This window comes from Lutra lutra, chromosome 10 (assembly GCF_902655055.1).
Source record: "Lutra lutra chromosome 10, mLutLut1.2, whole genome shotgun sequence".
Taxonomy (NCBI): domain Eukaryota; kingdom Metazoa; phylum Chordata; class Mammalia; order Carnivora; family Mustelidae; genus Lutra; species Lutra lutra.
Window position 1 is genome coordinate 44,767,392 of NC_062287.1, and position 144,179 is coordinate 44,911,570.

A 144,179-nucleotide genomic window follows, 5' to 3' on the forward strand; every position below is an offset into this window, starting at 1 on the left:
ACTATAATAACTTTATAAAGTTGTGGTTTAATGTTCCCATTTGTAAAATAAGAATAATAATTGTACCTATCTTATAGGGTTGCTGAGAGGATAAAATGAATTAGTATATATAAAACAGAATAGAGTGGCAGCAGTTAATTTATGGGGGTTTTAAATGTCTTACTTTTCTATATGTATTTGCAGTAAAGGTTCATAGGAAATAAAAAGCAATAGCCCAAAGAAACTGACATCAATTACTAATTGACACCAATATTCACTCTCCTTTCACAGCTTTATCTTCTTAGATAGAAAGGTAGGATATCCCCTCCCCAAGGGTCTCTGTCCTGCACCAGTCATCAATCAGCAGGTCTGTCCTTCCAAACCCAAATTATACATGGAGGATCAAAGAGTTTGTAACAATCCTCTGGCCTCCGCTCTGGTTTCATAAACTGCGACCATTTATATTCTTTCAGATGTTCCTTTTAGATATCCAAGCCAAAGGTGAAGAGATAGAAGATGTTTCTATTGATGTCTCCAACTTTCTACCTAAAAAGTCCTAAAACCTTCAAAATAGAAAGACATTTATGATAACATCACTTCATGAGAGGCAGATACACTGCCTGTGTTCAGAGCTCATCTCTGTCATTTATTAACTATATAATCTTGGGTTAGTTAACCTAACACTCCCATTTCTCCATTTCCGCATTTGTAAAATGGGATAATAGTAACTGCATCACAAGGTTGTTATGAAGGTTCTTGCATGAAAAGTTCTAAATACTAGCCAGAATATGGCTTAATAAAATGTTAGCATTTACCATTATTAACCTCTCCTGACAGATTTTCTATGTCTTCGTAGAAATAAAAATATTGAAATAAAAAATAAATATATTGGTCTCTGCCCCTTGTTCCTGACACAGGGCACTGAAACCCTTGTAAATTCCCAAGTGGTAAGAGCACTAGGAACAACTTTTGTTCTAATGAGTTGACTCTGGGTAGACTCCTGGTTGGCGGCTGGTCACCGGAAAGACTAAGCCAGGATTAGAGGCTAGGAATTTTCAGCCCCACCTCCCCCATTCTCCAGAGAAGGAAGAAGGATTGGAAATGGAGTTAATACTTGATCATGTGAGGAAACCTCCATAAAACGCCAATAGTAAGGAGGGTAATCACCCCAATTCCTTAAGGACATTAGCTCCTGCACGTGGGACCCTCCCAGAACTCGTCCTTTGTATTTCTCCATCTGCTGTTAATCTGTATCCTTTATCATATCCTTTTACAAACTGGTAAACATAAATGTTTCCCTGATGTCCATGAGCTGTTCTAGCAAATAATAGAATCCAAGGAGGAGGAGGTCATGGGAACCTCCAGTTTGTAGCCATGTCAAACAGAAGTTGTGGGTAACCTGGACCTATTACTTGCAATTGGCATCTGAAGTCTGGGGCAGTCTCGACAGACTGAGTCTTGTGGGACTTAACCTATGGGATCTGGTGTTATCTCTAGGTAGTACTGGGATTGAGTTAATTGTTAGGACACCCAGCTTATATCACAGAATTGTTTGGTGTGGGGGAAAGAAAATAAAAACCCACACATTTGGTGTCAGTGGTGTTGTGAGTGTGGTAGTAGTGTGAAAGTGGAGGAGAAACACAGAAGAAAGACCAGGTTTTTTTCTACACATACTCTTACTATGCAGTTGATTGTCTGAACAACTCATACTTATGCACTTGTCTTATCTTTCTATAATAGACACTCGGCAACCTCCCCCTTGACTCAAAATATTTTTTTAAGATTTTATTTATTTGAGGGAGAGGGGCGCCTGGGTGGCTCAGTGGGTTAAAGCCTCTGCCTGCGGCTCAGGTCATGATCTCAGGGTCCTGGGATCGAGCCCCGCATCGGGCTCTCTGCTCAGCAGGGAGCCTGCTTCCTCCTCTCTCTCTGCCTACTTGTAATCTCTGTCTGTCAAATAAATAAATAAAATCTTTAAAAAAAATTTAAAAAAAATATTTGAGGGAGAGAAAGTGAGTGAATGAGAGAGCATGAGCAGAAGGAGGTGCAGAGGGAGAGGAAGAAGCAGACTCCATGCTGAGCAGGGGACCTGACGCATGACCTGAGCCGAAGGCAGATGCTTAACCAACTGAGCTCCCCAAGTGCCCCAAAAAATTTTCTTCAGGAATTTTTCCATGATCTACCTGATTGTTAGTCACACATTATTTTACACAACAATTTTATTTATTGGTTTGAGAGCTCACTAGCTTAGAAATATTTTTATGAACTAAAGTTGCTATTTATTAATTATGCCAGTCTTTGTTATGAGGGATTTCAGCTTTTTCTTCATTTTGCTGGTGAATTTCTAGTTCTAACGTTGGACAAAGAATTAGAAGCAGTGAATTTAATACCTTTTCTCCAGATTATAAAATCCAGCCTTCTATTCACTAAACTCCATTATTTCTACATACAATTCTTTGCAACTAAAGAGGGCTGAAATAGGGGCACCTGGGTGGCTAAGTTGCTTAAGCATCTGACTTCAGCTCAGTTCATGGTCTTGGGGTCCTGGTCTAGAAGCCAGCATCAGGCTCCCCACTCAGTGGGGAGTCCGCTTGTCCCTCTCCCAGAGCCCCTCTCTCTGCTTATGCTCTCTCTCTCTCTATTTCAAATAAATAAATAAAATCTAAAAAAAAATGACAACTCACAGAATGGGAGAAAATATTTGCAAATTATATATCTGGTAATGGAGTCATAAACAAAATACAGAAGTAATTCTTACAGCTCAAAAAAATTTTTAAAAGCAATTTTAAAATGGACAAAGGATTTTTATTAGTTTCCTAGGGCTGCCAGAACAAATTACCAATAACTGAGTGGCTCTTTTTATCTTGCAAAACTGAAACTATGCCTATTAAACAATTTCCATATTCCCTTCCCCCACAGACTTCTTTAGGTGATGAAGATGAGCTAAAATTGACAGTAGTGATAGTTGCTCATGTACTGAGTATACTAAAAACCGTTGAATTATACATCTTAAATAGGTAAATTATATGGTATGCGAATTATATTTCAATTAAACTGTTTAAAATTAGTACTATTTATAATAGCATCAAAAAAAATTTTTTTTTAGCATCAAAAAATTTTTATGTAAAAGTGCCTATGAGCAAATGGGCCATCCTGGAATGGGAGAGAGGAATTATAGAAAAGCCTTCCCACTCCTAGCTCCTCAATACTGCCTTCAAGGCTCATATCCCCCAGATAGAAGACTGGAGGAATAGCCTTCTCAGGAAAAACTGAACACTCCGGAGATACAATTATCTTGAAATCTTTGTTGACAAAATTGACAGGCTGTCTAATCCTTCTGTAGTGAAACATTCCACTTAATGGCTCTCTCCATATTTTTTGCTTATAAATAGAACATGCCACTAAGAATCATCAGACATTTGAGGAAAATCACTATCAAGTAAGAGAGTGACTGGGGAGAAGGGTTGGGGGATGGGGTAACTGGGTGATGGACATTGAGAAGGGTATGTGTTGTAATGAGCACTGGGTATTATATAAGACTGATGAATCACAGACCTGTACCCCAGAAACAAATAATACATTATATTAATTGATTGAATTTAAATTAAAAAAAAAAGAGAGTGACCAAAGTAAACAAATGGGGGGGTGGAGGAATTTAGTAAATACAAAAACAATACAAGATGCAGAAAAAAATTAATAAAACTCTATGCTATTATCCAGGGAGGGAGAGAGAAAGAAACAGAGAGATTGTACCATTAAAATAAAATTAGAATGCTATAAAAGCAGAAGATCAAAGAGCAAGAAAGAACCCATGAAATTTAAAAGTATGAGAACTGAAGAGACAGCTTTTAGTTTTGTTGTAGGATAAGGTCAAGAAACTATCTCAGAGAAGAAAGCAAAAAGGAAGAAATGGAAATCAGGAGAGAATAAAATAAGAAGTTCAGTACAGGAGGTTCAATATGGGAATTCCTGGGAGAATAAAGAAAACAGCAGACAGTAAATTATCAAAGAAATACTATTTTAAGAAATTTCCTGGGGCATCTGGCTGGCTCAGTTGAAAGAACATGCAACCCTTGATCTTGGATTCCTGAGTTTGAGCCCCACCTTGGGTATAACAAATACTTAAAAATGTAAACAATAAAAGAAACTTAAAAAAAAAATCCTGGGGGCACCTGGGTGGCTCAGTGGGTTAAAGCCTCTGCCTTCAGCTCAGGTCATGATCCCAGGATCCTGGGATCGAGCCCCTCATCGGGCTCTCTGCTTAGCAGGGAGCCTGCTTCTCCTCTCTCTGCCTGCCTCTCTGCCTACTTGTGATCTCTGTCTGTCAAGTAAATAAATAAAAAATCTTAAAAAAAAAAGTCCTGACGGGACTGGAAGAGATTATGCTGAGTGAAATAAGTCAAGCAGAAGAGTCAATTATATGGTTTAATTCACTTATTTGTGGAGCATAACAATAGCATGGAGGACAAGGGGAGATGGAGAGGAGAAGGGAGTTGAGGGAAATTGGAAGGGAGGTGAACCATGAGAGACTATGGACTCTGAAAAACGATCTGAGAATTTTGAAGGGGTGGGGGGGGGGGAGGTTGGGGGCACCAGGTGATGGGTATTGTAGAGGGCACGGATTGCATGGAGCACTGGGTGTGGTGCAAAAATAATGAATACTGTTATGCTGAAAAAATAAAAAATTAATTTAAAAAAAGAAAAAAGAAAAAAAAAAAAGTCCTGAACTGAAGGACATGGGTCTCCAGAAAAGAAGAGGCTCACTGAATACACAGCAATACAAATCAAGACCACCAAGGCTCACCCCTTATTAATTTTTAGAATACACAAACTAGATTCCATAAAGCTAAAAGAGAAAGTTACATACAATGGTTGGGAGCCAAAGTGAATTGACCTCTGTATGGCAATAGTGAAAATCAGAAGAAAAAAAAAAAGTGCCTTCAAAATTCTGAGCATAAATTATTTCCTGTCTCAAATTCAATATCCAGTCAAATTTCCACTGAAGTAAATGATAGAATAGGTATTTTCAGACCTGCAAAGTTAAAAAAAAAAAAAACTTACTTCCTATTCTCAGGAAATTACTGGATGTGCTCCTCCCGATGAAAACCAAAAGAGGGGCACCTAGTGGCTCAGTTGGTTAGGCATCTGACTCTTGATCTTAGCTCAGATCTAGATCGCAGGGTCATGAGTTCAAGCCCCATGTTGGGCTTCATGCTGGGCATAGAGCCTACTTAATTAAAAAAAAAAAAAAAGGACAATAAAGACAAAGACATGAAATGAGATTCGGAGTACAGGATAGTCAACTAAAGAGAGTGATAAAGAGAATTTCAAAGGTAATGGCAAAAAGAAGTCCCAGGATATAGGCAGAGAGCTACAATCCAGGGATTCTCTAGAGGGATTTGTTTTTTCGGGGGAAAAAAATGGAATAGATTACTATTTGATAGTTTTGACATGAAAAATGATACAGAGAGATGTATTATGGAGCTCATGGATGAATGAAGACTTAGCCTCAGTCAGATAGTCAAACTAAAATGGAAAAAGGAGCCATTATTTTTTATACATAATTTTTTATTTTTTTATTAACATATAATGTATTATTAGCCCCAGGGGTACAGGTCTGTGAATTGCCAGGTTTATATACTTCACAGCACTCACCATAGCACATACCCTCCCCAATGTCCATAACCCAACCACCCTCTCCCTACCCCGCTCCCCTCAGCAACCCTCAGTTTGTTTTGCAAGATTAAGAGTCTCTTATGGTTTGTCTCCCTCCCAATCCCATCTTCTTTCATTTTTTCCTTCCCTATCCCCCAAACACCCCACATTACTTCTCAAATTCTTCATATAAGGAAGATCATATGATGATTGTCTTTCTCTGATTGACTTATTTCGCTCGCCATAATACCCTCGAGTTCTATCTGCATTGTTGCAAAAGGCAAGATTTCACTTCTTTTGGTGGCTGCATAGTATTCTATTGTGTATATTTATACCACATCTTCTTTATCCATTCATCTGTTAATGGACCTCTAGGTTCTTTCCATACTTTGGCTATTGTGGACATTGCTGCTATAAACATTTGGGTGCATGTGCCCTTTCGGATCACTACATTTGTATCTTTAGGGTGAATACCCAGTAGTGCTATTGTTGGGTCATAGGGTAGCTCTATTTTCAACTTTTTGAGGAACCTCCTTGCTGGTTTCCAGAATGGTTGCACCAGCTTGCATTCCCACCAACAGTGTAGGAGGGTTCCCCTTTCTCCGCATCCTCGCCAGCATGTCATTTCCTGACTTGTTAATTTTAGCCCCTCTGACTGGTGTGAGGTGGTATCTCATTGTGGTTTTGATTTGTATTTCCCTGATGCCGAGTGATGTGGAACACTTTTTCATGTGTCGTGTTGGCCATCTGGATGTCCTTCTTTGCAGAAATGTCTGTCCATGTCCTCTGTCCCATTTCTTGATTGGATTATTTGTTCTTTGGGGTGTTGAGTTGAGATGTTCTTTATAGATTTTGGATATTAGCCCTTTATCTGATATGTCATTGCAAATATCTTCCCCCATTCTGTCAGTTGTCTTTTGGTTTGTTAACTGTTTCCTTCGCTGTGCAAAAGCTTTTTGATCTTGATGAAGCCCCAATAGTTCATTTTTTGCCCTTGCTTCCCTTGCCTTTCGTGATGTTCCTAGGAAGAAGTTGCTGTGGCTGAGGTCAAAGAGGTGGCTGCCTGTGTTCTCCTCAAGGATTTTGAGGGATCCTGTCTCACATTGAAGTCCTTCATCCATTTGAGTCTATTTTATGTGTGGTGTAAGGAAATGGTCCAGTTTCATTCTTCTGCATGTGGCTGTCCAATTTTCCCAACACCATTTGTTGAAGAGACTGTCTTTTTTCCATTGGACATTCTTTCCTGCTTTGGTCAAAGATTGGTGACCATAGAGTTGAGGGTCTATTTTCTGGGCTTTCTATTCTGTTCCATTAATCTATGTGTCTGTCAGTACCATACTGTCTTGATGATGACAGCTTTGTAGTAGAGCTTGAAGTCTGGAATTGTGATGCCACCAACTTTGGCTTTCTTTTTCAACTTCCTTTGGCTATTCGAGGTCTTTTCCTGGGTCCATATAAATTTTAGGATTATTTGTTCCATTTCTTTGAAAAAAATGGATGGGATTTTGATAGGGATTGCATTAAATGTGTAGATTGCTTTAGGTAGCATAGACATTTTCACAATATTATTCTTCCAATCCAGGAGCATGGAACACTTTTCCATTTCTTTGTGTCTTCCTCAATTTCTTTTATTAGTACTTTATAGTTTTCTGAGTACAGATTCTTTGCCTCTTTGGTTAGGTTTATCCTAGGTATCTTATGGTTTGGGTGCAATTGTAAATGGGATTGACTCCTTAATTTCTCTTCTTCTGTCTTGTTGTTGTTGTATAGAAACACAACTGATTTCTGTGCATTGATTTTATCCTGACACTTTACTGAATTCTTGCACAAGTTCTAGCAGATTTGGAGTAGAATCTTTTGGGTTTCCACATAAGTATCATATCTGCAAAGAGTGATAGTTTGACTTCTTCTTTGCCTATTTGGATGCCTTTAATTTCTTTTTGTTGTCTGATTGCTGAGGCTAGGACTTCTAGTACTATGTTGAATAGCAGTGGTGATAACAGACATCCCTGCCGTGTTCCTGACCTTAGAGGAAAAGATCTCAGTTTCTCCATTGAGAATGATATTTGCTGTGGGTTTTTTACAGATGGCTTTGATGATATTGAGGTATATACCCTCTATCCCTACACTTTGAAGAGTTTTGATCTAGAAAGGATGCTGTACTTTGCCAAATGCTTTTTCAGCATCTATTAAGAGTATCATATGGTTCTTGTTCTTTCTTTTATTAATGTATTGTATCCCATTGATTGATTTGTGGATGTTGAACCAATCTTGCAGCCCTGGAATAAATCCCACTTGGTTGTGGTGAATAATCAAAAGGGACCATTATTTAGGCCAATAGAAATAAAATTATTCAATAAAGTGACTTAGCACAAAACCATATACACATGAATGTATTGTTCCCTATGGCTGCCATAAGAAATTGCCACAAATTTGGTCGCTTAAAAGAACACACATTCTTTAACTGTTCTAGAGATCAAAAGTCAGAAATCATCAAGTGGCCACAAACAAAATGTCAGCAGGGCCATAGTCTTTCCAGAGGGTCTAGAATAAATTATATTTTCTTGCTTTTTCAGATATTAGAGCTACATTCCTTAGGTTATAGCCCTCTTCTTTCACCTTCAAAGTAAACAACGTAACATCCTGCTCCAGACCTCACATTGCCTTCTTCTCTGTCAAATATCACTCTGCCTTCCTCTTATACAGATATTTGTGATCACATTTAAGATCCACCAGAATAATTCAAAATAATCTCCCCATCTCAATAGCCTTAACAATTATATCTGTAAAGCCTCTTTTTCCATAAAAAGTAACAGTCACAGGTCCCAGGGATGGGGGCCTATTTGGGGAGGGTATTATTCAGCTTACTACACTATCTTAATAACATCTCTAAATGTGCATTAAATAAAAATCATTATTTAACTACACTAAGATGAGAGAAGAGGAAGAAGAGGTATGAACAGCTGAAATCCTCCTCATAGTCAATATATATCAAAATGAATGAAGGAACCAAAAGACAACAGCAACTACATATTAGAATGATTAGGTAAACATAGGAAGAATATGTAGTGCTTGCTTCTGTGGTATAGAACATAAGCAGAAAACTACTGTTTGTTTTTTGGTTTTGGTGGTTTGTTGTTTGCTTAAAAGCCTTTTTTACTCCGTTTTACTTTTTAAACTATATGCCTATATTATTTTGATAATAAAATCTAATTTTATAAAAGTGAAAAAAATGAAGGAATTGGACTAATCTCTAAAATCCCTTGCATTGAATATGCCATGGTTTTATGTCTCTTTAACATTGTTGTTTTAGGGCGCCTGGGTGGCTCAGTGGGTTGGGCCGCTGCCTTCGGCTCAGGTCATGATCTCAGGGTCCTGGGATCGAGTCCCGCATCGGGCTCTCTGCTCAGCAGGGAGCCTGCTTCCCTTCCCCTCTCTCTGCCTGCCTCTCTGTCTACTTGTGATCTCTCTCTCTGTCAAATAAATAAATAAAATCTTAAAAAAAAAAAAAAAACAACATTGTTGTTTTAAATCACCCCCATCACAGCCTCCAAACTTTTGATGCCTAAAACAAACCCTATCAGGAAATCATCAGTAAAAATCATACCAGTATAAGAATTTCAGCTCAGAGATATATTGTTGATTTGATAGCTCTCTTGAAGGGAGATCTGAGTGGCTTTCCCATTGCCTATCTTATCACAGATAGCAGATGCCAAAAAAGAACAAATTCTTCTCCCTGTGTCTAGGACTTCGCAGCATGAGACTTCGGATCTTTTGATCTGCAAAGATGGTATCTATTTCTTCACCCTCCTGGACTTCTTACCTGATTTGATGGAAAGAATGCAGAAGTTATATGCCAGTTCCAAGCCTAGGCCTCAAAAATATTTGCAAGCATCTGTTCTAGTTCTTGGAACTTTGCCAATCTAACAAAGGAACAAGCCAAGGATAGTTTGCTGTATAATGAAAGACACTTGGCACCCCCTGCCTCTGCCAACAACCAGTCAAACCTTAGGAACAGAGCTACAAAGCTGACTTGCGGCAGACCAGAAATTAATGAACCCAGTCAAGACCAGAAGAACCTCTTGGTCATGCTCAGCCAAAATAGAATCATAAGTTAAATAAAATTTGAAATGTTTTGTTATGCAGCAAAAGCTAGCTTCCATGTAGTTCACTCACAATTTGTGATTGCATTTGATTCATTAATTTTCCTTCCTTGTAACAATTACTGGTAGTTACCTATTTAACATTCATTTCACCCTTCTTTAACAGAACCCCATTTTGTTCAGGAATGCATCCCTTCCCCAGGAGGCTCAGAGCCCCAGAGAAAGGCCCTGCTTAATTTATTTTCCTACCCCTTTGCAGTAAGTGGTTTAGGATCAATCCCATAACCCAGTTCCGATCAGTGAAACCTGAAAGGAAATCTGCTGGTGGTTGCTGGGACAGGTTTCTCGGTCTTAAGAAAATCACATGAAGAGATGATCATTTTTTCGTTCTGTACACAGACATAACTGAAAATGACATCTGAAGTTGTAGTAACCAATCATCCTGAAACTTCAAAGAAAATAACCTGGCAAAACATTTTATACAAGGGTGTCTGGGTGGCTCAGTGAGTTAAAACCTCTGCCTTGGGCTCAGGTTATGATGCCTTGGGATCAAGCCCCACATCAGGCTCTCTGCTCAGCAGGGAGACTGTTTCCTTTCCTCTCTCTCTTCCTGCCTCTCTGCCCAATTGTGATCTCTGTCAAATAAATAAATAAAATCTTTAAAAAAATTTTTTATACAAATTTTAGCCCCTTAAATTCTAAAAATTTTAGTTGTAAAGCCTCAAATTAGGGGCGTCTGGGTGGCTCAGTGGGTTAGGCCTCTGCCTTCGGCTCAGGTCATGATCTCGGGGTCCTGGGATCGAGCCCCACATCGGGCTCTCTGCTCGGTGGTGGGCCTGCTTTCCCCTCTCTCTGCCTGCCTCTCTGCCTACTTGTGATCTCTCTCTCTCTGTCAAATGGATAAAAAAAAAAAAAAAAAAAAAAAAAAAAAACACCTTTAAAGCCTCAAATTAAAAAAAAAATCAAATAATGGCCAATACTCAAAATCAATGACTTTCTGACAACCTACAATGTAATGGTTTTAGAATTAAACACATACACACTCCCTCAACTCATTGCACACAATGTAACAGAAATCACCCAACCTGTCAAATTTCACATCAGCCTGGGGTAACTGAAGCAGGGAAAGTGAAATGAATCTGCTTTCATTTCACAAAAGTTTTGTTCTGTATCAGAAAAAAACCACAAAATACCAAGAATCTTTATAGAAATCCATCAGTTCAATAACAAAATGATAGTCATTTTCTACCTAACAGGGGAAACCCACAGGTAACAAATGAAAGTAGGCGAAGTTACAAATTTTATAGTGTTAGAGCTATATTTTATGGCTAAAGAGATCATCTAGCACTTTTTTTTTTTTTTTAAATTTTAAGCTAAGCTCTACATCCAGCATGGGGTTTGCACTCATGATCCTGAGATCAAGAGTTCATGCTTTACCAACTGAGCCAGCCAGGAACCCCTAATACGAATCTTGCTCCCAATTTCCTTGGTCATACATGGTAAGTGTACTGTTTCACGGAACTTTTTGTTTTAGTTATATATATATATATATATATATATATATATATATATATATACACACACATACGTACATATATATGTATATATATATTTGTGTGATTGGGATATTATAGTCTATTATGGCTCCCAGTCTCTGCCTTCTTTCCTATAGCTGATTTGTTTTTTTTCTTTTGAGGGCAAATGTGGGGAGAAGGGGAGAAGGTAGAAAAACATTCTCCTCATTTTACTTGAAAGGACCAAAGAAGACCAAGATAGAGCCAGAAAGAGATGATAACAAGACTAAATAGTTAAGAAAAAAAATGAGAACCTATTTACAGAGTGGTCAGTGCCCAAAGGAGCTTCCTAGAAAAGGGGGGCACAGGACCTCAGGTCAGCCCCAGACAGGATCAGCTTCACAGGTGTGTGAGCAATGCAGTAAGCAGTACAGGGCACTGGGTTCAGAAAGAACCCATGCGTAGTTTATTTTTTTTAATTTTATTTTTTAAAAGATTTTATTTATTTATTTGACAGACAAGAGATCACAAGTAGGCAGAGAGGCAGGCAGAGAGAGAGGGAAGCAGGCTCCCCACCGAGCAGAGAGCCTGATGCGGGGCTCAATCCCAGGACCCTAAGACCATGACCTGAGCCGAAGGCAGAGACTTAACACACTGAGCCACCCAGGCGCCCTCGCCATGCGTAGTTTAATGCCTCCTCTGTTCCCATCTCGACATTCTTTTCTTTGAACTTCCATTTTCTAAGTCCAGTGGAACAAGACAGCATGTATGTGAAGAGGGGATTCATGCAATACGCGTATCTGTCTTCCATTCCTTGCCTCTCTATTCATATGTAGCATTTTCAATTCTTCATGAGCAAAGAATTCCATTATTAGATTCAAAATGAGTGCAAGTGTGTTTCATCTAAAATTGAGTAGGCAGGGGTCCTGACAACCCCAAGAAGCTGTGCTTTCAGTCTGAACCAGAACTTGTTTTGTTTTTTAAGATTTTATTTATTTGTTTGACAGGGATCACAAGTAGGCAAAGAGGCAGGCAGAGGAGAGGAGGCAAGCAGGCTCCCCGCTGAGCAGAGAGCCCCATGCAGGGCTTGATCCCAGAACCCTGAGACCATGACCTGAGCTGAGGGCAGAGGCTTAACCCACTGAGCCACCCAGGTGCTCCTTTTCTCTGCTTTTTAAGCAAGAGGCTTGCACCTATGAAAAACCCACAGCGAATATCATTCTCAATGGGGGAAAACTGAGAGTTTTTTCCCTAAGGTCAGTAGTGCAATAGGAATATCCACTCTCATCACTTTTATTTAACATAGAAGTCCTAGCCTCAGCAATCAGACAACAAAAAGAAATAAAAGGCATATGAATCGGCAAAGAAGTCAAACTCTCACTCTTTGCAGATGATATGATACTTTATACAGAAAACCCAAAAGACTTCACCCCAAAACTGTTAGAACTCATACAGGAATACAGTGAAGTGGAAGGATGTAAAATCAATGCACAGAAATCAGTTGCATTTCTACACATCAACAAGACAGAAGAAAGAGAAATTAAGAAGTTGATCCCATTTATAATTGCATCAAAACCCAAAAGATACCTAGGAATAAATCTAACCAAAGAGGCAAAGGATCTGTACTCAGAAAACTATAAAGTACTCAAGAAATTGAGGAAGACACAAAGAAATGGAAAAATGAAAAGAAATTTAAAAAGAAATGGAAAAACATTCCATGCTCATGGATTGGAAGAACAAATATTGTGAATATGTCTATGCTACATAATCTACACATTCAATGCAATCCCTATCAAAATATCATCAACCTTTTTCACAGAAATGGAACAAATAATCATAAAATTTTTATGGAACCAGAAAAGACCCCAAATAGCCAGAGGAATGTTGAAAAAGAAAACCAAAACTGATGGCATCACAATTCTGGACTTCAAGCTCTACTACAAAAGCTGTAATCATCAAGACAGTATGGTACTCACAGACACACACACACACACACCCCATAAATCAATGGAACACAATAGATAACTCGAAATGGACCCTCAACTCTACAGTCAACTAATCTTCGACAAAGCAGGAAAAAAGTATCCAATGGAAAAAAGATAGTATCTTCAACAAATGGTGTTGGGAAAATTTGGACAGCCACATTCAGAGAATGAAACCATTCCTTACATCATATACAAAATACACTCAAATAGAAGACCTAATGTGAGACAGGAATCCATCAAAATTCTTGAGAACACAGGCAGCAACCTCTTTGACCTTGGCCACAGTAACTTCTTCCTGGACATACCACAAGGAAAGCAAGGGCAAAAATCAACTATTGGGACTTCATCAAGATCAAAAGCTTTTGTACAGCAAAGGAAACAGTCAACAAAACCGAAAGACAACCGACAGAATGGGAGAAGATATTTGCAAATGACTTATCAGATAAAGGGCTGATGTCCAAGATCTATAAAAAAACTCCTCAAACTCAACACTCAAAAACTAACAACCCAGTCAAAATATGGGCATAAGACATGAACAGACACTTCCCTAAAAAAGACATACAAATGCCTAACTGAAACACGAAAAAATGTTCAGCATCACTAGCCATCGGGGAAATACAAATCAAATCACGTTGAGACATCACCTCACACCAGTCAGAGGGGCTAAAATTAACAAGTCAGGTAACGACAGATGTTGGCAAGGGTGTGGAGAAAGGGGAACCCTCCTAACACTGTTGGTGGAAATGCAAGCTGGTACAGCCACTCTGGAAAACAGCATGGAGGTTCCTCAAAAAGTTGAAATAGAGCTACCCTATGACCCAGCAATGGCACTACTGGGTATTTACCCTAAAGATACAAATGTAGTGATCCGAAGGGGCACATGCACCAAAATGTTTATAGCAGCAATGTCCACAATAGCCAAAGTATGGAAAGAACCTCGAGGTCCATCAACAGATGAATGGATAAAGATGTGGTGTATGTGTGTATATATATACACACATACATACAATGGAATATTATACAGTCATCAAAAGAAATGAAATCTTGCCATTTGCAATGACATGGATAGAACTAGAGGGTATTATGGTGAGCGTAATAAGTCAATCAGAGAAAGACATTTATCATATGATCTCTCTGATATGAGGAATTTGAGAGGCAGGGCAGAGGATTGTGGGGTTAGGGAAGGAAAAAATGAAAAGAAGATGGATTGGGAGGGAGATAACCATAAGAGACTCTTAATTTCACAAAACAAACTGAGGGCTGCTGGGGGGTGGAGGGGTAGGAAGAGGGTGGTTGGGTTATGGACATTGGGGAGGGTATATGCTATGGTAACTGCTGTGAAATGTGTAAGCCTGATGATTCAAATACCTGTACCCCTGGGGCAAATAATACATACGTTAATAAAATTTAGAAAAGTAAAATAAGAAAAATGGGGAAAAAAAGAACATGCCCAAAGCACCAACTCTCTCCCCACCCACTCCTACCAAGTCGAATTATTACTTCTTCAAACATTGCCTTGCCTTGTTTTTTTTTTTTTGGATATGCAATTACCTCTGGACCTTTTCATTTTATGCAATATAGTTTTTAACTCCTCATATTATTTCCTTCTTTAACACAGTGCAAGTAATTTCTCAGGATCTCTTCCAGTTCACTAACCTCTATTCAGTTGTGTCTAATCTAATTAACATTCACTTTTACTTCAATAATTTTTCACTTCTGAAAGTTCTACTTGTTTCTTTTATAAATCCTCCTGGTCAGTCTTGGTATTCTCTAACTGCTTGCTTATTTTTGTAATTTCAGCTTTTATTCATTTCATTCATTCAAGTATTTATTATGTGCAAGGCACTGTCCTAAGTGCTGGGGTTATACCAGCAAAACAAAGCAAAAAAACCCAAACAAACCACAAACCACCCTTATAACGACTACATCCCCGTGGGAGGAGAAATACAGCTAACCAAAGTAAATTATATAGTATATTAGATGATCATTGAAATGTTCACTAAGCAAGCCAGTAAAGGGTGGAACAAAGGGTGGAGTATAAGTGAAGAGAAGCAGTTTTAAATATGGCTTTTACATCTTCTGATAACTCCAGTATCTGAAGTCCTGGTCGTCTAAGTATATTACGTACTGTTTCACCTATCAGTCATAGCATGATTCATTGCCGGATGATCTTGTGAGCTATTTGGCTGACCCTAAATTTTCAGCCATCTTAGAGACCTCCTTAAGTGTTTAGTTTCAATATCTAGTATCCACAGCAAGAGTGGGCAAACTGTGGTTTATGAGCCAAAAAATGGCCCACTGCATGTTTTTGTTAATTTTATTCAACACAGCCAGGCCCATTCATCTATGTATCATCTATAGTTGCTTTCACACTATGGTAGCAAAGTTGAGTGAATGTGACAGAGAATGTATGGCCTTCAAAGCCTGAAATATTTACTATCTAGCTGTTTACAAAAAAAAAGTTTGCCAACTGCTTATCTACAGATATACACAGGAATTAAAAAAAGTAAAATGGAGGACGCCTGGGTGGCTCAGTTGGTTAAGCAGCTGCCTTCGGCTCAGGTCATGATCCCAGCATCCTGGGATCGAGTCCCACATCAGGCTCCTTGTTCTGTGGGGAGCCTGCTTCTCCCTCTGCCTCTACCTGCCACTCTGTCTGCCTGTGCTCGCTCTCTCTCTCTCTGATAAATAAATAAATAAATAAAAAATCTTTAAAAAAAAAAGTAAAATGGGTACCAACATACACTGCTGGAGCAAGTGAATCTGGTAGAACCTTAATAGAAACATTCTTCCACTGACTAATTCTGACAGACGAGTGTGGAAATAATCAGAGGTACACGAAGACTTGTATCCTGGGCTAGAAGTCTAAATATTACTTATAATAGCAAACAACCAGAAACAATGAACACATCCAGAAAGGTATTAAATACTATTAGATCCATGGAAATGCATGAAATTTATAGGAACAAGGCTCATGAATCTGAATATTTGATAAAATTCTGTCTTGCATTTTACCTGGCACCCCTCATTTTACTTTCTCCCTTCTCATTACTAGGTTTTCCTTATTCTCTCTGCTTCAGGTTAACTCCTCCATGTCATGTTGGTTCTATCTCTTTGGGGATTTTCTGGTCTTTTGTATCAGTCTCATTCTTGCTGTTTCTTCTTGTTCATAAATATTTACAAAGCACCTTACGTTTGGAACAAAAGATCAACTACTCTTAAGTCTGATTCCCACAAACAACACTGTACATATTCCCCATTTCTTTCATTTTCCAATCACCTGCATTCAAGCTTCTATGTTCTCTTCTCACTTGCTCTTATGGTAATATTTCAATTAAGATTTCTAGGGGTGCCTGGGTGGCTCAGTTGTTGGGTGTCTGCCTTGGGCTCAGGTCGTGATCCCAGGGTCCTGGGACTGAGCCCTGCATCGGGCCTCCTTGCTCAGCGGGAAGCCTGCTTCTCCCTCTCCCACTCCCCCGCTTGTGTTCCCTCTCTTGCTGTGTCCCTCTCTGTCAAATAAATAAATAAAATCTTAAAAAAAAAAAAAAAAAAGGATTTCTAATGGTCTACCTGCAAACCAAATAGCAGTATTTTTTAAAACCATTCAATCATTATATATTCCAACTCTATAAATTTTAAACATAATTACTATGAAGTTATTACAGAAGAAATAAGAATGAAAGACATAGTAATACAATTCCAGTAAAATAAGTAACAATATTTAGGGTTTAATGTATGTCAAGTACTGTTCCAGCTGCTTCACTTTGATCATTTGATCCTTAAAAACCCTGTAAGGTAGGAATTTTCTTATCCCTGTTTCACACAGGAGGAAACTGAGGTAGATGTTAAGTTACTTAGCTCAGCTCATAGATGCAGAGCCAAGAATTAAATTCAGCTTAGTTCTAGAACTTAACTTAATCACATTAAAGAGCTTTCTTTAGTTAAAAGAACTACAAAAATGATCATTACAAAAAAGGATGTACATTTCTTTTTCTCACAATGAAAACAGACTAACACACAGCTTTACAAAAATAAATTTTTATTAAAAGCAGTAGAGTCTGAGCAGGAGACAGTACAAAGAATGTAAACAATGTAAACATCACTACATTCAGCTCAGCCTGATTGAATGCTGAAAGACAACTCTAAATGCTCTATGTGCCCTTACTAGCAAGATACAGTAATTCTATTATACACAGAAAACACACTCTAATTTTGATTAAGAAAAAGTATTTTATCGAAGTCGTCCCAGCGCCAAATACTGCATCATCACAAACAGCTATAAGAATACTGCTATCCCTGCTAAAACTGGTTTGTCTAATAGCAGCACCACATTTATGATGAGTCAGTGTTGTACATCTAGGAAAAAAACAAAACAATAGTTTAAATGCCAGTCATTAAAAATGTTGTATCAAATTAAACCAGTGAATTAGAAAACAAACAGATGTTCTGAGTCATATGGAAAGCATTTAAAACATCACTAAGAGCTCAATCTCTAATTTCATAAAACTTGGGTATATTTTTAATTAAAAAAAATAATTTGTCACCACAGTACTTATGATAAGCAGTCATTATGAGAGCACAAAGTATTTTAAAATAACTGAGTCATGTAAATGTTAAAAATGATTTAAGAATGGTACTTCAAGTATTAATTACTTCCTATCTATTGGCATTTGAGTAAAAAGACAGAAATTATCAGTAAAGGGACACCTGGGTGGCTCAGTCGGTTGAGCATCTGGTTTCATCTTGGGTCATGATCCTAGGTTCCTGGGATTGAATCCTGCACCGGGATCCCTGTTTGGTGGGGAGCCTGCTTATCCCTCTACCTGCCACTCCCCCTGCTGATGCTCGTTCTCAATCTCTCTCTGACAAATACATAAAATCTTTAAAAAACAAAACAAAACAAAAAAACCCCACTTTATTTTTCCCAGAGAGAGAATGCACACAAGCAGGGGAGGGGGGCATGCCAAAGGAGAACCAGACTCCCCACAGAGCAGGGAGCCTAATGCAGGACTCTATCCCAGCACTCTGGGATTACGGTCTGAGCCGAAGGCAGATGCTTAACCAACTGAGCCACCCAGGCGCCCCTATCAATAAATAGTTCTAAATACTTACTTGGCTTTATGAGGATCTTCTACTTCTAAATCCCAAACATAAAGTTTGCCAACCTGATTGCCCAATGCAAGCATCTGTATAAACATATTTTTAAAAATTCAAATTATTAAATAGGCTACAGGGCCTTCAAGCATTCCTAAGACATGTTCATATTTCAGAAAAACCTCAGCTTTAGCCTATGGCTATGCTCATGATTAGTTCTTTGCATCTTGTATTTCTGTAAATGGGGATAATAGCAACTAATACTTCAGAGGTGTCCTGAGTAAATTAGAAGGCATTTTACAAATTTATGAAGGACTTTACCATTTACATAGTTAGAATGTACTCTTTATTCTGCCTTAAAGAATTATAGCAACAGCTACAGAGAGCTTCTCCAGTTTTCTGAGAAATAAATACCCAGATAATTTGTTACTACAAATTCCTAACACAAGTCTCTTTAAAATTTTAGATAACTATTACTTTGCCCCATCTTCCATGCTGATTTTTCTCCAAGCTTTTATATAAAAAAATCTACTTAAAAAGTTTAACACTCCAATCATCAAACATTAAATCTTAGTAACAGATGTTATGGAAAGTAAGCACCTCACTGCCACCACTGACACCTGTTAACTACATTTAAAATAAACATTGCAGATGGTGAGCAGAACCACAAAGAGAATAAATGATATCAATCGCCAAAGTAATCAATATAAAAGATCAAGGTAGATTCTTAGAGGAAACTGAAGATGGATGCACAACAGAGAAAAGTGAAATTTTCAATGGTCTTAAGTTTAAAATGTAAAAATATGTTGCTACCTTTTGCCAGAAATCCATAGAAAACCTCATGTACCAAATGTCACACTGGCTGTAATCGAATCGCCCAAGAATAGTCACATTAGACTCACTGGGTTTAATTTTATCTATATCATCTTCCATTTTCCCAGGTTTCCAGCACACAATGGCATTTTCACAAGACTTTAAAAGAGAGAAATGAGAAAACAAGAAATGTTACATACAGAACTGAATTTTAAATATTAAAAACAAAGCCCTTCTTTATTATCTTTTTAGAATTGACAGTCTTAAAACCTGGTTACCCACCTACTAAATACAGTGATATACATTCATTTATATTTACAGAGTCAATGTCCACACTTGCGGACAAGAAGTCATATTACAACAGAATTTAACAATATTCAAAAGCATTATGTTATCTGGAGTATTCATTCTGAAGTCACAATTTCTCTTCCAAACCAAATTCAGCTCTAGATACTGTGGCATCCAGACTTGAGTGTTCTATAACGAAGGTAAAATTACAAAAACTCTATACAAATGCATGGCTCTTCAATATGGCCCTGCTTAGAGGCCTTAGAGATCAGATTATACAGAAGGCAATAAACTCAGTAGTTTTAACATCAAGACACTGATATGGCGATAGGACTGAGCTAGACTAACTTACATCTTCCTCATTCTATAATATCATTATCTTTGCATACATTCTCGTTAAGCAGCAAGTGATAAGGAATACAATGGAAGAAAAGCTGCAACACGGTGGGCACTATTTATATTAAAGGCCAGTGGTGTGATAATGAGGGACATTTGGCAATGTCCTGGCCTTTGGTGGGTGGACAAGGAAAGATGCTGCTGAGCATCCTACCATGTACAGGATGGCCCCTCCCATTAAAAAAATGATCTAGCCCAATTACCTCAACAGAAACTGAACTGAAATGCCTGTGTAGTGAAAGAGTGCCTGCTGGAGTGTTACAGGGCACACAGTCCAGGCGATTCTGGTTTGGTCCCCAGCTGTGTCTGGTTCACTGACATATGAACAGTTTAACAGCAGGGCCATAGGAAGATTAGGGAGACAGTACCCCCCCTTTTTCCTTTCTCTGCCTTTTTTAGATTATATAAACTCCAGGGCTATAATCTGATACATAAGTTTTTTAAAAAGTACCTTAGATTAGAGATCATCTACTTTGATAACCTAACTAAATGCACAATTGGACTGATAGCCCATAGACTTCCCTCAAAAAACTCATCTTGGTCCCAACCCTACTGAATCAGAATCCCTACAAGGGAAGGCCGAAGCAGAACAACTGTGAGAGAGTTCTTCAAGTGCTTTGCACCGATTACACTGGTAAAGGATTCTTAATTAGTCAAGTTCCCTCATGAACTAAAACCTGAGGTAAAGAGAATTTGTTCACTATAATGGATGACTGCATTTGAAAATCATCTAGATGGGTGCCTGGGTGGCTCAGTGGGTTAAGCTTCTGCCTTCAGCTCAGGTCATGTCTCAGGGTCCTAGGATCGAGCCCCGCACGGGTCTCTCTGCTCAGCAGGGAGCCTGCTACCCGGCCCCCCGTCTGCCTCTCTGCCTACTTGTGATCTCTGTCAAATAAATAAATGAAATCTTTAAAAAAGTCACCTAGAGAGCTTTTTAAAATTACAAATTCCCAGGTCCTTTTGCCAGATTTAGAATCTCTGGGACTGAGGCCTAAGAATCTATTTTTACGATGTTCTCCTAGTGATTCTGATGCAGAAATAGATTTGTAATCACCAATATAGTTCATTCAGGTCAGCTTCCTGAAACCTAAAGTGCAGAAATCCCTTCCTATCATTTGACGAAGGTCTAAGAAAAGAAATTTTAGAGCTAGTGGCTTTTTACTTCTACTTCCAAAACGATGGGGTAGGTGTACTTTTCCCCATTTATCCTCACTACAGCTTAAAAGACTAAGTATCAAATATAAAGCAAACATTAGACTTTGAAAGGTAGAGAGAAGGCAGACTGGATAGGAACCTTGGGACATGAAGGATGCTGAGTTCCTTGGTTTTCTTTGCCTAATTTATGTATCCCAGACTAGATGCTAGAGAAGGCAGCAGCTCAGCAATCAATACCCATGGGTTAATTACAAAACACCCACAACAAAAGCCTGCTCTCTCTAACCAAAGAACCAGGAAAGTGACAACCTAGCAGGAGAGAAAATTTTCAAACATTCTATTCCAGGAAAACACCACAGAAAAAAACTGTGGGCTCACCCTCGCATGAACCACCAATGGCCCAGTGGGGAGCACTTCTCAGGTGGTACCTATGTACCTCAAATGCATACCCAACCCTCCCTACTCCTGACTCTACCTGCCCCTCATCATAATGAGGTAACTTTGGTCTCCTTCTCTTTGCCTGGGGTGGTATCAGAGGAGGCCCAGCAAGAGTCAGCTTGTTTACAATCATCCACAGCCCTCAGTGTCAGTGGAGACCACTTGGGAACAGTAATGAGACGCCATCATCTCGACTTCCCCACCACTTGCCAATGATGAAGCAGTGCTCCCCTTCTCCAGCTGAAAATTTATCAGAGGAAGACTGCTGCAAAAGATCTAAATAAAATAAGATGCAGTCTTGTAGTGTAACACTCAAAATACCTAGATCTCAATAAAAAATTCACTTGTCATACCAAGACTCAGAAAAAAATCTCAACTTTAATGCTAAAAGACAATAAATGCCAACAATGAGATGCATAGATGTTCAAACTACCTGACAAGGATTTTAAAGCAGCCATAATAAAAATGCTTCAATGAAAAAAATGCTTCAATAAGCAATTACACACTTAAAATAAAAAGGTCTCAGCAAAGAAATAAAAAGAATCAAATTGAAAATTTAGAATTGAAAAATATAACCAAAATAAGAAAATCACCTGAAAGGCTCAATAAAAAAAGAGTCAATTTAACGTCTGAAAAACAGAAACTACCCAATCCAAACAAAATGAAACAAACCTAAAAAAATGACAGTCCCAGGAGTCAAATCAAAGATCTAACATTTACATCATTAAAGTTCCAAAAGGAGAAGAAGAGAAGTCTAGAAACGAATTTGAGTAATGGCTGTAAAACTTCCAAATTTGGGACAAACTATCTCCAAAAGTCATAAATCTATTACAAATATAAGGTGAGTGAACTCCTAAAGATAAACTCAAAGAAATCAAGGTACATCATATTCAAACTTCTGAAAACTAAAAAGACAAAGAAAAAAACCCTGAAAGCAAGTAAGACAGAACACCTTATGATTAGGAAAAAATAATTCCAATGATGGCAGGTGTCATCAGAAACCACTGACCCTGGAGAGAGGGAACACAACATTTTTCAAATGTGTAAAGAAAATAACCGTCTATGTAAAATCCTATTTTGAATGAATATACCTTTCAGGAATGAAGGAGAAATGAAGACATTCTCAGACGAAGAAAAATGAAGAATTTGTCACCAGCAGACCTTTCCTAAAAGAATGGTTACAGGCAGTTTTATAAACACAAAGAAAATAATATGAGAAGGAATCTTGGAACATCAGAAAGGAAGAAAGAACAATGGAAAAAGCAAAAATGAGTAAATATTCTCCTTTTCCTCTTGAGTTTTTAAATTACGTTTGATGGTTGAAGCAGAAATAGTAACATTAAAAAAATAGTAACACTTTTTTGATGTTGTTCTCAATTATAAAGGGAATATTCAAGACAATCAAACTATAAATGGTGGATAAAGGAAAGTAAGATAAAGGAAATAAGATTTATGTAGAGAGGCTACATAAATATATTTTTATATTTGTGATTGCATGGTAGACATATCTTTGAGCAATTTTAATCTTTTTTTTTTAAGTAGGCTCCATGCTCACCATGGAGTCCAATATGGGACTTGAACTCACAACCGTGAGATCAAGACCTGAGCTGAGATCAAGAGTCGAATGCTTAACTGATTGAGCCACCAGGCCCTCTGGCAATTTTTAACTTTTAATCTACACACATTTTATACTTAAAGTGACTTTCTTACAGATAAAGCATTAATAAAAATACATAATATATAACAAAAGGTAACAAAATAGTTAATAAATATACATATATAACATCTAGAGGAAAAACCAAAAAGCTACATAAAGAAATGTACTTCAGGGGCCTGGGTGACTCAAATCAGTTAAGCACCTGCCTTTGGCTCAAGTCATGATCCCAGGGTCCTAGGACTGAGCTCCACATCAGACTCCCTGCTCGCAGGGATCCTGTTTCTTCCTCTCCACCCTGCTCGTGCTCTAATAAATCAAGTCTTTTTTTTTTTTAAATAAATAAAATCTTAAAAAAGAAAAAAAATGTATTTAATATTACAGATAAATCAAATGGAATTCCAGAGGTACGTGGGTGACTCAGTTGGTTAAGCATCTGCCTTCAGCACAGGTCATGATCTCGGGTCTGGCTCCCTGCTCAATGGGGAGTCTGCTTCTCTCTCTCCCTCTCACCTCCCTCCCCTCAAAGGTTATGCTCTGTTGTGTGCTCTAACAAATAAAAAAAATCTAAAAAAAAAAAAGAAAAGTAGGATTCTAAAAAATGTTCACATAGAAGTACCTGGCTGCTTTAGTCAGTAGAACATGGGACCTTTGATCTAGGGCTTGTGAGTTCAAGCCCTACATTGGGCATAGAACCTACTAAAAAAAAAATGTTTGCATTACCTATAGGAAATTAGGGGAAAAGCCCAGATAAAAGAAAAAGAAGAAAAAGACAAAAAGATTCCAGTCACCAAAACACAGCAATAACAAGCCAACCACCATAAAATTGAAAGCAAAAAAGGAAAAAAAATCCACAAGTACAGCTGGAAACATCCCCATCTCTCAACAATTGATAAAATACATAGACAGGGGATGCCTGGGTGGCTCAGTGGGTTGGGGCCTCTGCCTTCAGCTCAGGTCATGATCCTGGGGTCCTTAGATCGAGCCCCACACTGGGCTCTCTGCTCTGCGGGGAGCCTGCTTCCTCCTCTCTCTCTCTGCCTGCCTCTCTGCCTACTTGTGATCTCTGTCTATCAAATAAATAAATAAATAAAATCTTTAAAAAAAAATACGTAGACAGAAAAATCAATGAAGCCATAAAGAATTCAACCTCACCATCGACCAACAGTACCTAACAGACACTTATGGAACACTCCACACAAACAGAATTACACACTCCTTTCAAGCTCCCACAGAACATACCCAAGATAGTGTCATAAAACAAATCTCAAAAAAGTTTAAAAGAACCCAAATCACAAAGAATATGCTCTGACCACAATGGAGTCAAACTAGGAATCATTTAAGAGAAAGATAACAAGAAAATCTCCAACACCTAGAAACTAAAATTCATATCTAAATTAGTGAGATGCAAAAAAATAAAAAAATAAATTAGTGAGATGCAGCTGAAGAAGTGCTGAGAGGAAAATCTATAGCATCTAATACTTATCTTAGAAAAGTCTCAACTCAATAATCTGAGCTCCCACACCTTAAGAAATTAGTAAAAGATGGGACGCCTGGGTGGCTCAGTTGGTTAAGCAGCTGCCTTCGGCTCAGGTCATGATCCTAGCGTCCTGGGATCGAGTCCCACATCGGGCTCCTTGCTCGGCGGGGAGCCTGCTTCTCCCTCTGCCTCTGCCTGCCATTCTGTCTGCCTGTGCTTGCTCTCTCTCCCTCTCTGACAAATAAATAAAATCTAAAAAAAAAAAAAAAGAGGGGGCGCCTGGGTGGCTCAGTGGGTTAAAGCCTCTGCCTTCGGCTCAGGTCATGATCTCAGGGTCCTGGGATCGAGCCCCGCATCGGGCTCTCTGCTCCGCAGGGAGCCTGCTTCCTCCCCTCTCTCTCTGCCTGCCTCTCTGCCTACTTGTGATCTCTCTCTCTCTGTCAAATAGATAAAATCTTAAAAAAAAAAAAAAAAAAAAAAAAAGAAATTAGTAAAAGAGCAAAATATACCCAGGGCAAACAAATGGAAGGAGAGATAAAAAATTGAGGAGCCTTTACCAAGACTTACAAAAAAATAGAAGACATTAACTACCATCTCAGGAATGAAACAGAGCTATCAGAGACCTTACAGTTGTCAAAAGTACAGTAAGAGAATATTACAAACAACTCTACCCATCAATTTTACCTAGGATGTAGTCAATAAATTCCTCATATAACACAAAATACCACAACTCACACAATATGAAATAGTTAATTTGAACAGCTCTCTTAACTATTAAGGAAATGGAATATTTATCTTTAAAACTCTCAAAAATTTCTAGGCCTGGATGACTTAACCAGAGTATTCTAACAACTATTTATGAAGAATTTCTATATTTCTTCCAGAAAATAGTAGGGAAAACTTGCCAATTCATGTCAATAAGTCTGTGTTATCAATGCCAAAACCAGACAAAGACATTACAAAAAACTTCAGACTAGTATCACAGCCTCATTAATACAAACAAATCTTTAACAAGATTATCAGCTATTAGCAATATATATAAGAAGTCACACACTATGAATAAATAAAATTTATTCCAGGGATACAGGACCAGATCTATTTAAAAAAATTAAATACACGCCATACAGGCTAAGGAAGAAAAAGCCACCTGATCATATCAAATGATACAGATAAAGCATCTGACAAAATTCAACACCCATTCATGATAAAATTCTCAAAAAATTAATTGTAAGAGGGACAGTTCTCAACTTGATAGAAAACATCTACAAAAACCATATAGCTAATATACATAATTGTGAAAGACAGAATTTTTCCCTTTTAGTACCAGAAATAAGTCAGGAATGTTTGTTTGATCTTAACACCACTATTCAACACAGAACTGGAAGTCTGCCAGTGAAATAAAGCAAGGTCAGAAAGGAAGACATAAAACTGTCCCTATGTGCAGATGACATGATGGTCTACATAAACACTCCCAAGTACTAGACCAAAAAAATCAGGGGATTCAAGGTCAGTATGAAAAATTAATTGCTTTCCTGTATACTAACTAGCAGTAAACACACAGAAATAAGGAATACCATCTATAATCACTCAAAAAAGAGCAGTAGTTAGGTATAAATCCAACAAAGCATGTACAGGACTTGTATGCTAAAAGCTACAAAATGCTGATAATAAAATCAAAGATCTAAATAAATGGAGAGACATACTATGTTCATGGACTAGAGAGCAGAGCAAAGACATTAATTCCCCATCAAACTGATATACAAGTTTAACAAAATACCAGTCAAACTCTTCCCTGCCCAAAAAACCCCCAGCAAGATTTTTTATAAAATGTAAACAAGATTATTCTAAAATTTAAACAGAAAGGCAGGAATCAAAATAGCTAGAACAATTATGAAAAAGAATAATAAAGTGGAAGAAAACACCTAACCAATTCCAAGACTTATTACAGAGCTACATTAATCAAGACTGTGTATATATAGCAGTGGTAGAGGGAAGAGAACAGAAAAACCAGAAACAGCCTCACACAAGTAGGCCAAACAATTTTGACCAAGGTACAAAAGCAATTCAAAGGAGAAAGAATAGTCTTTCAACAAATGGTGCTGAATAACTGGATATCCAAAGGCAAAAAATGAAACTACTACCTAAACCTCATACAAAAATTAACTCAAAATAGATCATACATTTAACAAAACATAACACTGGAACACTTTTAGAAGAAAACAAAGAAAAAACCCTTTAGGATCCAGAGCGTGAAGAGCTTTTAAATGTAACATCAAAAGCATAATCCATAAAATTTTTTCAAACAAAAATCAATAAACTGAAATTCAACAAAAATTAAAATGTTTGCTCTGCAAAAGACCCTGTTAAGAGGATGAAAAGACAAGCTACAGACTGGAAGAAAATATTTGCAAACTATGTATCTGACACAGGATTTATATTTAGAATATATTAAGAACTCTCAAAACTCAACAATAAAAAAACAAAACCAATCCAATTAGAAAATGAGCAAAAGATATGAAGAGATATCATCAAAAAGGATTTACAGATGGTAAATAAGCATATGAAAAAGATGTTCATCACTAGCCATCAGGGAAATGCAAATTAAGACCACGATGAGATATCACTACACACCTATCAGAACAGCTAAAATAAAAAATAGTGACAATACCAAATGCCGGCGAAGATTCGGAGACACTGGATCTTTCATACATTGCTGGTGGGAATGTAAAATGGCACGGCCACTCTGGAAAATAGTTTGGCAGTTTCTTAAAAAACTAAACAAACTTAACCATGACCCAGCAATTGCCATTCTAGGCATTTACCCAGAGAAATGAAAACTTAAGTCCACACAAAAACCTATACACGATTGCTTATTATCAGCTTTATTTGTAATAGCTCCAAACTGCAAAAGGACCAAAATGTCCTACAATAGATGAATAGTTAAATAAACAGTGGCACATCCATACCATGGAATACTACTCAGCAATAAAAAAGGAAAGCCATTGATACACACAACAACTTGGATGGCATACTGAATGGAAAAAAATGATCTTAAAAGGTCCCATACTGTAACATTCTTGAAATGACAAAATACACATGTAATAAAATGACAACATAGAACTATATGCACACACTGTACAAGGTCAATTTCCTAAATTTGATATTATACTGCAGTTATGTGAGATGTATGTAGAAGATATTGGGTGAAGGGCAATATGGGACCTCTCTGTACTTTCTTTGAAACTTACTGAGAATCTATTATTTCAAGATCAAAAGTTAAAAAAAGAAAAAAAGAAAAAAAAAAGGTATAACTATACCTGTAAAGCCAAGAAAAAAAATAAGTCAGGCTCTGCCCAAGAAAATATGAAATGCCCTGAAATCCACATCAAGAAAAGAAACTGGACAGCAATTTTTCCAAATATGACAATCCTAAACGTTCAGATACCATCACCAACAACTACTCTAAATTATCAGCAAAAAAATCAACACATTAGAGAGCAGGGGTTGGCAAACTGCAGCCACAGCCAACTCCAGCTATCTGTTTTTGTAAATACAAATTTACTGAAATGGACACAAACATAACAAAAAACCCATTACTGACTTTAGATATTCGTTATTTTATAACATCGGATATCAGAGAAGAATCTCATCTTACAAGTTAACATTTTTTCCTTTATTGCAGAACAAGTTATAATAATTCATCAGGATGTTATATGCTTAAAACAAGTTTCCAAATCTGAGACTTCAAGGAAAAAAAAGGACTTTCCCATCTGCCATCCAATTTACCAAACTATAAAAAAACTGTGCTCCCTGCAAGGTTCCAACTCACACAAACACAAACAACAGAAGTACAGCTTAACAGCAGTTAGCATACCTTGGAAAGTATCAAGTCACCTAACCATCGTACACAATCGACATAATTCCTATGTATGTCTCTGGTGGAAAAGTCAGGAAAGTGAATTTTCTGAGAAATAAATGGCCTGCAATGGAAATGTCAAAAGTTAAAAGAAAAAAGAATGTAGAATCACACTCATTTTCACTTTCAGATTTATGACTATTAATTTTATGTTCCTAGAAAACTGCAAAGCTTCTCATTATTGAGACCTGAACTCTCATTTCATGTATTTGTTTCTATATTTTTTCCATTATCAGCTCTCAATTCAATTTCATCTTATGAAATTTCATTTATAAGAACCGTAGCTTTCTTACTATGGTGACCAAAATTAATCACTTCAATTCTGGCTATCCTAACCAATGATAAGCAACGTCTGCAGCACTAAAAGATTCTCACAGAAAACATTAAACTATCTATTCAATCCTTCATATTTAAGCATCAACATATCTAGATTATTTCAAAAGATAGTCACTTTTCTAGGAACAATGACATCATTCCAAAGTCTGCTAAAGATAAGGTTAGAGGAGAGCCCTGCCTTGAGCAACAATTTCTAAAAATGTTATCTGACAGGAATTTGACATTTATTAAAGACTTTTCCCATATTTAGGCATGTAAAACATAGTGCTATTTTTTTCCTTAAAGATGTTTTTGAGAAGACCAAGCAGAGAAGTTGCTACCAATTCTATACTTACTTAAAAGTATACCTAACATTTCTAATCTAGTGATTCAGATTTATACTGAAATAACTGTAGAAGAATGATATGATGCCACGAATTAGTGTGTCTTGGGCAACTCACATGTCCTCTCTTTACTTTTTTCTCATATGCAAAAAGGATGGTGGGCTGAATCATCTCAAACATTCTTTCCAGTTCAAATTCTGGGAGCTTTTCTTTATTAAAACATTAAAATGTTATTAATGACCTGATACAAATTCTTAACTCTGTTATAATTATGTTAATTACTTTTTTAGCCAAATATATATGTTAGTGCATTAAAATATTTGTTGGTTATAAATTTAACTGATAACCTATTAATAATCCGGTTTGATAACCAGAAAATAAATGCTTTTTGTTAAAACAGAAGTACAAAGTTAATATATAGACATACCATAGTTACAATGAAAGTGTTAATAGCCTGATGAGATTCTGAAAAGACAGTTATTGATTTAAGAATTGAAGCATTTCAAAAATATATTAAGGGATATCAGGCTGGCTTAGCAGGTGGAATGTGCAACTCTTGATCTTTGGGGTTCTAAGTTTGCGCCCCATGCTGGATATAGCGATTACTTCAAAAAAATAAAAATCTTCATATATATATATATTTTAAGAAAACTGCAAGTTCCCACTCATAGTCAGTCCCATGAAGCAAGGCTCCTGCTTCTGAATTTTCTCCATCTAAAAAAGGGATCATCATTTAAAGGAAAGCATTACATTACCATGAAATAAAGCCAAGAAACCCATTTAAAAAAATTCATGATCTACTATCTTGACTTTGGAATTTAAAGTGCTCACAAATAATACAAGTAATCTTATTCTGAAGGGCCCTTTACCCTATCCCACAGCAAGTTTTAAGCAGCTTTTAAAACTGTTATAATGTAAATAGTCAAGCATATGTATCCCTAAATAAAAGCGTAACATGCTACTAAACTAAAAAACACAATTCAAAGGGGATTTTCCACAAACATTAAACTAAAAATAAAGGGCTTTGATTTTAAAAATCTTATGGTATATAAACTTATTCAAAGAAGGGCTTCTAAACTCGATGTTGGGACATTATGTAAAAATTTTGGAAAAAGTAGAATGCTTCTATACAACAACATGAAAAAAACAAATTGTTTTCAATAGCACAATTGTTACCTGTTAGTTTTATTCGGGTTATAATCATAAGATTCCTTAATTGCATTCATCATTCTCTTTGAGTTGATCCTCCAAAGTTTAAGAGAGTGATCCATACCACAGGACATTATTTTTTCACCCAAAAGATCATAATCCTGTATGTAAAAAACAGAAAAGTTTAAATATATAAAATTGCCCAAATTAAGACTACCCAATTTTCTTTTCTTTTTCTTTTTCTTTAAGATTTTATTTATTTATTTGACAGAGATCACAAGGAGGCAGACAGGCCAGCAGAGAGAGGAAGGGAAGCAGGCACCCACCGAGCAGAGAACCCGACTTGGGGCTCAATCCCGGGACCCTGAGATCATGACCCGAGCCAAAGGCAGAGGACCCAACCCACTGAGCCACCCAGGCACCCCAAGACTACCCAATTTTCATCTGATACACAGCATAATGAAAAATTTTTTTCAAGTCACACACAAACATTCTGAGTTTATCTATGTAACCCATAAATCAGTTGTTACTACTTCCAAGACTTATTTTTTCAAGATTTAGTTTTAACTGATTTGTCATGACTATAGTATGAGTTTACACAATATATAAGAAAGTAAATTGTTTGAATTTAGTTTTATCTATCCAATTATCTTTAAATATTTTCTTTGCTTGATTCTGAAGGTAAACTGAAGTAGAACAATTCTTCTATGACACAAAGATCTGAGTAAGTTTGTTAGAGTTCTTTGTCCAACCCTGATTAAAAAATGAAATCAATAGCTATAAACTATACAGTCAGTCCCTGAACAATTGAAATTTTACTTTATCTGTGTGTGTAAGTCAAAATACTTGTTATATTGGTTTTAACTTCAATTTTTTTTTTTTAAAGAGTTTATTTACTTGGCAGAGAGAGACACAGTGAAGAGAAGGAACACAAGCAAGGGGAGTGGAAGAAGGAGCAGCAGACTCCCCGCTGGGCAGGGAGCCTGATGTTGCCAATCCCAGGACTCCAGGATCATGACCTGAGCCAAAGGCAGTTGCTTAACCAAATGAGCTACCCAGACGTCCTAATTTATAATTCTTAAAGGATGGTAGTCATGGCTCTTAGAACACATAAAACCAGATGGGAGAATGCTGCTGCAAGTTTTAGAAAATCCAAGGTGACAAGGTAGCTGAAGGTAGGTGTGATTCTCAAAAAAAGCATAAGAACTCCAACAACAGAAATATTTAGTACCTCCAAATAAAATGCTACTGACTTCAAAACATGGTGCCGCCTGCATAGTTTAATATGGAAGAGCTGTAAAACCACTACATAAGCTATAAATGGAAAGTAAATAAGCTAAAATAATGTAAAAATACTAGCTGACTAAAAATACCAACATCATATCACTAAATCGATAAACATAATACATAAATATAACACCATGACAAAAAATTATCTAAGACTTAGCACAATAAAACAACTTCCTAAAAATGGATTTTATATTTCAACTTCAAATAAAAGATGAAAGTTGATCTCAACTGCTAACTAGCTTAACCTTTTTCTTTAATAACTGAAAACCAACAAAACAAGAGTTGTCTTGGTGTTGTATGACTGAACAAGTTTATGGTATTTTTTCATGAGAATCCAGGCACTGGTATAAATTACAAAAGTAGAGATAAAGCACAAAAAGCCTTACTTGCTTAATTCCTTCATCTGTAAAGTAAAAACCTTATCATATCACAAGTAAATAAACTGAGTGCCTAGCAGGCTATGTCAAATAAACCATATACTTTCTTGTAAGAGTTCCATAGGGATTGTTCAGAGGTCTCTACACCTGAAGGTCATTGTCCTGCAGCTTTCAACTTACAGCACTTAGAACTTCATCTCTGTGCCCTTCTACGCCTCCAAATATTGCCACCAGAGTGTCTGTCTGGATATTCCACAATCGTAATGCATGATCTAGTAAAGACATAAAAAAAATTTTAAATGGACTTTTTTTTTTTAAAAGGTTTTTATTTATTTATTTGACAAAGAGAGAGAGAGATCACAAGTAGGCAGAGAGGCAGGCAAAGAGAGAGGGGGAAGCAGGCTCCCCGCCGAGCAGAGAGCCTGATGCGGGGCTCAATCCCAGGACCCTGTGATCATGACCTGAGCCGAAGGCAGAGGCCTAACCCACTGAGCCACCCAGGTACCCCTTAAATGGACTTTTATCATTCATTTACTCTGGACTCTCAAAACCTCTTTAAAGAAGTAAAAACTACAAAAGTTCAGACTCAAGTAATGCACAGTGAGAAGTAAGAATGGAAGCTACATTTTCTAATGAAGTATGAGCTCAAACTTTCCAGATGGAAAAAAAGTACTTATGTGATCTTAAAATATGTCTAGCTTATTTGCCTCCAATAATTTCCTTTAAATAATATCCTAATTTGATGGAGTTATGCTCCTGAGATAACAAATACTTAGGGATTTGACAGAGAACAAGATACTGAAGTTTTTCCTCCACAGAATCCACATTTACAAATTGAAAGGGTGAGCCTGGTGGTGGGTATTATGGAGGGCACATATTACATGGAGCACTGGGTGTGGTGCATAAACAATGAATTCTGGAACACTGAAAAGAAATTAAAAAAAAAAAATAAAAATTTAAAACATACCAAAAAGGGTTGTCTTTACTGTTGAATTGTTAAGATGTTTTGATATAAATCCCTTATTAGATACATAATTTGCAAAATATTTTCTTATATTCTGTAGGTTATCTTTGTACTTACTGACCCAAAAGGGGAAGAGTACGGCTAGGGAGTTGTGATAATTAGAGAGCGTGGCATCATGACCTATATGACTTGTAGAGAAATACCTGGGCCCAGCTATTATCAAGAAAAGAGAAAAAGTTATCAGCTCTTAGTTGTTGATTTCCAAACTTAAGCCTTGGTAGGTAAAGGAAAATCACAATGAAGCATTTTCATGGAAGAGTTTTAATCTGAGGACATCTTTTAGTATGAGCAGATTGTCAGATTGTGGGGGAAGGTTATAGGTTTGAGAAGCCTTTAAGAAGAATAAACTTGACTAGAATAATAATGTAGAAGTAAAAAGAGAACAATCAAGAACAGAATGCAGAAATAACAGCTGATTTCAGAGAGCTAAGAAATTATTAAGAGGCTTGTCTGTACCCTGAATAAACTTATAATGCCAATTTAAGCGTACAGAGGAAGGCAAGGCTTTCTTTATGCATATGGGAAATATTTCAAAGAGCTTATGATGGAGAACTTAGCATTTTAAGGAATTCTATTAGGGACTCCTTTATAAAATAAAAACTTCATGTATGAAAAAGCAATACAGATTCTCAATATATTTTTTCTTATTACACAGCCAATCAGTGATAAGATTTGCAATACTATTTTTTAAATTCTTAAAAATGTCCTAACTTTGGTGATCTGCCACTTAAAATTAATAAACTTACTAAAATAATTCAACTGAGGATACATAAACTACCTAATACTAGTGTATTAGTGTCATAATACACTACCGTTAATAAGGGTTACACATACTTAACCTTCAGTACAAATTATTTATGTCTGATGTTAACTATTTCACAGCCCTTTTACCTAATTCTTGGTCTGGAGATGCTACTGTAGCCTGAGATTTTTCTACTAAAGACATACTTTATAAATTCTTTTTAAATTTTGCTTTTTTAATACCTTAGGACTCTTTGTCCCTTAAAAAATAAAATCATTCCCAAATAAACAGGACTAAAGAAACATTGCTTCTCTTACCTTTACTTACTGACAGGAGAAGATTTGGATCTCTTGGGTGGAATTTCAGTTCATTGATTGCATTTCCATGGCCAACATAATGCTACAATAAATTTAGAACATTCAGCTTTCATATTAAAAATCAATAAATTATTTCATTAATCTTAAAAGAATGGAAAAATGGTTTCACTTAAATTAGTGGTTCCCAACCCTGGCTGCATATTAAAATCACCCAACAAAACTGAAGGGAAAAAAAGATGCTCAAGTCCTATCTGCAGGTATTTTGATTTGACTGGATCAGCTGAGACCCAAGGATTTAAAATATCCTTAGATGATTCTAATGTGCCCCAGGGTTAAAAACTTCTGATTAAAGTAATTTGCAAAACTTAGTATCAAATTCCCAGGCTTTACATTTCGATTCTTTATAAGTCCTTGACTCTACATCCCTCATTAGGATGTTTAGAAAAAGTACTCACTCTTTCCCTATAGTTCATTTAGAACATCTCAGAATAAGGCAAGGGAGGAGGGAAATTATTTTTTAAAAATTGCAAATAAAAACTTCCCGCTTATCCCATAATTTGTATTATCATATGTGACAAAGGTCTCAAAGACCAGTCTAAAGGAAGCAAAAAGCCAAGTACAAATCAAATTAGAAACTGTACAGATAATGATTCTACTGGTTTTAAATTAAAAATGACAAGTTTTCACAAGTGTGTATTCAAAAAAGGGCAGATTTACAATTTAACCAAAAACCCACCTTTATGCACTGCATTGTTATGGGATTAATTATCCTAATTATGCCTCTAGATCCAGCCACAGCCAGCAAAGGATGGCTTGTATTGCTATCATATGTCCATGCACAAGTGTAAAAATTTTCATCAGCCTAAGAAATGCCAGTTAAGAATTGTAATTTGTTTTTGGAAAGTAAACACATCAATGATTTAGGTATATACTACATGGAAACCTCTAAAGAAGTGCTCAAGTTTCTGACACAGAAGTTCTCATTTTCTTATATTACCATATTTAAACAGTGACCATTTCAGGTCTACAATCTAAACCAAATGGTCAAACAAAACCAATCCTTCCACTCAATTCTGATTACTATTTCGATGCATAATTACTCAACTCTGTACCGTAGACAATGCAAATGAATGGGTATAGTTGTGTCCCAGTAAAACTATTTACAACAACAGGTGGCTAGGCCCACAGGCTATAAATTGCTGACCCTCTTTTATCCCAGTATGTCTGACTATGCATGTCTATTCAGTTTGAATAGCCTTAACTATGAGTTTTCCACCTTTTCCTGTGAGACTTGCCCAATATGGCTACAGTTCACTTCTTTCCATAAACTACTGAAGACTGAAGATCCTTGCCTTTTCTTTTTCGCTAGGTTTTTGAAATGATCTGAAAGAAACCCGTATCACCAACCTTTGTCTAACCTTTTGGCTTTTAAAGCCTTTCTTTTTCTTTATGTGTTCATGTTTTGCAATATTTTATTTCCTAAACAAACTGTATGTGTTTACTTTTCCCCTATAAGCTTTGTTGTTCAAATACTTGGTATGACTGCCAGTCATAGCTTCTGATCAACCCCAGTTCACTAATATTAACTACCCTCAAGTGATAAAATTCTAAGGAAGGTCAAAGAAACAGGAGGTTGTAGCTACTCTTTGCTAGCATTTCTATTACTAGATTTCTAATGCTCATCTCTAGCCACTTCTCCCCACTCTCTCATATCCACCTTACAATGCATTTCTAGGATCAGGAAAATTAAACTAGATACGAGGAATCTCTTGGGTGATAATAAAGGAAGAGCACTGGTTAAAGGACAGTATAGCTTAAGGGAACTAATTAATTTAGAAAAGTTTTGGTGTACTTATTGAAAGTCAATTTCTTTAGCAAAGATATTAAAAACTCAAGAAAGGATACATCAGCATCCACATAAGATTGCAACAACCGGATTTCTCCTTGTGAATGACATTCATATAAGGTAACCTAATAAAAACAAAAATATAGTAAATTTAATCTCAAACACAGAAACCACATTCTTTTCACCTCTGCAACATATTTTAGTCACAAATGTGTCTTAAAGATTCTACAGAAACTGTTTTAAAATAGCTTCTTTAGACTTAAGGAAGCATTATAAAGCCTAACGTATTAGATAACTTCCTGAGTATATTAAATATTGTAGTAATAATAATGGTTTCTAATTCCAATGTTTTAATTTTAGATCTCATTCATGTAATTGCCCAACTCTTCAAAGTGAAAACATCTGAACACCTCAAAGTAAAGTTGTAATTTATCATTTTTTAATTAAGCTCTTAAAGTCTTTGGGTAGTTTAAGAATATTTACATATTAATTACATATAAGAAAGCTTAAAACTTGCCTAAATAATGTTTTTCTCATGGACAACTCATTAAATATTAACTTTCTGATGTATTGTGGTCCTTTTTATTTGCCATATATTCTTAAGTTAATATATACACTATGTAAAATTAAACTTTAATAAATTTCTTTCCTTTTTTCTTTAGAGCTTATAGTCATGTTAGCAATTACTTGTTAATTTTAATAGAAGTATCTAAGAACTCCATAAAGATACTATAAATTATCACTATTAAATTAATAAAATCGCTACAGTAGTTTAAAAATATTCCTTATGACTGCTAAAATAGGTTATCTTCTAGAAGATAATTTTTCTTTTCTTAAAAAAAAAGTCCAAACAGAACTTTTTACAATTCAATGAACTATGTAATGCCCTTCCATGTCATTTTAAATGAAACTAGGGATACTTTTTATTACAATACCTGAACATTTAAATAAACGCACTGAAGCACAAATTGTAACTAATTCCGGTATTATCATGGCCAAGTTAGTGAAGTATAATCTTAAGTTTATAGTGACATATTAAAAGTAGATTCAAAGTAATTAATGCACTATGTTCCCAACTAGGAAAAAATAACCTGATCTTTTCTTGAGCCTGTTATCTTTCCCCACAAATTTTTTTTTCCGAAGAATTCAGTAACCAGACAACTATAAGCAGGCTACATGTCACAAGCCACATTTGGCTGAACACCAAGAAAAGCTGTTATTCCATGTTACCAACTGCAGTAGCCAAGTTTCAAATTTTCAGGATTTCAGTGACCTAGTAAAAGCGCCAGAGCCTTAAATGTAACGAAACCTTCCTTAAAAGAAGTTTTATAGGAAATTCCTAAAGCCAAATTTTACTTTTTAGAAAACAGGAATAGAGAGGATCTAGCCCAGAATGGATGCATGTGTGCTTGTTATGATTCTCGAACTTGCAGGAAAAAAGCCTGGAAATATGCTGACATTTGAAAAATACTGAACTGACAACTCCCTTGTTACCAAGTTAACTTTGTTTGAGAACAGAATACCAACACTGAGAAACAAAAAACAAATACAGAAAACAGTATGCATTAAAACCGCATGCTTTTATTGCCTAAGTAGTAGTACAACTACTAAAGAAGCATAAAATTTTATTTTACTCAAAGTAACAACTTATGTACCGTCTCTCAGATTCACTCCTCTTCACCTCTTAGGTTAAGAGCAGAGGAAGTGACTTGTATTTGTTGCCAACCTGTATCTAATTAGTCAATCGCCTCTGTTTTTTATTTTCCCCCAAATACAATAATAAATTTCTATGTTGTTCCTCATAACTCTTAGTACAGTATTAATGGATAACCAGAATGTTAGCTAATGTAAACTTAGTAAGAGGACAATTTTTCCCTGAGGTGATTTCAATTTAATAACTAATTCCAAAGCACTCCCTAGAAAGCACTAAGGACTCTTCCTGTTCTCCATTTATTTAGAACTGAAAAGAATAGTAAGTCTTTGCAGTCCACCAAGCCAGCCCCCGGTTTAACTAAAAAGTTAAATAATGGTTGATGTTAAAATGTGCCAACATGCTTCTTCCCTACACTTCTCTCAGCTCAAGATACTTTTGGCTTCCTTAAATAAAAACAAATCTAACAGATTTTTATGGCAAATAGTTAAAGTACTTTCAATAACTAATATATAAAGCCACTGGATTTATCCTTTGCATTTACAAAGAGCCACTAAGTAAGTTTATTATTTTTAAGAAACTACAGACTTTATATCCTAATTTGCATGATACACAACTATTAAAACTGCTTCCAAAAACAGGAGTCAATTCTTTCAGTCACACACACAAAATACTAACAAGGACAAAATATAAACAGAAACAACTGATAGAAATATATGAACTCTGATAACTGAGAGTAATATATGAAAGCTATATTTTCAGTAGTGAATACTAGGTTTTAAAAACTTTAGTTTTGTGACAATATCTAGAATATTACATAAGGATTACTGTTAAACCAGCTATGCCAAATTTACTTCAAAATCATTACACTTCAATACTATAGTAACTAGAGTCAAATAATCAAGCCAAATGCCAAACAGACCCCTGAACACTCACTCTGTTGCTTCCTACAGTTGCAAACACTAATGGATCTCCTTCTTTACTGTGCCAGTTAAATTGTACTCCAAACAATGGTTGATTATGATCTTCCTGAAAAATAATAGTAAAATAGAAAAGTTACTATAATTTAGAAACAAACGAATGGTGAACCCACCATTTCCCCTTACAACTTTTTTTCCCAGATGTAGACCACTATTTAAATCAGAGGTCAGGTAACAAGTTCTCATCTATGAAAACACTCTGATACTTGCCTCCTACTTTCTGAAACCAAATCATTGGTTTAAGAAGAATCACTGATTCGGGGCGCCTGGGTGGCTCAGTGGTTAAAGCCTCTGCCTTCGGCTCAGGTCATGATCCCAGCATCCTGGATCGAGCCCCGCATCCGGCTCTCTGCTCAGCGGGGAGCCTGCTTCCCTTCCTCTCTCTCTGCCTGCCTCTCTGCCTACTTGTGATCTCTGTCTGTCAAATAAATAAAAATAAAAATCTTTAAAGAAAAAAAAAAGGAAGAATCACTGATTCTCTGATTCAAAATTAAACTGGATAATTGTTATAGCTGCATTTAATCTCTTGGGACATAAGTACATAATTTATGTTTCTCAAATAGGAAAGAACAAATACACCAAGAGTTAGTAAAGCTTCTCTAACATTCACTAAACTTTATTAGGTTTAATTTTTCCTTTGTAAAGTGAACCATATTATACTCCATGCAAATCTCCACTTTCTATTACTCCTATAGAAACAATTTCAAATAATCTTGAATTTAGGTCCTTAAAAAAAAAAAAATCCCAAGAAGTTTTATAATGAACAAGAGTACCTGAGCACTGGGGACCAAGGAAGGCAAAGGACTGTAAGGTCAGTTACCAGGATGCTATAATGAGGTGCATAAAAAACAAGTACAGGTGACCCTTGAACAACAGGTTGGAACTGCACAGGTCCAATTAAGCATGGATTTTTGGGATACCTTTCTTTTCTTTTTAAAGATTTTATTTATTTATTTATTTGACAGACAGAGATCACAAGCAGGCAGAGAGGCAGGCAGAGACGGGGGGGGGGGGGGGGGGGGGGGGGGGGGGGGGAGCAGGCTCCGCACTGAGCAGAAAGCCTGATGAGGGGCTGAACCCAGGACCCTGGGATCATGACCTGAGCGGAAGGCAGAGGCTTAACCCACTGAGCCACCCAGGCGTCCCGCAAACGTATTTTCTTAACATTTTCTTTGCTTTACCTTACTTTAGTATAAGAATGCAGTATATAATATATACAACACACAAAACATGTGTTAACCGACTTTATGTTATTGGTAAGGTATGTTACTGACTTCTGGATCAACAGGAGGTTATTAGTAGTTAGGTTCTGGGGAATCAAAAGTTAAACTTGGATTTTCAGCTGCACAGGAGTGGGGGGTGGTGGCACCTTCAAGTTGTTCAAGGGTCAACAGTATTCACTTTATTCAAAGTTATTTTTTCGGCCTTAGAATTTTACTGGCAATCTCCTGGCACTGAACATTAACTTTCACATTCACTTTTAAAATGTAAAACTTTGATTTTTTATCCTTTGAAAAGCCACAGCTTTAGGCTTCTGAAATACTTAATCAAATTATTTAAACAGTTAAAACCAACACCTCACAAGTATATTACCTAAAAAACAGGTGAAAATAACTAAATATTAACATAAAACTATAATGGACACTGCTTTTTTTTTTTTTTAAATATACTAAGATTTATTTCCCTCCTTTTAAGAGAATTTAATTTGGCACACTGAGCAATGCATTTTGCTACACAGACAGGAAAATAATTTCCATACAGCCAGAGCTTCTAATGCTTTCTGAATACTTTACCTAAAGTATATTCAGATACTTATAAAAGATTCTAACTTACATATGTATAAAATAATGCAATGCATACTTTTGCTCAGTTTAAGAAAAATACTCCCAAATTAAAAAAACAGAAAATACATAATATGTAAAGGAAAATATTTTGAATAAATATCACTAATCCTTCTTAAAATAAAAATGCTATTGAGGAAGTAGTAATTTAAATAACTCCAAAACCTTGCCTTGCCCAAATACTGAATAGTAAGAAAATGTTAATGTATACCTTTTCCTTTGAAAACAATTTCAAGTAACACAAATGATAAGGATAAAATATTTAAAAACTGCACAAGGACATCTGTTTCAATTTATGCTGACTGAAAGTTAATGGGTCACATTCAGTTCTTATTATGAAGAGGTATCAGGAAGTGGCTTTGTTTTTAAAGTTTTATCAAAATAGGTAGAATAACATAGCCCAAATCTTTTTTTCTGAATGCAGAATATAAAGAAAACCTAGTCTGTAGTACTAGGCATTACCCACTGAAATTAGTCTATGCTACAAAACAAAACAACTTTCAAAGTACTCTAATTTTAAAGTATTTTCAATGTGACAAAATATCTGAGCATAAAATGTTTACCACTGAGAAATAATTCTGAAGCCTGGCATTCAGCCCACAGGATCTTTCTGCACATACCTTGAGACTATTTACACACTTGAAAGAATATTTGCATTTCTTGGACTTCCATTTTCCCTTCCCCCAACTTTTCCTTCCAGGAGCATTTGGTGTATTTGTAGGTGTATCAGGGCGTTCAGTGTTTGTGCCACTTTCTATACTGACCGCATCGTCCTGTAAGCAATAAATCAGGAAAAATTCCATGAAACAAAACACTGTATGTAGCAGAAAATGACTTTGTGCTGGGCAGCTGCTGACTGACCTTAAAGTAGTGATTAATAAATTCTGCAAGAAATGGAAAAATATATTCCTGTCTCCAAACAGGATAAAAAGCAAACCAGCTAAACATTAGGATTTATGGACTTGTGTTATTTCAGCAACAATACAGTCGAAAAAGCTAATCAGAATATTGGCAAGAATGTTTAATAACAAAGCACTGGTCTATGCCAGCCACCTTAGCACACTGGCTTATTTCATCTTTACAGCTCTTCACAGAAGGTACTGTTAGATAAGGAAGTGTTGTTTAGAGAGCGTTAAGTGGTCTCTTGCTACTTAGAGCTGCTGGGATTCAAACCAAAGCTGTGACTCCTAAATCTGACTGAACTACATGTCTTCGTAATTCATTTGACAGATGCTCAGCTTGGAGTACAGCGGTTAATGGGCCTCTTAGGATGACGGAATGCTGGTGCTTCTTATTTTAGATGTAGTTTCTGAAAATCCTGTTATTGTTCAAACTCCGCTTAATTAGAATACAAACCATTTAGAATTTTTAAAAAATTCTACATATTCTGTGCTATTTACAAGTGACATTTGCCTCACAGCTCTTATGTAATAATGATACTTATATAGAATTCCAGAAACTCTCCATAATTAAAGTAAAATCCTTTCAAATGTAGAAACAACTGCAGGAAACCATGAAAATTCACTTAATTTATACCCTATCTCCAGTCCACAAAATACATTCTTGGCCCTCTAATTTAAGATTTAACTACCTCCTTTGATTACATATTCCAATGTGTTCTCTGGAATAAAGAGATTATTTAAACCTATCGCCTTAAGGCAATAGTTCCTAAATTCATTCCAGGAGGAAGGCTTTTTCATGGAATGCCTGTTAATATATATTAGAACAAGTCTAGGAAACACAGCTTTAGGGGCTATTTCTTAAATGACCGCTTCCTAGTTTGATGTTTACAGAAGGTAAAAAATTACCTGGAGTGTTCAAAAAGCATATAAAAAATTCATACAAATTCCCTAAAACAGTCTGGTATTACACAACTGTTCTTGGGGTGATTTTCAAAATTTCAAATGGTTCCTACCTTTTAAAAAACTGTAATTGTTATTCTCCAATATTATCAATTAGGATGAAAAAACCAGATAGATAATACATAGCAGGTGCTCAATATCTGAACTGTAATTTAATGTAAATATAATCAGACATTTGAAAATGTAAAATTCTAAAAGTTCAGTTCCTAGACTGAAATCATGGTTTATATCTCTTTCTTGCCCTCTTCACAGTTTCACACAGTTAACACCCAGTGTAGAAATGTAACCGTCTTTCAGTGAAAAACTATGCACTAATCTTATGCACACCTTTCCACATTACAGATTCCAGCCCTTCTTCAATTGCCTTTGAACAATTTTATAACTCTTGTTATACTGTGAGTAACTGACAGTTGTGTAAATTCTGTCTCCAAAGGTAGAGGCTTAAAATGTCTTCCCTTCCACAATGGAAAAAACTTTGGTCTCCATCTGCAATTTCACCTCTACGTTCCTTTAATGTATAAATGTACATTGTTTGACTCACACGTGCCCGTTCCCTCATATGAGTGTAAAATAAAAATTTAACCTCTTTTACTTACCTTTCTCTGAAACTGTCCTTTAACACTAGAAAGGTAAAATGATAAAACTGACATTTATTTCACCAGCTTCTTTACTTTCTGGCACAAAATACAATTGCTAACCAAGGAAACGCAAAAAACACTGTTTTGTTTTTTAACTCTGACCACTTACCCATCTCCTCCAAAGGAAATCACGAAAGAATCAAATGGAAATGCAATGCAGTCACAACGCTTTAACTTTATCTTTAAATTAAAATCAAACCTTTGCTGAGTATCTGTGTACAGGCTGACTTCCACCATGGCCCCTTCTCAAGGTACAGAATGATGAAATGGCACTACCATCTTCATTGGCCAAACAAGCAAACAGGGAGAGTAATTTGTCCCTTAATCTTGCCATGGGTTACTTAAGCAAAGTCTAAGTCTTCAGATTCAGCCCTCTACTAGGCAACCATTAATACTCTTATAGAAGCTACATACTCTGCAAGTCATGAGACCTTTTAAAAATTCAATAAAATGGCATATACACATACAAAAAACTTAAAATATGTCCTTTCAATTCTTTGATTCATATACATAGTAGGAACTGCTCAGATTACCTTAATTCCCAACTCAAATACCACGTTCTTTCCTCACTTGCTTTTGGCCTTCTCATCACTATTCAGTTCCCTCAAGAGAAAGACCACACTGCCCGTTTAGCTTTCTCTGAACTCATTTTCCTAGAGTTCTCTACTATCTTTCCTTACTGCTTCCTTCTAACCTAAGTCCTCGATCTGGGATCTTTGGGTGGAATTCTGAGGGCCTGTGAATTTAAATGGCCACACAAACCCACTTAATTTTCACCATCTTTAACTGAAATTTAACATTTCCTTCTATTAAATAAAGGTAATATACATGAGACTACTACTGTAGCTGTCACTTTCTCATCACGGAAATCAAGTATTTTCATATATTCTATTAGATGCAGATCTCAGAAAACTGCCTTATGTCCATCATTACTACCAGACCCCCTCCTAGATCTAGTTACTTAATGTGCTAATACAGAAGCACTGGCTGGCTGGGTCTGAGAAACATAGAACTTTTTATCTCCAGCCTTTGAGTTTGAGGCCCATGCTGGATGTACAAATTAGCACTTGACCATTTTATTATTAAAGCACTCTATTAAAACAAATCTTAAATTTGTTTTGAGAATTTTTTATAACATATTTCATAATTTTATTATTTTGTTTGTAACTTTATACATTATATTTTATGAATTTAAAAATGTTGTTCTGAGAAGGCTACCCAAGATTCATTGAGGTGGTCAAGGCACTAAAAGGCTTAAGTCTCTACCTAAATGAGAGAACCAAAAATAAAGGCTTCATCTACTGTTTCTCAGTAGCTTCAGAATGCAAAGAATATATCCTCCTTAAGGGTCTACCAAAAAGGCTTTCCATTTATTTGGTCCCCTGAAATCTTCCTCAGTCTAAATAGATGATTGACATTTTCATTACATTTCTGCTTGATTATTTATTTAGTATGTGCTGGGGCCAGAAGCAGAAGTCTTCACAGTAATTTCTCTTCAGATCGCATAAATAACTCTTGTATAGTATTTCTGGGGCGGAGACTCTTTTACCTGTATTATTTTACCTGTATTATTTACCTGTATTATTTTACCTGTATTATTTCATTTAGTCCTGTATTATTTCATTTAGTCCTCACAAATACTATTTGAGGTAAATACCATTATTATCCCCATTTCTAAGAAATTAAGGAAACTAGATCAAGCACCTTGCTCAAGGTCAGGCAACCAGTAAGGAGTAGAATGGGAATTTTAACCTAACATGTGGATCCAATCTGTACTCCTAACCGCTAACCTAATCTGCAAAGAAAAACTTCTATTTTTATTTTATGTTTTTTAAGATTTTATTTTATTTCTTTATTTGACAGAGAGTGCGCCCACGAGCAAGGGGGTGCAGGCAGGGGGAGAAGGAGAAGCAGACTCCCTGCTGAGCAGGGAGCCCTGCAGCACTAGCTCCCAGGACCCTGGGATCATAACCCCAGCCAAAGGCAGATTTTTAAAGACTGTGCCACCCAAGCGCCCATAAAATATTTCTAAGAAGCAGAAATAAAACAGGCTCCAAGGACTGAAATGAAGAGGATCAAAAACGTTAGAAAGTATAGATTGGGAAGCACAAACCAGAAAAACTTATTTTTATGTTTTTATTTTTTTAAGATTTTTAAAATTTATTTGACAGAGAGAGAGATCACAAGTAGGCAGGGAGGCAGGCAGAGGGAGAGGGAAGCAGGTTCCCTGCTGAGCAGGGAGCCCTGCAGCACTAGCTCCCAGGACCCTGAGATCACACCCTGACCTACCGCAGAGGCTTAACCCACTGAGCCACCCAGAGCCCCCGGAAAAAGGTTTAAAGTAACGTTCAACACCTAAACTTTCCAGAAACTTCAAGTCCAAATCCCAAAAACTGACAAGCCCCCGAATATCTTTCTCCTGTCTACAAAAATTCTTTCCCATCTCTTCAGTGAAAATTTTGATTATGACACCACTCTCTCTATATGCTTGTTAGTGAAGTAATGATGTAGTGTAAGATAGCATTTATTCCTAAAACTAGCCCAACTGAGAAAATGAAAAACTGACACATCACCCTCCAACAACAACACTTTATAAAGATTTAAAAAATATATTCAGATATCACAGGAGGTTCACATTTGGATAACTTTTGAGTGAATTGCCAAGACACTTCGCTGACCTTATTTGATATAAACTTAAAACTGAAAATTAACGTCGCTTCATTTATTACTGGCAACTTACCTAAACACTAGATGATTACCGAGATCTATTTCAGAGTATTTTTAAAAAAATATCTGATTCCAAAAGCCTTACATTTGCAAAGCCACGAGCCCACACCTAAAGACATCGTTTTTACCACTGTTGCTTGAATCTTCCAAGTCATCCTCTTCATTTTAGTAAAAACTTTAAAAATAGTAACCGACTCTTATTACATCAAAGGTGGTTTCCCCCTCCGACTCATAAGACGACCCTTTTCAATTCAGCTCCTTCGGAAGAAAAGCCGTCTGTCAGGCATACCCCAACTCCACCCGCAGGACAGGAGCAGACATAAAAGCCCACCTTTAGAAGAGTCACCCAAACCCCCTAAGCCGAAGATCTAACTGCTCTTTCCATCCTGAAGAGTCTGTAAGGGTCGAAAAGTGACACAAACCCTAAATTTCTTAAGAGTCGCTAACTCACGCTGGCTCCTCCTTCCAACTTTCTCAGAAAAACTTCTAACTTGCCTTTTAAACTACTGGAATCTCAGATCCGCACTCTCCCCAAAATCTCCCAAAGGCCCAACCACGCAAAAGGATCTCACAGCGGACCCCTTCAAACCCTCCGCCTATCACGCTCTCTCTAAAACCACTCTCCTTCGCCAAGTTTCTACTTGCTCTCGGCCCCTGCTCAAAATCCCCATAGAGACAAGTTCGATTTTCTCCTCCACGCCCGCGTTTTCCTGACGGTGACACCTCTCCCTCCCCCCCACAGCAGCCCGCCCGCCCCCACGCCGAGTTTTAAAAAGAATTTAAAACTTTCATTCCAGAGTCCCGTCCGCACTGCTCTGGGCTGCACTCACATTCTCGTCTCCAGAGAGGTCCGGATTGCTGTTCTCGTCGCTACTCAGTTTCTGCTTCTTGGCCGCAGGCATGTCTGTTCCCGCCGGCGCTGTCGACACTTCCCTCTCGGACATATTCCTCCGCCTCCCTCCAGGTTCCTGCCGCCTAGGGCGGGGCCTCCGCCACACCGCCGTCAAGCAAGCCCGGCCGGAGCCTGCCGCAAAGTTGCCGCTGCCGCCGCCACCTCCACCGCTCCCCCCACTGTCGCAAACCGCGCCCAGCCGCCGAGGCGGGCGTGCGTGCGACCCCGCCACACTGCTGAAAAAGGGGCGCGCGTGCGCGCCCTCCCGCGCAGCTTCCTGGCTCTTTCCCTTTCCCTGCTCCCGTCTTGCCCTTTTCCCGCCGCCCTCCCGGCAGTTTGCACGGAGAGGTGAGATCCGTTAGGTATCAAGAGCAGTATTTCGCACGTCCCCTTTCCCTACTGCCGTCTCGATAAAGAGGCGGAACTCAAAGGGATGCCCCCTCACCCCCTTCCTCCTTCCAAAGACGTTTCAGCCGCAATCGGCCCAATCCTTCGATCCCCGACCCGCTGCAAGGACTCGAAAGTCTGTGGAATGGACTAGACCACCGATGTCCCAGGGGATGGGGGAAGATACGAGAAGTCACCTCTTGCTTTAGCGACGTATGCCAAGTGTCTTTAATCTTGAACTCGGAGAACAACACTCTCACATTAGTCATTGGAACTGCTGAAGATCTAGTGTTTCGTTGTGACAAGGCGTTCGAAAACTGGAGAGTGCCTCTCACCTGCCTCCCCCATCTAGGAAATGGAAGTTGCCAGTTAAGACGTGCGCATGCGCCGGGGCGTATTCTCGCGCTGGGTCGTCCAGACCCGCCTCCCCGTGCCCCTCCTCCTCGAAATCTTGTTTGCTGAACCAGGTAGTCTTCCACCGGGTTTCCGTAGCCCGGGATGGATTTCTAAGCACGGCCGAGTCATAGCGTCTGGACTCGTTCTAAATTCGTGGTGGGAATTTAATATGGTGAATATTTATTTCAATCAATGATTATTCTCACCCCGTTGTGCCAATATTGAGTATCATTTAATATAGGAATATCCTGCAGTTAGCATTTTAGACTCCAATGAGTTGCGGCCCAAAGTGCTCGTTTTAACTGTTAAAAACATGGTCACGGGGGCACCTGGGTGGCTCAGTGAGTTAAGCCTCTGCCTTCGGCTCGGTCATGATCTCAGGGTTCTGGGATCGAGCCCCGCATCGGGCTCTCTGCTCAGCGGTGAGCCTGCTTCCTCCTCTCTCTGCCTACTTGTGATCTCTCTCTCTCTGTCAAAAAAAAAAAAAAAAAAAAAAAAAAAAACATGGTCACGGCGCTGAACAATGTCATGGCCTAAAAATCAATGGTTAGCTCCAACTTTGTATAAGAATGTGAGGCTTAAACAACGGACAGGATTTGGGGACATAGCAGATGCAATAAAATTTTAGGGAAAGGCAAACAAAACTGTTAGACTTCACCAAAATACTTGTTTCTGTTAACTATATCTGTGCGCCTAACAGGTGTCAAGTAATACTGGCGAACCTTGTAGGTTTGTTAGATGGTTCATAAGTCCCATAGTAAGCAGGAAAAGGAGAACCATGACAAGAAATAAAAGCCAGGCCCTCATCCCCTCTTTGGTAGATCTTAGTTATGACTACTTCCTGGGCTTCATTGTCCTCTTATGTAAAGATGAGGAAATTGGAAGCGACCTGACATTTCTCGAACACCTACTTGATAACAAATTTTTTCAGTTAGACCTCATCACCCAATGTATAACCTGATAGAGCGCCCCATCCAATAAAATTACGTGTACTTGAATTACTTCTGCATGATGCCTTAAGAGGGAGACTATCAGTTTCATTATCTGCAGATTGCAAGTCACTTTTCTTTTGGAAACCAGGAGAGAACTCAGTTGAGAATGAAAAAAAGGAAGGTAAATCAAAGGAAGGGCAGAATAAGAGGTCTCTGCAATGCAGACTCGGGAAAAATAAGGAAGTTGAAAAAAATTAAAAGTTCAGGTCTTAATAATAATTGCAGTTATTTATTGAACTCTTCTAATGTGCCAGACATTCCTCAGTTGGTGAGAAAGATATGAGACTGGTATGGAGTCAGCCACTGAGAAATTAACATGTACTTAGTATGATATATTCATGTGCAGAGACAAACTTCCCCTATCAAGAAGATTGTGAAATTTTGCTCTACAATTACAGGATAGTTAACTAAAGCATTTCCAACCTATATTACTCTGTGTGTCTGGGATCTGTGGGAGCTAGAAAATGGGAGTCAAATTCTGGTCATAAAATTAGGACAGTTGTTCAACATCTGAATAAAGGACATACATGGAAAGAAAATGCCTCTAAGCATGCATGTTATCTGTAACAAAGCAAAAATGTTTTTAAAGAATTTTATTAAAACTTGGAGGAATATTTATTTTTTTTTAAGATTTTATTTACTTATTTGACAGAGAGAGATCACAAGTAGGCAGAGAGGCAGGCAGAGAGAGAGGAAGGGAAGCAAAGCAGGCTCCCTGCTGAGCAGAGAGTCTGATGCGGGACTCGATCCCAGGACCCCGAGATCATGACCTGAGCCGAAGGCAGCGGCTTAACCCACTGAAACACCCAGGCGCCCAAAACTTGGAGGAATATTTAAAACTTTTTTCTGATGAGACAGGAATAAATGGAAATTAGTTAATGCTTGTTATTACCAACGTTAAAAAATTATTCTGATACTTGTTAAAATAGTAAGTAACTTTATTTAGGACTATAGTAATAGGTATCAAGACTATTACAAAAAAAAAAAAAACCCAAAAACAAAGAAACAAAAAAAGACTATTGTCAATAGGAAAGAGATAGGGCTTAACTCCAAATGCAGCAAGGACAAGTGGCGATTTATAATCAAGGAGCAGAGATGGAGGTGAAGGAGCTTAAGGACGTACCACCCACAATACGCTTTTTGAGTTATATTGGTTATTTTGAGCAAAGTCACTTGAACAAAAGCCTTTCTCTGAACTCCTCTTAACTGCCTAAAGACAGATCATCCAAGAAGAGCACAACTGTCATAAATCCCCTCTCCAGGAGTTTCATCAACCAGAGAAGATTGACTCTTACCACAGAAGAGGAGACTAGAAGTCACACCACATCCAGACACACGTTGTTATGAACTGTCGGATCTCGCATTGATTGTAAGGGCCTATTCATCTCCCAAAAAAATCATTTACTCTCCCCTGTGTGACATACATCTCCCATCCCCTTCCCCTACTGAGATGGTATAAGCTCAAATCTCAGTTTTGGGTATTCACTTTTTGTTCCCTGTGGTGACCCTGTGCATGTTATATGAAAAATTAATAAATTTGTATACCTTTTCTACTATCTTTGATGCACTCAGCTATCCAACCTGGGAGAGTAGAGGGAAAGGCTTTCCTCCCCTGTGGGAAGGAAGAGGGTAGATGAAAACTTAGGAGAAAGAAACATTCAGGGTAGGAGGATTCTTTTTTTTTTTGTTTTTTAAGACTTTATTTATTTGACACAGAGAGAGAGAGATCACAAGTAGGCAGAGAGGCAGACAGAGAGAGAGGAGGAAGCAGGCTCCCCACTAAGCAGAGAGCCCTATGTGGGGCTTGATCCCAGGACCCAGAGATCATGACCTGAGCCAAAGGCAGAGGCTTAACCCACTGAGCCACCCAGGTGCCCCCTTTTATAACTTATTTGATGAACGTGCCATAGTAATAAAAATGTTAACAAGAGGGAATCTGAGTAAGGGGTATACAGGAAGTCTCTGTGCTATCTTTGCAACTTTTCTGTAAAATTATCCCCCATATGCCAAAAATATGTTTTTTTCTTTCAAATTTTTGTTTAAATTTTAATTAGTTAACATATAGTGTAATTTTGGCTTCAGGAGCAGAATTTATAAATAATACCCAGTGCTCATCACAAATGCCCTCCTTAATGCCCATCACCCATTTAGTTCATCCCCCACCCAAAACCCTCCATCAAGCCAGTTTGTTCTCTATAATTAAGAGTCTCCTACAGTTTGCTTCCCTCTCTTTTCAAAAACCCTATTAAAAAAAAAACAAAACTATCTCATTAGACTATGGAAAACGCTAGCAGAAATACCCTTAGCCTTCAAATAAAGGGTTCATTTTTTTGGACAAACTTTCAAAGATCATTTATTTATAAAGAAAAGAAGCTTAACAGCCTCCCTTCGTGTTGTCTTCCAGTATCATGCAAGCTTCCAATCAGGAAATGAGTTTCAAAAGCTAAATTAAATCCTTCCATTTCAGTTGAAGTCTATTTCTCATTCATTCAACATTTTTTCTGTCTCTTCTGCTTCATAAATAGCAGCTGTTCATCATCACTCAGGCACTGTGTAATCATACGCTTGCAGATCCAGTTTTCTATGAACTGAACATCATATGGCTTCTTTGAACACTTTAAAATCAATCAGGAGGAATTTACTGAATGCCATTTATGTGCAAAACATTATGGTAATTGGGTGTGGGGGTGAGGATTAAAAAGGGAAAAATAAGACACAGTCCCTGCCTTCAAAAAGCCTAATATTTTTCCAGCATTAAAAAATGCCTCATGCAGACTTTCTGCCTGCATTTTGAGACTAGCTCTTCCCAAGAAGGTGCCGGGGCTGGAGGAAAGCCATCAGAGTCATGGATTCTTGTCAGCCCTGACATCCTAATCCTTGGGACCTTGCCTGGCTCAGTGTAATCCTGTCCCCAGAATGCGTCTTCTAAAACTTTCCAGCTGAGGGAGGGTCGTCCCCCTCCTCCTGTCTCTTGGACGTGTTAATAACCTCAGCATACCCAGGCTCAACAGCACACTTCAAGGCTCTCTTTCCAGATCCAGGAGGTAGATGGGGTTTTGCTACCTCATCCCAGCTTTGCAGGTGAATGAAGGAAGTCAGGAAGATGGAATGAGGAGTGTAGAGCATGTCCCCAGGTGTGAGATATTCCTAGACTGCAATTCAACTTCTCATCAGTACCTTACCTGGCATTCTTCTCTCCAAATGTCCCAAATGTGATCTTAATATCTTTGCCTCAATTAAAGCCTCTGAAGGGAGATGCCAGTTATTAATGACAGCTGTTGAGTCCCCTCGTTTCCTGATTTGGATAAGCTGCCCCTTGCCTCAGTTGGCTATGTGAAACCAAATGGAGCTGCCTGGTTATATTAATATCATTTTTTCCTCCTCACACTCCTTCCTAATGTTTTCTTTCTTTCAGTCTGATTCATCCTCTTTTTTGGTACCCATGGATCTGTAAAATATTTCCCTTTTCATCTGTTAGTAATACTGACCAACTCCAATATAAGCCAAAACATTCTCTGATTTCCCTGTACTTCCCCAAGATTTTATATTAATAGTTGAAAGATTGTGTCCCTACACCACTGAAGAAAAACAGGTCAACCCCTCGGAAGTGAACTTATGCTCTCAAATGTAGGTGAATTGTATGTAAATTATAACCTACCCAATATCTAGGTGCTTTTGGGGAAGGCTTAAACCATAAAAGCAGAGGTTGAGAAATTACAGCTGTAGAGGCTGCTTTTAGGCAACCAATGTGAGCAATGGAAACCCGAGTATGGTAAAAGGGCCCATACTGACCACCAGGCCATTGGGCAAATCGCCTCAAAATAACCATAAGCCCTAGCTGACCAATGGGTTACTTACACCTGGGCACAGATACAAAAAAAAGGAAAATTCATAGATTCCCATACCTCCTCACCTTGTCCCCTTCACTAAGCTCCCCACCACCTGGTCAACAGTCTCTCCTCTGCTGCTTGGCCCGTGTTCCCTTGCAGTATATTCAATAAACTTCTGTCTCCTTCATACGGGTCAATTCTTTCACCCCGAGCTGCTGGCCTCCACCTGATCAGGTGGGCCCTGCATTTGGTGGGGAGCCTTTGTCAGCCGCGCACTCCCCGGATTCTCCAGAAATTTCTCAGGACTTTCCCTTTGTGGACCAATTCTAGTACTTTTCGGGGAATTGACAACCTCTGGCCGAGGTTGTCAGCGAGGGTCTGAAGGCCCAGGGGGAACCAGCGGGACTGACCTTGCCGGAAATGGTGAGGGATTTCCACTCCTGTCCTTTGGAGGGATCCTTCCCTTCCTCTCCTTTGCTGCCCTTCAGCAGTCTAACCCTGCTTATGGGTCAAATGTTTGACGGCCACCTATTTTTGTAAATAAAATTCTAATGGAACACAGCCATGTCGGTTACGTATTATTTATGGCTTCTTTTGTGCCACAACAGCAGAGCTGACAGAAGCTATATGGTCCTCGAAGCCTGAAACATTTGATACCTGGTCTTCACTGAGGAAGTCTGCTGACATCTGACTTAGGCAGAGGTCAGAGTTTTCTACTTCTGAATAATTACCCAGGTGGAGAGGTGGCCATCTTTCAATCTCTGACATCTCCAGAGGCACTGTGACATGAATGCCCCGCAGCCCATGACAGAGGGATCACAGTCCTTAGAGATTTGTTGGGGGCAGGGGTGAATCCATCTCCCACTGAGCTGCTGCGTGATTTGGGGCAATTGTTTCTAGCTTCCCTGGATTTGCGTCTTGGAGAAAGGCACCAAATGCTTTGAGTAGAAAAGGATTATCTGATACAGGCATTAAATTAGGATAATTCACCCTCAGACTAGTTCTCTGATCTCTGGCTCCTTGCACCATCTTCACTGGTTGGTTCTTCTAGCTGAATGTGGAGCGGTGATCTCTAGCACCTGCATTTCAGAAATGCTCCCTGAAGGGGGCAGTAAAGGCCACTAGTGAGCAAAGCGGAACCTCTGGAGAGCTAGGAGTGTTCACTGAAAAGGGCAGGAGGAGAGTACAGATGGAAGCAGCCGCCCAAGATGCAGGTTGTCAGCTCAGTCTCCCCAACCGTGGGACCCGTGGGGCCCGGGGCAGAAACTGAACATTTCCAATACTTGGTTACTTCATCTCTGAAATAAGGTAATAGTACTACCTAATTCACAATATATTTAATGTCCCTAGTACTCTACCTGGCATAATACATGGGGTCCTTTAATATTATTTATGTAAAAAAAAAAAAGATTTACATGCTGTGACGATGAGAGCAGCATGTCAATGGAGAAATGAAACCAAACTGTCAAACCAAACTGCCATCCGACCATTTTTTTAGTCCTTTAAATTTTTTATGGCAAAATTGCTTCCCTGCTTGTTGTACAGCAAAAATGCTTGCTGTGAATACACTTGCAGCCAGGACGTCTGCTACAAAGACGATTTAAGGAGAAGGTACCAGACACAGTGGAGGCTCACGTCATGTACAGCATTGTCCAGGGCCATTTCAGAGCTCGTTGTTGCAAAGAGATTCGATTCGCTTTTCCATCTACCTGAATTATGCGGCTGTTGTTCAAGCTGAATTATAAAAATGTTAAATGTGGCTAATATTTAAATTAAATGAGACGGAAAGAAAGCAAAAAAAAATTTATGTAATCATTTAAAAAGCATATTGAAAAAAAAAACCCACAGGAAACTGCCTTTTAAAAAAAAAAGCATATTACAACACTGTATAGACTTTGGCCCTAATCCTGTTAAAATATGTACACACCCATATAGACAGTAGAAAAGATACATGAAGATACTCAGAAGCCATCTTAGGGTAATGGGGTTATGAGTCATTGATAGATTTTCTTGTACCTTCCTGCCATTTTGCAATTTTCTGCACAGAGCGTAGGTTTTATTACCAGAAAAGAAGAACCGAAAGGATAATCATGACTGAGATTTTCCAAGAACTTCCTAGAGGACAGGAGAGTGAGCCTGGGGAAGCACCTTCAGGCCAGAACCACCGGACAAATCACCATCTTGGGTTGTGCTCTGCGGTGCAGGGACGGGGACAACTTGGCATAACATGCTGTGATCTCCCAGAGCAAGGGGCTTGATCTTCTTGCTTAGTTTCTTCATAGATCTCCCTGTAGGAAATACATGGCCCTCCCAAGGCAGGCACAGTTCTGCTCTGGCTCTCCGGGGCCTGGGTCTCTGAGACCATACCCATCTTCTTGCCTTGCAAGACAGACATGGTGACAGGTTTGTTTTCTGGCTTCTCTCCAGGACTCAGGGGGCAAGGAGACCCACCTGGCCCTTCTTGCAGGGGGCTAATGAGATTCCGGAAGCATTTCTGACCTCTCATTAGGAATATGACAATTGAAGGAACCAGGGGAGGAAAAGAAAAAGGAACTTGGGTGCTTTTCATGAGGGAATGCAGCAAGCCCAAGGGAAGTGTCGTTGCTGGCATGTGGCAGGCGGGGTAGCCTTTCATGGCCTTGTCCTGCTTGATCCCATGGAACCTGCTCCCTGGGCCACTGTACTGGCGCAGGAAAGGCATCTCTGGGGGCAGCCCAGAGCCCAGTGTCAGGGACTTCTTAGCTTGAGGTTGAGCTCTAGCAGTCCCTCTTTGGCTTTGAGGATATGGGGAGAACAGGACACATCAACTTCCTAAGGTGACTGGGCATGTCTGGGTCCCCACCTGTATTTACCACTATGGTAACCTATACTAGGAAGTCTCTGCCCTGTGCCTCTCTTCACTGGACCACTCAGATCATGCATGCATTTTGTTCTCTCCTGGCTGATCATTTTTATTCCCCCAAACAAAATAACTTTGTTTTTCTAGTTAAAAAAAAAAAAATGATGCTACGAGAAGCCTGGGTGGCTCAGTTGGTTAAGTGTCTGACTCTTGATCTCACCTCTGGCCTTCATTTCAGGGTCGTGAGTTCAAACCCTGAGTTGGTCTCCATGCTGGGTGTGGAGCCTATTTTAAAAAACAGTAACAAAATACATTTCTAAAAAAATTTCTTTAAAATATTTTATTTATTTATTTGATAGAGAGAGATCACAAGTAGGCAGAGAGGCAGGCAGAGAGAGGGGGAAGAAGCAGGCTCCCTGCTGAGCAGAGAGCCCCATGCGGGGCTCGATCCCAGGACCCTGAGATCATGACCTGAGCCGAAGGCAGAGGCTTTAACCCACTGAGCCACCCAGGCACCCCACAAAATACATTTTATAAAATGATGTTTAAAAAATCCAACTATTGATGAAAATGTGAAAAAGGCAAGTCACAGAACAATAAGGAGAGTGGGGTTGCATTTAAAAAAATAAGAAAAAATAATGAATTTGATTACATATGCTTAGAAGAAAATCTTAAAGAATGCATGTCAAATATTAACAGTAGTTATTCCTGAAAAATAGGACTGGTGGGGAAAGAGAGTTTTATTTTTGTCTTTATATGCTTCTCTGTTGTTTGAATTTCTTATAATAAACCTGTTTTACTTTGTAATTTAAGTAAGTATATAATTAGAAATGAAAAATAAACATTGTCTAACCTCCCCACCAAAAGTCTCATGCATTTAATAGACATTTACTGATTACCCTGATTACCCACTATGTGTCAGTCACTATTCTTAGTGTGGGGAATACCTGCTAATAAGCAAAACCAGACACTTTTCTACTGTCACAGAGTTTACTGTCTAGTGGGGGAAAACAAACAAATAATCACACAGATAAATGTAAAATTACAGCTGTGATAAATACTATGAAGGGGAAGTATAAGGTCAGGACTGCTGCTAGCCCATATCATGCCCATGTGCTATTTTTTAAAAGGTGTCTCCTTGGACAAAATCCAGAGTAGGCAGAGCTTAGCAAGCTGACTATGCCTCTGATGAATTAGAAAAAGTCACCCCTTCTAGACTGACACAGCCCTGCTCCATATGCAAGGCTTTGTGAGTGGAGTGAAAATTGGATTTCATCTACTAACATTTCAGCTGGGAAAACTTATTTAGATGAACATCCTGCACAACTGTATCCAGCAGCCCTACAAAAGTTTTCATGGACACCTATAATGAAATGAGATTTGAGAGGATTTCTTTGAGGAACACACAGAAGAATGAGAGCTGAAAGAAGAATGGGAGCTAACCAGGTGAAAGGGAAGAAAGAGAAACATTCTTAGGGAGTGGTAATATCATGTGCAAAGGCCCTGGGGTGGGATAGGAATATATGCCTTTGGGGAACTAAAAGGTAATTGCTGATGAAGGACTGAAAAAGTGACAGGAGCGATGATAACAGTTTAGTCTAGAAAAGTAGGTGGGAGATCAGATCCACAAGGACCTTGTAGAGATCTTAAGATTGATAGGCAAAAAAACTTCTGCTGATAAGATATATACAGAAGGAATTAAAATAGCAATACTTTATTTTAGTTTCCTGTTGGTACTTCATTTATATACAGTGAAATGCACTGGTCTTAAGTATACAGTTTGGACACCTGGGTGGCTCAGGCATTAAGTGTCTGCCTTTGGCTCAGGTCATTATTCCAGGGTCCTGGGATAATGGGATAATGGGATAACATTGGGCTTGAGCCCCACATTGGGCTCCCTCTTCCATGGGAAGTCGTGCTTCTCCCTCTCCCACTCCCCCTGCTTGTGTTGCCTCTCTCGCTAGTCTCTCTGTCAAATTAAAAAAAAAAAAAAGTCTTTAAGTATACAGTTTGATGAGGCTTTGTTTTATTTTTTTAAATAGGCTCCAAAACAGGATTGAACTCACAACCTTGAGTTCAAGACCTGAGCCAAGATCAAGAGTCGGACGCTGAGCCCACAGAGCCACCCAGGCACCCCCAGGTTTATGAGTTTGACATAGGCATAATCTCCTGTAATCTGTTTCCAATCAAGACACAGAACTTCATGTGTGTTTCTAACAAACTCAATGTGATGTCTGTGCTGCAGATCCAGGATGCATATTTTGAGAACTACTGGTCTAGATGATAAAATAAAAAATGTGTCATAAATAGTTTCTAGAAGTTTATTCATTCAGTAAACATTTCCTTTAATTACCTGGTCTTTGCCAGGCATTTTCTAGGTGCTGCGGACTCAAAAAGAATTAAAACCTTCCAGATTTAAAAAAAAAAAAGAATTAAAACCTTCCACCTCTTCTCTAGTAACTTATAGTCTGTTAGGGGGTACCTAGGTAAGCCAACTGGGTATTTCTAGTTGTCTGAGAAAGTCTGCTCCCTAAATAATGGACAAAATATTTTAAAAGAGAAAACATTCTTGGTTTCCAAAGTAGATAAACCACTAAGTAGAAAACAAGACTGTATAATGGATCCTATCCTAGGCATAGGATTCCTCACTGCCACACTGAATGAACAGATGATCAGTAAGATCTACTTTATTGGGTGTTTTCCATGTGTCCAGTACTGTGCAAAGTACTTTCCATGTAGCTTGACATTGAATCTTCTCAATAACTCTATGATGCTAGGACTGTCTTGTCTATATTTTATGGGTAAGGCAGCTATATAGTCCAGAGAGGTTAAGGGACTAGACAAAGGCCACTCAATGAGTAGGTGAAGGAATCAGAATTCAATCTCAGATCTGGTTGACCCAAGTGGTGGTTCACTTGCAGCCTTCTAGCAGAAAGCAACCTTCATAAATCATTTTAGTGCTAAAAAAAATTAACAAGTTCTATAGTAGAAATAGTCAGTACAGAACACAGTACTATGATAGGACAGCTAGGGCAGGAAATAATTTTAACTGGGTGGAAATACAAGAAGTCTTCATGAAAAGGTGGGAATTAGCTTGGAAAATAAATTTTTCTCAATGTTTCCCAAATGAAGTCTGAGAGGCAGAGATAATCTAGTGGAAGCAAATGCTATATTCCGAACATTAGAAAAGCACACTGTTGTGGACAAAGGAGAGGGTATTGGGATCTGCTCTAGTCTGCATGAAATTTCCCTAGTGATTATACAGTGCTTCTGCTTACTAAGTACTACCTTACCTTTGTCACTGCAACTTTCTGGTTTCCTTGCTAATAGGAAGAAAGGGCCCTAAAGAGCAGACATTTGAATTTTAGTCACTACAGAGGAATATTCCACAACATTACTTTGTTTTTGTTTTTTTTTTTTTAAGATTTTATTTATTTATTTGACAGACAGAGATCACAAGTAGACAGAGAGGCAGGCAGAGAGGCAGGGGAAGCAGGCTCCCCGCCGAGCAGAGAGCCCGATGTGGGACTCGATCCCAGGACCCTGAGATCATGACCTGAGCCGAAGGCAGCGGCCCAACCCACTGAGCCACCCAGGCGCCCCACAACATTACTTTGATACTTGGGTACACGGTTTGTAAATAGGTATCTTGTTCATTTGGAAGGGGCTGGATCGTGAAAAGCCTTATGCCACAGGTCTGGAAGTAATGGTGGCCAAAGAGTTTTCTCTGTGGAAGACATCAGGGAGTAAGGTTGGAGGCAGTGAGGTGAGCTCCAAGGTGATTGCAACACTACAGACCTGGAATAAGGCAGTGCCAATGAAGATGGATGGAAAGTAAGGGGTTGTTTCCAGATGCATTTAAGAAATATAACCAGGGCGCCTGGATGGCTCTGTCAGTTGAGCGTCTGACTTTTGATTTCAGCTCAGGTCATGATCTCAGGGTCATGTGATCAAGCCCCACATTGGACTCCTCACTCAGCGCGGAGCCTGCTTGTTCCTCTCCCTTGGCCCCTTCAACTCCCACCCCTTGCCGCCCTTGCACTCATGTGCTCTGGCTTTCAAATAAATAAATAAATAAATAAAATCTTTTTTAAAAAAGATTTTAAGATTTTTTAAAAGTCTTTTAAAAAAAGATTTTATTCATTTATTTGACAAGAGAGAAAGAGAAAGAAAGCACAAGCAGGGGGAGAGGGAGAAGTAGACTTCTTGCTGAGCCAGGAGACTGATGTGGGACTCAATCCCAGGACCCTGGGATCATGACCTAAGCTGAAGCCAGATCCTTAGCCGACTGGGCCACGCAGGCGCCCCTATATAAATAAAATCTTAAAAAGAAAAAAAGGAAATATAACCAACAGACTCAGTAATTCATGGAATGTAAGGGTGAAGACAGAGTCATAGCATGACTCAGGTTTAGAGTCTGGCTGACTTCCTGGTTGGTGATATCTCTAAATAAGATAGGGAAAATAGGAGGAGAAGCAGGTGGAATTTTTAGCTTTAAGCATTGAGCAGATAGACATGTAATTTTATTTCTCCCCAAATCTAAATATAGGCTCCAAGGGCAAATGCAAATGACAATGGTCTATTATTAGTGTAAGGGAAGAGTTAGTTCAAAAAATGGAGATAATTCTAATGTCTTGTTCTTTCAAAAGAGTCTTGTGTGAGCATTAAATAAGACAGTATGTGTGGAAGAGCTTGAAACATTATTGCACGGAAAATTGCAAAATGATATATTAATTTTGATTCATGAAATAAAAGATTGCTCTTGCTTTAAAAACCAGCCTTGATTTTAAAAATAGCATCATTTTATATGCAATTTCCCCCTTCTATGATTTTGAAAAAAAAAAAAAGTATGAAATGTGAAGAAAAAGATAATTGTGATTATAAAGGACTATCTTCTGAGACGCTCAGTCCCCTTTTCGAATGTAAATCAAAACCATCAATGTCCCAGGCGCCTGGACTCCATGGGTTAAGTAGGCGTCTTTGGCTCAGCTCTGGTCATGATCCCTGGGTCTTGGGATGGAGCCTCACATCAGGCTCCCTGCTCAGCGGGCGTCTGCTTCTCTCTCTCTCTCTCTGCCTCGGCCCCTCCCCCTGCTCCTGCTCTCTTTCAAATAAATAAATAAAATCTTAAAAACAAAAAGCAAAACAAAACAAAAAAACAGTGATGTCCCTACTTGAAAACACTATGACAAAAAGAATCAAGAAAGTTGAACTAATAATCAATATTCATCAAAGGCTTGCTATAGGGGCGCTTGGGTGGCTCAGTGGGTTAATTAAGCCTCTGCCTTCTGCTCAGGTCATGGTCTCAGGGTCCTGGGATCGAGTCCCACATCAGGCTCTCAGCTTAGCAGAGAGCCTGCTTCCCCCCCCCCCACCCCCTCTGCCTGCCTGTCTGCCTACTTGTGATCTCTGTCTGTCAAATAAATAAAAAATATTAAAAAAAAAAAAGGCTTGCTATATATAAGACACACTGCAGGATATGTTTCATTTAATTTTCACAACATCCTTGCTCCTCTATTTTACAGATGAGGAAGATGGGATGGAGAAATGAAATTACTAGCTCAGCACAGAGGTGGCGAGTGGTGGAGTTAGGTGTGAACGCACACAGCCTAGCTGTGTGTACTGAGCTCTTCGACCCTGTGCCATATGGCTTCCTACTGTGTCATCAACATGTTTATCCCTGGGGGGGATGGACCTGAGTAATATTCTTTATTTCTCTCTTTCTGCTTCTCTGTATTTTTTGGTAGTAAGCATACATTACGTTGAGGTTATGAGAAAAGGGTTATTCGAATTTAAAAAGCAATCAGATAAATGAAATTTATTTTAAATAGCCCAATTCTCATTCAGTTCCTGAAAAGAACACCTCTCTATCTAATTCTGATTTGAAGCATTAGGTATACTGCTATTCAAAGACCGAGTTTTGTCTGGTGTGTGGTTCATGGTGTGTGCTTAATTCTCTGAAAAATAGACGACGGTTATTGCCGGGTTAATTAACTGTCATTATCTTAGAGTCTGGACTATTACAGATAAATGTGCAGTTCTGAAATAAAACTTTAGCTGTCAAAGCCAGAGAAAAAGGAGTGTGGGGTTTTTTTGTTTTGTTTTGTTTTTAACATTTGTAACCTTTAAATTGTCTGAAAAATTGTTAATCAAGCTTAAGAAATTCTCTATTATCTATAAGTTAAAGTCAGCCCCACAGTCCCGAGATCGGATGTTTAAAAGAAATGAGAGGTTAGCCTCTTCGAAGTGCAAAACTGCCTTCTAATTCTCTTTGTGAGTATTCGGTTTTTCTCCTTCCCTGTTCATCTTGGTTTGTTATTGTATGATGTCTCAGGGGCATTACTTTGTTGGATGAGATAGTGCTGTTTTTGTTGGAATAAGGCAAAATCGGGATGTTTTTCTGTTGAAAGGATAATTAGATTAAATTACGTGGACTTTGCAAAACAACATGAGGCACTTAAAGGGAAACAAAAAACAAAACAAAACAAAAACCCTTTAATACAGGTTACGCCTGGATCCCCTGAACTTGACACTAATCCTCCAGTGGCACATATAACCAAGGCACAGAAAGAAATAGACTTTAATGCAAATACGCTTTATACAAAATTACTTGCTGCTTTTGGTTTGAAGATATGTATGTATTTAAAAGTGTCTGAGAGAACATTGAATAGGTTGAAGGTACATAGCAGTTTTTTTCAAGTGAATATGAGTAAAAAAAAAATGTGTTTAAAAAGGGAATAGGAACTGAATCAGAAACTGTACCTTCTGAATTTACTCCAAATTGGGTTCTTACTTTATTTTATTTCTTCAATAGAACAAAACGTGACTTCTGGTTCTTTGGACAAAGACTTGTTGGAGCTAAGTTCAACCATCCAGAAGGCTCAGAGTGAAGGCTGCGAGTCGAGGTTTTGATGAGTAACCTGTAAATGAATCAAAATCACAGGGATTATGTGCACATGAGTTTAAATGTGCAGAGGAAAGATACTCAGTTAAAAGCACAGGGGCATTCTAGGGGCACCTGGGTGGCTCAGCAGGTTAAACCTCTGCCTTCGGCTCAGGTCAAGATCTCAGGGTCCTGGGATCTGGGTCCTGGGATCGAGCCCTGCATCAGGCTCTCTGTTCAGTGGGGAGCCTGTTCCCCCCTCTTTCTTTGCCTGCCTCTCTACCTACTTGTGATCTCTCTCTCTCTGTCAAATAAATCAATAAAATATTTAAAAAAAAAAAGCTCAGGGGCATTCTAAAACTCAAATACTTGAAATACTTGAGATTTGAGGTATGCGTTAATGAAACCATGGCTATCCATCTCCAGAATAAATGTGATAATATGGCAAATGTGGAAATGTGGATAAATTTGTTTTTCCATTCAACATTTTATAAATCTTATGCCCATGACTAAGGATGCTAGAGGGGTACCTGGGTCGTTCAGTCAGTTAAGCATCTGCCTTCCACTCAGGTCATGATTCCAGCGTCCTGGGATTGATGGAACCCTCCATCAGGCTCCCTGCTCTTCAGGGAGTCTGCTTCTCTCTCTTGGCCCCTTTTCTCACTTGTTCTCTTAATCTCTCCCCCCCACCTCTCTCTCTCAAATAAATAAATAAAAATCTTAAAAAAAAAAAAAAAAAGAATAAGGACACTGTGTTAGTCAAGGTTCTCCAGAGAAATGAAACCAATATAGAAAGAAATAGAAAGAATTTGGGGGAGAGTTAAGGAACTGGTTCACTCAGTTATGGAGACTGGAAAGTTTAGTCTGCAGTTCAAGTTCAAAGGCCATCTGCTGGCAGAATTTCCTCTCACTTTCCGGAGGAAAATCTTTTGTTCTACTCAGGCCTTCAGGTGATTGGTTGCGGCCCACCCACATTATGGTGGGCATTCTTCCTTTATTCAAAATCCATTGATTTAAATGTTAATGTCATCCAAAACAAGCATCCAGAATTTTGTTTGACCATATATCTGAGCACCGCAGCCCAGCCAGATTGATACATAAAATTAATTATCACAGATGTCAAGTTGGCTGATTTTTGTCTTCTTGATAAAGCAATGCCATTTCAGGTGAATGGATAAAATCCACCAGCAAACTTTTAGAGCTGGAAAGGGCACAGGAGACCTTCCAATGGTACTTCTCAGTGGGGATGCAATTAGCACTGGGGGGCCAGAGTAATTTTTGTATGTGTGCCATTGCCCCAACCATGGAAAAGCATTTACTGCCCCTGACCCTAACCTCTGGTTGTAAATACCTCTCCCAATCAATGCACCAACCACAAAACCATCTCAAAGCTTTCCAAACACTCTAAGGTGGGCATAACACTCTTCACGAAGGATTATCCTCTACCTATCCAAGTATATTTGACAAGGTTACCTTTTTAGTATATCTCATATGTAGACGATTCCTCTTTTTTCTGACTTGACAGTATAATTAATCGTATCAGATTATTTCATAGTAAATAATGTGACTCTATAATTACACTACCTAAAATAGGTTTAAAATGAAAACTCTCATTGTATAACAAGTTATACTGTACAAAAATGGGTAAGGGTTTCAGTCATAAAACTACCAGGATTTGATTAAAAATGTATGTATTTTTGGTATTAAGCTAAAAGCATGGATAAGTTTAAAAAAAATGCAGCTTTGAAAAATTTTTGAAAAACAGATTAGTTGGGGAAGCATTAATTCAAAGCTTGTATACAGGAACATACTGAATGTGACCATCCGTTCTGTGTCCCTCCTGAAAGGGAGCATTTCTGGAGTGACAGTTAGCTTTATTTTGGTTAACTAAACCTCACTCTTTAGATATGAACTTAGATGTCACTTGCTTCAGGAAGTGGTCACAAGCAAGTGTACTTCATTGACATCTCCTATTCTTCTGCTCACAGAAATCATCCTCATAAACTATAGTTGGCCTTTCCACCTTCCTCACTGAACTGAAGGCTCTGTGAGGTTAGGAACTGTGTGAAGATTGTTTGCCTGCCTTTGTACTCTCAACATGGAGTCAAATGTCCGGCACATAGTAGAAGCTCAATAAATATGTGTTGGATCAGTGAATGAGGAGCAGCACAAAGAAAGCAAACTTCTATTTTTTTTCTTTTTTAAAGATTTTATTTATTTATTTGACAGAGAGATCACAAGCAGGTAGAGAGGCAGGCAGAGAGAGAGGAGGAAGCAGGCTCCCTGCTGAGCAGAGAGCCCGATGCGGGGCTCGATCCCAGGACTCTGAGATCATGACCTGAGCCGAAGGCAGTGGCTTAACCCACTGAGCCACCCAGGCGCCCCGCAAACTTCTATCTTTATTGAAAATTATGCACATTATTTTCCACTGTGAAGCCTAGGGAACAGTAATATTTTATCATCTGCGTGTGCTACCACTCCTCAGCATTGCACCCGGCATGCCTAGTGTCTCTCATGCTTTATAGAGGTATAATTTATATACAATAAAGTGCCTTCATTTAAAGTACACAGCTCAGTGAGTTTTGATGCCACCAAGACATAGAACACTTCCATCATCCCAAAAGTTCCCTTTGAACACATCTTCCCCTCTCCACCTCCAACCTAGGTAAACAGACTTGTTTCCTATCACTATAGATTAGTTTGCCTTTTCTAGAATTTTAGATGAATGCATATGTCATTTGCTCCTTTTTATTGCTGAGTATTTTATTAAATGAATATGTAATAATGTGTTTACCCATTTCCTATTGATGGACAATTGGGTTGTTTATATTTGGGGGTTATTATGTGAATAAAGCTGCTATGGACATTCATGGACAAGTCTTTGTATGGACATATTTTTAAATTTCTCATAGACAAATTGCCTAGGAGTGAAATTCTGGGTTATATGGCAAGTATATGTCTAACTTAATAAGGGACTATCAAACCATTTTCAAAGTGGCTGTAGTGTATTTTCATTGCCACCATCCACATATGAGAGTTCTATTTGTTTTACATGCTTCCCAGCAGTTGGTATTGTCAATCTTTTTAATTTTAGCCATTTTGGTGGTTATGTGGTAGTATCTTACTATGGTTTTAATGTCCATTTCCCTGAAGACTAATGACATTGAACACTCATTGATTATCCATGTATCTTCTTTGGTGAAGTGTCTGTTCAAGTCTTCAGATTTTTTTTTTTAAAGATTTTATTTATTTATTGGACAGACAGAGATCCCAAGTAGGCAGAGAGGCAGGCAGAGAGAGAGAGGAGGAAGCAGGCTCCCTGCTGAGCAGAGAGCCCAATGCGGGACTTGATCCCAGGACCCTGAGATCATGACCTGAGCAGAAGGCAGAGGCCTCAACCCACTGAGCCACCCAGGCGCCCCAAGTCTTCAGATTTTTAAAAAGTTATTTGCCCTTTCTTTTATTGAGTTGTAAGAGCTCTTTATACAGTCTAGATACAAATCTATTGGCTGATACACATAAAATGTTTTCCCTAGTCTTTTTTTCAGTTTTTTCACTTTCCTAATGATGTCTCTTAAGTAGCAAAAGTTTTTTTAACTTTGATTAAGTTCAAATTATCAATTTTTTTTTTTAAGATTTTATCCATCCACTTGACAGACAGAGATCACAAGTAGGCAGAGAGGCAGGCAGAGAGAGGGAGAGGGAAGCAGGCTCCCTGCTGAGCAGAGAGCCCGATGCAGGGCTGGATCCCAGGACCCTGAGATCATGAACTGAGCCGAAGGCAGAGGCTTAACCCCCTGAGCCACCCAGGTGTCCCCAAATTATCAATTCTAAAATGATTTCTTCTTTTTTTGGTTCTGTCTGAAGTCACAAACATTTTTCTCCTATTTCCTTCTAAAAGTTTTATTGTTTTAGCTTTCACATTTAGATCTGCACGACATTTTGGGTTAATCTTTACATATGATGTAAGATGAAGACTGGGGTTTGATTTTTTCTTTTTTTTTGCATATGTATATCTAGTGGTTCCAACACAATTTATTGGAAAGACTTCTCTTTCCTCATTGAATGCCTTTGCACCTTTGTCATAAATTAACTGATGACTAATGTGTGGTTCTTCTTCCAGACTTTCTATTTCATTGCATTGGTCTGTATATCTATCCGTTTCACCAGTACAACACTATCTTCATTACTCAAGCTTTACAGTAAATCTTGAAATCGGGTATTGTTTGTCCTGAACTTTGTTCTTTTCTTCATATGTTTCTTTTGTCATTTTAATGTTTATCCCAAAGATGATCTTAATTAACAGGACCCAAGCATAATCCTGCTTTCTTTCATATCCCCTGATGCCTTAAACCATCTGTAGAGCTACAGAAATAAAGGATCATGCTTTCCTTACTCTGTTATATCTAGCTTCTTCTCTGCCCCAGGAGAATACTCTATGCTTCGACCAGGAGACTTTTTTCACTTACCAATGGCTAAAACATGTGGGGTTTTCTTTATGATTTTACTTTTTTAAGCAATCTCTACACATAATATGGGGCTTGAACTCATAACCCTGAGATCAAGAGTCACATGTTCTACTGAGTCAGCCTGGCACCCCTAAAACTTATTTGTTTTTTAAAAAAAGATTTTAGGGGTGCCTGGGTGGTTCATTGGTTGGACTGCTGCCTTCAGCTCAGGTCATGATCCTGGAGTCCCAGGATGGTATCCCATATCGGGCTCCCGGCTCGGCAGGGAGTCTGTCCCTCCCTCTGACCTCTCCCTCTCATTCTCATTCTCTCTCTCTCTCTCTCTCTCTCAAATAAATAAATAAATTCTTTAAAAATTAAAAAAATTTAAAAATTAAAAAAGATTTTATTAATTTATTTGGGAGAGGGGGAGAGAGAGAGAAAGAGAGCATGCACGTGCATTTGAGTTGGAGGAAGGGCAGAGGGAAAGAGAGAGTCTCAAGCACACCCCACCCTGAGCCTGGAGTCTGCGGCAGAGTTTGATCCCTGGTCCCTGAGATCACGACCTGAACTGAAATCAACACTGGACGCTCAACTGATTGAGCCACCCAGGCGCCCCCCTAAAACCTGGTTTTAGGGGGGCGCCTGGGCGTCCCAGTGGGTTAAAGCCTCTGCCTTCGGGTCAGGTCATGATCCTGGGGTCTTGAGATGGAGCCCCACATCGGGCTCTCTGCTTCGCAGGGAGCCTGCTTCCTCCTCTCTCTCTCTCTCTGCCTGCCTCTCTGCCTACTCGTGATCTCTGTCAAATAACTAAGTAAAATCTTTAAAAAAAATTAAAAAATAAAACTTGGTTTTAATAGAGAATGTGGTAGGTCATGAGATGAATAAATGAGGTACTTATATACATGCTCGGGTTAACTGCAACAAGAGGAATCCTGTGCAATGTTACAAAAATTATTTTGGGATGAAAATCATAATAAATGGGCACTCCTGGGTGGCTCAGTCAGTTAAGTGTCTGCCTTTGGCTCAGGTCATGATCCCAAGGTCCTGGGATTGAGTCCTGCATCTGGGCTCCTTACTCAGTGGGGAGACTGCTTCCCCCTCTGCCTGCAGCTCCCCCTGCTTGTGCTGCCTCTCTCTCTCCCCCTCTGACAAATAAATAATCTTAAAAAAAAAGAAAATTATAATAGATGAAACATGTCCTTATTACCCATAAGCTTAAGTCTAAACTTGTTTACCCAGCATTCTTGTCTCATGAAGACTTCATATACGTGATGCTCCAGGAAAACTGTTCAACACCTGTGTTCTATAGCTTCCTCATCTGTATGCTCCGAGGCTGCCATCTCCTGAATGCCTTTACCCTCATCTCAGAATATCTCAATTTTCTCCTTCTACAAAGTTTTTTCAGTCTTCTCAACCAAAAGTAATTGTGCCCTCTCTAGATCTCTCATAACACTAATTTTTATCTCCGTATTGTATTTATCTTAGGAATACAATAGCTTACATTTATTGATTACTACGTGCCAGACATTGTGCTTAGTCCTTAACATACATTGTCATTTTTAATCATCATAGAAACATGATAAGGTAGACATTATTATGATTGAATTGACGGATGAGGAAATAGAGTCACAAAGAGATTAAGTAATGTACTCCAGGCCACATGATTAGTAAATTTTAGTGTTAAGATTCTAAGTTCCGACTCCAGGACTGATGTTCCTAACTAATATGCTGTTGTGTTCCAGATAGTGCCTATTTGAGGCAGTTGGGTGGCTCAGTGGGTTAAGCCTCTGCCTTCAGCTCAGGTCATGATCCCAGGGTCCTGAGATCAAGTCCCACATCCGGCTCCCTGCTCAGTGGGGAGTCTCCCTCTCTCCCTCCATCTGCCTCTCTCCCTGCTCATACTGTCTCTCTGTCAAATAAACAAATAAAATCTTAAAAAAAAAAAGGAAACAACAAATAGTGCCTATATTACTGGCCTCTCAGAAACTCTGGTACACTACCAAAGGCTATCAGTAGTCCTCTTTGCACATGGCCAACTAGAATACTGGAAGAAATGCTGAAGACTTTAACATTGCTTCAAGGTCCCACAGATATAATAAATTAAAATCCCTTGAACACAAAAAGATGTAGGAAGACAACCTTCAGTTCCTGAGGAGGATGCCCCAGACAGTATGGGAAGTTACGCTTTTCTTTGCCTCCTGATACAAGTTCTGTAAGGTTTTGAGTTGGCACAGTTGGTGTCACTAAAATAGCCTTCCGTTCCAGTCCTTGGGGAATTTGGTAAAACTTCTTTGTCAAGAAAAGCTACAAAATAGGAAGAGCTAGACTACATTTTGGTCTTTCTTTTTAAAAATATAATTTGTTTTGAATAATGAAAGTAACACATGTACATTTTGTATAATTTGGAAAATAACAAGAAAACCACGAAGAAGAAAACTCTTCTATAATTCCACCACCCAGAGGGAACCACCATTAATATTTGAGTCTTCTATTCTTATAGTCTTTTTTTTGAACCTACAACATGAATATACACATATTTGGAAAATGTAATGATACCATGTTATGGTTTTGTAGGCAATTTTTATAACAGCATATGGTGAATATTTTCCTAAAACATCATTTTAATGGTTCCATAGTAATAAACCATAGGTATAGCCAAAATTTAATTAACCACACCTCAATTGTTCAGCATTTAAATTGTTTCTGATCTTTTCATATTCATGCAAATATATGTTTATATCAGAGTATGATTATTTCCTGAAGGGGGGGAGAGGCTAAATCATTCATGCAAAGTTACATTTCACTCTGGTAAAGTTGTATAAGTTAACACATGTGGAGTTGGGTTCCTATTTGATGACTAAAAGATCTGTAATTCCGGGGTACCTGAGCGGCTCAGTTGGCTAAACAACATCTGCCTTCGGCTCAGGTCATGATCCCAGGGTCCTGGGATAGAGTCCCACATCAGGCTCCCTGCTTAGTGGGGAGCCTGCTTCTCCCTCTCCCACTGCCCCCTGCTTGTGCTCTCTCTCTCTGACAAATACATAAATAGAATTAAAAAAAAAAAAAAGTCTATAATCCCTTAGGGGCCAGATCCTAAAAGGGTTGCCAGAATTGCAGGGGCAGATCCCTCCACTGGGAGCTGGAAGAGCAGGGGTTCCAAGCAACAATGAGAAAATACATACCAAGCTTTTCAACTTTCATACCAGAACACTAACTTTGAAAAAAAAAAAAAAAAAGAACACTAACTTTGCCATATGTCACCTGTTTCTTGGTCTATACCTCAAAGTCCATGGATCAACAACACAAAATACATGTACTTCAAGTTCTCAACAGTGATGTTAGCCCTAATCCAGCTAATTAGCTGTGCCATACCCCCACCCTGGGCTGGATGATTTGTGGGCAGAATCCATTTCTGATTCATCCTGATATCCTCCATGCCTTCACACTCAATATTTTCTGAATGAATGAAATCAATTCTATTTTCTGTTTACTACCTTAATTGACTTTTTTAGGGCCTTTCAAGAAGGTAAGCTCCAGAAGTTATTACAGGGATTGTTACTTTACCTGCGGTGAGAATAGAATTGGACCAAATGAAACCATTTTGACAGGTTGGAGCTTCTGGGTAGAGATCTCTTGCCCAGGCCCACTAATCTATCTAAGCAAAGAAATCTTGAAATAATCATGCTCAAACCCGCATTTGAAATCTATTCAATTGCAACACACTTGTATAACTTGGTTTTATAGTATATATATCAAAGTTTTAAAAAAAATCCCTGTTCATACCAGCAGGAGAAATTTCAACAAGATTGGGGTTGCAACTTGGTGACCAAGTTCTATTCTTTCAGGTCAAATTCCAGTAAAACAGTTTTCATTATCACAAGATGGATTATAGCAAAAAATTTTCCAAGCTTTTATAGACCCATAATAATAATGTTCTGCCAACATCCACTATAATATAGAAATGTTTTGTCAGGTATGTACTTATCTCTAACACTCATTTATGCCACGCTCCTGAGAACCACATGGAATCTCCGTCACAGCCAGTACATTTGCATAAAGAAAGAAGATTATGTGGGGTAGAGCAAGGCCTTAAGATGTCCCATAGTTTTCTCTCTAATGAGTTTAGTACAGAAAAGATAACTATATCGTTTCTGATGCCTTTTTTTTTTTTGAAGATTTCATTTATTTATTAGAGACAGTGTGTGTGAGCAAGAGAGCACAAGCAGGGCGCCTGCGTGGCTCAGTGGGTTAAGCCGCTGCCTTCGGCTCAGGTCATGGTCTCAGGGTCCTGGGATCGAGCCCCACATCGGGCTTTCTGCTCAGTAGGGAGCCTGCTTCCCTTTCTCTCTCTGCCTGCCTCTCTGTCTACTTGTGATCTCTCTCTGTCAAATAAATAAATAAAATCTTTAAAAAAAAAAAAAAGAGAGAGCACAAGCAGAGGGAGCAGCAGAGGGAAAGGGAGAAGCAGACTCCCTACTGAGCAGAGGGCCTGATGTGGGGCTCAATCCCAGACCCCGGGGTCATAACCTGAGTAGAAGGCAGAGGCTTAACCCACTGAGCCACCCAAGTGCACCATCTGATGCCTTTACTATGAAAGTCCCGAGTGCTTGTACCCTTATGCAAGCAAAGAGTTAATGTTTCTTTGCCTGTGAATACGAAAGGATGGGGTTGGGGTTTTAGACTAAGTGTTAATAAAGACCGGAATTTCAAGGTGATGGGTTGTTTTTTTTTTAACTTCTCTGAGCCAGTGTTTCCTACTGTGTCAAAAGCAGGGGAAAAGTGAGAATTGCAGGAGGCTGATTGTACTAGCATCATTTCTTTCCTACTTCTGTTTTCCTGGCTTTGCTAGTCGGCAAATCATAAGAAATTTGGAGCCAGCATGGTGGAATGAAGATCTGTGGTATTTGGGGAAGACTAGCATTGGGGAAGACTATTTCTGCTATTTAAAAACTGTGAAACCAGGCACCTGGGTGGCTCAGTGGGTTAAGCCTCTGTCTTCGGCTCAGGTCATGATCTCAGGGTCCATCGTGCTCTCTGCTCAGCGGGGAGCCTGCTTCCCCCCCTCTCTCTGCCTACTGCTCTGCCTACTTGTGATATCTGTCAAATAAATAAATTTTTAAAAAATCTTAAAAAAGAACAAACTGTGAAATCTTGGGTTAAGTCATTAAATGAGCTTAAGTTACCGATACTATGGAACTCTGATAACATCTGCCTTAAGTAGCTTGTATGATTGCAAGTAAGACAAAATTACTTGAATCCTTGTTGTCCAGTTTATTTAATTTTCAAATGTTCATGAAAGGCCTTTTCTTCTTTGTTTGGCTCCTTTTCCTCCACCTATTACATATTTGCTCCCATTTCTTAGAGTTCTGCCATACCTTGCTTTTGTTGTATCAGTGAATATGTAACCCTCAGGTGACCTATTCTCTTCTCATAGCTTCAGCTATGAAATATATGTTGATGTCCGCTATTGGTGTGTACCACTCTTGTTGAACTTTAGATTTACATATTATACTGCCTATTGGAGATGACCATCTCAGAAGGTCAAGGTCAAGTTTGGCCCGCATATAATTTTAAAACTTTGAATTAGTTCTCAAAATTTCAAAATTGAAGGAGGTCTCTGGTTTGCCTGGAGAGAGCAAAGGCATAGCGGCATTGAGGTCATGTTCTGGCAAAGTAAAATCAACCAGTGCCTGGGGCTGCTCATCCCCATAGCTGGACACAGGTCACCTCACACCTCACACTCCAGTTCACCTCAGGCCCTACCCAGCCAGCTGTACTCATAGTAGGTATTTGAGTTTGCCACCTTGCAAGTTAAGGAATTAATTAGATGGATGAAAGAATAACCCGATGGAATAATTAAATGGATTAAGGAATAACTCAACGATCATGTGGCCAGGACCGAAATTACCTCACCTGACCACGAACTCCTTCGGGCGTGTCTGAAAGAGTTGATGTGCCTCTGCTTGGATGCAGAGCTCAGTATTTATGAATGTCCATAAGTAGAAAGTATTTGCCTAAAGACCTGCAGTGAATTCCTTATAGTTTACTGATTAGGTTGTGCGCTTTTTCATACATATGTCTCCTTTTGCTTAAAATACCCTCTTCTTCCTAATTCATCCTTTTCTCTTAGCTCATCCTTCAAAATTTAGCTTCCCGGGAAAACTTCCCTCATCCCCCAAACTGATTTGGTTGCACTTTCCCCCACATTTCTGTAGAATGCTTCTTTTATCGTAGTCTCCAATTATAGATTTTGTTCTAAAATATGTTCTGTGATCTTTTATTCAAACACGATTGGGAACTTCTTGAGGGCAGATTACGTGTTGAGTTTTATTCCTATCCTATAGACCTCTTTTCACTTCCTCATAGAGGTCTCCTTGTATACCTAGTGTCAGGCATGCAGAAGGCTTGCAACAAATACTGGAAGGATCAATGATTGAAATTCTCCATTAACAGACTGTATCTAATTTGCTTTCTGTTGCCCTGTCAGCAATAATTTTGTCAGTGGTGGTATATAGATGGACCGGGTCTGATTTATTACCTTAACTGATCAATTTATTTACCGTTTGTGCTGGAAAGTGTTTTTTGGTTTTTTTTTTTTTGATATGCTAAGTGTTGGAGAATAGGAGAAACAAAGAAAGTGCAGGTCTAAACTCTTAAGTCTTAAGTAGGGCCCAAAGTTGTTAAAAGGCTCCACTCCTCTCTTCTGGGAAAACACAGTGCCAGAATATTTAATTTAGCTACACATTCTCATGAGCATCGTAACATCTGATTATCAAATAAATGACGCAGAATAACATGGTATTGGGCTTACATAAAGTGGGGAGGGGACTGCTGTAATTACTAAGTGAAGACAGACTGATGTCATTAATTTGCCCATGTAAGGAGTTAGTGGGAAATAAATTGAGATGAAATGCAAGGGTAACCTAATAACTTATTATTACCTTTGAAACCTTGGTTAATATCATCATTACAGTCTACTTATTAACTGTATATACCCCTACATTTACATCCTTAAATTTATTCCCACCCTTGGTATCACAGAAAGATCTTTGGTTTTGTTTATTCCTGCCGCAGAGCTCCTAAAACCCTTGGAATTCCTTGGGATAAGAGTGATAGGAGTGTCTTTTAATGAGGCTAGTCTTGGCGAGCCTCTAGATAGCTTTAGCAAGGGGAGCCAGAAAGACCAAGCCTAGTTTAGTAGCTTGGAAATTTCAGCCCTACCTCCTGAGAGGGGAAAGGGGCTGGAGATTAAGTATAATCGCCAACACCCAGTGATTTAGTCAGTCATGCCTACGTAATATAACCTCCATTAAAAACCCATCAACAACAAGGTCCAGAGAGTTTCCAGGCTGGAGAACACCTCTAAGGGCTAGGGGCATGGCACAGGGACAGAAGCTCCTGCGCTTGGGACCTTTCCAGACCTCATGCTATGTACCTCTGCATCTGGCTGTTCATTTGTATCCTTAATAGTAAACCTGTGAATGTAAATAATGTGCCTTCTTAAGTCCTGTGAGCCATTTTAGCAAAACGTCCAACCTGAGGAGAGGGTCATTTATGTCTGGTGGATCCAAAGCACAGGTGGTCTGGGGCTTGTAATGGGCACCTGGAAGTGGAGGCAGTCTCGTCAGGGCTAAGCCCTTTCACTTAGGAGATCTGATATTAACTCCAAGGAAATAGCACCAGAATTGTTGGTCACCCAGCTGGTGTCAGAGGTAGGTAGTGTTGGGAAAGACATCGGATATGTGATCTCAGGAGGACAAAACCTCTCATGCCCTTAATCGTTAGATTGATCACATCAGGCTGATCGTTAGCGGAACTGCTAAGTTACTTTAAACGGTCCCTTTAAATCTGTATGTCAATTCCTTTTCCCCATTGCCTTTCATGCAACATTATTCTCTTGCTCCACAAATATTAAAACCCTGTTATACGCCAGACCTATGCTGGGACCTAGGGAATAGTGGGAAGCAAAACCAGATATGAGTCCCCACTCTCAGGAGCCTAGTGATAAAAACAGACATCCATCAAAGAACCACATATATATATATAGATTTACAACTGTGGTAAATGCTGAAAGTGAGAGGTATAAGATGCTCTGATTGTTCTCATCAGAAAAAGTATGACACGCTTTCCTAAGGAAGCTGGAATCTAAAGACCTGTAGGAGGAGAACTAAGTGAAGGTGTGGGAGTGGGCAAACTTAGACCTTGCTTCTTGCAAAGTCTTCTGAGACTGAAGATTCTTTTTCTTCTCCCTCCTCTTTCAGCACCCTCCTCCTCTAGATTTCCGCCCGCACCCCCAACAATTTGGCTTCTATTAAGAGCCTCTCAGAATATACCCAGAACAGCATCAGAAGAAAACATTTCATAAGGCTTCTTTAAAAAAACAAACAAACAAAAAAAAAACAGATAACAGCATTAGACACTCAGTAAAGAAAGGCCCCTAACTTCTCATAATTGAGCACAGTACTGGTCTCCTTATCAGTTTCCTTCTCACTTCTCAGGAGGACCCCCAACTGGATGTACCTGGCTTTCATCCAGCTAGGGCCTCAGGGATTGCAAAAATTCCTAATAGAGCTATGACCCAAGACTATTGGATGGCAGTGGGAGCAACTTACTTTGCTGAGTGGAGTCACAAGAGATTTAAAATAGGTTTTGAAGGGTGAGGAGGAGAGGGGATGGCAGGAGAAGGGAGCACCCACAAAGGCACAGAGGAGTAAAAGAACACATATCTGCAGGGACTGAGGGTAGTTTGGAATTCTCTTAAGTAAGTCAGGAAAACATCATAATAACATAGTGAAACTAAATGCACTTTCTAAAAATACAAAGATCAAACTTCAGTGAACTCTAAAAGTCCCATAGGCAGCAGTCCTCATTTCTCTAACATCCTTGGTAAATGAGTTGTTGCTACATGTATTAATCTAAACATTTGCAACAGTCCTAGGTTCTAGAATCTTTAGTTCAATTCCTTGGAATCTGTGTATTTTCCTGGCATACCTTATTTAAATTCTTTCCCATTTTTTTTTATTGTCTTCCAAGTGTTACCCTTCTTTCTTGCTTACCATGTAGAACAATCTTTGTCAGATGATTTCCATCTTCCCAGACCGTGATGTAGTTGACTAAGAGTTTCTTTGGCATAGCTCTTTCCTTTTAGTTGCCAGACTGGAAGCTTCTACCTAAAATGGCACATGGCAAGGGCTAGAGGAAAAAATATCAAGAAAACAGGTTCAGCCTATGAAGAGAACCAGCCACCGAAAACTTCCATTAGGAACACATCTAGAGGGGAAAACAAATGTTTCTGCAGTACTTTTTTTTTTTTTAAGATTTATTTATTTGACACAGAGAGAGAGAGACAGTGAGAGAGGGAACACAAGCTGGGGGAGTGGGAGATGGAGAAGCAGACTTCCCACCCAGCAGGGAGCCCAATTCTGGGCTCTATCCCAGGACCCTGGGATCATGGCCTGAGCTGAAGGCAGCCCCTTAATGACTGAGCAACCCAGGCGCCCCTCTGTAGTATTTTGATTAAATAAGTTGTATAGTTCTGTATTGTTACATCACCAGGCAAATATTCCTGTGTGTGCCCGTTTTCAATGAATAAAGAAGGCAAACCTTTCTTAAAATTGAGAATGTTGCAGAATGTTTCCATTTTGTGTGACGAAAGGAGGCATCAACAGGTCTTAGCACACATCTGATGCTAGGGCTCTGCAGTGCAGTCTCAATGCTATCTTGTTTAGTCAGCTATCGGGAGCCTAGATGGGGAGATGCTCATACAGTTTCATCGTGGTGACAAACTCGAGATGGAACCCACTCCCTTGATTCTCTGGAGAGTAGTCTTGTGGTCATTGAGGTCATTAACAGCCACGTGGGACTTGAACCCAGGCTGCTGATCCTTCATCAGTGTTCTTTCCACAGCAGGCTGAGATTCTTGTGACCTTTCTCTTCCAGTCCTGTTTCTCTTCTTTCTGTCTTCTTTCTTTTTCAACAGTGTGGTTATCTCTGTTCTTTGAAAATGGGTTGTTTGAAATCATCCTTCAACAATATAACTCAACATTTAACAACGGATCATCTACTGCACACTAGACCTTGATACTGTGGTAGGCATTTGGTTGAATAGAATAAGATAAGCAATGTAGAGATAACTAAAATACAAAGGAGAATACAGGAAGGCTTTGTAAACAAGTTCTACAGGATTTCAGAGCTGGGTGTGGGGAAGCTGGCCTGGGACTTGGGCTTTTAATGAATGGAAACGATTTTCATGAGGAGATGAGGGCCCAGGGAAGGAAAAGAATTCTAGGTAAAATGAAGAGCAATAATAAGGATAAAGAGGAAGGGAACATGAGGGAGAGATGTCAAGTAGAATATGACTAACAAAGTACTTATATTAAAAGAGAAAATGTGAGACAAGATGGAAACATAAACTGCGCTGTTTAAGCAGCTAGCAAGGAGGACTTCCTATCATAGAGATCAGAGTCGCTGAAATACGAGAGGATAGAAGCCGCAGTCAGATGTCTCCTGATCAGGCTAAAGACAGGTCACCTAGAAGCAGGCTGGAAGTGGGTGGAAGAAGGCAAGCAATTAACTAAGGTTGCTGTTAAGATGGACTGTGTGGACTGAAGTCAAGAGGGAGGCTGAGACTCTTACTAGCACACTCCTACCTCTAGGGGGTGCTCAAGGCTTCTGTCCTTCATTCCAAAGAAAAAGGAACTCAAGTGAATCTAGAACAAAATGGAGATTTTATAGAAACTTCTGCGGGAGATTGTGTTGGAGGAAGAAAGTCATAAATGGGGGTGGGCTGAGAAAATATTTTCCCCATCAATCATCTCCGGGGATCCTTAGCTTTGTTTAGATCTTGTAATGTACTTATCTTTTCATCTCTTCTCTGCCTTGTGTTTGGTGTCTGCTGGGACATTCTGAGTCAGAAGGGCAAAAATATCACTGGGGAGTCCACATCGTCCAGCTCGATAGGATCTGGAGCCAGCATGAGCTGGCAATAAAGATAACGGGCAGAAAGCCCCAGTGTCCTTTGTACATATGTCTGGTGGAAAGCCTGTAACAGCTCTGTGCATGATTCAGGATCTGGTCAGATTGTTCCCACGTAACTGTAATAAGATGTGCATCTGGTATGGTCACATACGTCACACTAGTCACTGGGACTTTAGAGGCAGGATCTCAATGGGCAGAATTCTTGCTGAGAGAGTTCTTGCTCAATGCTTCAGCTACTGATTACCAATAGGCAGAGACAAAGGGCTATTTCTGACACCAGAAAAGGTGTCCTTGAGAGGCTGAGAATGCAAAGGCACCTACCTGCTCCGTGGTGCAGCTCTGTCCTTCATGATGAGGGAGAACCTGCTTTTGGCCAGGATTCACTTCTGGGACCAAAACAGTCTCATCAGCAGAAGCCTGGAATTGGAATAAATGCAAAGCCAACTGTGAGGCACACACCTTCTCTAAAATGAAGGCTATCTTCTTGGACAGACTCGGTCCCACTTAATTTAGGAGTGAGAAGCTGGAAATGCCAAGAGTGATGGCATGAATCTAGGACCCTGGAGAGATGTTTAACCTACAGGAGTGAAGAGGCCTGTGAATGACTTACAGGAGAGAGATGACAATACTGTAAATTCTTAGTTTCACCAGTTCACAGTGGTGTTTAGGTGCAAATCTATGGGAAAGCAGGCAGCCTACACGGGTGTAGAACTTACCCTAGCTTGTGGGTGTGTCAGAGAGGTATAATTTTAACCCTATTTTTTATTCATATATTCAGAAAGCATTTTTTTAAAGGTTTTATTTATTTATTTGACAGAGATCACAAGTAGGCAGAGAGGCAGGCAGAGAGAGAGGGAGAGGGAAGCAGACTCCCTGCTGAGCTGAGAGCCCGATGTGGGGCTCGATCCCAGGACCCTGAGATCATAACCTGAGCTGAAGGCAGTGGCTTAACCCACTGAGCCACCCAGGCGCCCCCAGAAAGCATTTTTAAAACCATCTTCCATGGTCCAGTTATAGGAGTTACATTATTATTCTAGCATGCCATCTGATATTCTTATATGAAGGTGCATGTGTTCTGGCCCAACAAATCTTTTATTCTATTATTTAACGTACTCTAACTTTCTAATTTAATAATAATTTTATTTCATTATCAAATCCATAAATAACTAATGCAGAATATTTGAAGACACAAAAAACACAGTGTAAAACAAAAATTAGCCGTAATTGTATCAAAGATAATTTTGGTGTATGCACTTTTACTGTTTCTGACTATATATGTGCATGTTTTAAAATAAAAATCACCATGATATTTACACTGATTGTAGATTTTTCTTTCTACTGACTAATGAGTATTTGTGAACTTTTTCAATGTCAGCAAATGATTTACATCAAGATTTTTTTCTTTATAACCTTTTTTGTTTTTTAAGATTTTATTATTCGACAGAGAGAGAAAGATCACAAGTAGGCAGAGAAGGAGGCAGAGAGAGAGAGAGAAGGGGAAGCAGGCTCCCCGCTGAGCAGAGAGCCTGATGCGGGGCTTGATTCCAGGACCCTGAGATCATGTCCTGAGCCAAAGGCAGAGGCTTAACCCACTGAGCCACCCAGGCGTCCCTCTTTACAACTTTTTAAATTTTAAAGTATTAATTAGCTGTACACTGTTGTGAACTTAGAAAATGGAAAAAAAAATGCCCAGAAGGAAGTCAGTCATTGAGAATCCTATCATTCAGAGATTAATTGCTTTTGATATTTTAGTCTATATCCTGGCAATCTGTTTTTAAAAGTTCTATAAGTAATAACTAAATGTATTCTCACTATAAAGTTTCAAATGATACAGAAATATTTTACTTTTTACTTTGCATGTAATAAAAATCAGGTCATTGTTTCTTTGAGTAAACTTTTGTCTGTATTTATCTGTAAATGAAATACAGAAAAGTCTGAAAGGAGGCATAAATCACTGGGCTGAAGTCAAGATGTAAGCAGGGCCACTCTCCCAGAAGAGGGCTCTATGGGACACTCTGTCTCTTGCCTCTTCCAGCTTTTTTTTTTTTTTTAAGATTTTATTTATTTATTTGACAAAGAGACACACAGCAAGAGGGAGAATACAAGCAGGGGAGTGGGAGAGGGAGAAGCAGCCCTCCACACCCTTGCAGAGCTTGATGTGGGGCTCGATACTGGGACCCTGGGATCATGACCTAAGCCAAAGGCAGACACCCAACGACTGAGCCACCCAAGTGCCCCAGGCTCTTCCAGCTTTTAAGACTTTCAGCATTCCTTATTTTATGGCTGCGTCACCCTAATCTTCAAGGCCAGCAGCTTCAAATCTCTTGTGTTCCAATTCCTATCACCTTCTTTGATCTCTCCATCAAATCTCTCCCTGCCTCTCTCTTAGGAAGACCCTTGTGATTGCATTTAGAGCCCACCAACAATCCAGGATAATCTCCTCATCCTTAACTTAATCACATCTACAAAGGTTCTTTTTCCAAATTAGGCAATATCTGTAGGTTCCAGTGAATTGAGCGCCAGTATTCAGCCTGCTAGACCTGTCATCATTATGTGGGGACGGAGTGCTGTGAGTCAATAGGAAGAAGGGAAAGGGGAGACTGTTCTAAGGACACTAGCCCTAAAGCCCGTTCCACTCCTGGGGGGTAGGGGGAAGACACATGATAGCCGGAGTCATTGGATCAAGAAGAAGTTAAGTTGCTGAATGGTCAACTGAGAATGTGTCTGACATGGCAGAACTAGGACTGGAGCCCACAGTGGAAGTTCAAGGCCAGAGCCAGAGGCACAAATGGATCAGAGGACAGGGGAGGAGGCCATAGACAGGAGCCCTGCCAGAAAGATTCCTAAGCTCATCATCAGCGTGAGAGAGGTAGAAGGACTCAAAAGATGGGACTTTGGTGCCACAGGGAATTTTCCGTGTTCACAATCCATCCTCTGACTTAATACCTGCTATTGACTGTATTCTGCAAATTAATCTTTTCTATAAACCTGTTTAAAGTGACCTGGTAAGGGGTTGAGCCAGACCTGCCTGTCTCCTCATGAATACTCAGAGTGTGTGGGAGGGGAAGTAAGCTGATGGGATCTTTAATAGGTGATTGGTGACTAGCCCGGAGACCTTACAGAAAGACTATACCAGACGTTAAGTGTTTCACGGAAACACCCTTCTAAGGGCTGAGTCTGTCATTCTGACTAATTGGGGGGCTTACAGAGATGGTATATTTTTCTCTGAGAGGCTAGAACATTTCGGAGAGCTTGAGTAGATGAACGTCTGTTGAGTGTTGGTAGTGGGTGGGGACCATTGTTTCAGCCAACTCTCTTCACCAAGAGCAACCGTAGTGGAAGATCAAGCTTTAATTCGAAAGTCTTCAGAGATGACTGGGCTGGATTTCCCCAGCCACATACAGGAGAAGCCTCAAGGAAGAGGAAAGGGAGAAACACTGTGGTGACATGGAGGCCTTCACCCAGTTCTCGCCCCTGCTCTGGGCATTTCCTCCACTGTGAGCTGTGCTCTTGCTGCCCTCAAAGGGCCTCAGCTATTTTCTGAGTAAGATGGAGAAAGTGTTTGATGATTAAGTGGAGAGAGGGTTGAGCTGGAACAATGATAGGCCTCATGTTGGGACATTCCAACCCTGAGAGAGGAGGGGGGCTGAAAACCAGTGGGAGGGGAGAGAAGGAGAACACATATGACCCAGAGTAGGGCATTTCTCCCCAGAAATTGATAGTTCATATGCACAGATATTAGTCATTTAATAAATGAATCTTGTAACCCTCTTCCATGAGGGTATCAGTAAAAACTATACTAATAAATTCAGATGCCTTAGGGTTAGGCATTATGCTTTTCCTTTTCCTGGAGTTCTTTTCTCCCCCTGGAAAACTCCTCATCCTTCAGCATTTAAACCTCCAATATGAAGTTCACCCAACACTTCCAGATTCTTAGCACCTTTCAATTCTTACATCCTGTGGGTCTTCTTTATTCTGGTGATTCAGTAATGTTCTTGAGGAAGATTTTCAAATTCTATATATCTGAGTCCCACCCAGATTTATTAAATTAGGTGGGACATAAGCATTTGCAGTTTTTAAAACTTAAAATGGTTCTAATTCTGAGGCTGAGAACCAGTGAACTATCGCATCATAAGCACAATATGAATTACCGGAGTATAAAGACTGTACCGCTTTCATCTTGTTTCCCTGCCTCGTAGTGTAAGGGCCTACTTAGCCAGAGCTATTTCAGCTTGGTTAAACAGTGATTTTGTCGTTTATGCAGTAAAACTTAAACTGACCTTGCCCATCCCCCCCCCACAGGGGAACTTACTTAAAAGCAAGTCCGAGAAACCAGTAAAATATGGTCGACCAGTCCCTGATAACAGAGCCCAGACTACAAGGACTAGTCAGGCTAAGTGGAGACATCCAATCAGTACAGTGCACATACTATCTCCCTGACTACCAAAGAATGTGGGCCCCGCCTTTTGGGCGCCCATTCTGACCAAGGTGATAGGCTAGTTCAAATATCTACTATAGAGTGAACTGTAATTCAATTGGCCACCTGTGTGTAATTCAATTGGCCACCATGACCTAGCATGACTATGCAACTTTCTCTGTGTGTTACAATCTCATTGGCCACCTGTGTGTGGCCAGGCTCAACCACATGGCCTTTGCCCTATAAAAGTTAGTCTGTAAGGCTGGGAGGGGTCACTCTCTCTGTAAGAGGCGGCCCCGACCAGTCGGTTTGATTCTCGATGCTTGGCGCGAAATAAAGCTTTGCTTGACCTTCGCTTTGTATCAGTCTCGTTCCTTTGATCACGGACCCTAACAGTAGCATGTTGTAAGTACTCAGTAAAATTTCTTGAATTTATTGAAAGAATTAGACAGCAGAGAGAGCTGAAAAGTATATGATGTGGCAGAGTAAGTTTAATGAAGGATGTGTTCTAGGGCAGGGCAGATCAGGAGTGCTGAGAGTCCCTGGCATTGAATGAGGTATGAGCCCAGAAGGGGAAGCCTAGAGTGAAAGATACTAAAAGAAGAAGTGGGTATCAAAGCCCAACGTGGCCTAGTCTACATTCCTTTGACATAAGATTGCTGCACAGCTGGAATGGGATCACATTTTGAATAACCTACTCAGGACTGTGGGATAGACATTGTATCAGGTACCCTTAGTGGGAAATAAGAGATGCTGACAAGACGGACTTTTTTTTTTCCTTAAAGATTTTTATTTATTTATTTGACAGAGAGAGATCACAAGCAGGCAGAAAGGCAGGCAGAGAGAGGGGGGAAGCAGGCTCCCCGCTGAGCAGAGAGCCCGATGTGGGGCTTGATCCCAGGACCCTGAGATCATGACCTGAGCCAAAGGCAGAGGCTTTAACCCCCTGAGCCACCCAGGCACCCCAAGAAAGAGTTTAAAAATCTAGCTAAGACCAAACTGAAAAACAGTCACATAACAACACAGCACTTAAACTTAATGCTTTACCATTTGTGAGGGCTTACTACGTGCCATTGTTTACATTAAGCACTTTATGACTTAATTGAAAACCATTACTATAGCCCTTCATGAAGAAATGCAGGTTTGGAGAGCATAAGTAGATTGTTGAAAGTTATAGGGTCAATAAGTGTTAGAAACTGGATTTGGACTCAGGTCTAGCCGACTCCAGAACCTGTGATTTCATGCATGACACCTCTAGCCTCCTTCCCCAAATCGATCTTCTGCCTAGCCTCTGGTCTAAGTGATGAACATGGTAAATCCTACCATGTCTTTGAGGCTTGAAACAGTTCCTGACTCTTCACTGCCTTACAGAATGTGTTAGAAAACAGAGTTTCTGCAGAACCAAGCAGAGAGGTGACTGAAGAGGACGGCATTGATATCAGGGTGGCATTGATATCAGCTTCCAAAAGTGATGAATGAGCTTGAAGTTTACTTGAAGGAAGTAAGGAATACGGAGGAGAAAGAACAGAGCAACATTAAATCTAGACCTGAAATGTTTGAGGAGAAAAAATCTCAGATTCACCTTTATACTTACCAAACTCATTATTGAAAACCTCACCTGATGGCACAGTTGTGACACATGCACACACAGAGTCAGAGAACCTATGAGATTTTGCTAAATACTAATTTTTCAACAAATAGATAAAACAAAAAGATTAAAAAGATATATTTAATCAGGGGTGAGCTGTTTTGACTCACAACACTTTTGACACCAAATGTATGTCTGTTTTTCCTTCACACCAATTCTCTGATTCTTTGGACACCAACTGGGTGTGGCACAATTCAGTTCTAACACTAACTTCCTGAAGTTAAACTTCATAGGTTTAAGGGCTCAATCCTACAAGACTGCTTCAGATGCCAATTCCAAGTCCTAAGCCGCCCCTGTGTGTGCTTCTGAAAAGCAGGTGTAAATTGGGGATTCCCATTATGCTCTTCTTAGGTTCAAAAAATTGCTAGAACAGCTCACAGAACTCTAGAAGTCACTTCATTTGTGTCTACTAGTTTATTATAAAGGATACGAATGAACAGCCAGCTGCACAGGTACACAGAGCAAACTCTGGAAGCACCCTGAGTTGTAGGAGCTTCTGTCCTCGTGGAGTGGGGGGTGTACCACCCTTCCCATACCTCCATGTGTTCGCCAACTTGAAAGCTATCCAAACCTCATCTTTAATGGGTTTTTATGGAGGTTTTATTGCATAGGAATGACTGCTGATATCATTGGCCATTAGTGATTGAACTCAATCTTTAGCTCCCAGTCTCCCCTGCCTGGAAGATTGGGGGTTGCCAGGCTTGGTCTTTCTAGCCAACCGCCACCACCCCACCATTCTGAAGCTACGAGGCCCCAGCCATCAGCCATCTCATTAGCATACAAAAGACAATCCTATCACTCCAAGGACTTAGGAGCAAGGGACGAAGACCAAACACTTACTTTTTATTGCACCCCAAGGGATCTCTTTGCAGAGAAAGAATGCTGCTTTCTGTTCTCTGGTGGTGTTAAGTATGATGGAATCATCCTGAAATTTGAGCCAGAAAATTCATGTAAATAACTGAAATCAAAGTACAGCTTTAAATGCCTGTTGACTTAACTTAGGCTAGAACTCCATTCAGATGTTACATATGCACATTTGCAAGATGTATTTGATACCTGTGCTGTGGGCTTGGGGGTGGGTGGGTGGGGAGGGTAGGATAACCCTCTGCAGCTCTTGCCAGTGTTATCTTCACTTGGAGTATTTCCTCCCCTGATTTTTATGTTCCATGGACTTGTCTCATGATGGCACCATTGTGACATGTGTACAGGCTGGTCACACCCTTTTCAACTGTTATTTATTTAAAGCCCTCTCTCCTAATGGACTGGGCCCAAAGCTTACCTGTTTCCTACCAGCTTTAGAATGGAAGGCAAATAGTGAGGCTTCTTCTCAGATTTTCTAACTTTTGCCATTGCCATCATTACTTCTAGCCACCCAACCTGAGTTCTGATCAGTAGCTCACACACATATACAGCCAAGATCTATGAGCAGCATTGTATTGTTTAAACTTATGTTTTATAATCATCTCAGCCACTGTTTCTGGATGACTATTGTTATGCAGACCTCTACCACATTACTGCTAGACTACTTGTGTTGTATTTATATAGACTACTTGTTCTTATATTTCATTTGGTTCTTCTTTTGAGGTAGTTTCTTTTCTATTTTATTTCTTAATGCATAGGATTTACGTTTGCATACCTGAGACACTGATGAAGAAAAGGTTAGTTTTACATTTGAATGACTGGTAAGTAATATGATTTTAGTTGGTATTTATTAAAATAAATAAAAGAATTTTGTGGGATTGTGTGAAATCAGTTTTCTTGTGGCGTTATACTCACACAATAAATGAATAGACTAAACAAAAGCATTTCCGTGCTTAACATTTAGCAGCAAGTCCATATTGCTCAATAAATGTTTACTGAGGATAGGGGCACCTGGGTGGCTCAGTGGGTTAAGGCCTCTGCCTTCGGCTCAGGTCATGATCCCAGGGTCCTGGGATGGAGCCCCGCATTGGGCTCTCTGCTCAGCGGGGAGCCTGCTTCTTCCTCCTTTCTCTCTGCCTGTCTTGCTGCCTACCTGTGATCTCTATCTGTCAAATAAATAAATAAAATCTTTAAAAAAAATGTTTACTGAGGACTTACTCTGTACTTACTGTGGGCCAGATACATGGGGGGCAGGGCTCATAGGACACAACAAGATGCTGGGTGCTCAAGTAAGGAAGACAGTGGCAGTCCCCATCATTCTTTGCTTAAATTCCTTGGAGGGCTTTGGGTCCAAACTGGTTTAGAATTTTCCTCTCCTGCCCAGAGAACAGGCTGAAAGAGCCCAGAAAGGGGAGAGAAAGCTTTAAGAATCCACACTGGCCCTCTGCTCTGGCCCTCTGCTTTGACTTCTTTGCTGTCCTACTCCCTTCAGTTCATGTTTCATATTCATTATTGCTGGTTTTTCTTCTCAGCTTTGAGTAAATCCTGGCTTTGTCTCTGGGTCTCTACTTGAAATCCTTTCAGTTCCATTCTCTGCACCTTAAGGAGAAGTCTCACCCTACCAATAACCAGACCTAGTTTCTGGAACTACAAACCCAGAGTGGCACTATAGTTCCCACTTGCCTTGGAGAGGACTTGGGACATGATTCATAGCTTTGCAGTTAAAATTCCTTAGTTTAACACACAAAGTCCCTTTAGATCTGACACCTGCTCATCTTTCTAGCTTTGTCCCCTGCCATCCTTAACCTTGTGTGTTAGGCTTCAGTTGTACTGAACTTCTTGAGCAGTTTCTGGAACAAGTAATTTTATTTTCCATCTCAGAATTTTTTTTCTACCTATGAGCAAGACCCTAATAAGTGTGAATTGCTGAATCAAGATATATCCAAATGTTACCAAAACTAAAGGTCAATTTGGTCACATACGAGAATCATCAGTGCTCAACAATTATTGAGTATCTATTACATGCAAATTACAGCTTAATCTATAAGGATGTCATAATTTAGGGAGGAACCATATAGAATCCTGAGGCAGGGAAGACTGTGATAATCATATTAGAGGTTCAAACAACATTCTATGGGATTCTGATGGAAACAAAAGTTAATTCTGATTAGAATGATCAAGTCAACAACTTATGGGATGAAAACAGTCTGTGCACATCAGGATAACCAGCTAATGAATGTTGGACAGAATAGAGAGTAGATTGAGTAATAACAATTACATGTCAGCTGGTTATTTTGCCCTGCAATGGCCTTAAGCTCTGAGTGATAAGGAAGTGAGAAAGTAGAAGAAGGAAGTGTGGCAGGACCTAGAGGGAAGGAATTTATTCTTGTAAAAGAAGGAGGAGAAGTGGAACCAAAGGCAGGAGAAAGAGGGGTAAAGATCATGGGTGTAGTATCTTCCTGAGTCTCTTTAGTTCCAAAATTGGGGAAGGAAAGAAGAGAGCCAACCATGGAACCAAAGGAAGGCTTAGTGTCAAAACAAGGAGAAAACACAAGAAATAGAATGTTTCACACAGGAACTTTGCTATGGTACCGCTGCTTATAAAATGTTTGTACCAGGAACATTTTACTTATGATACAGATAAAAGGGTGGCAAAGCCATGGTTATAGAAAAATGTTTAAGGGAAAAATGTTATTACGGTTATTGTTAGAACTATTCACAATTCCCACTCTCCATTAATGCACAAGAGAGTATTGAACTTCCCACCTCTTTCAAGACTGATGTGGCTACGAGGCTTTCTTTGGCTAATAAAATGTGAGTGGGAGGGACAAACAGGCTAGAATGAATGAGAATTACTTTTTACCCACTGAGATTTGGGATTTAAGTATAAGCTAAGCTCTTTCCTAATGCAATTATCCATAAATGAAAAGATTCCTAATATTTTTGTAAAGAAAGATTTGTGGGACAAGTTGAATGGGTACTACAAGAGATGGAAATAATATAATGCAAGACTTATGATTCTTTTTTTTCCTTCCAATAATTTACCTATACATTTTTCTTTTTGTAATATTCTCCTTCATACACAAGCATCCACTTTTATGGTTTCAACGACTGCCTTGGTATGAATCATTTAAGAGCTCTATGTATCTAGCCCTGAGAATCATATTCTCATTTCTAGCTGCCTACAGAGACATGCTCTTCTTAGAGGACAACTGCTTAAACTATTCAGACATGTTCATGTCTAAAAATGAAACCATGAAACTCCCCAACAAACCAACTGTCCTCCAGAGAAAAACCCATCCATCCTTGGGGGTGAAATAGCTTGCTTCCCTGTCTTTTTCCTTGTTATTCAATGTCTTCTTCAAAATGCCCCTCACATTTACCACTTTCCCTTCACTCACACCTTAGCTACCTTGCTCTGAACTTACTTAACTCACACCTGAACCATGGTCACAACCTCACTTCCCTCCAGCAGTATCCACCCACTAGTCCATCCCAGACACTCTTCAAGGACCCTCTTCAACCCTTCAGTCTTGTGTCCAACATTCTCTGCAGTGCACTCATCCAGTCCTCTCCCAATGCTTCCCAGCTCTTGTGCTCAGGCCAACTTCTTTGCAGTGCTGTGTAAATCACTCTGCTCAGTCTTACCTCACTACTCGGCTAAAGATTTTACTGCCAACTGGGCAAGTATTCTAACTTGCATCTTCCTAGTCAAAAATCCCATCCACCCTGGGGCTCCTGGGTGACTCATTTGGTTAAGTGTCTGACTCTTGATTTCAGCTAAGGTCATAATCTCAGGGTAAGATCAAACTCCTCATCAAGCCTGAATTAAGCCCCTTATCAGGCTCCACACTGAGCAGATCCTTCTTGTCCCTCTCCCTCTGCTCCTCTCCCCATACCCACTCTCTCTCATTCTCTCTCTAAAACAGATAAATAAAATCTTAAAAAAAAAAAATCCCACCCATCCTTAAGGCTCATATTCAATTCCTTTTTTTTTTTCTTTCTGGAAGACTTACCCAACAAATGTCATCCAAACAGATCTCTCCCTTTCTCTACCCACACAGCACTTAGTCACAAAGTTCTAAGTTCTCTTAGAAATCATACAGAACAATCTCCTAATTTTATGGTTGAGGTTCAGAGACTTGGCCAGTCCTGCAACCAGTCAGTGGCAGCTAAAACTAGAAGCCAGGTGTTCTGACTTAAGTTTCCTTCCTGCTATGCTTTTTCTGCCTTTTTTTTTTTTAAACCAACTAATGTATTTTAGAGTTTAATTCTATTCAATCTTGCATTTTGCTTAATGTTTATTAATCATGCATCCCTGATTAGATTATAAGCAGCTTTGGAACAATGAACTCAGTCCGTATTAGGTATAAGCCCTTATTTTTGGCTTCTGAAGCTGAGGTTCAGAGTAAGGTTGAAATGCAGAGCCAAGCCATTAAACCAATCAGTTTTGGAACAACTGGAAATCAGCCAGGAACATGAATAGAACATTAGAGGAAAAAGGAAGGTAGTAATTTAAGGTCAGGACTTTAGATGACCAGAGTGAGGAGAATTTAAATTACAAAGTACAAAGTCCTTGGTTGAATTATAGAGGGTCAGAAAGAGTTAAATCAAGCAACAGGTCCCTTACTCAACACCTAGAATCGGGCAATAAGGAGAAGGAAAGGAAAGAGACTCACCAGAGATCCCCCGAAATTTCCTCTGTATAGCTAGAGAAGCTGACCCTAAAAGAGGACACCAAGCTTGGGAAAGCCTGATTTTTTAAAAAGATTTTATTTATTTATTTTAGGAAGAGAGAGAGAGAGAGAGAGAGACAGTGCAGAGGGAGGAGCAGAGGGAGAGGGAAAAGCAAACTCTGTGCTGAGCATGGAGCCTGACTCAGGGGACATGGGGGCTTAATCCCATGACTCCGGGATCATGACCTGACCCAAAATCAAGAGTGGGATGCCCAACTGACTGAGCCACCCAGTCAGTTTGATTTTTATTTTATTAAGGTATAACTGACATACAACATTATATTAGTTTTAGGTATACAACATAATGATTTGGTATTTGTATATATGGTGAAATGATCACCACAATAAGTATAGTTAACATCAGTTACCACATGTAGTCACAGAAGTTTTTTTTTCCTCATTCTCTTAGCAACTTTCAAATATGCAGTGCAAGGATAACTATGGTTGCCATGACTTATTTATTTTATAACTGGAGTTTTGTAGCTTTTGAGCCTCTTCACCCATTTAATACATTCCCCATCCCCAAGTCTGACTTTTAATTATAGATGGTCTGGCCAGCCAGAGATGGGCTGAGCAGGGAGGGCAGAGCTGCTCTGAGCCAAAAGGCAGTAGATGTTTTTAGCTGGCTGTTGGCACAACACCAGCCATGATTCTCTCTTGGGAAGCCTTGCCAGATCCCATCCCTCCTGAATACTGGCCCAGACCCTTGAACTGAGCCCTATGCCTCTTGACTTCTGCCCTAGCTAAAGGACAACGGATCCCATCTACCAGTGACTGAGTTTGCTGACCTGTGCCAACTCCCCCTGTACCTTAACATAAACCATTCAGCATAGAGTACACAAGATAATGTACTCTTTTATCTCACCTTTCCTTCCCAATTTTATTTCCCACTGTATCCCTTTACATAATCTTACATGGCAGCCACACTGGTGGCCACCATTCCTTACAAACAATATATAGTGTTTTATGCCTCCATGGCTTTGTTTGTGTTATTACCTCTGCTTAGAGTGCTTTTCCTGTTGCCTCTCCAATACTGTATCTGATCGACAAATTCTCACTTGTGTTTTTAAGACCCAACTCATATGCTCTCACCTTAGTCAAATATTCTAAGATTCTCCCTAATTGGAACAGAGCAAGTCATTCCTTTCCTTGGACACTCTTCATCATTGTTTGTGTCTTATATAGAACTTTAAAAATTCTGCTTTATAGTTGGTATAGTTCTATAGCTTCATCCTAATGTATTTAGGAACTATGTGTTGATTATTGCTTTCCCTCACAATACCTGGACCATTGTGTTGTGCACAATAAACACTGAATAAATCTGTTGGGCTAAGTCTTCAACTGGTGTTCTTTTATCCTGTATATTTTAAAACAAAATTTATTCTTCAGGGCAGTATTAGGTTCATAGCAAAATTGAAGGGAAAGTACAGAGAATTCCCATATCACCCCACTCCAACACAAGCACAGCCTCCCTCACTAACAACATCCCCTGCCACGATGTTACACTTGCTACAACTGATAAACTTACATTGACACATCATTATCACTCAAATGCCATGGTTTATTATTTTTTTTAATGTATTTACTTAAGAGAAAGTGTATGCAAGCAAAGGGAGGGGCAGAGAGAGAGGAAGAAGGAGAGAAGCAGACTCTCCTCCATCCCCGCTGAGTGAGGAGCCCAGTGTGGGGCTCAGTACCATGACCCTGAGATCATGACCTGAGCCGAAATCAAGAGTCAGACACTTAAACGACTGAGCCACCCATGCACTCCCCAAAGTCCATATTTTACATTAGAGTTTGTCCTTGGTGTTAGACATATTTTGAGCTTTGACAAATGTATAAGGACATGTATCCACCATCATAGTTTCCCAGTCCTAAAAATCCTCTATGCTCCAACTATTCATCCCTCTCTTCCTGCTAACCCCTGGCAACCACTGATCTTTTTACTGTCTTCCAGCTTTGTCTTTTCCAGAATATTATATAGTTGGAATCATACAGTATGTAGCCTTTTCAAGTTGGCTTCTTTCATTTAGCAATATCCACTTCAGTTTCTTTACACAGTTGGATAGCTAATTTCATTTTAGTGCTGCATAATGTTCCATTGTTTGGATATACCACAGTTTATTTATCTGATCATCTACTGAAGGACATCTTGCCAAGTTTGGGCAATTATGAATTAAGTTGTTATAAACATTTGTGTGCAGGCTTCTGTGTAGATGTGTTTTCAGCTCCCTTGGGCAAATACCAAGGAGCACTATTGTTGGACTATATATTAAGAGTATGTTTAGTTTTGTAAGAAAGTGCCAAACAACCTTCCAAAGTGGCTGAACCACTTTGCATTCCACCAACAATGAGTGAGAGAGTTCTTATTCTCCACATCCTTGCCAGCATTTGGTGGTGTTAGTGTTTTGGCTTTTTGCCATTCTAATATGTAGTGGTATCTCATTGTTGTTTTAATTTGCAATTCCCTAATGACATATGATGTTGAGCAACTTTTCATAAGCTTACTTGCAATCTGTATATCTTCTATGGACAGATGTTATTCCCTATTTTTAACGTAATAAAAATAAATACTTGCCAATTATTCAAACAACATACAAGTTTACAAAGTAAAAAGTCAAGCTTCTCTTTCCCTCAATCTTATTACCCAAAAGTAATCACTGTTAACATTTTCTTGGTCTTCTTTTCAAGGTATTTTTGTACACATTTACATACCTATATATGTATATTTTTACACAGCTATGCAGTTTTTCTTTCAATAGTATTTTACAAGTTATTTTTAAAATGGATATTAAAGATATATTACTTTAATATATCTTGAAAATATTTCAGTATCAGTAATAGCTGCAAGATATACCAGAGGAGGAATGTGCTTTAAAGTAATTAATCAATCCCTTAATGGACATTTAAGTTGTTTCTATTTTTTTTTTTTTACCCTCAAGCAATTCTGAAACAAATCACCCTACATTATACATGTATGTCTTTGTACAAACATGCCTGTATTTCTGTAGGATAGATTCTTAGAAATGGAGTTGTGAGTCAAAAATCACATAATTTAAGAACATGATAGAAATTGCCCTTGAACTGCCAAATTGTGCCCAGAATGGCTATTTCAATTTACACTCCCATCAACAGTGTTATAGAGTGTACCGAGTATCCAGAAAAGCCTTCAGGACTCCAACTATGTGTCTTAGGGGTCATCGGGGGACAAGAAGGAGCAGGAAAAGAGCCGGGAGTCCATGCAGCAGCCCCCTACCCCCTTCAATCAGACTTTATCTGGTGTGATTAATATTGGTTGAGGTTAGTATAGAAGTCCTCTTGAGGGGAGGTTTCTGGTACTGAACCAAGCATATTAAAAATCATTGAAATAAGATATTACTTCTTTTGGTTAACATTAATTCATCAATTACTTGGGAATATTTTCAGCTAGAGGTAACAGACAATCTAACAACAGAGATTGAATTAGTAGGGCTTTATTTTTCTCACATAATAAAAATCTGGACAGACTCAAGGATCCTTTGGGGCTTTCCCTTATGGTTGCAAGATGGTGTCCCTCTAGCCCCAGCATTATGTTTGCATTCAAGGCAGGAAGCAGGAGAGATAGTTTGCACCTGTTACTCTGGCTCTTTTATGAGAAATGCAAAAGTTCTTCCAGAAGCTCTTTACTCCTTCCCAAGACCTTTGCTTGTGTCTCATTGGCCAGAACTGTTTTTCCACAGAGTCCCTAATAGCTGTAAGGAAGGTTGGAAAAGAGAATTTAGTTTTTCCAGCCTTTATAGAGGTAGCAGGCACAAGATAAGCAGCTTAGGAGTAGATGTTGGGTGGTCTAATGAGTAGATCAGGCTCTGCCCCCAGGGCATCACCATACTAAATACCAAAGACTTATAAATGAGATAGTTCTTATGCTTAATGTGTTAGCAGTTGAAGACAGGCATGTAAACAAACAGTCTTATTGCATAAATTGGAACAATACAAATGTTGTATGTCCCAATGCAGAAGTATGTAGAGGAGGTATTAGAGGCCCAAAGGAGAGATGGGTTGATATTTAAGTGGGAAAGGCCAGGGGAGGCCAGTGAAGACTTCATTCAGGTAGTGACATTTCAGCAGTCTTAGAAAATGAGTAGGTGCCTGCTGGATACACAGAAGGTGAAGTAGTGCTTTCCAGGCAAAGGGAATGGGGCCACAGAGGCGCAAACCCGGAGGGCACATTTCAGGAACCGCGAATAATTATTATGACTAAAGAGAAGGTGTGGGGCTGGGTGGTGGCAGGGGAGGCCTGACAGGAGATGACACTGGAGATTTCTGCCAGGGCCAAGTCACAGAGGGCCTCCTGTGTTCCATAGTAAGTAATCTGGACACTCTTCTAAACTGATCGTGTCATGGAGATTGTGGCCCATAAGCTGTCAAGTGCAACCACAAAGTAGAAAACATGTGAAAATAGTCCTAAATACCTACTATCATTGCTGGATTTCCCTCTTTCACCTGGATGCAGCCATGCCTTCATTCCTGAGCAATCTGCACACCTACTTGCCCCATTGAATACTTCTTGGATGAAAATTTGCCACCAACTCCTAAGGGAAGTTGCTGTTCTTCTCCGGACCTCAGTTTCTTTATCTAATAATTATCCTCTGTGGTGTAGGACTTTATCTTTTTCCCCCAAATATTTTCAGATTCCATGAGTCATGAGTGTCAGTCTGGTATCATTAAAGGGAAAACAACAAGAAAAGCATAGTCTGAAAGACCTGGGTTTGGATTCTGGCTCTCTCTGTGTTAGTAGAGTGACTACGTGACATGGCCTTGAACCTTGTACAAGCCACGTATAAATAGGGGAAATGCACCTACTTGTGCTTGGTGCCTAGTTAATGCCTAGTAAGTATCAGTATTTTTATATTCTTTAAACAAGTTTACATCCACACCATAAGGTAAGTGGAATAGGTCTAATGTTACCCTAAAGGTGACGACCCAGAGGCTTACAGATATTGGTGGTTTGCCGAAAGAGCAGCCAGGCAGGTAGGTGGGCTCAAAGCCAAGTCCTGACTCTAAAATTAGCACTGTTTCCACTAAGCTGTGCAGCTTCTCTTTTCTGAGAGGATGGGATTCAGATCTCTGTGATGCCTGTCAAATAAATGATTTCATGAATATATTAGAGAGCCCCGTGCCTTCCTCAAGTCTGAGCTCAAGGAGCACACAGGCCCGAGTTACTTCATACTCCACTATAATTCCTGAGTGTGTAGCTGGGACACTCTTGCCTCGTGTCTCGCTTCAGCGTGACTGTGACCTGCAAACCTGCAAGGACATTGCACATTGACACGAAGGTTTGAGATATCCTGGTGACTTAAAGGGCTGCAGTACACATGGCAAAAGGAAGGGTGGGACTTCCCTTGTTACGGGTAATAGTACACAGCTTTCTGGGAAGTTTGCAATAATGCAAGTTTTAGGAAGAAGACTGTCACTATTTAAAAAAAAATTAAGAGATGGGATCATGACACAGAAAGAAATGACTTTTATGAGGAGGAAGTAGAAAGAAAAAAGAGGGCATGGCTAGAACAAAGGAAGACAAAAGGAAATTTGGCACAGGGGTCAGTTTTGTTAGTTGTTCAATGTTCACTGGAGTGTTTGATGCAGGTTGGGGAGGAGAAAGAGTTGAAACTAGAAAGATCCTAATGGCTGTTTGGACTTTATCCTGAAATTGCTGAAGGATTAAAGAAGGACATTAACATCACAACAACAACAAAATAATAACAATAACAAGAATAATATTGTTATTGCAGTAGGTTGAATAATGGTCCCTCAAAAGATGTTTACATACTACTTCCTGGGGTCTGCAAATATGCTACCTTACATGGTAAGAGGGACTTTGCAAGTGTGATTAAGTAAGGGTCTTGAGATGGGCAGATTTCCAGGAATATCTGGGTAGGCCCAAGGTAATCACAAAGGTCCTTCTAAGGAGAAGGCAGGTAGGTTAGAGTGAGAGAAGGAAGTGTGCCAATGGAAGCAGAGGTCAGAAAGAGAGAAAGAGTTTGGAACATGCTACCCTGCTGACTTTGAAGATGAAGGAAGGGACCATGAACCAAATGCAGAGAGCCTCTAGAAGGTGGAAAAGTCAAGCAAACTGATCATCCTTTAGAGCCTCCAAAAGGAATGTGGCCCTGCTGACATTTTTATTTTAGCCCCATAAGACTCCTTTCGGACTTCTGACTTCCAAAACTGTCAGATAATAAATCTGTGTTGTTTTAAGCCACTAAGTCTGTAAAATTTGTTATAGCAGCCAGAGGAAGCTAATACAATCATCACAGCTACAATTTAATGTAAATCTATTCCATACCAAGTATCTCATATACATTAACACTAACCGCAGGGCGAACTTCATAGGCATTCAACCTGGGCTGTCACACAAGCCTCCTTGCTTACAAGGATCCTGAACTTCGTTTAATAACCTGCTGCTCCAGCCTTGAAACCCTTAATTATTTAATAAGGGGCTGTCCATCCTTTTCCTTTTGCACTGGGCCATTCCTGCCTATTACATGCCATTCCTGCCTATTCCTAACATCAATCCTGAAAAATAAAGGTTATAACCATTTCACAGATGAAATTGGGAGTCTCAGAGAGAGAGAGAGAGAGAGAGAGAGAGAGAGAGAAAATAGCCTAGTAATAAATGCCTTGAGTCAGATGGTAGATTCTGCTACTTATCAGTCATGGGCCCTAGGATGAGTTTATTAATTTTTTCCTGAGACTCAGTTTCCTCCCTTGCACAGTAATTATAAATATGCACCTTACAGAACGGTCACGAGGAGTAGAAATGATATACCATGAAGTGCCTACACAGCATTGCCAAAGAATAGGGACTCAAACAGACAGATGATAGTTACAATAGCTCAAAGTCCCAAACTTGGCAAGACCTGGATGTGGATTTCATGCCCATACTTCCCCATTTCTTTGATCTCTTGGACTGTATTTTAGAAGATTACTCTGGCAGAAGGGGATTGGTGGAGGGTAAGGGTAGAGGCAGGGTGGCAATGTAGAGACAACTTTGGGAAGACTGCCCATCTTATGCCCTCTCTTTGCCTCTGATAATTGCCTCCCATACATGAAGGCATCCTCTAGAAGCTATGTTTCCACTACGTGACTCAGCCTCTCCACTGCTCTGATCTTTGTTGGTCCCCTGACCCTCCCAGAAATGTATTAGTTTGAACTGAGAGACACAGACACTGAGGATTGTTGGAACCGAGTCACATCCACAGCAGACCCTCTAGACAAGGTCCATAGGCTGCCTGCTTGCTGCCTGGGTCCCTAGAACCGCCCTACAGCCAGCCTTTCCACATGACTCCTCAGTCCCTCCTTTCATTCCATACTTGTATCCATTCAATAAATCTTTTAATTTTCCTCCTAATGTGACAGAATTATAACCAATAGAACCCTAACTCATACATGTAAAAATGCCACAATCATTTGGAGAAATAATGAAAACATGAATCAGATTAGTGTGATAAGTTTGGAGAAAAGAAGTACTTGAGAGACATTTAGGAATATGTAGGGTGGGGAAGGAGTTTGGAGTGACTTCCAGGTTTCTGACTTGGGTGATTGGGTTACTATCATCATAAAGACGGGGAAATGAGAAAAGAAGGAGTGGCTAGAGGTAGAAATACTGGGCTTGAGATGCCCAGGGGCCATTCAAATAGAGATATACAGTTAGAAGTTAGAGAAGCACATCTGGAATTCAATTTGAAGAAGATAAATATTTGGGAGTTTCCAGCATTTATAGTCATTACTGCCATGAGAGTGGATGAAGGTGCCCAGAGTATTAAATAAAAGAAGAAGAATCCTGAGAGTAAAATCCTGGGGAATAACCAATCTCTAAGTGGGAGATAAAGGAAAAGCAACTCTCAAAGGAGAGAGAGAAGGAATGGTCAGAGACAGGGGAGCAGATCCAGTAGAAGGGTTAAATGAGGGGAAAGTTAAAAAATGCAGGTGTCTAAATAAATCAGCTGACCGTTTAAAGAGCATTCTCTTCATCCACGGCTGAGGCTACAACCATCCTATTGAACATAACTGAATCCATGTTCCCAAACCCAGAGAATTCCTTTAATATCATCTGCTACCCTTTGCTTCGACCCCTAGATTTTCCTGTACTACTGGGTCTCTTTGGCTCAATGATTTAGTTACAGAGACTATGTGATGACCCTTAAAATACTGTAAGTTTCCTAACAGTAAAAGAAATGCCAATCAAAACACCCTTCAAGTTCTATTATAAACCTACAGTATTAATGCACAGGAATGAAGCAGTAAATCCTTGTTTTGGCAGAGGTTGCGGGGAAGTTGGTAGGATGAGCTTGGCATTTTATTCATAGTCAACCTTTGCAGAGTAACCTGGAAAGCAGCAAAAGAGCGGTGTGTGCCCTTTGTTCCACTCTGGAATGTACCTCAAGGAAATAAACCAAAGGAAAAAAGGGGCAAGTGGCACAAATCTTAGTTCTACTACTTATAAGACCATAAAATTGAAGACAATATAAATCCTCAACTTTGAAGTAATGTTTCAACAGTATCAAAGTAACTACTTTGGGACACTGTGTATAATCATTAAAAATGACAACCAGGGGCGCCTGGGTGGCTCAGTGGGTTAAAGCCTCTGCCTTCGGCTTGGGTCATGATCCCAGGGTCCTGGCTCTCTGCTCGGCGGGGAGCCTGCTTCCCCTCCTCTCTCTCTGCCTGCCTCTCTGTCTACTTGTGATCTCTGTCAAATAAATGAATAAAATCTTTAAAAAAAAATGACAACCATGTGGATATGGAAATGTAACTAAGAAATAATGTTAGGTGAAAAAAGCAAAGCATACCAATTTGGGCAAGGACGTGGAGAAACTAGGACCTCATAGAGTGTTGGTCAGAATGTAAAGTTATTCCTAGATGGACAGAAGTGAAATTTGACCCAACAGTTTCACTCCTGGAGAAATGAAAACATATGCCCACACAAAAACTTGTACATGAATATTCATAGCAGCATTATTTATAATAGCTCAAAGGTGGAAACAACCCAAATGTCCATTGACTGATGAACAAATAAACAAAAGGTGGTATATCTAATGGAATATTATTTGGTGACAAAAAAAGGAAAGAGTTATTGTTATATGCTTCAGCATGGATGAATCTTGAAAACATAAAGCTAAATAAAAGAAGCTAGTTACAGAAGACCACATATTTTTTATACTATTTATATGAAGTATCCAGAATAGGCAAATAGAGACAGGAAGTAGATTAGTGGTTGTTTTAGGCTGGGGTAGCGGGGAATGAGAGGATTGCTAAAGGGTTCAGGGTTTCTTTTTGAGATAAAAATGTCCTGAAATTGATTATGGTGGTGGTTGTACGACTCTATGAATATACTAAAAACCATTGACTTGTACAATGTAAATGGAGAGAATGTGTAACATGTGAATTATGTCAATAATACTATTGCAATTTTTTTAAAGATTGTATTTATTTCTTTGAGAAGGAGAGAGATTGAGTGCATGAGCAGTGGGGAGGGGCAGAGGGAGAGGAAGAAGCAGACTCCCCATTGAGCAGGGAGCCTGACATGGGACTTGATCCTAGAATCCTGGGATCATGACCTAAGCTCAACACAGACGCTTAACCAACTGAGCCACCTAGGCGCCCGCAAAAATTCTTTAACAATCATTGAACTGTATGTTCACTGTAAGTGAATGTTATGAAATATAAATAATACTTCAATAAAGCTGGTTTTTTTTTTAAGCAAAGAACAAATTGGTTGCTATTTTATATACACCTGTATTTTTCTAAAGTAACAAAGGCAGAAAGAGACTGGGAGTCAGTAAAGGTTTAACAGCAAGACGTTTGGTTTGGGATCTAAAGCCTGGGTCCATTCCTCATCCTGACATTTCTAACAGTGTGACCTTGGGCACATTCCGGCAATTCTGAGTTTTAGTTCTTCTGTTTGTACAATGGGGATGAGCCCCTACCTCACATGGTTATTTTGAGGCATAAATGTTTAATGGGTTCATTTTCTTGCCCTTTTGGATTGCTTAAACATGAGGTTAAAAAAAATGTAGCAATGAAAACTGAGATAACATATGTGAAAGGCATTCGAAAGTGAAATCTTCCATAAAAAATAAGATAGTTTGGATCCTCATTCTATACTGTGGTTTAGGAAACAGCATGAACAGAGCCTCAGCCTTAAAAAGAAAGGACTCTCCCTCTGCCTAGTGCCTTGGAAAATGCCTTCATTACTGGCTGCGTGGAAATTAAGAAACGCTTTCCAGGCTCTGAAACACTAGTTATAAAGGTAATTTGGGGGCAACACAAAGGAGCTAAAGGTGTGTTAATGCCAAGTTACCATAGCAACATGCTCTGCTGCTCTATCCCTCCCATTCCTGAGCCTACCCCCAGATGAGAGGAAAACGGGAACGAAGCCATTCTACATGAAATTACTTTCTTCATATGCAGATAGGGGAGACATTTACACTTCCCCACAAATAACTTTGAAGGGAGAAGCCCTCTGAATTTTTACAAAAAATCTCCTCTTCTTTCTTCAGAATGAAGTTCAAGATCCTATCCACCTCTCCAAATGCCTAGCATGTGGCAAGTACTCAAAATATAGTTGTGTAGTAGATCAGAATTTACCCAGAAGTCCAAGGTTGGAATAAAACACCAATGTTTGTTAGGTAGAAGCAACTAATGAAATGTACACCAGAAATTTCAGAAAGGAGATCTAAATTCATACTCCACATAATTTGGTGTCTGTTCCAAGCCACACAGCATTTCCGCATCTGGATCTGCCCCATTTATGAAACTGCTTCAGCCCGTAGCAAATTCCCCTCAAGTATCATGTTTATTATTCTGAAAGGACACAGCATTACCCCACCAGGGTTATTCAACCTGTTATACTGCATACATTTTCAAATGCTGTGCAGGAACGATGTGTGAAAATGGCCAGTTAATGGACGTGCTGTTCTCCGCCCTTCCGACTTCTGTGGCCTGATCTTGACAGAGGAGGGAGACTGATGGGGCCCACATCTGGGTAAATTGTTTCCTCCTCATAATGGGCAGAGGCAAACATCCCTAGTGCCAGAAGAGCTGTTTTCAAAATCATTCTTCAGGGTTTGGGAAACCTTCCTCAACTCCGGAACCAGGCTCTCAGTCCCACCACAGAGTCAGTCTTTGGAAAGGGCTTGGAGCTCGAGAGGAGCTCTGCATCTGTTCCTTCCTCACATGAATACTCTCATTTTTTTTTTTTTTTTTAAGATTTCATTTATTTATTTGACAAAGAGAGATCACAAGTAGGGAGGCAGAGAGAGAGGGGGAAGCAGGCTTCCCACTGAGCAGAAAGCCCAATGTGGGGCTCGATCCCAGGACCCTGAGATCATGACCTGAGCCGAAGGCAGAGGCTTAACCCAGTGAGCCACCGAGGCGCCCCATATTCTCACATTTTTGACAACTCATGGGCCACCTCCTTCCCAGAAGACATTTCCTTCTTGCAATCTCTTTGGCCAAATTGTGAGACTCCTCAAGTCAAAAAGGAAGAACAGAGAAGACTCCTCATCATCACCAGACTTGCCATGAACTCCCTAGAACAAGCAATCACAGCACCCTTCAACTGCTGAGTGATGGCACTTTGCAAACATTAACTCAGTTAATCCCCAAAACAGCTCTGGAAGGAAAGTGGTTTTGATTCATTTTACCTTCGAGGAAGTTGAGGCTCAGAGAGGTCTTATAATTAGTCAATGGCTATTTCAACCCAGGTCTGATTGAGTATATGGTTGGTTGCATTTAAATGAGCTAAAACAGCCAGAGCAGCAGTAAGCTGGTGCCAATATTACTATGCACCAGAGATTTGGGGGAGAGCAAAGGGAGACAAACTTGGCTCTGACAATACCCGAATAACACTTAGACCTTACTAATTTCAGACCTTAATTGGAGTAGCATATGTGTTGTGGTTGAGGGCAGTAGGAAGTAAGCAGGAAATACCAGAACCAGATTCTGGCTAATCAGGAAGATTAACCCATACCAAAGATGGCGCTGCCTCTAATGCTTTCTTCCTCTCTCCTTCCACCCTTCTAGACCCATCTTTTCTGTAAAAGCTCTCCTGACCACCCACATGATCCCTAGCTTTTAACCTTTGCTCTGTGTTCTCTTTTTACTTTGTAATATCTCAGTTTTTGCCTTTCCTCATCACATTTTATTTTAGTATTTTATTTATCTTTCCTCCCTACCTGATCAAAGCACCTTGAAGCCAGCACCTGTGTTTTAGCCATTTTTTTTTTTTTAAATAAGCTCATGACCCTGAGATCGAGGGTCATATGTTCTACCAACTGAGCCTGCCATGTGCCCCTGTCTTAGTCATCTTTGTACCCAGTGGCTTGAACAGTTCCTGGTTAATAAAAAGTCTCATGACCTTCTAAGTTTTCCAATCGTAAACCAGTATCTTCACTTTCCTAGCATCCTGACTTGAATGGGTTTTGAGTACCTTAGATAAGATATTTGTCAGGGATTACATAATTTTATTGGCTGCCCAGCATCTGAACCCCCCCCCTTCCTACATCTGGGGAAACAGCCATCACGTGAAACATGGGTTTCATGGAAGGCATAATATGTCTTCCCTTTACAGAATTCGGGAAAGAGGTCAGACAGTTGCCCTCCTTGATCCCTGGCAGCTGGAGTGCAAGCATATGACCTAAGCTTGGCCCGGCTGATGCTTCTCCCCAAACCTTGAATTTAAACCAAGTGACCCAAGAAATAGGGACAATTTAGAATTTGGGCTAGTGGCAGCGCTGTTGTCCACTGCTCAGTGGGAGTGGAAGCAGCATCTTAATTGAGATGTTTCTGTGATACAGTCTTTCTGTCTTCTGAGATGGTCTCCTTTGCCCCATGTCCATTTTCTAAGCTTGATTTTCTAGACTTCCAGCCACTTCTGTGATTTGCCTGATACTTCTCAAATAAACTCCTGTTCTGATAAAAATAGCCAGAGTTGGCTTCTGTTATTTGCATCCAAGAGCTCTGATACAGCTGATGGACCCATGGTAGGTGGTCCTGGATTCTGGGGAGCTAAAGGCCAAGAAGTTACTTCTCCTTGATTTAATCCCAAAACTGAGATACAGGATTACCTTTCAGTCTGCTGTACTCATAGTTTTCCATAGCCATGATCAGACTTTGTCCTCACAACAGCTCTACCTATAGGCAGGTGGGTGAGTAGTAAAATGAATTTTTAAAAAATGATTTTATTTATTTATTTGAGAAAGAGAGAGTGCAAGAACAGGACAGATGGAGAGGGAAAAGCAGATTCCTACTGAGCAGGGAGCCTGATGCAGGGCTCAATCCCAGGACCCTGGGATCAGAACCTGAGCCAAAGGCAAATGCCAACTGTCTGAGCCACCCAGGCATCCCCGTAAAACAAGATTTTAAAAGGAAAAAAGTAAAGCTCAATGAGACTAAGTGGCTTTCCTGAGGTCCCCAAATTAGTGACAACTCAGACTACAATACACACTTCTTGATTTCTAGCACCTGAATAACACTGAATGACTAACCTGCATTGAATTTTAAAGAATTCATTTACAAATATTCATTGAGGATCTGTTATGTGCCAGTCACTGACTAGGACAATGGGCTCCCTCTATTCTAGCCTCAATATTCTGTTGTCTGAAAAGCACTGTAAGTATTAGTATAAATGTATATGTGTACATATAAATAAATATATATACTATAGAATAATAATTGTAATAATATAATAATTATAATATAGAATAATGTAATAAATATAACAAATATACATTAATATATAAAGTATATTTATACATAAATAGTAAGTATCAATATAAATTATAAAATATATTACATATAAATATAAATTACAAATATATATTATAAAATAAATATTTTATATATATATGTGTAACTTACCTTTGGGCAGCAGTATAATATTGTTGCTAAAACCCAGCCAGGCTGCGCGGGGAAAAACCCTGGCTATTCCACTTAGAATTTGTGTATGGCACACCCTCAGCATCCTATCCATAACCTCCCGGCCCTCACCTCTAGCCCGCCGAAATCTGCTTGCACAGAGTACCTGGGACTCACTGCATGAAGAGCTCACTGGGCCTTTGTGCAGGGGAAGCTAGGAAAGCCGGAGTTAACACCCTGAGCAACCGTCCTCAAACAATGATGGAGATTGGTGAGAAATACTCCAGATTCCTCACCTCTCAGCGGGAATGAACTCTTAAGAGTATTCCTCATCATCTTCCAAAATTCCCCAATGGGACTGAGCTCCACTTGTCCTTAGTGGTAACCTGCTCAACAGAACACCCTTCCTCCTTGCCACTCATTTCCCTACTCCCCAGCTGGCGTTTTGTGGAATCATTCCCACCTGCCAAAAGCTACTTATCCTTTTCTCTAGGTCTGCTTCTGGGGGACCCTAAACTAAGACACCATGCGACCCTGGGAAAATTACTCAAATAATAACCTGCAAAATGAAGACAATATTATTTGCCTTGTTGGAGTAAATTCACGCAAGGGGTTAGCCCAGTTCCCAGCATGTCATCAGCACTCAGTGTTAGCCATTGTTACTGTGTGCAGCACTTCGGGCTCTCAGAGAACTTAAGCACACATTCTTTCACTTCTTCCTGCACCATCAGGGAAGCCTAGCTTTCCTCTCCAGCTTCACGTCCAGCCACCCCCCCGCAGACTTCCTGCCTCGCTCAGTGACACATGCTGTTTCTCACTTCAGCCCTGCTCTCCCATGAGCACATCCCCAAAATGACCAATCTCTTTCACATATGTGTGATTCAACACGTCCTGCCCTCCTTGCCTGGACACACTCCTCCATTCCCCACATTTATCTCCCAGTAACATCCACCCATCTACCAAGCTTCCATCCAGCTTTCCCACCTCTAGGAAGTGTTCCCAACTATCCTTCCTTCCTCTTCTGTTTGGTCCATACCACACACTCCATACACACCATACGCACCACACATACACAAATACATATATAGTTCTCACAATTGGACCATGCAAAGAGAGCACTCAACCCAGGAGTGCTGCTCTCCCTCATGCAGAGCCCCTAGAACTGTAATTATTTTTCTTCTTACTTGCCTCCTTCACTAGCCAGTGAGCATCTCTGCAGCAGGCATCATGGCTTTTATTCCTATATTGCTGGTGCCATGGCTATTGTCCATCTCAAAACATGTGAAATGATTTCTTTCAAATAAGTGAATATAAACAAACCTTTGAAATAGGGGTGTTCTCTGTATTTTTCAGTTGAGGAAACAACTTAAAACTTGAGATGACTCCATTCAAGATCCTACAGTTAGTACGGGGTGGTGGAGGGGGAGAGGAATTCAAACCCAGTCATTTGCTTCAAAGTTGAAGACAGAGCTGATGGGTTTTGTGCCCGAGATGCCCTTCATATCCCTCCTACTTTCACATCCTCTGCTTAGAAAATAGACTCCATCCACAGCCTTGGAAGAAGAGTAGTTTTCCATTCAAAATGAATGGAACCAGTTCTCAACCATGGTTGATGGGCTCGGGAGTGGACATCTGACTCAGGAGAGGCCTGGGAAGACCATGCCTCTTGGGAATCCAGACAGCCTGCATCAGCTGGCTGCATGCACTGAAACTACAAGGTGGCAGAGAAGAAGAGCAACTGAGGCTGGTATTTGAAGACTTCTGTTTTGAGTTGGATGATTATGGTCTAAACCCAGTTGGCCGCTAGTGTGGTCAATTGAGGTCATATGAGAGAACTCACGCTTTGCCACCTAATGATCTGTTTTTAAAAATAAAAATTTCTTTTTTTTTCTTTTTAGATTTTATTATTTTAGAGAGGTGGGGGGCATATGTAAGCCAGGAGAGGAGCAGAGGAACAGAGAGAATCTTCAGCAGCCTCCATGCCCAGTGTGGAGCTTGATGCAGGGCTCAATCCCACGACCTTGAGATCATGACCCAAGGCAAAATCAAGAGATGGACGCCCAATCGACTGAGCCACCCAGGTAACCCCCAAATCCCATCCTTTTAAAATTAGTTATGCATCAACACTATAGATTAAAATAGACCTAAAAAACAAATGAAACATTTAATTATAATTATTAGTATTTGCACATTCGTATTTGCACATTCTTTCTCACTAGTTCTTATGATTATTCATCAACTTATCATCTGGGTTCTTCTATACATTTCCATTCAGCCATAAATAAATACAGCACACAGCTGTAACTATACATAAATCTGTTATAGGGTAAGTCAGATTATGTCACTTCTCTGACCTATAAGGCACTACCTGATTCACCATCTGTTATGTAACTTCTCTGATCTCCTATTATTCCCATCTTTGCTACACTGGCCTACATATTCCTTCAAAACACCAGGCACATTCCTTTTCCATGGCTGTAATAGTTTCCTAGGGCTACCCTAATGAAGTACCACAAACTGGGTGGCTGAAAACAACAGAAATTTATTGTCTCCCAGTTCTGTTGGCTAGAAGTTAAAAAAATCAAGGTGTTATTAGGGCCATGTTCCCTCTGAATCCTGTAGCAGAGACTACTCCTTGCCTCTTCCCAGTTTCTAATGGTGGCCATCAATCCTTGGCATTCCTTGAGTTGCAGCTGCATCACTAAGATCTCTAACTCTGCCATCACGTAGCACTCTTCCTAAATATCTCCGTCTCTGTGTCCTCTTTTAAGGATACCAACCCTTTACATTGGATTGGGCCAACTCTGAGGACCTCATCTTCACCTGAGTGCATCTACAAAGTCCCTATTTCCAAATAAGATCAAATTTCACAGGTACTAAGGATTTGGGGTTTTAATATATCATTTGAGAGACATAATTCAACCCACGATGATGGCCCTTGCATCGTTCCTTCTGCCTGAAAAGCTCCTTCCCCAGATGTGCGCATTACCACCTTCTCACTTCCTTCTGGTCTTTAATGTCACTTTCCTTGTGAGTCTTCCGTAGCCCCTTATCTGAAATGGCAACACCCCTTCCCCAGCATTTCCTAGTTCCAGCCCCTGCTTTACTTTTCTCTTTAGCATTCGTCATTAGCATAGTATCTGTTGTGTTTCGCTTATTTATATTGTTCATTTTCTGTCTTCCCTGGTATAATGAAAACGTCCACTTATGGAACGCAATCCATGAAACAGAAATTCATAGTGTTTTTTGAGAGAAAGTTAGGATGTTCTGCTTCCTGTGAAAAAGTAGAACTCTGGCAGCATGTTTTTTTCTGGTCCTGGGGCTCCAGTTCTAAAACTGAGAGCCTCTGTGGAGAAGGGGGTTCACAAAGGACAGAGAAGATAGAGTTCCAGAAAATGAGGAAACTCTGGTTTATTACTAACAGACCATGCTTAGTTCCAGAACCAACAGGGGAAAAAAAATACTCATTTTCTCCAAAAATCAAGAAGCCAAGAGAGAGATTTACTGAGTTGGGACAGAAGGGAAGGAAGATAATGCTTGTTTTGGCCTCCTGGAGAGCTTCAGATCAGGATCTTAATTGAAAAGTAGCACTATTTTCTTTATCTGGCTTTGCCATGGACTAGCTGTGTGACCTTTGGCAACATTTTACCCTTCTCTGAGCCTTCCTTTTCTCACTGTTAAATGAGGCAGTTGAATGAGACAGTGTCTTCAGTCTCTTTCAACCACGCCAGTCCGCGTTGCCTTAAACTCTAACCTCCATGAAGGTGGATCACCTCTTGTTTTCCTCCAGGTACTGAGCACCTAGCACAGGGCCTAATCTGTAGTAGCACCCAGCACAATAATGGACCTTCAGGACATACTAGCAACAAATGATTAGATGAGGATTAAACAAACTATCTAGATAACTTTTGAAGGAGAGGAAAGAGAGACCAAGGAATCTCATTCCATGGAGTCATATAGAAGATGTTTTTAGTCAACTTGAAATCTTTATTGTAACCAAAAAGCCATTTCCTGATATTTGTTTTAAATATTCAGAGCACCGGACAGTCCAGTATGAAGCTATTTAAGCCAACTCTGTGCCCCCGAGGGCCTTACCGTTTTGTTGGGGAGACAGGAAATGCATACCACAGATGCTAAACTACAGAAGGAATCTTCAGCAGATCCTGGTCAGTGGTACTTATGGTCTAGGAACTCACAGTTTGCAGGGTTCAAAGAGCTGAGCTGAGTGACCTCCTGTGGTCCCAACTCTTCTGCTCCAGCTCCCAGAAACTTTGTCCATCCAAGCTGGGACCAAAAAGTATAGCAGCAGGGATCCTCATCCCCTGTCCTCTGTATCTCCCTGGAGCTATAGGCAGGTGAAAAACAAACCACCCTCTACTCTTCTGTTCTGTCCCAGATTCTTAAGTCAAGTCCGATTTCTTTTTTCTTTAAAGATATTATTTATTTATCTGATAGAGAGAGACACAGCGCAAGAGAGAATACAGGCAGGGGGAGTGGGAGAGGAGAAGTAGGCTTCTCGCCAAGCAGGGAGCCTGAAGCAAGGGCTCGATCCCAGAATGCTGGGATCGTGACCTAGGCCCAAGGCAGATGCTTAACGACTGAGCCACCCAGGCACCCCTCAAGTCCGATTTTTGCCCAGTTCAAGTCAAGAATTGCTCTGTATCAGCCAACTACCTGCAAGTCAGCTGACTAATGGTTTTCTAACTTCATTTGAAAACATCCTAGGAAAGCCTGGAGTCTATGGAGACTCCCTCTGAGTCATGGCTCGGAAAAACCTCTATAAGTCATCCTATTTGATTTTATAAAAGCTTCCAGCTTTTAGACCAGAGGAGCTGCCTCCCCGATCTTAAGTAAAGTGAACATGCCTCTGGACCTGGGCCAGGCAGGCTTGTCGTGTAGTTCAAGCTGCCTCACTTAGGGATAGTCCGTGTTTGCCATGTCACTTCTCTCTGAGCCAGAATTGTCTCCTCTGTAAATGAAGGACTGTAACAACACGACACACACGCACATTCACTCTACCACCACCCCCGTCTGCCACAGCGTTATTCTGAGAGTTAAATGAGATCACTTCTGTGACGGTATTCTGCACTTTACAAGAGTAAGTTCTCTTTATTATCAGATTACAGCTTTGGTGAGTCATCTTGGACATCAGTTTTTGACGTACATGTCCTTGACTTAATCCCTTCACCAACTATTTCATGTTCTTTTTCCTGTTTCCTAGAGAAATTATAATGTTGGTGCTATGCATACTCCTGATCGAGTCTTCACCTAACATCCTTTGGTCTCCACTCTCCCTTCCCAGTGGGACCTACCAGCTGTGACTTCTTTACCCTGTCGGTATTCAGGAAGTTTTTTCCCAACCCACGCTATCACCATGCACACCCACATATCTGAAACTCACATATTTAACATTCGATCTACCTGTTGTCATGTGTAGAAACCCAAAAAACGATGGGCTCTAAGAGTCAAGAGTCCTGTGTTCCAGAATTAGCATTGTTTTTGATTACCCAGGGAGCTCTGGGCCATTCAGTTCCATAAACATCTATTCAGGTCAAGGGAGTGTGTTGGGGGGTGGTTGTTGTCTGCTGTGCAGAAACTCAAAAGTTTTGTAGGTCACACAGAGAAGTAAGCCTCCACTATGAACAGGTGCTATATAGTGGCACACATCTATACAGAATAAGGGCACACAGAGGAAGGGACAATTTAATCAACCTTCAACAGTTATAGAGGCACCACTTCAGAGAGGAGGTGACATCTGAACTAGGCTCTCAAGGAAGACAAAGATTTTCAAGGCCAAGAAAGAGACGCGGTAGGAAGAACGTTAAGACGTGAACAAAATCACATGCTAAAGAAATGAGAAGAGTTTGGTAGGGTCAGAGGATAGGATGCATGGTAGGGAGGGCAGGGAATGAGGCTAGGAGAAAGTCAGGCTGGGGCTGCATGGGACCTAGAGTGCCAGGCTTGGCCATGTGGGCTTTATTCTCTCTAGCCCTTTTTAACCAGGGTTCTGCAAGAAAATGAAGCCCTTTGGACCTAAGTCATGCATTGTACAAATGAATTTCTCCCCTTTGTATCTAGAAGGACACAGGTTATGTGAGAAAAGAGTCACTCTAATCATCTTCTGTAAGGTTTGGTGGTCACAGGGAAGCCCCACTGAGAAAGGCTGCTAGGCAATGGCAAATCATCCAACATTTACAGAAAGCAAGTGACAACCTCATGTGTCATAGAAACATTACTCTGCTGATAATGAGGAGAATGATTTAGAAAGAGTACAGGAGAATAAAATTCTGCTGCAATAATTCAGGGGGGTGATGGCCTGGGCTCAGGTCAATGACTGTAGGCACAGAGGAAAGGGACATCCAGACACACTGGGGAGGCAGCATGGATGGAATATTGAGTGCTATCTTCCTTGGCTTCTCAACTACAGTATGAAGTTACTTGCTCCCTCTGGATATAGACTGGAGCTTTCCTGAAAAGTGGGAAATCCCTCAGCCACAAACCACCATGCGGTGGTGCGTGCTGCCACTAATCTGGACTTTGTCGTGCTCTGTTCAACTCTGTACACCCTGATGGGCTCCAAGTTATGATATTTCTCTTTATACTCCTCCCTCTCCTTGCCAGGTCAGTCCAGTCCTCCTAACTGACCTGCAGCTTAAGTCCCCTACCCAGCCCTTCCCTGCGGGGACACAAGCCTTGCACTGAACTCGGGACTGCTTGGCTGCTCTCCTGACACTCTGCTTTCCTATTCCATCCCATTGTTCCAGGGCACTGGGCCTGCTCCCTGTGCTCCACCCTGGCCCCCCAAATCCCGCAGCAGCGTCAGCATTGCCAGCTTTTGGGCTGCTTGGTCCCAGCTTCTTCCTCCTGCCAGACAGGCCCATGTCTCTGAGGTCCCCTCCCATCTCACCCTTAAGTCCACCCAAATTCACCTATCACCCAACGTCGTCTGTGTGCTCATTTGTAACATAGGGTGTCATATTAGGTGACTTCTGAGTTAGCTCCCTTCCAACACTAACATCCTGTGTTTCTAAGTCGGCCAACTATAAAAGAAGTCTGCACTGGCTCAGGACTACTGAGGCTGGGGGCTAGTGAGTCAGACTCAGCCAAACTGTCAAGCTAACCGTGAAGCCAGGAGGTTAGAGCGTAGCCCGCCACTGGGCAGACAGTGGCTGAGACTCAAACCACAGATTAGCAGACCCAGACAGCTGTGCGAACGTGATGACTGATGCCACACCTAGTTTATTAGTCACATTCATGTTCAAGGAATTAACGACGTCATTCTATATCCCCCCAAAGGACAACATTCACTTATGACCTAAAGCTATTTCACATGATGATTGTAACACTACCTTTTCTCACGGTTAGTGCTGGTGATCTGGGATTAAATATTATCCCATTAGTATTTTTTTTTCCCCTTTCCTAGAAATAATCACCAGTAAGTACTCCCCAAGAGTCAGGCTACATTTTTAAGACTTTCTAAGTTCCTCCCAGATGCTTCTTAGCATTCTCAGCTTCTCCTTAGCATTCTCAGTTTCTCAGGGTGTGTGCAAGAGAGAATACAGATCTTTGAAGACCTAGGTTTGAATCCCACAGCTACTTATGAATCATGTGGCTCTGGAAAAGTTAGTTAATCTCTCTGAGCTTTGGAAATAGGATAATAATACCTGCCTTGCATAGTGGTAGCCCAGATGGAAAGTGCCCGCCCTGCAGAAGGTTCTCGATAAAGGGGTTCTCCCTCACACCAACCCTGCTGTCTTCCATCTCTCCACATTTCTTTGCTCTCAGGATTGTTTCTCCTGGGCTTGTCTAGATTCTTCCTCTCTTTCCTGGTGGAGACTAGAAGGTTCCTGCCAGTCCACACAAGTGTCTGCTCCAAATATCAGACCTAAGGCATGCTGAGTCAGCACCAGCACTTCTCAGAGTAGGGGCTCTCTCTGGCCCCCCAGTTATGGCTGAGCGATCACAGGCCAGGAAAAATCGTGGTCAGAAGATGAGATCATAGCTGAAGTCTCTAAGAGCTCCATTGTCTCAGCTCCAGGGTCTGATACATGGAAGATGTGAATGCCAGTGCTGTAATTCAGCATAGAGCCGGTCAGGAGATTCCAAGAGACGGTGCTGAAGTGGGGAGGGGGGTAAATTAGGATGTCTCGAGGTTGCTGAGCACATGATTTAGCTGTGGGACACATGTTTGTGACTGGCTAGGGGGCTAACACTCTTGGTTCTTCTTTCAAGGGGATTTTAATATCAGAAACCAGTATACACATGGGCTGTAAGAACCTTTGAGATCATTTAGATCTACTTTCCTTTACACAAATGAAGAAACTGAAGCTTAGAGGATGGAAATTACTTCCCCAACCCACATAGAGAAAAAGGTTCAGAGTGGGACCTGAACCCAGGTCTCCAGATTCTGTATCCATAACTGTGTTTGTTCTCCTATGAAAAAACCAGTAAATTCTTAAAATTCAACACGGTGTGGATGTTCAGTAAATTGGGTTGTTCAATAACATGTGGAGGGAATGTTCGTTAACAGGATTTCTAAAGAAGAGAGCATTCAAAAAAAAAAAAAAAAAAAAGAGAGCATTCACTGATGGACTAAATATTCGTTGAGTCCCGGAAGGTAAGGAAGGGCCAAATCATGAAGGATACTGAATGCCATGCTTAGGGGTGTGAATTCTACTTGAAAGCCAATGTGAAGCCATCAGTTCAGAACAGAGGACTGACATGACTGGTTTGGGAAGATTGTTCTGGTAGCAGAGGGGAGGATGGACTAGAAGGCATCAGGAAAGTGCATGAGGATGTAGGAGGTTTTAGAGTAGTCCTGGCAAGATGTGGGTAGTGGCAGTAGAACAGAGAGGAAGCAGGAGAGCCAAAGGCCATTTTCTAAATGCAGTGAATAGGGTCTGTGGTCAGTGGGATGACAGGTAAGGCCAGATGGGGCAAAAGGCTGGGCCACAATACCACTTCTCAAGACCCTAAACCCCTTCCCAGGATCCCAGGCTAATCAAGCAGGCTCCACTCACAGCAGGGCAATGTTTGATGCTCACAGCACTGGGCAGGCCACAGTCTGCTAACAGTCATTCACGGTCACTGACATTCTGACTATGATAAACCATGGGCATCTGTTTCCCCAGCAAAGTGCGGTGAAAGTGGTTGGTTGGGACACATAGATAAGAAGTCCTGTTAGAAGTGTTAGCTGCCTAAAGGCTTCCAGTGAAGGGTAACATTTCTTAAAGATGAAAGCTTAGTGTTTCTAAAGCTTGGCTGGATAATTTCGATTTCTCAGTACAAGGTAGGTATCATCTACTCCTAGCTATGGAGGTTATGTCTTTAAACAGTTAATAGCAGTATCAGGAGGGCTGAGTCCATACTGGTCCTCTCTAGCTGTGTAAGCTTGAGCAAGTTACCAAATCTCTTTAAGTTTCTTCAGCCATAAAGCAAGGATAACAGTCGTACCTTTGTGAGGCTTGTTGTCCTAATGATATGAGACAATGCATTGTAAGAGCTCAGTACAATGTTTGCCACAGAGCAAGTGCTCAGAGTTAGCTAGAGTTAACTTTAATAGTTCTACTGAATTCATTTGTAGAATGGTAGATATATTTACAAAGATAACTTTTGCAAATATAAAAAAATGTGTGTTCTAATTTTTAAAAGCTCCATGTTGGGATGTTGCATTTTAATGACATTTCAAAGATTCATGGATGAGGGGTATGACAGAACACAGGACATATTGTATACACAAATTTTACAAGGGTGTCATAAAAGTTTTTTTGTTTTTTTTGTTTTTTTTGCTTCCCCCAAATTTTGTGTTCAAAGACTTGATTTTGCTATTGATTTGCTGGGTGACTAAGTAAATCCATTTAACCTTCAAACTTCTTTTGCTTCTTCTGCAAAGTAACTCAGTGTAGTCTACAGGGTTTCAAAAGGCCCTACCAATTCTAAAATAAGTATATGGACTTATTTTTTTCTTTTGCATAGCTATAAGAGTAAATCAAACTCCAGTTATTTCTGACGAAGCCCAAGAACTCTTCATAATTATCAGGAATTATTTCCAAGAATCTAACTACCATCTTTATTACAATGTATGCATTTATCTATCTAGTGGTTTGACAGAGTACAGTTGACATGGAACATCGGGAAGGATAGTCACAGCTGAGAAGCAGAAAACTGGAAACAGGGGTGCTGGTGGCTCAGTCGGTTAAGTGTCTGACTCTGGATTTCAGCGCAGGTCATGATCTCAGGGTCATGAGACCGAGTTCCGTGTTGGAACATGCATGGAGCCTCATTTAGATTCTCTCTCTCTCTCCTTCTCCCTCTGCTCCTAACCCCTAAAAAGGAAGGAAGGAAGGAAGGAACGAAGGAAGGAAATGAACCAGAACTTGAGTTTCCTTGCGCTTACTGGTCTTTGGTGGAAAACGAGGTTTTTTTTTTTTGTTTTTGTTTTTGTTTTTGTTTTTTTGAGACAGGGAGAGTGAGAGTACAAGCGGTGGGAGCAGGAGAGAGAGAAGCAGGTGTCTCACTGAGCAGGGAGCCTGATAATGGGCTCCATCCCAGGACCCTGGCATCATGACCTGAGCTTAACCGATTGAGCCACCCAGGTGACCCTGACTTGACTTTCTTTCCTTTCTTTCTTTCTTTCTTCCTTCCTTCCTTCCTTCCTTCCTTCCTTCCTTCCTTCCTTCCTTCCTTCCTTTCTTTCTTTCTTCTTTCTTTCTCTCTTTCTCTCTCTCATTTTTTCTTTTCTTTCTTTCTAACTCTCTCATCTGTTCATTTTTATTGTCCAAGTTTCTCTGAGAGTGGTTTTTGGTGAGAAGTTCATCAGTTTGGCAAAGTGCAGGGAACAGGTGAGTAAAGATCATCTTTGTGAGCAAACCTTTCAGGTCTAGCCACGGTTGTCCCTGCAGCCCTTTCTCGCTCCTTTGTTTTCACACATTCTGATACAACCAGACTGACATCAGCTGTTTCCTTAGATCCTGTGTGTTTACTGCTTCATGTTTTACTAATGCTGCTCTCAACCTGGAAACCCTCCTCTCTGAATTCTTCCTCCACTCTCACTGCTAACACTGTTGTGTCCAAATCTCCCCGTCCTTCAAGGCTTAGTAATTTACGTCTCTACAAAGCATGGGTAATCCTTCTCCAAGGGTGCAGTGAATATCTCCGTTAGCTGAGCCCCCAAAACTCAGATACCTGCTTTAGATATGCACCTCTCGGATGGTTCCAGTGCCCACAATAGCATAGTGGTCAGGCACAGAATCTGAAGGTATAGCCACTTGAGTTCAAATCCCTACTCGAGCCTTAGCTATGATCTTGGGCAAGTTAAAACCTCTCCGTGCCTCAGTTTCCTTATCTATAAAATGGAGCGAACAGCACCTACTTCATGAGGTTTTTGTTAGGTTTAAATGAGCCAGCACATGTAAAGCGCTTGGAACAGTACCTTGCCCATAGTGAGTATTTGATAAATGCTAGCTATCAATACTACTTTCTCCTTTTACCTTGTTTTATAGGTACAACATCACCGTCTTGTGTTTCCTCCTAGACTCTGCACTCCTTGAGAGCAGGAGGATTTGTGCCTGTTCATTTTTTGTAGCTCTTTTTGTGTCTAGAACTTAGCACACCAAATTAGTTACCTGACAGATTTTGGAAAACTGAGGTCCAAGTCATTCCTATTTTTTCATCCCCAATATTCACAAGGTGCCATGTGAATAAGTGATTCCATGAATTAAAGAAGTCTGTTGTAATTAAATGTCACATTGTCACTGGGGCACCTGGGTGGCTCAGTCAGTTAAGTGATCGACTCTTGGTTTTGGCTCAGGTCATGATCTCACAGGCTTGATATCGAACCTGGTGTCTGGCTCTGCACTCAGTGTGGAGTCTGCTGGAAATTCTTTCCCTCCGCCTCTCCCTCTGCCCCTCCCCCAACTCGCTTGCGTGCACCCGTGCATGCTCTCTCTCTCTCTCTCTCACTCTCTCAAATAAATAAATAAATAAATAAATAAATAAATAAATAAAATCTTTTAAAAAACCCCAAATGTCGTATTGGACATTAGACTAAACAGTCTGTAGTCAGTTGCATGCTAATGCATGTGGCACGCCAGGGCCTTTTAAAGAATGTTATGTGTGGTGCCCAGCTATGTGAGTCAGAGCCCCCAGCTCCTGCTCCTGGTCCCATCCCATTGCTCTAAGCAGCCAGATTCAATTATTTTACTTCCTATGGCTGTGGGTCAGCCCGGTTTCAGCTGGCCATGCACAGTGATGACCAAAGCTACCACAGAGAGCAGTTCACTTTGGAAGGAGCCTCACCCATGATCTCTAGACCAACTGGTGAACAAACATGTACTCAAGGAAAATATCATGTATTACTCCAGTGGGACAAAGTGCAGTTGTAGTCAAGATTATAGGTCAAAGTCAGATCTGCTTCTGAGACACTTTCCACGTCTTTTCCTGCTATTTCTCACATTTTTGCAGAGACACTTCTTGGTCTGTGATCATGGATGTGTGCCAAACAGCAGTTTACTCAACACTGTGATTCATTTGTTTTCTATACTCTGTCTGACTTTAGCTCGTGTTTGGCTTTGGCTGAGGACACTCAGCATATGCGTTATGTGGCTAACCAGTCAGACTTTTTAGTATTTTTGGATCTTAATAAAAAAAGAAATTAATCTGGGAATATATCCAAAGGTAACAAAAACACTAACACAAAAAGATATCTATACCCCATGTTCACAGCAGCATTATTTACATTAGCCCAAACGTGGCAACAACCTAAGTATCCAACTATGGATGAATAGATAAAGAAGTTGTGGTCTCTGTATAAAATGCAATATTATCCAGCCACAAAAAATGAGGAAATTCTACCATTTGAGACATCATGGATGGACCTTGAAGGCATTAGGCTAAGTGAAATGTCAGACAGAGAAAAACAACTATTATACGCTCTCATATGTGGAATCTAAAAAAAACAAATAAACAAAACACCCCGCAAAAACAACAACAACAAAAAACACCTTGTAAAAACAAAGATTGGACTTGTTTCTGAGGTGGGGGGGTTGGTAGGGAGAATTAGAGGAAGTTGGTCCAAGGGTAGAGACTTCCGATTGTAAGATAAAGTACTGGGGATGAAATGCACAGCACGTCACCTCTAGCTAACACTGTTGTATCACATATAAGAAGGCTGTTCACACCACAAGGAGAAAAAAATTTTCCCCTTTACTCTTTTCTTCTTCCTGTGTCTGTATTAGCAGATAGATGCTAGCTGAACTTATTATGGTCAGCATCTCACAACATATGTAAATCAAACCATCACACCGTACACACCTGAAACCCATATAGTGATGTACGGTGATTATTTCTCAGTAAAACTGGAGAACAATTCAGACCAAAGGCTGGGATTTTTCTAGTGATAAACCAGGGACTACTTATTTTCTTTTTAGTGAGTATTAACTTCAGCTTAGTTGTTCTCCTCTGTGAAATCCCACAGCATTAATGTTAAAACATAATTCAGGTCAAGTAGAGTATCAGCTCCTGGTCTGTCATTAATAGTTCCAAGTTCATGAGTAAGAGCCATACAAAGTAGCACAGGCCCACAGAAATGGGCCTGGGGAAATTGGGGCAGTTGGGCTCAAAGAAATTAAGGTAGAGGATGCTGCCTTCTCTCTGCTCTCAGGGGCATGATTTCTTTTCTCACAGCTAACCTTAGACCCAGGCAAAGCAGGGCAGTGGCCTACAGCACAGAGGGGTACTGAAAGTCTCCAAAGTTGGTCTCCAACCTGCCTCTTCCGTTTGCATTCTTACACCTAGAGTGGCATTCCTCTGCCAGAAGTTCATTCCAGAGAATGCAGTCCGCTTCCTTACTAATTCATTTGTTCATCCAATGCTTATTCATGCCACTAAGTGCAGGAACCGGGAAAGAATAGTGAGTAAGACCAGAGCTTTTTGTCTAATATGAAGACAAAAATAGGGACATGGTTAAAACTCTGTATGTTTGAGTAGCGTGATGATAGAACTTTACGTAAGGGGCTGCCAGAGAAGTAGGAGGTGATCCTAGAGAGAGGGATTTCGTTGAAAACCACGAGTGGAGGACTGATGAAGTCATGCCCCTCATAGAGGACAAGTAAAGTGAGGAAAGACAATGCTGAGTACAGGTATCTCTGAGAGGGGGAATGCTTTAAGCTGACTAGTGGTTAAGAACAAGTAAAGTGCATGGTAGCCTTTCAGGCTCATGAGGTAACACCATCCAAAAGCTGGGCAGAATTGGTCCTACAAGCTAAGACTTGAGAGGGAAGTGAGTCAGAATAGATAGACTGGGAGCCTGGGCCCCAGGGCGGGGTGGGGGGATGGTGAGAGGGGAGGTGGCTCAAGAGGGCTCTTGGTTCTTGGAGAAACAACACAGCACACTAGGGCTAGAGTTGGAGGTGTCCTGAGACAGGCACTGGAAGAGGATGTCAGAAACCGCCAAGCAAGCCTTGCTTATTTGGTAATTTGGGGAGCAAGTGGGCACTGGCTTAGTCTTGTGTGCAGTGAGGTACCAGAAGGAAACAATCAGTTAAATCTGGATTAATGTGGTTTATTTGATTAAAATAGGCAAAGCATGTGTTTGGCTTTGGGCTTAGAAGACTGTTGAATTCTTGAATTCTAATCATTCCTGCCACTGCATCGTAACCCCAAGCAGCATATGTTCTTTATTCTACTCAGAGGACCTCTTCACCCTCTTCTTTGCCCTTCAAGACTTCAACAAGTGTCCCCTACTTCCCCAATAGCTGACTGTTAAGTGTGCCTGCTCCAAGCTCCCATAACAATTAGCACCCCTCTCTCATTAGATGAGCACCCATCACACTGGATTATCCCTGCCTGTTCACTTTCCAGTCCCCCTCTTCAGTAGGCTGAGCTTTCTGAGGGCAGAGATTGCCTTCCATCTTTGTATCCCTAGCCTGCAACACAGTAGCTATGGATATATTTCTGTGGTTCTGTGGATAGGTAAATGGATGGATGGATTGAGCAAATGGATAAACGACTGGCCCAAGTAAAAAAGAATTTGCTTTCTCCTTAGGAGTGCAGACCTCAGGGAGTCAAGGTTCAGAAAAATCTTGAATCTATTTTAATGTTGTGATGAACCATGGATAAAAAGCAGGTGCCTTGGTCCAAATCAAACTTGGTTGCAATTTGGTGTGCTTTGTTTTCCGGTTCACATGAGCACTGTAATTTTAGGTCAAGGTTTGCTTAGTAGGCAGGTTTCAAAGATGTGGCAGGGGGAGGAATCTAATCGAAAAAGCTCAGACCAGGAGCCAAGAGGTCTAGCCTCTCTTCCTGAGACCCCACCGACTTCCTGATTATGTAACCCAGATGAGCTTCTTATCTTCATATGCTTCCAGTCTCCCAGCCTTTAGTCTTTCCCCTTTGCGCCCCATCCACCGCTCAGTTATCTTTCCTGAAAACAAATTAATCATCTTGTTTTTTACTTTAAAATCCCCTTTGCCTCCAGAGCAAAGTCCTAGCCCTTCAGCAGGCAAACAAGGTCTTTTTAGTATCTCTCAAGGCTGATGGTTGCCCTTTATCATGTGTCTCCTATCCAGTGACTCCATGGTTCCCATTCCTCTAACCAAACTCTTTCAAGCCTCTGTCGTTTTGCTACACACTGTCCCTGATGTCAGCAATGACCTTCTACACTCATTTTACCTGCTGGATGCCTGCTTGTTCATCTTTCAAGACTCAGCCAGTGGAGCCCAATGGTTGCTTCCTCAGCAGGGCCTCTTTGGACTCCTTCAGACAACGTGAGCACCTCCTCCACTCTGGTCCAACAGCATTTTCTATCCTTTATCTTAGAACACTTGTAAGTCTGATAGAAATTAGTTGCTTACTTATCCATCTCAGGTGCAAAATTTTGAGTTCTTACAGGTTGGAGCCATTGTTCCCATATCTTTAGTCACTAGAACTTAGGAGGTTCCACAGTATATGCTAGTTGAAAAAAATCAAAGGAGTTATATTGAATATTACATGTACTGTTTTCCTTACTGTGGCTGTTTTCCTTCTCATCCATCTCCACATTAAACCTAATAATAAAGATCGGTTTGTTGAGCACTGATCAGGCAGCAGGCACTTTTCTATACCCTTATACACAGGACAACTTCATTTAATGCTTACCTCAGCCCTCCAAAGTAGGCATTACTCTTACTTTATAGATAAAGAAACTGAGGCACAAAGAGGTTAAATATCTTTCCCAAGTCAGAGTTAACAGATTGGCAGAGTTAGCTAGAATTCAAATGCAGACTCCAAAGCCCATGGCCTTTCCACAACATTGCCTACTTTCTTAAAGGCCTGCACCGGGTAGGTTCTCACTTGGTTGTTTAATTGCTCTGAATTGCATTGAACAGGACTGCAAGAGTCAGGATCACTTCGATTTCCAGCTGGGGACTGGCCATCTCCACAGTCCATCCATGAAACCCTAGACAGCCCCATCTAAATGCTGGCGTGCATGAAGACAAAGCCCAGATCCTTTTTCTGGCAGGAAGCTATGTCTTCTAGCACATGGAACCAGTACTGCATTTCCTGGGATCAGATGGAGCCCTCAGCACATAGGCCTCTCATGGGTTTGTCTCCAGTGTCTAGCCCAGAAACTCTCTGCTCCATGGCTCCCTGGAGAATGAGAAATTATTGGCTTCTGGAATGTTTTTCTGGTCACTGAGCCCTCAAGGTGAAAGGTCTCTTGGATGGAAACCAGCAGGCCAAGTTTACCCAACCCAGCAAGGCGTCAGGCAGCCCCAAGGCACATTCCACTAGATCCCACAGAACAGCTGGGGCTTTTTCTCCTCAGCATGATACCTGCCCTCGAAGAATGGAGGTCTTCCTGCCCCACTGCACAGCTGACATAAAGCAGAAATCCCAGGACAGAGCACCTTTCAGGATAGAGACTGTGCAGAGCCCTCAGAAATATTCTCTTCTCCCTCTGCTTTCCACTGTTGCTGCTAAAAGTTTAGCTTATGGGGAGAAGAGAGGTTCACAAAATGCTTTGTGCTCCTGTCCTAAAAATGTCCTATAGTAATAGAGCCAGAAGGGAGAAGAATATTTACATGCTTGTAAACACCTATTACATGCCTGCCATTTCTATATACATCATCTCATTTAACCATTACTATAAATATTTTTCCCATTTTAAAGACGTGCAGAATGAAAATAACTCTAACCACAACAGTGGCCTATCTCCTTCCTTTGATAAAAGGGATCTTGTGAAACCTTGGACCTTGGGCCTGAAAATCAGTGACTGGAGCTCAGTATAAGGGTGAGGTGTAACATAACCACACAGGTAGTATCCTTGCATTAGTCACATCTGCTCATTGTCTGAGACTCTGTGATACCTTGCCCTGTTCCCTGCTGGAATCAGGAATTCTATCTGGGCCCAAACTGAACTGTCCAGTACTAGGAAAAAGAAGCAGTCTGAGTTTGACAAGAAGAGCCTTGAACTAGGAATTTGAATACATTTGCTTGAGTTCCAGCTCTACTATTTAACATATGTGAGATCTTGTCTTGGTTTTCTCATCTGTGAAGTAGGAATAATAATGATTGATTTCCCATTTTGGGTTTGTGATGATTAAATGAAATATTGCATGTGGGGTGTGGGGAAGGCCCACAGAGACTTGGCCTATTCATAAATGAGCCATGTTCTTGTCCACTGCCCTTTCTATGGAGCTCCATCATGACTGGACAGCACCCCACTCTTTAGAATAATTTTTCTCCTACCCTCTTCCCCCACAAGCTAAATGAAGAGCAGTTTGGTTTGGAAGAAGGAGCATAGGCTAGGAATTAGATTATTACTTGGGTTTGAGTCCTGGTTTTATTAACTATTGGCCGTGAGATAATTGAGTCATTGAGCCTCAATTTACTCATCTGCTGAGTGGGGATAATATTAGTAGTTATCTTCTAGGAGTGCTATGAAGACTGTATAAATGCATCAATGCTTTATAAATTCTAATGTGCTATACAAAGGCAAGTTACTCATCCAACAAAGTTTTTTGACCATCTGCTATGGACTAGGCATGTTCCAAGTGATGACAACCGAAAGACAGTAAGACACAGCATCCATTAAGCTGACAGTCTGAGGAGGAGATGGAAGCATACACAGGTAATTACAACACACTGTGGTAAGTACCATGACACGGGAAGCATAGAAGAGGGGCACTGTATTAGTTATCTATTGCTGCAAAACAAATTACCCCAACACTAAGTAGCTTAAAATAACAAGAAATTTATTACCTCACATACATTCTAGGAATCAGAAATCTAGGAATGGCTTAGCTGGATAGTTCATGAGGTCAAGCTGTTGGCCAAGGCCATAGTCTCTGAAGACTTGACTAGGGTTGGGGAATCCAGTTCCAAGCCTACTCATGTGGCTTTTGGCAGGAAGCTGCAGTTGCTTGCCATGTGAACTTCTCCATAGGTCTGCTCAAGATATGACTTTCTCCAAGGGAAGTCATACGAGAGAAAGAGAGCATGTATGAGAGAGCATCCAAGAGTATAACTTAATCTTAGCCATGCCATGATAACACTTCTGCCATTTTCTATTGGTCACAAAGACCAACCATGGTACAATGCAGAAGGGGAATACACCAGGGTGTAACTTGCCGGAGGTGGGGATCATTGGGAGCCAATTTGGAGGCTTGCTGCCACAGGTACTAAACACTAGGAGAGAGGAGCCAGGGAAATTGTCTAGAGCTTAAGCTCAGGTGTATTTTTAATGCTTCTTATAGTTTCTGCTGAATGCTGGATGAGTAAGAGAGACCTTCCTTTTCTATCTAGATTATTCTATTAAGTGGAAATGACATTGTACAAAATATGGAGCAAACACAGAACCATCAAGAAATGATAATGACTCATCAAAATAAAAAGCTTCTGCACAGCAAAGTAAACAACAAAACTAAAAGGCAACCTACTTGAAAGGAAGAAGATATTTGCAAATGATGTATCCAATCAAGGGGTAGTATCCAAAATATATAAAGAACTGATACAACTCAACACCTCAAAAAACAAATAATCCACTTTAAAATGTGCAGAAGACATGAATAGACATTTTTCCAAAGAAAATATCCATATGGCCAACAGAATCATGAAAATAGCCTTAATATCAGTCATCATCAGAGAGATACAAATCAAAACTACAACAAGTTATCACCTCACATCTGTCAGAATGGCTAAAATTAACAACACAAGAAAACAACAAGTTGGTGAGTATGTGGACAAAAAGAAATCCTTTTGCACTGTAGCTTGGAATGCAAACTGGTGTAGCCACTGTGAAAGACAGTATGGAGTTTCCTCAAAAAGTTAAAAATAGAACAACCCTATGATTCAGTAATTATGCTACTGGGTATTTACCAAAATCCAAAAACACAAATTCAAAGGGATACATGCACCCCTATATTTATCGCAGCATTATTTGCCCAATCATGGAAGCAGCCCAACTATCCATTTATAGATGCATGGACAAAGAAGTATGATGGAATATTATTCAGCCATAAAAAGATGGAAATCTTGCCATTCACAACAAGGATAGAGCTAGAGGGTATAATGTTAAGCAAAATAAGTCAGTCAAAGAAAGACAAATACTGTATCTCACTCATATGTGGAATTAAGAAACAAAACAAACAAGCAAAGGGTAAAAAAGAGCGGGAGGCGGTGGGGAGAAAACCACCAAGAAACACTCTTAACTACAGAGAACAAACTGATGGTTATGAAAGGGGGGTTGGGGGGATAGATGAATACATCCAGCCAGGTGTAGGGGATTTAGAGTACAATTTTCATGATGAGCACTGAGTAATGTATAGAATTGTTGAATCACTATATCATATACCTGAAACTAATACAACATTGTATATTAACTATTTTGGAATTAAAACAAAAAACTTAATAATAAAAAATAAGTGGTAATGACTTTGCTGGTGGGAGTATCTTCCAGCTCCATCTTCAGGGCAACTGCACCCTGGTAAGGTCAGTTCCCCAAAGGCCCTAGTAGAGCCCTTAAAGTTCATAGCCTTCCCAGAGCTAACCAATAATAACTGGTACCCACCCTCATTACAGTGCAACTTCATTGTACCATAATTGTGTGTTTACATGACTCACATCCCTTTAAACTGCCCTGAGCAGACAGGGAAAATGTCTGTTTGGTACACAGCTTGTCCCACATCGAGCACGGTGCCTGGCACCATGCCTAACTGTTTGATAAAAGAATGAACAGAAACTGAATGAATACAGGATACACTAAGGTCCAAGCAGGTAAGTAATGATCACAATATTTAAGAAGCTATGCTATGTGTTTCCTGAGTATGAGGTCCTATGCTACATGCTTTATGTATATTACTTCATTTTACACTCATCACAGTCCTATGATAGGCATTATTATCCCCATTTAACAGATGAGGAAACTAAGGTCACACGATTAGAAAATGGTGCAGTGTGGATTTGACCCCAGGTCTGTCAGACTCTGAAGCCTGTGCAACTAATCCTATCATATCTGGTAGCAGATCTTAAACACACAAACAAAAAATGTCAGCTCTCAAGGACTTTGGAGAGTTAACAAACCAGATAAAAGAAAATTAAATAGTCTTAATAAATAATTTGTTCAATATCTAAAAACCAGGTGTTTCCCTTTCTCTCTCTCTCTCTTTCACATGCACATACACACATCCTTTATCTTTCCAGGAAAGCCTGGTTTAAGTCCCATGTCTTCCAGGAAGACCTCTTTGACACACAGTGATGCTCGTCTCCCTTAAATTCCTGCAGCACTTGTGAGTGAGCCATTCAATTGATACAAACTATGTGTAGTCATGATTTTACAACTCAGGCCCATGGCTTCCTTCTTAACATAGTGAGGGAGCTGAACTACTTCTTAAAGTCCTTTTCTGCTTGCTCATTGTAGGAGGTATTTCCTGATTCCCATCAGCACAGTCATCTCCCTGCTGGGAGGACAGCATGGTTGTCTATGGCAGGCCCTCAGCAATAGCAGAGCTTTAACCTAATTGTGTTGGAAAAGCCTGCTTTCTATCATCTCCCGACTTTCCAGTAAGCTTCTGGGACTCTTTATAATGTTCCAGAACCTAGCACAGGGCCTGAAACACAGTAGGCTTTCTATAAATGTTTCCTGGACCAATACATGAGTGAGTGAATGGCATGGTAGTGATGACTGCTACTTAATGAAACCCTCTAATGTCACTGGCATTATTGAATTAACTAGTAATTTCGTTTGTTCATTGGGTGCTTTGGCCTTCCCTAAGCAGCATCTCCTTCAGACCTTTTTCATCCCAGGGATTTCTGCTCACAGAACCAGTATGAAGCATTTAAAATCAGAGCGGCCAGAGCTGTAGACACATGGGTAAACTTCAACTTGGCTCGTTCCAGACGGCCTGCCAACTCATCACCCTTCTGTTTGGACTCAGTTACCACATTCTTTATTGCAAGATACTTTCTAAACACAAGGCAATGCCATTGCCTACAGCTTTATTTGCACTGGTTACATATGTGATCTGCTTGCTTTCGGATGCTGTCACCCATCTCTGGCAGTTGGGGAAGGTATTATGACTTCATTTCAGCAGTAGTCTCTCCTGGATCCCACGGTCAAATGGGAACAGTCTAGGAAGCTTCCTCCAGCAGCTGCTTCCACACAGGGAATAGGACAACAGGAACCCTCCTACTGATCTTCATCAATGCCTCAGATAGGACCTTTACTTGTTTAACCTTTCTCTACTTTCTGCCTTCCTAAAGGGGGAAGGACTATAGTGCAGTGGTAAAGAGCATGGGTTTTGCAATTAGAGCTGGATTCTCATCCTAGTTCTGCCTCTTATCAGTTATATACCTTGGATGAATTACTTCTTTGAGCTTTGACTTTCTCACCTGTAAACTAGGACTACTAATACTGTCTCCCTGGTAGGGTTGTGGAGATTGAGGTAATGCTGCAAAGAGTTTAGAACAAGGCTTGCAAATAATATGCCCTCAACTAATATTAGCTATCTTAATTCACTATTATTTAGTATACCCACTGCTCACACTGAGGATGAAGTGGGTAGTGGGAGGCTGCAGCTAAGTTTTCACCATCACCATCGACATTTTGATGAAAGGAGAAAGAAATTCAGCTTTACTGAATGCTGGCCTGAGAGCTTTACTTACCTGAATTCATTTAATGTTTAGAAGAACCCCAACTTTACAGATAAAGCTCAGGGGATTAAGGAATTTGCTTGATGTCACACAGCCAGGGTTGGGAGCACATCTGCCTGACACATGTTCTTTTCCTATTCCCTACAGAAAGCTCTGGGGCCCCCGGGGGCCTTTCGTTTGGTCCTTTTCAGTGATGAATATCCATGCATTTACCTAGACATCCCTCTTCATGCTTAGAACTAGAATTGCTGTGTATATTTAGTTCTTACTTCTCTCCCACTTCCTTAACTGGCCCCAAGATGTTCTGTGAGTCTTGCTCCAACTTCTCTTTTCCACTCAGCTCACGTCAGTCTGGTTTCCTGGCAAATTCTTTCCTGTTTCTCTGCGTCTATTACCCTCCTCCTTTCTGTACCCCATCATTTCATTTTCACAGCCTCATCTTTCCCTGTGCCTGGGATTGCCTGTGCTAGTATCAGCAGGGTTGGTATCAGTAGCCCAGGCCAGACTGGCTCAGGGACACGCAAGGAGAGGGATGGGGAAGGTGAGAAGGATAGTGGGGAGTGTGGGGGCTCTGGAAGGTGACTGGGCTGGGGTGGGGAGACCAACAGGGAATCAGGGGGCTGATAGAGAGTCAGGAAAATAGCTGCCCTCTCAGGCGAGGGCAGACGGTGCTCCTGGGGATGCTGCTGTGGCAACTGAGAAGTTAGGAGTACTCTGCCAGCTCTCCTGGCAGATCTCAGGGGGAACAAAAGGTTCAAGGCCTTGAACTAGGGAGAGTCAGGGTAAGGCAGGCTGAATGCTAGGTTGTAAGCTGGTATCCTCTCAGGAGGAGCTCAGTTCCAAAAGGATCCAAAAATGGAGTGGGATCAGGGATTTATGGACAAGCCTGGTTTCAGACAGTCTATTTGTAATAATGAACCATCAGATGGTCCCAGAAATTCCATTATATTGGCACCCAGACTGGATGTCCCAGGCTGCCTCTCCTACTCAGAAGTTGTACCAAAAATTCTTTGGCAGTCACTGGTTTCTAACTTTTAGTTCTGAAAATGCAGTCACCATACCTAACCCATATTCCATAATCTAAAATACTTGGAGGAGTGGTTATAGGTGATCATTGGCTTCCATTTTTTTCTGACTTCCTATAATAAAATCTTTTTGCCTACCATGTTATTTTTTTTCAAATTAAAAAAGTGCTAACTATACAAGTACAAACTCTAAGTAAATAATATATTCTTTGCAAAACAATTTTAAATGAATAGCAAGTGAAAAGTAAAAATCCTGCTCACCGCACCCCCCCCAACCCCTCTTCCTTCTGTAAACTATCCTGTTTAGTCAGTACTGTCAGTTTCTGCTCTAAGTTTTTCTATGAACTTGGGAAAATGCAGTAGCATCCAGGATTAGGGGCTTGGGGGACAGGAAGTGCTGACTGTCCTGGCTGGAGGAGCATTTTATCACTGACATTGTTTGTTTCCATTGTTCATGGTGATAAGAAGCAGATTAAGTAGATTTTATTGTCATTTACTATTGTTTTCAAGTTATCCCTTAAAATTATTATTTTAAATTATCCTCAGTTGCTATACCCCTTTACTGCCTGCACTCAGGACAGACAGCTCCCCCTGCTTTGCCCTACAGTGGTATGTCCCTGTGTACATGTGCAATAGGTACATTCATGTATTTTCAATGGGATAATCTATATACATTGTTTAGCAATTTGCTTTTTCCTCCCTCACCTTCATTTAGCAATATGTCCTTGGGATCTTTCCTTGGTAGCACATAGAGTTAGTATAATTCTACCACCTTTTAAAAATGTTTTTAAATTTTTAAAAAGATTTTATTTATTTATTTGAGAGAGAGTGAGAGAGGGAGTGCATGGGGTTGGAGGTAGGGTCAGAGGGAGAAGCAGAGTCCCCATTGAGTAGGGAGCTCGATGTGGGACCCAGTCCCAGAACCTGGGGATCATGACCTGAGCCGAAGGCAATTGCCAGACCGACTGAGTCACCATGTACCCTCTACCACCTTTTGATTAATGGCTGCACAGTATTCCCTAGTATGGTAGTACCATTGTCTTAATTATGGATATTAGGTCCTCTGATACTGTGCCACATCAAACACTGCAGCATCATTTATCTCCAGTGGCATGAAACTGGAAGTATTTCACTGTCTAATATACTTAGATAACATCTAATATCTCTCTATAGAATGCATGACAGTAATACTCATTTATCAAATGCTTAATCTGTACAAAGATCTGTTCTAAGCACTTTGCATGTTGTAACTCATTCAATTCTCAGAACAACCCTATGAGATAGGGAGTACATATTATCATACCCATTTCACTGGAGAAGCACTAAGGTAATCTTACCCAAATCTCATAACTAGTAAGTGGCCAAGCTGGGATTTGAACATAGCACACTGACTCTAGGATCTGCACTACTGACCCCACACTGCTGTATAAGCTCCTGTGCATGTGTATAAGCTATTCTCTAGGTTAGATAGCTGGAAAAGAAAAATGTTTATACATATTTCCAAGTTGCCCTGTCAAAATGACGGCACCAAATGACACTCCCATGGACTCTGAGAGGGCCATTTTCCCTAAAACCTTGCTAGTGCTGGATTTCATCAAGTTTATTCCCTTTTGCCAACCCGGAGGGTAAAAAGTAAATGTCTTGATTTGCTCCTTCATTGGAAAGCCAGTTTGGCTAGCATGGTACATAATTCTAGGTCAAAATTATTTTCTTTCAAAGTTTGAAGTGATTGCTTCATCACTGTCCAGCATTCAGAATAACCTTTCAGAAGTCTGACAGCCAACTCATTTTTGTTCCTTGTAGGTAACTTGTTTTTCTTCCCTGAATACTTTTACAGTTTTTTCTTTGTCTTATTGGCTCTGAAACATCCCAAGTATTTGTCTAAGTAAGCATCTTTGAAAACGTTCCTTGTCAGCCACTTAGCAGGCCCTATGAAGTTTTGAAGCCTTTCTTTGGGTTGGGGAAGTTTTCTTTTATTATTTCTTTGTGGATCTCTTTCCCGGCAATTCTCAGTTCTTTCCTGGCATTTCTTTTGAATGAAAGGAGGCACTTCTGAATCAATCCTTTGTGTCTCTGTATTACTCTGCTTGGGCTGTCATAACCAAATACCATAAACTGGGTGGGTTATACAACAGAAATTTATTTTCTCCCAGTTTTGGAGGCTAAGATCAAGTTGCTAGCCAATTCAGTTTCCAGTGAGGGCTCTCTTACCGGTTTATAGACAGCTGCCCTCTGGCCATGTCCTTACTGTGTCCTCATATGGCAGAGTGATAGCTGTGGTGTCTTTTCCTCTTTATATAAGGGCACCAGCCCTATTGAATTGTGAATTCATACATGAATTGACCTCATGTAACATTTATCATCTACTCACAGGGCCTATCTCCAGATACAGATCAAGTTTAGGGCTTCAATATATGAATTTGAGGGGAACACAATTCAGTCCCTAGTAGTCTCTCAATTTCTCTCTCAAATTTTCCATTCCTGATTGTTTCCGTATATTCAGGGACATCTCCTCACACCTAGGTTCTTAACATCCCCAGTTTTTCCCATACTCATTATTTATCCCATCTACTGCTTTTTTTTTTAGTTTTACTATCATAATTTTTAATTCCCTGTTTGTTTGTTGTTTGTTCCTTTTTCATAGCAGCCTGCTACAATATACTTGCAGGTCTTTTGAAGGATGATGCTACATAGAATTTATTATTTTATTTTTTTTGTTAGAATTTTTTAAACGTTTTTTCTTCTGTCCTTTTATCTGTCTCTTCTCTGGAGTCAGTTTTTGGTTTGTGTATATACACACACACACACATATATATATATATATATATTTTTTTTTAATTTTTATTTGTTTATTTGAGAGAGAGAAAGAGAGCACAAGAGAGAAAATGAGAGAGGGAGCGAACACAAGCAGGGTAGAGGGGCAGAGGGAGAGGGAGAAACAGACCCCTCGCTGAACAGGGAAGACTGATGCAAGTCTCATCCCAAGACACCAAGATCATGACCTGAGCGGAAGGCAAACACTTAACCAGTTGAGCCACTCAGGTGCCCCTCAGTTTGTTCAAGTTAATCCTTTTTTTCTTTCATGTTAATCCTTTTCTTTAGAGCTGTTTGAATTTCATCAACTACCTGGTGTTCCTTCGTTCTTCATCATATCTATGTTTTAAGAACATTTAAGCTGGTATTTTGTTTAAGTTTTCACTTCAGTTTTGAGCTCTCTGTTTCCACTCCAGTCTCCTTTGGTGAATGGAAGGTTACTAGGGATTCTGTGAGTAGGTCATTTTGACTACAGACTTCCCAGTAAGGTGCTTAGAGAAGTCAGAGAGGTGGGCTTGGGGACCACCCTCCTCCTCTCTTGGTCCTTTGCCCATCCCCAGATGCCCGAATAAGGAGGCTTTTACTTCAGTGAAGCCACAGTTGACAGGCTGGGCAGGAACAGCTTTGCCTTTTACCTCTCTCTGTCCCGTGGAAGTTGGATAGGGTTATTTCCAGCCCTCCCTTCTCACAGGCCCTCCCACACCAGCAGATATCCTCCCCAGACAAGGGACTTCCCTTTTAGAATGAAGCTTTGTTTTAGCCCTCTCTCCTGACCCCTACCCTCTACCTATAGCTCCCTAAAGTGGAGGGAAGAGGAGAGAGGTCTGTTGTGCACAGGGCAGTTTAAAGATGAATAACCCTGATGAGTGCTTCCCAACTCCTTGTATTCTTTCTATTTGCTTCCTCTGAGCTAGGAGATTCTCTGCCCCTGCCTTCAAAGAAATTTACTTTAAGAGTGGTTTGGAGTATGTTAATATTCATCGTGAGTTGTCTATCATTGTGATCCTAACTGCTTTCTATTCAGATTTTTATCATAATTTCTGCCTCCTTTCTTGTTTGCTGGTGCTGGGAGAGACTTCGTGATTTTAAAAGCTATCTTTTCTGACCTTTAAAGGATTTATGGTGGGAGGGTGGATATATGTTCATGCTTAGTTCTCCATTTTGATTTGAGTCCTCCAGTTCTATATCATCTCTCCTTTTTTTTAAAAAAAATATTTTATTTATTTATTTGACAGAGAGACACAGCAAGTGAGAGAGAGAGAGCACAAGCAGGGGGAGACTCTGCACTGAGCAGGGAGCCCGATGTGGGGCTTGATACCAGGACCCTGGGATCATGACCCGAGCTGAAGGCAGATGCTTAATGGACTGAGCCACCCAGGCACCCCTATCATCTCTCCTCTTGATAATGAAATTCTGATGACAAATTGTGCTGCTCGAATACAGCTCTTTGTCCATTAAAATAATTTCATTTACTGAAAAGTGCCAGACACTTATGTATAGTATCACTTTAAGTCTCACAACAATCCTGTGACAGAGGCATCAGAATCCACATTTGGTTGAGGAGGGAGCTGAAATTCAGGAAGGTTAACTGAATTAATTGAGGTCAGGCAGCTAATATGAAATAGGCCTAAACCTGATTCCAAGCCCACTTTATCCTGCTACATACTATTTAAATGTCTCTGTTATATTCATTTTCTCTAGTTTTCAGTACATTTATCTTTATGTCCCCCATTAATATATACGTGCCTTGAGAGTAAGGCCTGACTATAGTTCATTATTCCTATAGTGAGATGCCTGACTTCCTGTTTTACAAGCAGCAGTCAGTTGAAATTTTGTAAACCAACTCAATAAAGCAACTAATTACAGTATGTTATGATAACAATATAGTACAACTGTGCATTATAGGGGCAGAAATGCTTTATTTGAGGTATTTAAATGTTTTCTTAAGTCCACTGAATTAATGACTTGGTGGTGAGTGGAAACTAAAACTGGAGGAAAGGTCAAAGTTCAGCTCTGGTTGGAGTTGTTATGGCAACTCTCTGAGCAATAAGTCTGCATAAACAAAAGAGAGCACAAGAGGAAATACCTATTGATCTCTAATATTAGTTCTAGCAAATTGTTTTTCTGTTTCTTCAACAGAGCAGTATGTTGAGATGGTGAAAATTATATTCTTTCATGTACTCCATTAGATTCACTGTCACATTCTCTGGAAGTCTGCCTTAGGAAATAGCAAATTTTCTGAAGGGGACAGAATCATGCTTTGACATTCCTAAGGATGGTGTCATATGGATTGGTTCCTTCTGATCCCATGTCGTTCATCTATTCACCTATTCACTGAGCATCTATGACTTTGGATGCATACTAAAACTACCTGGGAACTTTTCTCAAATACCACGATCAGTTTTCACCCCAGACCAATGGAGCCCAGATTCATATAATTTTAAAGCTCCTCAAGCGGTGATGATGCATACGAGGGTTGAAAAACCACTGTCCCATGATATATTACAAATTGTGTTAACTACTGGGGATACAAGTAAAAATGACAATTGCTAATATTTATCGAGTGCACACCATGTCAGGCACTGTTCTATGTGTCTTATATATATTAACACATTTAATCCTCATAACAACTCTAGAAGGTGGGTATTATTCCCATTTACAGTTGAGGAAACTGAGACACAGAGATTAAGTAATTTGGCTAGAGTTATACATTTAGGAAGTGGTGGAATGTGGTCCTGGGATGCATGCACACTGTTCTACAAACTATCAGTAGTATGGTCTAGTAAATAATGATAAGACAGTAGGTACCTATCAAGAACACCTAAACTGGGAGGTGAGAGAAGGTAGGGGCAGGAAGCCTTCCTGTAGGAGGTGGTACCCTAATTAAGTAGAGAAAGAATGGGAACAGGCAAGAAAAGTGGAGGAAGGGCATTTTAGGTTCCTGTCTCCCCTGCCTTGCTAGACAACCTGCCTCCTCACCTCCAAGGGGTTCCTTCCTCCCTGAAACACTGAAACACTGAATGTCCAACACTGAAACACTGGAATGTCCACAATCATCCTTAATACGCCTAACATTTCAACTGGGAAGACTGAAGTCATGCACAATTACTCATGCAATTTTTCCTCCTGACAATAGGTCCTTCTGTGAGCCTCTCATTCACATATATAAAGCTCCACTCTGTTGTGTGTGTGTGTGTGTTTTTTTTTAAAGCCTTTGTTATAGGAACAATTCACAAACGTGTCAAACACACATTGGTTCCCCACCCCCTTCTCCTGTCCCCTCACCTGACTGGGAGAGTGGAAAACAATCCCCTGGCTTGCCAGGGATCTGTGAGCACTTGCCAACTCTGTCCCAGTGGAAGCTAACCCCGCATTTCCCTTTGCTTCTCTTCAAGTGTGGCTCTAAGCTGAAGTTTGAGGTTAACCTCAAGCAGCGCTTAGCCACACCTAACACCCCTCTGCCCGGCCCCAGGGACAGGAACAGACTCTCTGTTGAGGAAAGGGAAATGCTCCTATGCTGCTAATTAACTGTGGGAGGAGAGGAAGCTCTCTCCAGACACCAAAAATACCAAGGACCAACATTATAAAAAGCAGTCTTTGTACTAGCCAGCCGCATCATTCAGCATAGCCTAGGCTGGTGCCGGAGGGAAAAATAACTCCTCTTGCAGCCCACAGGGTCCCAGCATCCCAAATGGATGCCTCAGGAGGCCAAGCTCTCCTGTCTTCTGGGGTACGGGGTCTCAGGAACAGGGATGGAGGCCGCCTGCCCTTAGGCCGCAGGAAGCAGCCTAAAGCTAGCATGCTTATGGATGACTCCAGAGTCTTTGCTAGAATAGCCATAGGCCTGTTGAGTAAGTGAAAAGGTGAAGAGGGCAGGTCTGTGGAGGTATGAGGCCAAACTGCAGCAGATTGCCGCAGAGTCTGGGTAATCTCACCACAGCAGGTCCCTTTCCCACCCTGTGCTTATCAAACTAGGGGCCGAGCCCCACTTGGAGCAGAGGACTATTTTAAACGTAGAGAACCAAGTGTCGCCTTGGTCTGGCCTTTCCAGTTCCCTTAGGCTTGGCTGCTATAGGCCCAGAGAGAGTCCGCAGCATCTGGGAGACTCAAGTGCAGAGGGTGATCTTGGGGGAAGATTGAGTTGCTGCAAAAATTGGATTTGACCACAGGCTGGGAATTGGAGGCTTTCACAAACAGGAAGGCAGTAGGGCCACTTGGCTGGGACTGTAAGCTCAAGTGGCTTTAAAATTTGGCTGTTGATCAGTGTAGGGGAATGAGGTGAAACCTGAGGGTAGCCCCAAGGATGGAAGACCTTAGAATCTGAAGGCTGCCGGAGTCACACTGAAGTTCTTAGAGGGCCTGTTTTCATGGTCTGTCTTACTTTACAGAGCCTGGGACAGATTCCCAAGACTTTAAACTGCCAAAACCAGGAAGTCAGGGTACTAGGATTTCATACTAGGCATGTTTCCCAGTCTCTCACTCCAACATTTCTGCATCTGGGCAGACAAGGGGAAAATTCTTCCATTATAATACCACATGTACAGGATCCTTGGCAGCTCTGTGTGTGGTGGCACATCCTTTTTCCTTCCCTCCTATTGATACAGGCTCTCTTTATAGACTCCTCAAGTGTCAGAGCCGAAAAGATTTTAGAAGCCATGTAGACCAATTCTTTTTTTTTTTTAAGATTTTATTTATTTTTTTAATTTGACAGAGAGAGAGAGAGAGAGCACAAGCAGGCAGAGCAGCAGGCAGAGGGAGAGGGAGACAGGCTCTCCCCTGAGCAGGAAGCCTGATGGTAGGGCTCGATCCTAGGATCCTGAGATCATAACCTGAGCCGAAGGCAGCTGCTTAACCAACTGAGCCACCCAGGCACCCCTAGACCAATTTTTTTGACAAGAAAGGAGACAGAAAACTGGAGAGAAATGACTGGCACAAAGGCACACTGCTGGTTAATGACGCCAGGTCTTCTGACAACCGGTCCAGGGCCTTTTCCACAACACCACACCCTTTATAACAAAAAACATTTGTCTTAGCAGCTCCTGCCCAGTCCCTATTCTGTTTCCCATTTTCCTCACTTCCAGGCAGAGGGCCTTAAACTGTACCTTGTATATGGTAAAATGATTTTCTTAAAAGTTTCTGCTATTTGGTATCCTGACAAAAAAATGTCGGGTTTGAAAGAAAGAAGTCATGGCCAGTGAAACACAGATGCACCAGGGTGGAAGAGCAAATTCCCTGACTGCAAGGCCTTGCTGCTCCAAGGTGTCCACGGACCAGCAGCCTGGGCATCACCCAGGAGTCCCATCCCAGACTTGCACTTTCACCAGATCCCTAGATGATCCAAATACACATTAAAGTCTAGGCAGTGCTACTTTTAGGTATGGCTCTTCAAAAAGTCCTCCCCATCTCCCTCCTGCTCCTCCACTCCTCTGTCCTCCATCCTAAATGCTGCTATCTTATTCTGACTTTTCTTGAAATTCAAAGCCATGGTAGGGTGGGGATGGTGTTATATTTTAAAAGGGTGCTCAAAAGGAGGACTTATTTTTTTAGAAAAATAAAATATAGCCAATTCGAAAGGACTTTTGCAGCTCCGATGTCATGTTGTTAATGTAGAAATACAAACATCTACTATGTTTATATTGGCTTGCTTGTAAAATCATCATCTTTGGTTATATTTAGGAACTTGATGGCTTGGAAAGTATACTGAAAAAGTCTGAGAACAAAAATATTTTTCCCCTTAACTCTCTGGAAAAAAACCTCTTTAAAAAAATCCTCAAACATCTTTTTCCTACTTTCTTAAGCCCATCCACCAGTACGCATTTTTTCCTCTTACCTTTCTCCCAGTTCAATTCCCTCATTTTGTTTACATTTTAAAAAATGTGTAGAATTTTCTTATTACATACTTATTCCTTAGGAAAGAATTAGGATATACAGAAGCAAAACACAACCAGAATCCCACTGATATAGAAACAACTATAAACCTTTTATAAAAAAAAAATCTCATACTTTTTGTGTATGTATTTGTTAACAAAAGTGGGATAATTCAGAACATTGTAATTTGTATATAGTTCCTTTTAAATGGAACTATAAATTACTAACTTCTTTACATCTGCAAACATAAAAATGTACATTTATTAAATCTGCCATGTGATTATACCATGATTGATTTAATGATATTTCTATTGCTATTAGGTAGTTCAACTTTTCACTACTAAAAATAGTACTGCGCAACCTTGATGATTTTCTTACCTTAAAAAATTCTTTCATTAAATCATAAATGCACTATCACACTTGTGAGAAAAATTAAATACAGAGAACACTAAATTTCTTTGACCATCATTTCCAGTTCTGGTTCCCATCCCACCTTCCTAGAGGTAATGACTGTTACCAGATTTGTATATATTTTTGTACATATTCTCCCAGACCACTTTTCATGCATTTAGTGCATATATATAGCTATAAGAAATAAACTACTATTTCTGGTTGTTGGTTCATTGGTGGCTATTCTTCACACCAGTGGTATAATACAAGACTTATCATTCTTCAAACTGCCTTTCTCAATCAATTCTGGAGTGCTTTCTACATTAATACTTACATATCTACTTATTTTAGCTGTTGTCTAGTGTTTTGTCCTGAACAGAACATGGTTTATTAGCATGTGTTGGATGAACTGACTTTTAGGCTATTTCTACCTTTTGTCTCTTCCATTAAATATGCTTATACATGCTTCTTTGTGTACACTTGGGGGTGTTTCTTTTGGGTAGATTCAGAGAAGTCGCATTGTTGAATCTTAGGATCACTGACTTCTTTCTATGTGTGAATGAGAAGAAAAACTCTTTTGAAGATCCTGCAGGGAAAAGCATAGTTCTTAAAAGTCTGAAAAATGATTTTTGTTTTCCCCTAGCTTTGTTTTTGGCTTCCAATATTATCTTGAGGTTTCTTAGCTAGGATGGATGGATGCATCTGAACAAGAGAAAGGGCATACCAGGCCTTTGGGGGAAAATAAGAAGCAGGTTTGGCTGAGTTTAAGATGTTGCCTTACAGGAAGGAAGAATGCCTGTGGGGCACAGCAGATGGGGAGTCCTCTCCCACTTCTCTTGTTCCAGCTGCCCCACTCCCACCGCAGCCCAGTGAACCCAAATGTCAACCCAACTTTTGATGAGTGCACATGGATACAGAGCATAGCATTAGGTATTATAAGGATTTCAGGAGATGACATTCAGTAGATGACAGTAGATAACTTGTGAAGGCGAGCAAACATCCATTCATGGGAAGATGTATTAACACTTACAAGCCAGACACTGTACTACCAAGTAAAACTTATTGTCAAGTAAACTGAGTACAACCACCATTATTCCTGAGTGAACAATAAGTCCTTTGTACCTTTCACCTGGATTATTGCCCTAGGTTTTCACTTGGTCTGTTTACCTACAATCTCTCCCCTTCAGCCTATCTAGCTGACTGCTGATAAAGTAATCTGAAAAAGTCACTTTTATGGTATCTGTGATCTTATTCATTCCCTTCTCCTCTTATTGTCAGGTAGGCTTCCTTTCATCCTTTACGACTCAGCTCAATAATGTTATAGTAGTAGGGGCGCCCGGGTGGCTCAGTCAGTTGAGTGTCCAGAGTCTTGATTTCGGCTCGGGCCATTGTGTCAAGGTTGTGAGATCTAGCCCCGTGTTAGGCTCTGCACTCTGCACAGTCTGCTTGAGATTCTCCTCTCTCTCTCTCTGCCTTCCCCCCTGCTCACATTCTCTCTCCAAATAAATAAGTAAAATCTAAAAAAAACCAGGGTCATGGTAGTAATCATTTGCAATATGGAAGTGTATCAAATCAACACATAGTAGATCTTAAATTCACAGTGTTATATGCCAATCACATATCATTAAAGTTGGGAGGTAAAGACAGCTCAAACTTTTCTTTCAATTACTTAACATGTATTAAGCACTTACTATGTGCATATCACCTCTACTGAAAATTTCCCCTGACTCTAGGCTCTCTATCCCTGCTGCTTCTCTTGTAGTAGACCCTACTTTATTGTCATTACTTTTTATGTACGTATGTATGTATGTATTTTCTTCCATCCCTTTTTATTTTGTTTAAATATTTTTAAATTGGAGTATAGTTGATACACAATGTAGTTTCAGGTGTACAACAAAGTGACTACTTTTTTTTTTTTTTCTGGCCTATGTCCACCCCAAACTGTGAGTTCTTAAAGTACAGGGTCTGTATCTTATCCACCTCTGAACCCCCAGGACCTAATATTATGCTGGGCATATGGCTGATGCTTAATAAATATTTGTTCAACAAAGACAATGAATAGGGGCACCTGGGTAGCTCACTCATTAAGCATCTGCCTTCAGCTCAGGTCATGACCCCAGGGTCCTGGGATGGAACACCGCATCAGGCTCCCTGCTCAGTGGGAAGCCTGCTCCTCCCTCTCCCACTCCCCCTGCTTATGTTCCCTCTCTCTCTGTCTCTCTCTGTTAAATAAATAAATAAAATCTTTAAGAAACACATACACACAATGAATAAATGAGCTTCCCAGAAGTGTGTACCCTGATTCTCAAAGTACTTTAAAGATCTACAAGATAACTTTTGCTTAGAGAGGAAACTGTGTTAGGTAGCAAGAGCAGAGATAGGCTTTGCAGTGACTTGTCCTGGATCCTGAAAGTAGTAGAGGGAGGAGCTGCTACTTGCCCCAGTCTAAATCTTTTCATTTTATTTTTCAAATGCACAGTCTATGTCACTGTTGCAATATAAGGGGTGTGAAAGAGGTGTTTATTTTTAAAAAAGAAAAGAAAGCTTTTAAAAAGATGCAACTTTCCCTAGTTTAGAACTGGACTTTTTAAACCTCTTGCCTAATGCTGCCCCTTGCTAAAAGCCCTTCCGTGACTTCTCATGGGTTAAAGTTCAATAATTTTAGCTTGTCTTGTGAGGCTCCACATGGCCTGGAGATTGCCTATTTCTCCAGCATTTTTTCACATCGTTCTTCCTGAAGCTCCTTACACTCCAGCCACAGAAGTCATTTCTTTGATCTTCAAGGCCACCAAGCTTCTTCATCGGTGATGCCCTTCATGCCTGGAATACTCTTAGCTACAAACCACACCTGGACCCCCCTCTCCCCACGCCCCCCCAACTTCACTGACTGCCACTCATCCTTCAGGTCTCAGCTTAGTGGTCCCTGCCTGGGGAGGCCTGCTCCCCGCCACAGGGGAGGCTAGCTCACCCTACGGTATGTCTACAGAGCATTCTGTCTTTTCCCTTTATGACACTTAGGATTCTTGTAACTTTATCATCAAGTTATGTAATCACTGCACATTTGTTGTTTTCACCGTCCCCCCTTCCCGGTCCATGAGGACAGGATCTGCATTTGTTCTGTTCACTACTTTATTGAAAGGGCTTTACCTACATTACTTCATCTAGTTTCACAATCCTGTGAGATAGACATCCTCATCCCTTATCTGACAGAAGAGAAAACCCAAGTCTCAGAGAGATGTGTGGTAGAGTCAAGATTTGACCTCAGTTCCATCTGTATTACTGAAGAGTTAAAAGGGCTAGAAGTTCATTTATTTGGGATTTGGATTCTCAAGACTAGAATTTAATAAGATAATAATTCTGGGTGTGCCTCTAAATCTGTATAATAGAGATACTATTACTTTACCTTATCTACCTCACAATTTTCCTTAGGATCAAATACAATAATATATATGGCATGCCTGTTAGCCATAATACAACCTATGAATATAAACGAAATACATAGTATTTTTCATCAGACTCAAGTCTGTAACGGCTGCTGCTTATCTGGTCTGCGCATTCTGGGCATCAGTTTCTTCAGAAAGATTGACAGTTTGAAGACGAAGAGTCCAGATATCCCTGTATATTATCTAGAGCAGGTTGTTAGCCCAGACTTCTGCTGACAGCTAAAAGATTAGTTGAGGGGTGCCTGGGTGGCTCAGTGGGTTAAGCCTCTGCCGAAGGTCATGATCTCAGGGTCCTGGGCTCTCTGCTCAGCAGGGAGCCTCCTTCCTCCTCCCTCTGCCTGCCTCTCTCTCTACTGGTGATCACTCTCTCTCTGTCAAATAAATAAATAAAATCTTTTAAAAACAAAAGATTAGTTGAGAACGATAGTGTTCATCTTACAGGATGAGAACTATACATTTAGCTTTTACATAAATAAAAATAAAGCAATAAATAAAATGCAGAACGTGTTTAGAATTTAGTGTCCAGTATTGACCGCCAAGAACAGATTGAATGGTTAGGCAAGTGAGGTTAATGATTAGCATGAGTGGTTAAGAGCTTAGACTTTGGAGTCAGAGAGAACTCAATTCAATTCCCTCGGGGCTATGTTTACCAACAAGGAGGCCTTGGGCGAGTCACTGAACTCCTTGAAGTTTCATTTCTACACCTTTAAATGTTACCACCCCTCAGCCTGTTGTAAGGATTAAAACAAATAATGTAAGGAAGCTCCGGGAATACAGGAAATGCTGCACACATGTGGAGAGTTGTTATTGCCATGTTGGTCTTTGTTTCCTGGCTTGCTGATCCCTCCACACCTATTTGTTCCATGTTGCTTTCATTCCAACTGGAATGATGACTTTCAGGTGTCAGAGTCTTAAGTACTAAGGCCAAGAACTCTGTCTCTCAATCTGCAACTGCTCCAAGTGAGGCCAACCTTGCGTGAAGGGGAGAGGTTTCCTCTCATGTGCTGTGTGCAGTGAGTCCCACCAGCTTCTCAGGAGTCTGGGGAAGCTTCGGTGTTCGTGCAGAGCACCAAGTTCTTCCATCCACATTCAAACAATGGCATGTCTCTGCTCAGCTACTTTCAAGAGTCAGGGTAAGGATGGGAGCATTTTATTCTCTCTGGCTTTGGACAGCCAAAGGACTTGCAATTTGGAGCTGCAATAAAAAAGGGGTTTCAGGGACGCCTGGGTGGCTCAGTTGGTTAAGCAGCTGCCTTCGGCTCAGGTCATGATCCCAGCGTCCTGGGATCGAGTCCCACATCGGGCTCCTTGCTCATCAGGGAGCCTGCTTCTCCCTCTGCCTCTGCCTGCCATTCTGTCTGCCTGTGCTTGCTCTCTCTCCCTCTCTCTCTCTGACAAATAAATAAATAAAATCTTTAAAAAAAAAGGGGGGGTTTCATTGTTTGGTTACTCTATGGCTAAGATCAGATAGGCACAAGAAGATGCTTTGACTCCTTATTAATTTTAAAATGGGAGCCTTTCTATAATTCTGAAGCAGGAGTCAGAAATTCTAGTGGTAGCATTGTATTTTGGTTCGTGTATGTGTGTTTTCACTTAAAATGTACTTAACAGAGAAGTACTATGTTCTATTCTTTGGGGAGGAACACAAAGATGAGTAAGTCTCTTTCCCTCGCAGGAACTGAAATCCTACGTAGGAGATAGACTAGGACACAGACGATGGGAGGGAGTGAACATACAAGTGAGGAAGGATGCTCTGAGCATGGTCCCCTCGATTCTGGATTGGATTTGAGTGTTTGGGGTGGTGGGTAAGGGAATAAAGAGAAATAGACACCCAGTGGCGCCTGAATCCTGGCATTTATATTTATTAGTTAAATTAACCTGAGCAAGCCATTTACCCTCTCTGAACCCGTTTTTTTCATGTGAAAGCAGAGAATATGCTTACCTCCAAAGATTGCTATGAGGATTAACTGAGATAAAGTACGTGTCAGGCATGATGCTGGACAAACTGTAGCCAACAAATACTAGCCAATATAAATATAAGTGTGATTAATATACCATGATATAGTATTTAAAAATCGTGTCAGCATATAGGGTCAGTGGGGGAGGCTTGACGAAAGAGATCTTAACTGTCATTTCAGCAGCATGGTACAGACGCGGAGCACTACTCAGATAAGCAAATATGAAATCCCCCTTGCTAAATATTTGCCACTCTTCTGACACAGAGGATGACATCCTGTGGTCACTCCCCTCCCCTAGTGACATATTAGCTGGTGGTTTCATGTTCACCCCACCCACGACGGTGGATTATCTGACGGTAACAGACAACCAGGAAGATCAGTGGTTTACAATGAGCAGAGACTGGGGCTTTTACAGTAAATAACTCTTCCATTTCTATCAGTTTCTTGACCGAATGCTGAACAAATTACGATATAAAATGATAAGGAAGTCAAGACACAGCTTTCGGAAAAGCTGAAAGCCTCTTTGATGTTGGAAGCACATCCTGTCATGTAGAGTATACTGAATGAGATGATGGCTGAAGACGACTTTACGAACAGGATAATTGGTGCAGCAGACAGATGGAAGGAGGAAGGGGGCCTGGCACCGTACCTACAAGTGCAAGAGCACCTTCCTTGATGAAGCTCCTGTTCTGCACTCTAGAATCCCTCATTCCATTCGCTCAATCTAAGCAAGTAAGCCTGATTTGAATAAATGCTAATTCAGCTCATTTATTATAAAACTCCTTGATTTAAGGGAAACACATGGTTTCTTCCAGAAGAAAATCACAATCGGTGATATAATGGTTATTACTCATAAGAAATGCCACTATGGTCTCTGCTCTGTTTTCAAAAACATTAGTCTCATAACGACATTGTAACACCCAAAAGTTTATTGGCATTAATGTGGTTGGATCTATGTTTATTATGATGCTAATCAAAATAGGGGGCACCATCTTCGAGCTTCCAGTTCAGGTCACTGGGAGGGACAATTCAAACAGGCTTCAGGGAGAGTTTGAGCGGGGCTTCAGTTCAAACCGTGTGACCCTTGGAGAACCTCTCATGGTCAGTCTCTAGGCAATAAATTCTATATAGGTAGAAGTCTTTCCTATCACTTTAGGGCTGTGCTAAACCCAAAGTTCAGCAGAACATCTAGTACATGATGGGTGGGACATCAATATTTGTTGAAATATTTAATTCCACCTTCATTATCTCTTTTAACACAACAACCCTGACAGCTCAATATAATTAGCTTTAGTTTGCAAATAATAAAGTTGACCTGCTTGTTTCAAAGCTATCTACAGAGTTATGCATGTGATGGGATGTTGCAGGTATGGGAGAAATTTGCTCTATGGTCACATGATCTCTGAGCTTAACATGGGAGAATCAAGGAGAATAATATTGTTTATGTAAAGATGCTTTTCATGCTTTTGCAGAGTGGGAAGAAGTAGCTCTGTTGGCCATTTGACTAGAGAAGGAGCTTGAAACCATATTTATGGGGACAGGTGGAAACAAGTGGAGATGTTTGGTTTGGAGAAGAAAATGCCTCGGGACATAGTAACAACCATGCTTTCACATCCAGGGCTCACTCAGAGCAGAAGAGACTGTCTTGACTATATAGGTCTAAAGGCCAGAACACAGTGCAAGCTTTAGGGAAACCAATTTTGGTTTCACATAGGGGAGAACACTGTAACTCCTTCTGCTATTCAGAAATGGAATAGATCACCTTGGAAGCAGTAAATCCCATTATTGGCAATGTCCGAAGTGGGACCACATGATCACTTGACAGGAATATTGTAAAAGGGCTTTAAATATTGGCTAAGGGGGGGCGCCTGGGTGGCTCAGTGGGTTAAGCCGCTGCCTTAGGCTCAGGTCATGATCTCAGGGTCCTGGGATCGAGTCCCGCGTCGGGCTCTCTGCTCAGCAGGGAGCCTGCTTCCCTCTCTCTCTCTCTCTCTCTCTCTCTCTGCCTGCCTCTCCATCTGCTTGTGATCTCTCTCTGTCAAATAAATAAATAAAATCTTAAAAAAATATATATTGGCTAAGGGGAGAAAGGTACTAGGCTGAGTATTTCCTTTTCATCTCCTAGAATCTGTGATTCTGTAATCCTATACTTGAAATTTGTAAAAATGGTGTCCAGTCAAGAATATATTTAAAAGGAAACTAGGTAATAGCTTAGTTCAGATTCCATTAGCCTATGAAGTCCCCTAATGTAGGATATCTCTCTGTGTGATGCAGCATTGTGTTCCCAGCACCAGCACGGTGTCTAGCACATAGTACACCGTGGATCACATGTGTTAAATGAATCAGTTGGAATCCTGGGTAAACTGGGGAACCTATCATGCTCTGAGCATTGACTTCCCAAGAAGTTATGGAGTGTAACAGGCATGAAAGCTCAACCAGATCAACAGTCCTGTCCTCCTTTCCTATCTACATTGTAAGTTTGGTCTAGAGGGAAACATTTCCAGTTATTTGTGTTGTAAATATCATACTTACATGGAATCTTTTCCTCGGAAGAAGTGTGTATTTGCTGTTGCTTTCACGAGCTCGGAAGCTATTTGTGAGGAGACCATGCAGAAGCCAACTTGTGGGATGCTGGAATGAGAGGACTGGCAGGGGTCTGAGAGATCCCCTACTTTATCTGCAGCTGAGAGTATGCTAGAGTGATGGGGTCATAAATTAATGGGCTGAAAACCATAATCCAATATGGGCAGTCATTCCCGGAGGTGACACTGGAGAAACCCCAGAGGGAGACAATGGTTTCATCTAGTCCACCGGTCAGGAGCTCAATGCAATATAGTTGACCCTTGAACAACACAGGTTTGAGCCACCTGGGTCTACTTATATGCAGCTTTATTTTCAATTCATGCAGTATAGTACTGTGAAAGTATTTTCTCTTGTTAGTGATTTGTTTTTGTTCTTAGTGATTTTCTTAATAACATTTTCTTTTCTCTAGTTTGCTTCATTGTAAGAATACAGTTATAACACATATACGAAATGACTGTCTATCTTACCAGCAAGGCTTGTAGGCTACTAGGAGTTAAGTTGGGAGGATTCAAAAGTTATATGCAAATTTTCAACTGTAAGCCTTGTGTTGTTCAAGGGTTAACTGCATAGTGAATGAATGAACAAATGGTGTCCAGGAGCAATGTTGAACTTCGGACCAGAAGGCCTGAATTCTCCTCTGGAGCTACTGTCACTGACTGCCTTGTGACCCTTACATGTTCCTTATCCTCTCTGTAGACGTCATCTGGGGCTATAGGCATTCAGACAACTGTCCTATTTGGAGGATACCAGTTATAGAGGAAGGAGGGCACGGCTGTCTCGAGTGTCGGTAACAGTGGAAATGGAGAGAAGCAGATGACTCTGAGGGCCATTTAAAGCAGTAGAGTAAGTAGGTCTGCATGTATAATTGGACGTGGGGCGTGAATGGGGGGGAAGTGGTCAAAGATGACTCCTAGATTTCTAACCTAAGCCGCTGGGTGGATGACAGCAATGTTTGCTGAAATAGGAACAAGCAAGCAGGTGCGGGTTTTAGAGGAAGCTGATGGACCACACCTTGTGCTCCCAGAAGCCCACACACTCAGAAAGATCCTGGCCCTTTGGCTCTTCTCTTACGTCTTTGTATGAGAAAAGGCCCACAGCATGAGAGGGTTGGTAGACCAGGTAGCTTTAGATGTGACAGATACTCTGGTTATGCCTCCTGATGCGAGAATGCTTCAGGGGCTGGTGTAAC

At 40.3% G+C, this 144,179-nt stretch overlaps 1 protein-coding gene and 1 long non-coding RNA gene across 2 annotated transcripts; both read right to left on the reverse strand.

Moving 5' to 3' along the window:
* Window positions 1-17,258: 17,258 nt before the first annotated feature.
* On the reverse strand, window positions 17,259-46,536 carry EED (embryonic ectoderm development). Its single transcript, XM_047692445.1, is given in 14 exon segments — window positions 17,259-17,498; window positions 17,501-17,592; window positions 18,349-18,422; window positions 19,144-19,302; window positions 27,223-27,297; window positions 28,429-28,534; window positions 30,306-30,439; window positions 32,126-32,217; window positions 34,029-34,110; window positions 34,765-34,890; window positions 35,934-35,999; window positions 38,462-38,554; window positions 40,967-41,119; window positions 46,404-46,536. Coding segments are annotated over 14 exon segments (1,422 nt in total). The 5' UTR covers window positions 46,518-46,536; the 3' UTR covers window positions 17,259-17,442.
* Window positions 46,537-61,681: 15,145 nt separating this feature from the next.
* LOC125078136 (uncharacterized) lies at window positions 61,682-77,637 on the reverse strand. Its single transcript, XR_007120797.1, has 3 exons — window positions 77,542-77,637; window positions 75,300-75,435; window positions 61,682-61,829 (listed from the first exon to the last, which is right to left on the reverse strand). It is a non-coding gene; the product is annotated as an uncharacterized LOC125078136 (long non-coding RNA).
* Between the last annotated feature and the right edge of the window lie 66,542 nt (window positions 77,638-144,179).